Source organism: Cynocephalus volans, chromosome 2, assembly GCF_027409185.1.
Source record: "Cynocephalus volans isolate mCynVol1 chromosome 2, mCynVol1.pri, whole genome shotgun sequence".
NCBI classification, from domain to species: Eukaryota; Metazoa; Chordata; class Mammalia; order Dermoptera; family Cynocephalidae; genus Cynocephalus; species Cynocephalus volans.
Genome location: NC_084461.1, coordinates 162,797,691 through 162,941,869, shown reverse-complemented (window position 1 = coordinate 162,941,869; position 144,179 = coordinate 162,797,691). Strand labels below are relative to the sequence as shown.

Sequence of the window (144,179 nt, the reverse complement as noted above, 5' to 3'; positions counted from 1 at the left end):
AGACCTGCCATTAGAGCCTGGTGATAGACCTTCAGGTGCTCCCTACCTTCTGCTGAGTTAAAATCCCAGTTAGGTCTGGTCAACGGGAATCCTGCATCTATGACATCAAGGAGGAGGGTAGGTCACCCATTGGCTCCTGGAACATTCTTTTGAGCCTCCAGGAGGATCCGTTGTTTCTCCTCGGTGGTGAACAGGACCTGGAGGAGCTGCTGGCAGTCATCCCAGGTGGGCTGATGAGTAAAGAGAAGGGATTCTACAAGGTTAGTGAGACCCTGGGGGTTTTCAGAGAAAGGGGGATTTTGAGATTTCCAATTGTAAAGATCGGAAGAGGAGAAAGGCCAGTACTGTAAGGGCTGGTTGCCCTCTTCATCAGGAGGGCCACAAGCCCGCAGGGGGAAGATAGGTATTGCCTCTGAAGAGGCCACTCATTTACTGCGTGTCCCTTGAGCAGGCCCTCTCTCAGGTCCTCGTGGGTCCTCTGGCGGAGCTGATGTGTGGACTGCCTGTGGTCGGAGAGAAGGGGGATAGGGACGGGGAAGGTTTAGAAGAAGCAAGTCCGATTCGGTGGGAGGTAGGACCTCCGGTTTTTTTCCCATCTCTTTAAGAGCAAACACGGCCGATGGACCTGTTAGGGGAACAAAGGGATGGACCCACGGAGGAGGGTCCATGACCAGATCTTCGCAGACAATGATATAAGGAACCTGGTCTGGGTGACTTTTAGAATTGAGACCAAAAATTTTTCTCTTTACTGCCGTGATCAGCGGTAGACAGAAAGAGCTTTCGGCGGGTCACCCGAGTTGGAAATTCGGCCACTCTGAAGAACAAAGCGTTGCCCACTTATCCTTTTTAACCAGTACAGACAGATTATGAGCCCTGGCCTTCTCGTCAGTCCACTATTTCAGAGTCAGATTTAAAGGGGTCGAGACAATCTGCCCCATGTCACCCCAGAAAGTCATCAGTCCCAACACACATGCAACCAGACAAACAACAACCAAAACACTGATGCGCCCCTGCCACAGTTGCCACAACCTGATTATCAGAGAACTCGGGAGGGGTCTCCTTCCTAGAGATCTCCCATGGAGCTGAACCTGTTTGTCTCCAACAGAGGAATCTGGAGCATCCTCCAGGATTCCTGTGGCCGTGACGTGCCGGTACATCTACCCACCGCTATGACCACTACAGACCGGTGAATCTGTCTCGGAGCCTCCGAAAAACTGAAACCAGACCAATGACTCTGTCCCGGAGCCACCAAAAAGCCAAAACCAGATTACAGTAGACAACAAAGACACAAAGACACACACAGCAGGCAGACAGAGAACTGCAGTACCTGCTCATGCAATCCTCTGTTCTCTAGTCTCTGGTCCCAGAGAGAGCCACTTCCCGGCCAGCACACCAAAATGTAAGACTGGCCTGAAAGCGCAAATCTTATTTGTTGGGAAGGCTCATCTCGCAAAGACCAGGAGACAGAGATCACTGCAATCAAGCAAGAGGTATTTTTATTCCAGCATGCTGGGGTCGCTCCGTCTTCAGGACAGAAGCAGCCCTGAGCTCTTAACATGAGCACTTTTTATACAGTTTGGTAAGCAGACTTTGGCAACAAGATGAGTTGTATATAGCTTATTGGTCACCTGAGGTGACTTTTAAATTCATTGGTGGCTTTCAGTGGGGTGGTATACAGACGAGGAACTGGGGAATTGCCCAACAGCCCACCCCTTGTGTCATTAGGCCCTTCCCGGAACTGGGTGAACTTTGAGCGGTTTGGGAAGTCCTTTATCTGCCCTTACCAGAAAGTCCCACCTGCAGGGGCTTGTAAAACCTTGCACAAGCTAATTACAGAAGCAGAAAAGCTAGTCAGTTAATATTTAAGGGTGGGGGAAGGGGTTCAGGTCCACAGTCTGAATGTTTGTGACCCCCAAAACTTATATGTTGAAATCCTCATCCCCAGTGTGATAGCATTAGGAGGTGGGGTATTTGAGATGTGACTAGATCATGAGGGTAGAGCCATCATGGGGATGGGATTAGTGCCCTTATAAAAGTAACCTCAGAGAGCTCCCATGCCCCTTCTGCCATGTGAGGACACAGCAAGAAGGCATCACCTGTGAACCAGCAAGTGGGTCCTCACCAGACACCAAACCTGCCATTGCCTTGATCTTGGACTTCCCAGCTTCCAGAACTGTGAGAAATACATTTCTGTTATTTATAAGCCACCCAATCTATGCAGTCTGTGGTATTTTGTTATAGTAGCTTGAACAGACTAAGATAGCCAAGAAGTCCAGAGCATGTGTTGTGAAGTTGAAGAGCTTTCACGAGTTGATATTTAACAGGTGGGCCAGTCACGCCTTCTCCATGTGCACTGAACCCCCACTAATGCCTGCTTCAGGTTTCTCTTCTTGCTTCATGTTCTGCAAATGTGATGGGTCTTAGGAATAACTTGAAGGACAGATGTGGAGAGAGTTGATTCAGTGTCACTTGTTTCTGAAAGGGATGATCTCGCTTGCCCTGATTTGACTCTGTGGCTTGGGCAAGCCATCTAACCTTTCTGATTCATTTTGTTCCCACTTATAAAATGGAAATACCATGTTCTCTTATACATTGAAGGTAATAATATATACTTGTTTTAATACTATGAGGAATTGAAAGGATTTCCTTACAGAGAGGATAGCTTCAGTTGATGAGCCACATGGGGCAAAATTATGTTCCCAGGTGGGCAGGACAGTGCCACCCAGCAGGTGGGAGCTTCTCCAGGGGTGGGCCATGCGTTTCTCATCGCCCTTGCACTTAGAAGGGCAATGAGTGAATTTCAAGTTAAACCATCAGTGTCTTTTGACTTCGGTTATGTTTTTTAGAGTTGCTTTAACTAAAATGAATAAGTGACATAAGCAACAGCAGAAAACTTCTTCAAAGCTGTCTTTTTCAGAAGGAGTCTGAATGTGCTACACAGTGAAAACAATTCTGTTAGGATGGTGAGGTCTTAAAATGTTTTTCTTAGTATCTTTGAATATTTTTATAATGTTTTTAGAAACTGAAAATGAAACATGCTGGTTCTAAGTTCGAATTTGGTTGACATATATACTGTAGGTGACCTGGCTTTCACTTATTTATTTTTTTAAAGATGTGAGCAGGCAGCTGGGCTGTACCAGCAACAGAAGATTGAAGGTATAGGACAGCTCAGTTACAATCAAGCAAGAAAACCAAATGAATCTCCCATTACCGAGGGGCCCATGATAGTTCTCGTGGAGATAGTCATTAGCTGTGAATAAGGGCACCTCATGTACAGTGGTCCTCAGCAAAACCCAGGACCTTACTTCTTTACTTCTTCTCTTCCTCTTAGTTTCTTTTGCTGTTGATAGAATTTAATTGTAATTTACTGCTCCCCCTACCCCAGTGCATTTTAATTATTCAGAAGTCAAACTTTCTATCCCAGGTTCTTAACACAGTGACAACCATCCGTCTCCCACCCACACACACACACTGATGCTGTCTCTGCCCTCTTTAGTCTTCAGCTGGCATGTGTACTCACCCACTGATGTGGGTGCTGACATGCAGCTGTCACCCTACTGTCCTGCAGGGAGGAGGGAGGGGGAGAGGCTCTCCATTGTATAGATAGGGAAACTAAGGCTTAGAGTGGCTAAATACCCTACCCCATGAAAGGACGAGTCGACACCAGTTGACGATCCACTGGAGAGAGCTCGTTTATTAGGCAGCACACACACATATATATAGGGCTTTAAGGGAAGGCTGATTGGATTAAAATACAATCCCTACTTAGCATACCACATGGGGCTTGGGGTGGGTGTGGCTGAGAAGGATCAGGGTGTGATCCCTTGGGGCATTTGGGTTCTTACACCCCAGGCCTCAGTCTGGCCACAGTGATTCTGTAGTGGCCTAGAGAGACTCAAAGCTGCTCCTACCCCATTTCTTAGCTTGGGTGTAGGCTTTTTAAAAAAATAAACTGTGGCAAATTACACGTAATATAGAATTTACCATCTTAACCATTTTTTAAGCGTACCATTCAGTAGGGTTAAGAACATTCACATTGTTTTACAACTCTCTCCAGAAATTTTTCATCTTCTCTGAAATAGCCCCCTTCTCCCCTCTCTCCTCCAGCCCCTGGCACCCACCATTCTACTTTCTGTCTGTATGAATCTCTCACTACTCTAGGTACCTCATATTAGTGGAATCATTCAGTGTTTGTCTTTTATGCAACTGGCTCTTTTCACTCAGCATGATGTCCTCCAAGTTCATCCTTATTGCAGCACATGTCAGAACTTCCTTCCTTTATTAAGGCTGAGTAATATTTCACTGCATTTATAGCCCACATTTTTGCTTATTCATTTTTCCGAGGCCAAAGAGCCCGGTCATAGCCTGCCCAGGGTCACGAAGCCCTGCCAATAGACCTCAGACACTAAAGATATAAATGCTGTGACCTTTCCGCCCTTTTCTCCTTCTTACTGCTTGCACAGCCCTAGGCATAGGTCACCGCTGCTTTGCTTTAGATAGCTGAGAAATGTTCCATTTCCTGGAACGATTTGCCCTGTGATTTTTCCCAGAAAACATCTGCCTACTTCCTTATCTGCTGATTCCCTCCTGCTGTCTATATAAGCTGTGACCTTCTGGCTAATAAACGAGATTTGATCAGAATACTGTCTTATCTCCATTTCTCGCGTCTCTTGTCCCATCCAATTCCCACTCCCCCCTCCAGGGTCTGTGTTGAATATCCCGTGGGTCGGGACATTTTTGGCGCCCAAACATGGGGCACTGGATACGGGGGACACCATGAGGAAGACGGCGCATCGGAGGGTCGACCACTGAAAATGAAAGAGTAAAACCTTCGTCCGCCGTGGGAGCCTGCCGCGTCAGGATAAGGTGAGTAAGCGCGCCTGATAATGGGACAAGAATTAAATTGTCATGACGTCTACATAAGACAGTTACAAAAAGCTTTAAAGACGCGAGGAGTAAAGGTTAAAACAAGTGATCTATTAAGATTTTTTGATTTCGTGCGGAATCTTTGTCCTTGGTTCCCAGAAGAAGGGACTATTAATTATAAAAAGTGGTCTTGAGTTGGAGACACTTTACAAGATTTCTATGAGACTTTCGGGCCAGAAAAGGTCCCTGTTACTGCCTTCTCCTATCGGAATTTAATCAGGGACATGATTCAGGATAGGGAAAAATCCCGAGAAGTTTCAGAAACTGTGGCCCAAACTGAAAAAATATTAAAAGCCCCCAAGACTGACCTCCGAAATCCCTCGCCACCGCCTAGGGAGGACGTAGATCTAATCTCCCTAGAAGATGAGAGTGAGGAGGTCAAGGCAGCCGGTGCCATACCTAAGAGATCTAAAAAGTATCTACTATTAAAATTCCAGGATGATGAGGAGGCACAGAATCCTGATCCCTCAGGAGTTGATTGGGGCAATCTGGACACAGAAGCCGCTGAATACCATGCATCAGGTGATGCATTTTTGGCTCAGCCCTTGTCGTGCCCTCCCCCTTAGAATTTGCCCTCTGCTCCTGCAGTGGCGACGGTATCAGATCCTTTAAAAAATTTAGAGTCAAAAGTTCAACAATTAGAAAAACAAATTCTCTTAGAGGAAAAGCTCCAGGTCTTAACGACCAAACAGCAAGAATTACAAACAAAACATAAGAATACAACATGTCAAACTAAAGCCACTGGCTATTGCCCTCTGTTAAACAAGTTATTCCCCCCCACACACAGAAAGAGCTCCCATTCATGTAGATCAAAGTCTTTTTGACCAACTTGAGGCCTTCCCAGTATCCGAATCTGTGGATAACGTGGGACCAATTACCCGCAAACATGACAGGCTGCGATTTAATGTTCTCAAAGAGCTAAAAGGTGCCATTTCCCAATATGGGCCCACAGAGCCTTATACCCTTGCTATATTAGAATCTGTGGCTGAAAGCTGGCTCACTCCTATAGGTTGGAACACCCTTGACAGAGCCACACTCTCAGGGGGTGATCACTTACTCTGGAAGTCCGAGTTTTTTGAAAACTGCAAAGACATTGCTAGAAAAAACCTTCAGGCTGATAAAGATTGGGGTCTTGATATGTTGACCGGCTCCGGTGACTATTCTAGTATTGAGGAACAAAAAAACTATGACCCAGGTCTATTTTCCCAAATTCAAACAGCCACTTTAAAGGCTTGGAGAAGACTCCCAGCTAAGGGGGATTCAAGCGCTTTGCTTACAGGAGTAAAACAAGGGCCTGAAAAGAGTCTTTTTCAGATTTTGTTAACCGGCTAATGACAACAGCAGATAGGTTGTTAGGCAATGCGGATGCCAATCTTGATTATATAAAACAATTGGCTTTTGAAAATGCTAATCCTGCATGCCAGGTGGCCATTAGGCCCTGCAAAAATAAAACTGACCTTCAAGGATATATTCGTCTTTGCTCGGACATTGGCTCCTCTTATCAACAAGTTCTAGCCATGGCCACAGCCCTCAGTGGACAAACAATAAAGGATTTTTTAGCTAATAAAGGCCAAAATAATAAAGGTTGCTTTAAATGTGGCAAGCCTGGTCATTTTGCTAAAAACTGTCAGGAATACCAGACAAAAGCCGTAGTCACCAAGCCTCCTGGACTTTGCCCATGATGTAAAAGAGGAAAACATTGGGCAAATGAATGTAGATCCAAAACTGATGCTCAGGGAAATCCCTTACCGCCCCCTCAGGGAAACAGGAAAAGGGGCCAGTCCCGGGCCCCGAACCAAAGTGGGGCTATCAAGTTTGTCCCAGCCAACAACAACAATCCATTTCAAACCTCACTAGAGCAACCCCAGGGAGCGCAGGACTGGACCTCCGTTCTACCTCCTGCACAGTATTAACTTCTGAAATGGGACCTCAAATTTTAAATACAGGGGTCTTTGGTCTATTGCCCCCTGGTACTTTTGGACTTGTCCTTGGTCGCAGCTGTTCAATATTCAAAGGGCTACAAATTTTTCCCGGAGTAATTGATAATGATTTTACTGGAGAAATTAAGCTTCTGGCCAAAGCAACTACTGACATTGTCACGATTCCACAAAGAGAAAGAGTAGCCCAGCTTATCCTACTTCCCGTAGTTAAAACAAATAATAAAGGCCATAATATTGTGAGAGGTGTAGACAATTTTGGATCCTCAGATGCTTACTGGGTCCAACAGATTTCCTGTCAAAAACCCTCTCTTACCTTATGGTTGGATGGTAAACAATTCACTGACCTAATAGATACTGGGGCTGATGTTACAATCATTAGACAAGAGGACTGGCCCGCCACTTGGCCCCTTTGTGATACCTTAACCAATCTAAAGGGAATTGGACAAAGCCGCAATCCTAAACAGAGTTCTAAATTTCTTACATGGACAGATAAGGAAAATAATTCAGGTCTTATTCAACCGTATGTCATCTCTTACTTGCCTGTCAATCTTTGGGGCAGGGATCTGCTCTCACAAATGAAAATAATAATGTGCAGCCCTAATGAAATAGTTACAGCACAAATGCTGGCTCAAGGATATAGTCCAGGCAAAGGATTAGGAAAACAGGAACAAGGTATTTTACAACCCATTCAGGCAACAGGCCAACTTAATAAACAGGGCTTTGGAAATTTTTGATTTCAGCCATTGACAAGCCTGTACCCCAAAGGCATGCTGACCTCATAACTTGGAAGTCAAGCGAACCCATTTGGGTTGATCAGTGGCCATTAACCTCGGAAAAATTATGTGTCGCCCAACAGTTAGTACAGGAACAGTTACTGGCAGGACACATTGTTGAGAGTAACTCCCCCTGGAGTACTCCTATATTTGTTATTAGAAAAAAATCTGGAAAATGTAGACTGCTTCAGGACCTAAGAGCTGTTAATGCCACAATGGTGGTTATCAGCGCTTTGCAACCTGGCTTGCCATCCCCAGTATCAATTCCTTTAGGCTCTTTTAAAATTGTTATAGATCTCAAAGATTGCTTTTTCACAATTCCCCTACATGCTAGTGACCAAAAATGTTTTGCTTTTAGTCTCCCCTCCATAAATTTTAAGGAACCCATGAAACAATACCAATGGCGGGTCCTGCCCCAGGGAATGGCCAATAGTCCTACCTTATGTCAAAAATTTGTGGCTGCAGTCATCCAACCAATCAGAAATCTGTGGAAAGATATGTACATTATACACTATATGGATGACATTTTACTTGCCAGCAATTCAAAAGACAGGGTTTTACAATGTTTTATCCAGCTTGAAAAGCAGTTAGCTTTATCAGGTTTACAAATAGCTCCAGAAAAGATACAGTTTCATGATCCCTACACCTTTTTGGGTTTTCATATGATGGGACACAAAATTACTAACCAGAAGGCTTCCATCCGCACAGATCAATTACAAACCCTTAATGATTTTCAAAAACTTTTAGGCAATATAAATTGGCTCCGTCCATATTGAAAACTTACTACTGGAGACCTAAAGCCCTTATTTGATATTTTAAAAGGAAATCCTGACCCTAAATCTTCCAGATCTCTCTCTCCAGAAGCACTGACTACATTACAAAAAGTAGAAAATGCTATTGCAGCTCAATTTGTCTCTTACTTGGATTCTACCCAACCCTTAACGTTTATTATATTCAATACGGCTCTTGTCCCTACTGGGCTATTTTGGGAGAACAACCCTATTATGTGGGTTCATTTACCTTCATCACCAAAAAAAAACCTTGCTTCCTTACTTTGATGCTGTTGCAGATTTAATTATATTAGGTCGAGAAAATAGTAGAAAGTACTTTGGGCTTGAACCACACAAATTAATCCAGCCCTACACCCAACAACAGGTCCAGTGGCTTTTACAAAATTCTGATACTTGGGTAGTGGCTTGTGCCTCTTATGAAGGCACAATAGACAATCATTATCCATCCAATAAACTTATTCAGTTTTGTAACTTACACACTTTTGTTTTTCCCCGAGTTACTCATAACTGGCCAGTAACTAATGCCCTTTTGGTTTTTACTAATGATTCATCCACAGGGACTGCAGCTTATACCATTAATAATCACACAGTCACTTTACTACTCGTTATACTTCTGCCCAACTTGTGGAGTTACAAGCTGTTATTCAGGTTTTTTTAACCTTCCCAAATCAGGCCCTCAACCTTTATACTGATAGTGCCTATTTAGCCAATTCTATCCCCCTTTTAGAAACAGTTCCCCAAATCAAACATACCTCCACTGCCACTGAGCTTTTTTTGCAATGCCAAAAACTGATTCAACAAAGACATTTGCCCTTTTTTATAGGTCATGTTAGAGCACATTCCAACCTCCCAGGCCCTCTCACCATGGGAAACAAATTGGCTGATGCAGCCACTAAAACAGTGGCCACCATTACCACTGATCCTGTTACACAGGCACAAACTACTCACTCCCTTCATCATATTAATGCTCACACACTTAGGTTTATGTTTCAAATCACTAGAGAACAAGCTAGACAGATAGTTAAACAGTGTCCTTCCTGTGTTCCACTCTTGCCTGTTCCCCATTTGGGAGTTAATCCTCGAGGACTTGTCCCAAATATGCTTTGGCAAATGGATGTTACTCATTTATCAGAATTTGGTAATCTAAAATATGTTCACGTGTCCATAGACACCTACAGTGGGTTTTTGCTTGCCACTTTGCAGACAGGAGAAGCAACCAAACATGTTATTGCTCATTTGCTACATTGTTTTTCAATCCTGAGAATCCCAAAACAGATTAAAACGGACAATGGCCCTGGCTACATCTCCAAGGCTTTCCAAGATTTTTGTACTAGATTACAAATTCAACATATTACAGGCATTCCCTATAACCCTCAAGGCCAAGGAATTGTCGAAAGAGCCCACTTATCTCTAAAAACTTGCCTTGAAAAAATAAAAAAGAGGGAATGGTACCCCACAAGAGGCTCCCCCAGGAATTTACTAAGTCATGCCCTTTTTATCCTTAATCTTTTAAATCTTGATGTCAACAGCAAATCAGCAGCTGACCGTTTTTGGCATTCCGAGTCCCAATCACAATTTGCCATGGTCAAATGGAAGGACCGCCTAGATAATTTCTGGAATGGCCCAGATCCAGTTTTGATCTGGGGTAGAGGTTCAGTCTGTGTTTTTTCTCACAATCATAACTCGGCCAGATGGCTGCCAGAACGGCTGGTTAAACAAGTTGATCATAACCTCTCAGCCAGGGATTCGGTAGATCCCTGAGAATGTCTTTTTCTTTTCTTTTCCACAGGGGTCATGGCAACCAGCATTTTCTTCCTGATTGTTGGTTTGTCTGGTCAACTGCCCAAGGTCCAGTCCGGCTTTGGAGATCCTGGACTCACTCACCAATTGGTGAACAAACAGTACGGAAAACCACGTGATTGCAAGGTGGGACCATTTCTAGTCCTCCTACATCATACATATCTGTTGTAGATTGTGACACCCGTTCAGCTTATTTGTCCTCATCATCTCCCGCTTATAGTTGTGTTGAAAAACCTAAGTTCATAGCCAGCAGTGGTGGTAGCCTTAAGCCATGTCCTTGCAGCACGTTTGCTGAATCTATGCATAACACTTGTTATTCTTCATACCAATTGTGCACTTCTGGAAACCAAACATACTTCACAGCCACCCTGATTAAAAATTATGTGGGGACTTTTGGAGGGGATCTTGCAGGTCCCCCTTCTGCTGTTGGGCTTGCCTCGAATAAGTATGCCCAAGCCTCTTGTACAGGTTCAGTAGGTCAACCTGTTTGTTGGTCCACCACTCCCCTCATTCACATATCTGATGGAGGAGGCCCTCAAGACCAAACTAGAATTCTAAAAGTGGAAACAAAAATTCAAGAAATCATGACATTTTGTTTCCTCGGCTTACCTATCATCCCCTGGCCCTGCCCAAGAACAGGGGTGATTTAGGGCTTGATCCTCAGACTTCCAACCTTCTTTATGCAACTCATAAGTTGCTTAATGCCACCAATCCTGATCTTGCTCAAAATTGTTGGCTCTGTCTGATAGTAGGACAGCCTGTCCCTGTTGCTTTTCCCGCTTTGTCTTTTAATTATTCTGATGGTCATCAGTGTTCATTAACTTTCCCTTTGCAGGTACAACCTTTACAGTTTTATAATGCTACTTGTTTCATTTCTCCTTCAGTTAATAATAGTTTTGAGGTTGATGTTGGGTTTGCTACATTTGCAAATTGTCAGTCATTTATCAACATTTCTACTTCCTTGTGTTCCCATAACAGTTCGGTTTTTGTCTGCAGTAGCAATAAAGCTTATACCCAATTACCCACTAACTGGACAGGGTTATGTGTTTTGGCTCTCCTTCTGCCTGATGTAGATGTTATATCTGGGAGCGAACCTGTCCCTGTCCCTACTTTTGAGCATATAGCTGGAAGATCTAAAGGGGCTGTACAGTTTATTCCTTTACTTGCTGGTTTAGGAATTTCTGCAGCAGTTGCTACTGGAACTGCTGGTCTCACCCATTCTCTATCTCAGTATACAAAATTGTCTACCCAGCTGATTTTGGATGTACAAGCCCTTTCCCAAACTATACAGGACCTCCAAGACCAATTAGATTTCCTGGCAGAAGTAGTCTTACAAAACAGAAGAGTTCTCAATTTACTAACTGCAGAACAAGGGGGTGTTTGTTTAGCCCTACAGGAAAGATGCTGCTTCTATGCCAACAAATCCAGGATAGTTCGAGACCGTATCAAACAACTACAAGACGACTTAGAAAAGAGAAGAAAACAACTGGCAGAAAACCCCCTTTGAACTGGACTTAATGGATTCCTGCCTTATCTCTTACCCTTTTTAGGGCCGCTTGTGGGCTTGCTTCTTTTGCTTCCTTTGGGGCCCTTTTTACTTAATAAAGTCACAGCCCTTGTTAAACAACAAATTGAGGCTATTCAGGCAAGGCCTATACAGGTCCATTACCAACGCCTTGAGATGCAAGAACAAAGTGGTGCCTGTATGCCACCACATTCACCTTAACAAATGGTGCCTCTGTGAGCTGAACTGGATAGCCAAAGACGGGTAAGAATGTAAGTCCCCCGCACCACCCTAAACAAAAGGCTGCCTTTAATGGCAACCCATTTCTATGACGGGTACCATGCTCGGGATGGGTTACCCCAACCTAAGACAGGCACAGTTCCTGAGAGGGTCTCTTGGCTTGAAAAAATAAAAAAGAGGGACCTGTCCAGGGCCAAAGAGCCTAGTCATAGCCTGCACAGGGTCACGAAGCCCTGCCAATAGACCTCAGACACTAAAGATATAAATGCTGTGACCTTTCCGCCCTTTTCTCCTTCTTACTGCTTGCACAGCCCTAGGCGTAGATCACCACTGCTTTGCTTTAGATAGCTGAGAAATGTTCCATTTCCTGGAACGATTTGCCCTGTGATTTTTCCCAGAAAACATCTGCCTACTTCCTTATCTGCTGATTCCCTCCTGCTGTCTATATAAGCTGTGACCTTCTGGCTAATAAACGAGACTTGATCAGAATACTGTCTTGTCTCCATTTCTCACATCTCTTGTCCCATCCAATTCCCACTCCCCCCTCCAGGGTCTGTGTTGAATATCCCACGGGTCGAGACATTCATTCACCTATCTGTGGACACCTGGTTGCTTCTAGCTCTTGGCTATTGTGAATAGTGCCTCTGTGGAAATGTTACAGGAACAGAGGCAGACAGATTGCCAAGAAACCAGGCGTCACTCAGAGGATTGGAGAACTCAAAGATTTATTACTCCAGTGGGCCCAGAGGAATTCACACTCCAAAAAGTCTGAGCCCCCACTCCAGGCTTGCCAAAGGTTATATAGGTTACATTCTTTCTGGGTTGTAGGTTTTGTTTTCTTGGAATCCGCTGGCAGAGGGGCTAAGCTGATACAAAAGGTGGTCAGTGTTACAAAAGCAAAACAAAAAGCAACAATACAGGAGCAAAACAAAAAGCGGAAGTACAGGACTAGGTTTAAGTTTTTCTGGGCTTGTCCATATCAAGCACAGTGTGCAAATATCTCTCCAAGACCCTACTTTCAGTTTTTTGGGGTGTGCACCCAGAAGTAGAATTGCTGATCATGTTCTATGTTTAATTTTTGAGGAGCTGTCATCCTATTTTCTGCAGCGGCTGCACCATTTTACATCCTACCAACAGTGCAGAAGGGTTCCAGTTTCTCCACACCCTTGCCAACACATGTTATTGTTACTTTATTCTTTTATTATAGTCGTCATCCTAATGGGTAAGAGGTGGGGGGTGTAGGCTTTTCATGAAACATGTTCTGAAAGAATTAAAACTCTGAGGCAGCCCTGATGGGGTGCCTACAAGGCAGAGAGGGCAGAGGTATTTTGGCAGTTTGGCTTTGGCGATATTCCCACATTGTTGCTTTTTCCCACAGATTTGTCACCCCTTTTCCCCTGGGTGATGGAGCCGCCATCTCAAAGCCCATCTCTTCTGAGCAGTGAGCAGTACTGAAAAAGGGTTAATGTCCCGGAACCCTCAAGATAGAGGAATTCCTTCCATTTGTGAAGTTAACCACGAATTGGGGTTCTCTTCCTACATTTATTCTCCAGACCAGGTAGTTACAGGAAGAGAACATAGGTGGGGTTTTTGCTAAGTACCATTTAACAAGTTTAACAATAGAAGCTGGTAACATGCAATTAAGTTGATCCACTAACAAAAGCTTGATTTTAGCAAACATTCTCTTCTTACAGCAATTTCCAAGTATCTTTACATATCAATCAGCAACCTTTCTGTCTTTGAGCCAGCAACCTTGCTGTGTTACAATTCTTTATTTTACAACAGAGAATTTATAGCCTGAGGAAAATTTCCTGTCCTTTGTAAGGTCAATATTTGAAGCTGTGAGGCTTTGGAAAACCAGGCCCTGTGAAGTACATTTGCTTTATGCAAATGTACACACATTGCCCTTGTCTTGTTGGTGGGTGGTCCAGCGACCTCCTGTCTTCCTATGTGGCCCTGCTGGGAGCCCTCTCCATCTTCTTTATGTGTCTGAGGTGGCTAATGGGGGACAGTGTGGTGTTCCCAAGTGGCCTGTCATCAGCTTGTCTGGATTCAAGCCCCCATAGCCTCAGTTTCTCAGCTTAGATGGTTGGAAGGCCCATTCCTCTGACCAGGCAGCAGTGTACTCTCTAAGCTGCTGTGTGCTGCATCTTCAGGCCCCCCGGCATTCTGAGCAGAGACATGCTCCTGCCACATTTACCTGCTGCTCGCACTTGTACCTGCAGCGCACCAGCCTGGCCCCGCCCTGCTGTGCCCCACCTGTGCACCCCAACAGCCACCAGCTCCCCCCAGGCCTCCCAAGGCACCCACCCACCTTGCTCCCACCTCCCTGCACCTGCCTGCCTTGCTATGCCCTCCCACTCTCCCCACCTCTCACCCACACCCCCCGCACCTGCAGCCCAGCTCCTGACCTGCCCCCTGCTCTCTCCTCTTCACTCTCGCACCCCCCCTTTCCTGCACACACTTGTGGGCTGTGCTCCCTCCTATCCCCCTGTGAAAGCTGCAGGTAGAGGCTGCACCTTAGACTGACCTCCGGGAGCAGCATGTCACAGGATCCCTCTGTGTGGACGCCCACAGCACCATTGAGTATGAGCCCCACCTGCCCCCTCAGTTGGGGTGCAGCATGCCTATGGCACTGTGGCTGGAGGTGGTACCCCTAGCTTACTCCCTGAGTTCTTTTCTTCTCTGCCCCTCTTGAACACAAGATGAAAAGGCTGAGTTTAAACCACTGTTAAGATTTTTTTAAATTACCATTTAAAAATTACCAAATAATGTGGAAATGGGAGAATAAGGTGCTTAGGGTGCAAAAGCTGTAGCGGGTACAAAAGCAACAGAATCATACTCCTCATAATTTACATATATTAGATGTCTTTCCATCCAGAAACAGTGCATGTCTCTTTATTTAGGAAGATCTTTCTTTCTGGCCTTCAGGAAAGTTTTATAATTTCTTGTATGTAGGTTTTGGATGTTTTGGTGGAGTTTTATCTCTATCAAGTTCCTCCTTAGTATTCTATATAAAGATCCAGTATCAAATGTATTACTAATATTGCTAACAAAACTTTTCAACAGTAAGCAGCAGAATTAGCCCCATTGCTGTAATATGTTTTTTGCTTTTTTTTTTTTTAGTGGATCCGAACACTTGACCTTGGTGTTATAACAAGGTGCTCTAACCAACTGAGCAAACTGGCCAGTCCTCATTTTTAAAAATAATTTCTCCTTTGCCTTTTGCACTAATCCTCAGTATGTGTACATTTTTTCGTTTTGCTCTTAATCATAGCACTGTACTTTCTGAAAGAATTTAATATAACTGCACATCGTGCCATGTCTGAGCATTCTGGGTCTGGTTAGATGATAGTTCCTCCCGTTAGAAGTTGTGCAGAGGAGTCTGAATTTAGTTTCTCTTCCTAGCTAGTGCTGCTTCTTTCCCCCTGGCTGTCTTTGCCTTAGGCACTCTAAAAATAGATTCATCAGCGGTTACTGGAGGCTGTGGAGAGGGATCCTGGCCACTGAGCTGGTCCCTGGCTGCAGCTTCAGCAGCAGTGTTTGGTGTCCAGCCCTGCACTGGGGCTGGACGTCAGCTGCCTTCCCTGATGTCTGTTTCCATAGAGAGGTGACCAGTCAGAGGTTCATTCATTGCGGGCTGTGAGAAACGAGGTCCACGAGGTGTCCTGAGCTGTATGGGAACAGGTAACGCTCTGATTGCTCGCCCTGCAGCCGTCCTTGTGGGATGCTGGGGCGGGCTAGGTAGGGCTGTCCTCCTTTGTTCCTCTCTTTTCTTTAATGAATCTGTTCCTTCTTTCCATCAGAAAACTCAGGAGATACATCCATGTAGTAGCCTCAGGGGAAGTATATTTCATTTTCCACGGATTCTGAGAAAATATCGCCACATCTCCTTAGGTTGAACCTGAATCTGTTTAGAAAAAAGCGGAAGAAATAACCTGGCAACATTTTCTACTGTACACGCCAGCCATGTACTGGCATTTGTGAAGTCCAGGGAGGGGAGGAGGGGAGAAAGGGGAGCCCGCTGTTAGTCATTTAATATTTGTCGCTAGTCATTTGCAGAATCAAAGGACATTTTTCCTTTCGGGAGATCAGGCATGGTCTGGCATTTTTCTTTCTCTCTTTCTCCCTTCCTTCTTCCCCAAGTTTGATGCTCTCCTCTAGTATTTCAGATTAAGAGATTTTTGAATGTTTACCTGTTAAATGGGAACACTGTGAACTAGAACTCTGAGTGACATGTATCAGTGGAATGTGTTTACATATTGATGTCCTGTTGCGAATGGCAGAAATTACACGATTTCTCAGGTAAGTATTTGAGGACAGAATGTATCTTACTTCTGGCTCTAAGATTTAGTCACGTAATTGTTATTAACATATGTGCACTGCACAGTTAACTGCCTCTGTAGGATTGTTGCTGCAAAGTACTAAGTTGAGTTGGAGAACATGGGGACCAGGGTACTTGGTTGTTAAGTCACGGTTTGGATAGTAAAGTGCAAATGTTAATGATATTTTATATATCTTTTGGGGGCTTAGTTTTAATTCATAGTTTTAGCATTCAAACAACGTAGAAGCACATGGAAAGCGACTCTTTCTTCCAGCTAACCCTGTTCCCCTTCCAGTGGGTTACTTGATGACAGTTTAATACAGTATTTATGAGTCACCCAGATAGTTTCCTTTGCATTGTGTGTTTGTAGAGTATCTTAGTTGCTTTTAAGATGTAATTGGCTTATACCATCGATTTTTCTGTGATTTGCTTTATTTTATATATGGAGGAAGTCTTTCAGCGGAGTGCTATGTCCTTTATCTAAATCACAGAACTCAGTGGTAGGTTTATATTCTACTGTGTCCTCATTTAAGTAAAAAGAAGACTTTGGAGGGGTGGGTGCTTCCAGTGGGAGAGTTCCTTTCCTTTAAACTGTTGTTCTTACCGATTTCTTGAATGGGAGTTGTGAAGGTTAGTTCTAGATGTCAACTTGGTTAGATGAAGGAATGCTGGGAAACCTGGTAAAGCTATCTTCTCAGATGTGTCCATGAGGGTGTTTCCAGCAGAGATCAGTATGAGAGTCTGAGTGCCTGGGTGGGAAAGACCCACCCTCAATGTGTGTGGGAACCATCCGATCCACTCCCACTCGGGGTCAGGAAACAGCAAAAAACAGAGGGAAGAGGTGAGGCTCTCTCTCTGGATCGGCCGGAGCTGGGATACACTCCTGTCTCCTGTCCGTGGACACCAGAGCTTGAGACTCTTCGGCTTTGGGGTTCCAGGACTTACACCACAGACACCATCAGCTTCCCTGGTTTTGAGGCCTTTGGACTTGGACTGAGCCATGCGACCGGCATCCAGTTTATAGACAGCCTGTCGTGGGATTTTTCTTCATTGCCACATGAGCTGATAAATCCCTCTCATATAATTATAAAATATTCTATTGATTCTGTCTCTATGGAGAACCCTGATTAATACAGATTTTGGTACCAGGAGTGGTCCTAGAGAAACAGAATCTTAAAGATTTGTATTTCTGTGCTATTATTTGTAAGGTTTCTTTTTTCATTTCTGATCATATTTATTTGAGCCTTCTCTCTTTTTTTCAGTTAGGGTAGCTAAAGATTTGTTCATTTTGTTTATCTTCTCAGAATATCAACTTTTGATTTTACTGATTTTATTCATTGATTTTATGTTCCCTAGTTCATTTATTTCTGCTGTGATCCTTATTTTTTATCTTCTTCTACTAATTACGTGCTTAGTTTGTTTTTGATTATTTAGTTTCTTGAGGTGCAATGTTTACGTTGTTTATTTGAGACTTTTCTTCTTTTCTGAGGTAGGTGTGTATTGCTATAAACTTCCCTCTTAGAACGGCTTTTGCTGTATCCTATAGATTTTGGTATAATGTGTTTTTATTTTCATTTGTCTCCAAATTTTTAACATTTTCTTTTTAATCTCTTTACGGACCCATTCGTAGTTTCCCGGTGGGCTGCATTCCCCGCCATTTCCGGGCGCCCGGGCTTTCTGAGGCTGCAGTCCCTGGGCGAGCCCGCTTGCGATGTCTTTTGGCCCAGCCGGCCGCCATCCTGCCTTTTCTGGCTGCGTGTGTACACTGGGGCTGGAGCGCCGGAAGACGCTGGTGAGTGAGATGTGAAGAGCACGTGCTGGCCACGGGACCGCAGGGCAGGGCCGTGCAGTGATGTTTGGGAGCCGGTGCCTGACTCCCACACGGCCCTTCTGCCGTGGGCACCAGAGACCAAGAGCGAGCACCCAGGCCCAGGTGAGGCGGTGGGGGCGAAATGGGGTCGGAGGCGAGGGGCGCGCCCGGGCGGAGTGTCACCCTGGGACCCGAATTCACAGGTGCCGAGTGCGCAGTGTTTCAGGGCCGATCCTTGGGCACTTGCGCCCCTCTGCCTCGCCGCATATCCCTGGAGTGCTCTGCAGGTCCCCCGTCGGTGGGCGCCGGACTTTCTACCCAGGTTTCTACACCTGGAGGATCGCGCTGCCCCAGGCCCCGCTTGCAGGCTGTCATGGACAGTCTTCCACAGCTCTAGAGCTGGGGACTCCGGGCCTGGATGCTTCCCCTCTGCCCTTTCTGCCCCGTGTGCACGTTGTGAAAAGGAACCTCCTGGGGGCTGGGGACAGCCCCAAAGGAGCTTCCTGGAGAGCGTGATCTGTGCCGGCTCCTGCAGAAACTCTCCAGAAGCCTCCTGTTGATCCTAGATTCAAGTCTCACTCCTCCCAGGTCTTGGAAGCTTTATCTGCGGTGTCCAGGAGGCTGGCCACTAGCTAGGTGTGGCTATTTAAATCGACCTTACAATGAAAGATTCCATTCCTCAGTCCCAATAGCCACATCTCAAGCTGTCAGTAGCCAGGTGTGGCCTTGTGCTGCTGTGTTGGATGGCTGGATGGGAAATCTCGCGGTCATCACAAAAATGTCTGTGGGCCAGTCTGCTGTAGAAGATTGGTATGGCCACTGCTTCTCCATCCCCTCCTCCTGCCAGATGCCATTCCAGCCACACCTGGCGCACTTTCCTCCCCAACCTGCAGGCTTTCCTGTCCTCTTCTTAGTTCCTGGCCTAGGCGTTATCTGGCCATCCTCCCGCAGGTCTGAGCTTACTGTCACTCGCTCACCTTCTGACCACACTCTCCAATATTTCCTGTCTCAGCGTCCCTCTCCTTTCCTTCGCAGCACTTCTTGTTTTGTCATTGCTACTTATCTGCAGGTTTTCCATTTTATTTTTGGAGTCTATGAAGCAGAGATTGGCATTTATTGCTTACTGTACCCCCAGTGTGGGTGCAGTATATTAGGGTGAAAGATCCAGATGGAATCTGTTACTACTGGAGTTCTTTGGCTGATGAAAATGGTACTGTATGTGGTTTAATCTCATAGCTCATTGTTGGTCCTCAGTAGAAATCTGGTGCAGCAAACGTGTGGACACAGGGCAGCTCAGGATCAGGAGCGCAGTCATGATTGCAGATGGCTGCGGGAGACAGGCAAATCCGAGAAGCCTTTCTGGAGGAGGCCGAGCATTACCTGGGTCACCTCTATCCCTCTCCTGCTCTGCTGGCTTTGGTCCGCCCATATTCAATAGCACGTGGCTAATAATTTTGGATATTTTTACTAAATTAATTGTTCTGTTTTTCTACTTTTTAATTCATTACTTTTTGCTAGCAATTCCTTCTACTTTTGTCTGTTTATCTTATCACTCTTTTTCTAAATGTTTGATGTATATTCTTGACTCATTTGTTCACATTCTTTTTAAAAAAGCCTTTCGTATTTAAGGTATGATAGCTTGAGTTCTGATAGAACAAATTTCCTTATCATTGCTTTCTAGAAGTTCTGCGTTTTGGGTATGTATTTTCTTCTCATTTTAGGAATTGTTTAGGAGGAAGTTTTAAAATTTCTAAGTAGACGGTGTTTTGATGTTTTTGGTTTTGTTGTTATTCTACATTGGGTGGCATTTTAGTGAGAGAATACTGATTCTTCTCTTTTGAACTTTTGGGTTTCAGGAAGTGTTCATGTGGCCCTAGTATGGAGTCAGTTTTCATCAATTCCATTGGGGCTTGAAAAGGTTGAGTTTCTGTTTTGAGTTTACAGAGGTTTGATTTGTATGTCAATGAATTTTGCCACCTTAATTGTCTTATTTAGGTCACTTATCCCTTTTACTTAGTTTTTGTCCTCTTGCTCTGTTGTGGACAAGAGAAGTGAATTAGTGTCTACCACTGTGGCATTTCTGTTCATTTCCCCTTGTGGCTGCAGGGAATGTGGGCTGCAATGCTATCTGGTATATAGCTATTTCTGACTGTTGTATTTTTATTCTGAAGGGTACCTGTTAGTATCAAGGTGCCCTTGTTTGTCTTATTTTTCCCTCTCTGACTGTAAGATCATGACTAGTGCTTTCTTGAGTTTGTATTTACTTGGCGCACCTTTATCCATTCTTTTATTTTTAACCCTCTGGATTACTTTGTGTCTCTTATATGCCAGATCAAGTTGGATTTTGCTTTGTGATTTAATCTGAAAATCGTTTTTTTTTCCTCTACATAAGTTCATCTAATTTGCATTTATTGATAGGTCAAACATATTTGCTCATACTTTTGTGGTGTGTGTGTGTTTTTATTATTTTTTGTCTTTTATTATGTTGTCATTTGTTTTTTTCTTTTTAGTTTTTACAGTTCTTCTGATATTTGGGAGAGTCTGTACCTTTGTCATTATGAAATGTTGTAATGACATCTCATATAATGTCATATGATGCTTGTAGCACTGTATGTCTATGGGGATTATTTATTAAGTCGCTTGTGTGATGAGCAGAATGATGTCCTTCCCCTGACCCTGCCCATACCCCAGGTAGCCCTACTGTACCCTGGCACCTATGACCATGTCATGTTACGTGGCAGAAAGGACTTGGCAGATGTAGATTGACTAGCCTGGATTACCTGGGTGGGCTCAGTGTAGTTATCTAAGCCTTGAAAAGGAGAGAACTTTGTCCAGTGAGAAGTGAGAGAGGTGCGGTGAAGGCGACCTCAGTGAGGTCCCAATTGAAGGACTGCAGCAGGAGGGTCTAAGAACTGAGGGTGACACCCCCCCCCCAACAGCAAGGAAACAGGCACGTCAGTCCTACAGTCACAAGAACCTGGACTCTTCCCGCAACCCGAGTTATTTTTCCAGCATCTCCAGGAAGGAACACAGCCCAACTTCTGACTCATAGTAACTGTGATAGAACTAATTTGTGTGTTTTGAGCTGCTGAATTTGTGTTAATTTGTTATAGCGGCAATAGGAAACTAGTACACCTTCCATGAGTAATTATAAAATTAACATGTTTTGTTTTCTTCCTCCCATCAACCAGTTTTAGTCAATAATAATAACTTTCTTAATGTTTGCCTTTCTACTCTGAAATGTACTTGTATTTCTGATATCAAAATGTGAGCTTTAAATGATATCCTTTGACTCCGGGTCTTGTTGATGAGGTGGTGAGCCAATTCTATCTTTTGCCTTCTTTTCTCTTTTGCCCCCCCAGTTTGTGTTAGCTGAGTCATTATTACTCCACAGTTGTGGCATTCTATTATCAGCTCCTGGTGTTTTTCATATGCTTTCCTGATGAGTGATGTTGAGTGGTTTTTATGTACATTGGTTGGACGTTCGTATGTCTCTTTTTGAGAACCACACTGCTATAGTGGGAATGTGTCTCTTCCAAAATTTGGGTGTTGCAACTTAAAGGTTCATGGGATAGTGTTAAGGTGTGGGCCTTTCTAAAGCATTTCTGTCTTGTTAGGCTGCCTCTTTCCTAGATAAAGCAGGATAATGTTGGGGCTTTTGTTGTCTGTGCCCATTGGCATTTCTGGGTTGCTCGCTTCTTCATCTCCATGTCTGAGATAGAGGAGGCAAAAAGAATACCTAGAGAACTTGCTGCCGTGTGGTTTTTCAGTCCCGAGGTCCCTAGGAGTCTTTGTTTTTCTCTCCACCTTTCAGAGACATCTTATGTTTGTTTTAGATGTCATGTCTAGACTTTTTACATGTCCTGAATGGAAGGAATAGAGAAAAAAACTACTCTGTCTTCCCAGAAGCAGAAGTCTGTTCTTTTTTTAATATCTTTATTTTCTTAACTTTTTTTTTTTTAACAGACTTTTGAAAGTTTCATTCAGGCATACCTATGCTCTATATTAATATCCTTTACTTTCGTCGTTGATAACTTCTTAGGAAGTGAGACGATTACAGCATAGGATTTACCTTCTCTTTTTGTAGATTCTTTTTTTTTTTTAATGTTCAGCTCTTTGACCTTTTTGGAATTTTCCATACTTGCAGAAGTAAGAAAAAAAGTGCAACTTATATATTGTGTTTGTTATTTCTCTTTGTCTATGTGGACCAATAACACTAGTTAAATTTTGCTTTCTTTCCCTATTGTCATACAGCTTCTTATTATACAGCGTCTTTGTACCTCTGTACCTCATTATGTGTTCCACCCCGTGATCCATTATGGGTTTAATAAAAAATGTGTCGGCAGTGGTGTTGGTAGGTCTGACATCATATCCTTTAAGAAGCAATAGCTCCTCTGTGGTGTCCTATAGAAATTGTCTGCCATTTCTTCTAACTAAATCTTGCCATCAGTTTGTTAAGCTCCATGATATTTTTCAAGTAGATTCTGCTTGGCATTTGCCGTCTTGATTTTCTCCTCTCAAATCTCCTCTCTTCCTATTGTTCTCCATCTCAGTAAATAACCCCGCTGTCCTCCTGGCTGTTTGAGTGCAGCAGTATGGGTACGTCCTTGGTTCTGTAATTCACACCCACATCCAGCTCAGCAGCACAGTCTGTTGCAGGGACAGTCAGAACCTGTTCCGACCTCCTGTCCTCACCACCACTTGCAGGAAGGCCACCACCATCCCTCTCCTGGATTACCAAGGAAGACTCCACATTGGTCTCCCTGCTTCCATTCTTCAGCAGTGGCCACAATGACCCTTTAAAACTCTTCATCTGGTTGTGACACTCCTTTGCTCAAAATCCTTCCATGGCTCCTCTTTGCTTTCAGAAAATGCCCAAAGTCTTTCTCCCATGGCCACAGGCTCTGCATGTTCCGGTGTTTTCTTCTCTCCTTCTATCCTCATTTTCTAGCATGTCGTCCTTCACTCCCCAAGCTCCAGCCAGAGTGGCCTCCTTGCACAGGTGCTCCCAAGGCTGAGCTCGTTCTTTTCCTCCCTCTTCTGGAAAGTTCTTCCACCATGTTTCACTCCTTTATTTCATTCAGAGTTTTGTTCAAATGTCACTCATCAAAGAGGCTTTCCCTGGCCACATTGATGCAAAATATCAATCCAAAGGGTTCCCTCACTCCTCTCTGCTTTTCTTTGCGTGCTCGTCACCACCTGCTCCTGTGTGTTTCTTGGTTGATTCACTTATGTTCTGTTTCCTACCACTAGACTGCAGCCTCCAGTACTGAGTTTTGTTTAATCCACAGCTGTCTTCCTAGTGCCTGATATGGTTCCTAGCACATACTAGGGTCTCAACAAGTATATATTAAGTGAAAAAAGTTATTAGATAAGGCTAATTTTTTTTTGTTTACAGTTTTTCCCTATCATAAATAACAAAAATAAATATTCCTGGTACACAAAGCTTTTCTTCAATTTCCTAATCATATAGCATGCCACCAACCAAAGAGAGTTTTTCCTTATGTTATTTGTAGGTGTTCTTTTTTATTGATTCATAGTTACATCCTGTCATGAATCCCTCCTTGTGCTGAGGGGCTCTTTTTCCGGACTGTCATTTATGAGATCATGTACAGATCCCTTTGGAGTTCAAGCTGTTCTTAAACGTTTGTCACATGTTTATAGACAACTTCTTATTTATTTCCACATCCATCTGGTTCAGCTCTTTCATTGGGTCCTTGATCTCCCTATTTACAAATTGCACTCTCTGGTCTCTTGTCTCTTGGGAGGGGCTTCTCCCTGTGGCTTCGTGTGCGGAAGACAGCATGATTATGAGACTAACTCACTAACTCCCACTTGCCCAAGGAAGAGGTGGGTCTTCAGAGATGGGCTTTCAGGGCCTTTTACAGTGTGGCTCCTTCCCATCTGATCGGCCCTCCCCCTCCTCTGTACCCTGCACTCTTGGTGTCCAGACCAGTCCTACCACCTTCCTCAGGGTGCCCAGCCTTTCCTCAAACCTCAGTGTGTGCTTCATTCCCCTGGTAATGGAACAATCCACATCCAGCAATGTTAATGCCACCTCGTCCACAAAGTCTTCTTGGGTCTTCTAATCTGAATTAACCTCCCCCCTCCACTTGGAATCTCCTTTTGTAAAAATAGCATTCATCACGTTCTATCGTGTATTATAATTATCTGGGGTCTTGTCTGTGATCTTCTGTACCAGATAAAAAGCTCTCTGAAGACAAGGCCCATTCATGATTCAACTGGGAATCCCTCAGAGCTTTGCACACTGAAGCTACTCAGGAAATATCCAATTAAAGGTTTAACTTTGTGTCTGTTCCTTTTCCAAGTCCATCATGGATGGACTGAACTCATTGTGTTTTTCTTTTTCTTTGTAAGTGGCCAAGCCATTTGGAAAAACTAAATGCCATGTAAGTTCTCCTTTGGAATAATCCCAACAATTATTTAATGTTTCATTTATATTTTCCTTTTTAAAAAATTATTTTACTATTATAAGTCCTTTATAAACCTAAGTGTAGAGTTTTTAAAAATCTGTATATTCATAGCTGTGTTATGTTTGGTGGGGTGATTGTTAAATGCACCTTTCAGTCCCAGCATATCACTAAATGTTAAGACAAATCTATATACATATGTTAATAAGTTCTTGATGTAGATCAGTTATTTCTATTTTACTAATTGAATTCTATTTGTTTTATGTATTGTTTGCTTATTTTTATGTGTATTATTTATTTACACAATGCTATTCTATTTTTAGAGATCAATTCTATTATTCAGTCTTTGTTCACTTGAGTTATCCTGTAGTGATAGCAATTTTATGATGTTTCTGATTACAGTGGTGTTTCTTACTATTTTCTCTCTGTTTCTATCTGGCTGTCTATTGTTTGTTGCAATGTGATGTGAAGTGCCTAAAAGCAGTATTTTAAGCTTGTATGATCCTGTTTGTTTTTCTTAATGCTTAAAAATCAGTTTAATGACTTTCATGAATATTCCCCTTTCTTCCCCAGCCAGAAAGGTATGACTTACTTTACACCATTCTTTTACTTTAAATCCAGTGTTTCCAGAGCGTGCTTTGAGAATGACCAACCCCGAACCTAGTGCTGGCTCAGAACAGCCACACTCTCTGCCGGGTGCTCACCAGGCACCCACAGGCACTCGTCTTGTTCTTAACATGGGCTTTTTGACACTCCAATAAATGTCATTTGTCTTCAAGTCCTTTTAAAATGTAGAGCTTTATTAGATCATTTGTGTTTGTCTTCACTTTGAGACCTAATTTTCCCTTTCCCTTCTGGTTGAGCTACTTGTTAATTAGAACTTTTTTTTTTTTTTTTTTTGGAAACTTATTTTCTATGCTTTTGTTGGTGGTGGTAGTGTTTTTCTCTGATTCATGTTTTTACATTGTTGCTCTCTTGGGGATCCTGCTATCTGGAAGCTTCTTGTGTTGTTTCTCTCTTCCCAAAATTTGACAAATAGATTGTTTTAGGTATAACGAGAAAATATAGTGAATTGATTGTGTTGTACTTAGTTACACACAGATGTTTAGCATTTAAGTTCCATTAATTTCAACACTTGTGTGCAGAGAGAAATTAAAATAAATTCACTCTATTAGAGGGATGGCTTTACTGTATATTTTGTATGAGACCTTTAGTCCCATTCCCCTTCCCACTAAGTGAATTTTTATTGCAATCAAAATAGAATACTAAATTTTTCAAGCATCCTTCCTCATACTTTTATATGCTAGCAATAAAAATTGAATGACACAAGGTACAATGCCCAACACCATAAACAGAAGTTAGCAGGAAATAAATACGCAGAACATACTAAACCAGGAGTAGGTACACTCCTGGGGGTGCCAAATACAGCCTGCAGCTAAGAATGGTTTTACACTTTTAAATGGTTAAAACCAAATCAAAAGAAGACTGTTTTGGAACATGTAAAATTGTATGAAATTCTAGTTTCCATGTCCATGAATAAAGTTTCACTGGAACACAGCCACACTCATTCATTTCTGTGTTATCTGTGGCTGCTTCTGCACTACAATGGCAGAGTAAATGTGGCCTGCAAGCTGAAAAGGTTTACTCCCCAGCCCTTTTGGAAAAAAAGTTGGCTGACCTCTGGACTACACACTAGGCTGTACCTGCTGTAAATAGTTCATGTTCAGCCTTGTAGAAATCATCAAAATATTCATTTGACTTTTTTCCTGATAACTGATATATTTGTCAATACTAATACATTTTTTCCACAATAACAGATACATTTTTCAATAATATTAGGTGGGATGATGATCCTGGTAAGCAAATTCCATCTGTCCATTTCCCCTTTAAGAAATACTTGGGGGAAAAAGAGCCGTAAACGCATGGACATTTGTAGTTATTGATTTATTTCTTTTATTCTGTGAACAGTGAAATTTATGAAGCTTTTTTTGTTTGCTGTCACTAACTACTTTGCTGATGAGTTTTACTCTGCTGCTGGTGAAAGTGTAGCCACCTACACACCAAACCCTTTGCGCAGCTTCTATGCTTGTATTCACCAAGGGCAGAGTCAGTAGTGATTGCTGTCCTATCTCAAGAAAGTGTCCTCTGATCATTGATAAAAGAAAGGAAAGGAAATTTAAAAACAGATAAATGCAGGAGTTCTTCAGCAAGTGTTTCCAGCTTTGTCACTTTTTTTTTCTGATTCTGCTAATACCATATCTTCCTCCTCTCACTTCCTCCGTGCCTCCTCCACCCTCTGTCTCGGGGTCCCCTCTTCCTACCTGTGTCCTGTGTGTATATTGTTGCATTCTATTTGCTGATCTATCGGGGGTTATTTCCTGCTGCTCAGGGTCCCAGCAGGATCAGCCACACTGCCTGAGTGTGGTGGCACTGGCCTCTACCACGTGTTTGATCCATCTCCGTTCCTTCCTTTCCCCCATCTACCTGGCTTCCTAACCTCCACTTTTAGGAAAAAGCATGTATTTTCAACATGCTGACCCACATGGGAGCACTGGTCAGTGAATGGAAAGAAAATAGCAGGAGGAGGAAATGGGAGCCTCCAGAACAGGCATCACCTCCCCTTTTCCAGCGTGCCTCCAGTGGGTTCTAGGGCTTCTGTGCATTTCTTTAAATCTGTCATGGGGGAGCAGAAAGCTCTTACCCCCAAATGTGGTGCTTTGACAGGCTGGAATAAAGAAGCAGCCTCAAGGTCTCTCTGACCCTCTCTTCCCCTCTCCCGTTCCTCAATCCTCTGTCTCTCTCCAAAGCATAGGATGAAGCCCTTCCCATCTGCCTAAAATTTGGACCTACCAAGAAGAAGACAATTAACTCTGGTCCTTTCCCTGAGTTTTTATTAACTCATATCACAGGAATAGGAACTAGAGTCTGTCAACACACCTGAACAGACTTTTGTCACAGACCATTGTCTTCTATTGTGTTCCCATTCAGTATTTTGGATAGAATCATTTACCAGTCATTGCTCTGCTCTGTGAGCCAAAGAGACTTTTTCCCAGGCGGTTGTATGTTCTCCAGCCATTGAGTCTCCTTAAGAATCATTTACTCCTACACCCCATCTCCCCTTTCCCTATGGATGGGGGGATATAAGCTTTATACTCCATGGGAAAGTGGGAAATTACTCTCTTGTGATTCCCCAGTGCATCACCCCCTCCCAGCACATTAAAGTAATAAAATGTCTTATGCCTTTTCTTCATATTAATCTGTTAGTTGATTTTCCAGAGAACCTTTTGGGTGTTGAAGGGCGAGTGTTCCCTTGGCCCCTACACTGTTTTCTCTTGCTTTTTTATGTAGAAGAGGGAGAGGCAACTATAATCTGGGGGCACTTGTGACACTGCAGGCACAGTGTCATTATACTTCTTAACCTGGCAGGTGCATTTGGCCTATTTCACAGGTGAGTCAGTTCGGCCTGGGCGTGTTACTAACCTATCCACACTCAAAGGCAGAGAGTGGGAGAGCTGGGTTTCAAGCTGGGGAGGCAGTCCTCAGGTGGTGGCCTCGAAGTTCCTTGGCAAGAAACTTTCAGGTTGCGGCTGCGTTCCTGAAAGGAGGTGATTCCACTTGGATCCCAGGAAACCAGAGCGGCTACTGTTGGCATGCCCTCAGCATAAAGGAGAAGTCGTGTGTAGAAGCTGGAGTTAGCATGAGGGGACAGAGGTGTGGCTGTCAGGTGACTTTTTTACTTACCTGTTAGCAGCAAAGTCAGCTGGCCAGCAGAGGGCATGGGTAAAGAGCACTGGAGCTGTTGGCTACCTTTGTTCCCTGCCAATTAGTGGAGAGTGCTGTAGTGTGAAGAATGAGATAATCAAAGCTGGAGAGGTGATCGGAATACCCAGTATACAGATGTTCACTTTATTATTTAGAGATTAGTTCTTTAAATCTCTTCAAATTATTATAAGTATGTTGCTTTGGCTCACAAAGTGTTTGATTATAAAGATAAAGAAGTTATAACAAAGTGCTATGACGTTAGTCCTGTTTGTAGGCTCTTAAGGATTTACTTATTAAAACTTCTGTGATTTTAAGTTTCTAAGGACTTACTCTTTCATTTTAATATTTTCTTCACATAACTCAGATAAACTTCTGTCTTCACTTCGTGCTGCTGTAACAGAATACCAAAGGCTGGGTAGTTTATAAAGAACAGACATTTATTTTCTCACAGTTCTGGAGGCTGGGAAGTCCAAGACCAGGGTGCTGGCACTTGTGGTCTGGTGAAGGCTTTCTTGCTGCATCCTCACATGGCAGACTGCAGAGGGCCGAGTGAGAGAGGAAGAGCAAGCTAACCCAAGAATGCTGCGAGACGCCTCTTTTGTAAGGGCCTTAATCCCATTAATGAGGAAGGAGCCCTCATGGCCTCGTCACCTCTTAAAGGCCCCACCTCTCAATACCACCACATTGACACACTGGAATTTTGGAGGGAACGCATTCCCATCATGGCATTCTCCTGTTCTGCCTTAATTATAGAATGTATTGATGGCTTCAGGATGACTCACTGCTGCCTTGTAAATAAGGGCTCTGCCTACGTAAGCCCTGTCAAGTGACCTTAGCGTGTGAAGTCACTTTGCACTTTGCCCCCATGTGCTGGCCCCACCCACATTTCCCTCCTTTTCCTGCTACAATCGTCCCCTAACATGTTCTCCTTTAAAGCCACACTGGGCACCACCATTAATTAGGAGATGGATGTTTTCCTCCACTTCTTCACTTTGTAGAAGACTCCTCATGCCTCTGCGTGTTTCATGCCTGTCTGTCCTTTAAGCCCTCCCCAGATACCGGCTCCTCCAAATGTCTTCCTCAGCTCATTCCCTCCTCCTCTATTCCCATAACAACTGATTGGAGCTTGACCGCACTTTGCCTTGTATTAGAGTAAGTCATAAACACATCTGTTTCTTCACTTGATGGGGACTCTTTGAGATTGGCAGTCATGTTTGTCTCTCTCGTGTTATATTTCTAATGTTGCATCTTGATGAATTGAGTTGGCTGTGTCTGAAGGAGCAAATATCTCAAAAATTAAGCATATTCAGTATTCCAAATAAGAGAATCTGAAATCAAACATACAGAAGTTATAAACTTTTCTGAATGCCAGAGATGCCAGTACTAATCCAAAAATTGGCTTGTGACCAACCACCTTGGTGAGACCCCAGATCTCTTTGAGCCTCAGTTTCCAATTACAAATTTTACAAAAGGGTTATGTTTTTTATGAGGATGAAATGAAATGAGATGTTATGTCTGAAAGTGTGTTGAAAATCAGGAAACCACTAAATTGTTTCAAATATAAAATTGCATTGTGTTATTCCATTTCCACAGCCCCAATATTTAAGAAAAAAATTAATAGTGACTTAGAAAAGTAAACACGCTACTATGCAGATAATGTGTTCCTATAGCATTCTAATTCTGGTTTAAAGTTAAATTTGTGCCTACATGTACTTTGTGAATAGTTCTAGGGGAATCATCTGAGCCATGTTATGTAACCAATTGTAGTGACCTGGGAGAATTTGAAATAGGACCCAGTGGTTCTGTCAGAGAGAACCAGTTCTCCCTCTCTGTAATTCCAGCATTGTAATCCACATGTTGTGTTTTTATTCTTTTCTCAGCAGGCTTCCATCTCTGTCACAAGTTGCCCACAATAATGCCTGAAAGCTGACTTCTTATAATGGTTGGACTTCGACTAGGAGGGATTATTTTTGGTGTCAATGAAAAGCTGCCCCCACCATGAAGACTGATGTGTTTTTCCTGTATCTCCTGCTGCCCATTGTGCTTGATGCCAGCTATTTCATGCCCACTCGCCTATTCTTTGAGAACATTAGCACCATTTTCTGGTATGCTGTGGTAGGGGCACTTAGGAATTCTATTGGCATTGGGGTGTCTTCGTTTGGTATCTGCCAGATCGAAGCATTTGGTCTCAGTGACATCACTTTGCTCTATAATCTGCTCTTCAGCAGTTTAATTTCCACTGTGGATCCTGTGGCTGTGCTAGCCGTCTTGGAGAACATTCATGTCAATGAGCAGGTGTCCATCCTGGTCTTCGGAGATGCAGTGACAGTGGTGAGTAACACGTGCCTGCTGCATCACTCCGGCCCATTGCCCATCTGCACTGGCTCTGACGGTGACAGCTGGGGTGACTCCTGCAAGGAGGGTGGCTTCATGGTCAGTAGGTAGGCGCCCCCACTCAGAAGGACCCCTCACTTGGTTTAATGCTCTGATGGCCTGCCTTGAAATTCTTAATACCTTTTTTGATTAACTATTTATTTTTGATTTATTATTATACAACTGGCTGTTTGTTTTCATTTTGCACTGGGCCCCGCAAAGTATGTAGCTGGTCTCTTTTTATAAGGCCCCGTTTGTACAAGAGGAGCATAAAAGTGACTGTGGCCTTTGTACCTCCAAGGATTTATCATTTTGACATTTTCAAAAGTGAAGGTCTTTGGTTATAATTTAAAGGACTTCATGCCCCAGGATTCTTTGTGAGAAGAAATGCTGTCATTGTATGAGGGTACTTCAAAAAGTTCATGGAAAGGTGTATATATGCACATTATCTTTTTTGTGTGTGTGGGTTGCGGGGAGGGGGCAACTGGCCGATGTAGGGATCCAAACCTTTGACTTGGTGTTACAACTTGGGCTCCAACCAGTGTTTCATCTTTTAATTCTATTTAAAATATCCACATATCCACAAACTTTTTGAACTACTCTCATGCCATGTGTATAGAACACGTGAAACAATAACACCTACTAAGTGTGGTTCTCCAGCTGGGAATGGTTTATTTATTGTGTCTGTGAGTTTAAGCAAATTTTTGTCACATGCTCGTTTCTGCTACTGTTGAGCCAGTACATTTCTGGTCCTCACCATTTTGACATGAGTGGCTATTTTTGCAGAAAATGCAAATTACTTTAAATTTTCTTTTAATTAACATGTAATTAGAGTCAGAGGCTGTTATGATCTTAGTGTTAGCAGAATTTACCTCCACTCCATCTTCTGAATGCCGGCAAGGGCAGAGAGAAAGGGTGAGGAGGCCTGTCCCCTCACCCGCAGACCTCCAAAGGGCTCTGCCTCCACCAGTTGAAAACACTCAAGGGATCCTGGCTTGCTAAACAAGTGAGTTAGCCTTGTAAAGCTGTTTTGTGTTAGCTACAGTTCTGTAGCAGTAAAGGTGGTAGTAATGAAAGCCTTCAGCCATCTGAGAATGCTTCTTTGTGCTCAGATCTGCATGACAACTTATGAAGTAGGTATTCTTCCCATTTTGCAGGTAAGAAAATTGAGGCACAGAAAGATTAAAGTGTGTTTAAGTAACTTCATTTATATTACCTTTTCCATTAACTCCTATTCAGTGTTATTCCTGACTCATTGAAAAGGCTGCATAGAAACCAACATTATTCTCTGTTAGCCTGTCTTCTGCTGCCAAAGCAGATTCCTCAACTGAATGAAATACCATCTCTAAGGATGCTTATGCAGGGGCAAGGGAAGACCTTGTTCCCTTCAACCTCCTGAAGGCTCTCTGAAAAGTAAACTCACAAACAGATTAATAGGGAAAAAAGGCATGTTGTTTATTTGGTCATAGTTTTAAGGGACACAGAAGCCCTCAGAATGAAGACTCAAAGATGTAGGGAAAACTGTCCACTTCTATGCTTAACTTCTATGAAGCAGGGGCAGCCATGTAGAAATGTGATTGATTGGACAAGAAAGTTATGATCTAATGTTCATACTCTGAGTGGGGAAGCACAGCAAGGCCTGTTGGTTCACATTCTGTTGGCCTTTCTGTGTAGCATTTGTTCCTCCAACGTAAAGGGCAGGGTCCCTTCTAGAATGAAGGTCTGTGACCTACAATCAGACAAGGTAGGCAGAGCATTTCTTTGTGGCAGCTACAAGACAGAAGGTGGGGGGGGAAATTAGATTATAATTTTATTCTTTGTGGTTGGCTTTGTGGAAGGGGGTTCTGGTTTCTATGACCCACCTTGGGGAAGAGGGATTAAAGTTTCCATGGCTTGCCTTGGAAGAGAATAAGGCTGGGAGCTGGGGGGCAGGAGAAGGTTAGAGGAAAACTTTGCTTTTGAGGCTGCTTCTGAAGCCTTCTCTTGGGGTATGACTTTTCTGAGCCCAACATTCATTAATTCCATGAAGACATTATTATATAGAAAAAAAAATTATTGGTAATTTATTGCTTACAGTTTTTAGAATAGCTTCTAAGACAGTTATTTTAAGACAGTTGCTACTTCACTCAAGTAATAAAATCTACTTTGTATATTCCATTATTCACCAACAGTGATTAGTCAGCCATTAACTTACCATTATTAAATTTTAACTGGGAAACTGCCATAATAGTAAGGAGATTTTATTACTTATTCCAATTTCCTGAGGCATCAAGTTTTCCATGGTGACTTATGTTTGATATGTAAATTGTACATTTGCTGAGAGCGATTGCAGACATTTGAGTGTGGAATCCTTGCAGTGGATCTATTTATTGTAAAGGAAATTTTACAGGGAAAGATAAACACCTTACTGCATTCCTTCTAGGGCAGCTCAGCAAAGTCAGGCTGTTTCAGGATGACACACCATCCCTTTACACTGCATTCCCACCCCTTATAAAATTTATCCTTCACACATCTTGGTGGTCCATTCTTTGACTTTGTCCAGGATCATATTTCATTTAGGGCTCTGACTGCGTCACTGTTTAGAGTGTGCAGAGGCAGCGGGTGATCCAGAGGCATATCCTTTGCTTCCTCCGCAGAGGCACGAAAGCATCAACTTTACAGACAGAGAGGGAGGGCTGACCCAGGGAGGGCAGTGGTCCAGACTGAGAGCCCGCCATTCCAGTAGGGAAGGTCAAGGACAGAGAATGGACACGGCTGATAGGTAGAGGTGGAAGCCCTTGTCCATGGCCAGAGCCTTACGTCAGAAGGACTGTTATGGTTTCATATGAAAGAGCCTTCCTTGGTATAGTTACATACCCTAGGTGGAAAGCCCATGGTCCCTCAAAGCCATAGGAGATCAGGGCATGGCTGGAGGTTTGCCTGCCTAATGCGGAATAAAATACCTGATGTTTCTCTCACTGAATTGGCTGAACAGTGTACAGAATTGAACATGTGTTAGAATAATTAGAACAGTGGTGCAAAAAATAACTTTTTCTCCTAGTCAGGTACCCTCAAAGAGCAGAGGTGGAGATGTTTTACGGAAGATTCTTTGATTCATTCATCCAGTCCTATCCTTAGGAGAGTTTTAAGTAACTCATGGAATAGGGAAAGGTATTAAAGATATGTACCACGATGCATACAGCCAAAATGATGAGTCACTAGGAGTTGCAGATAGAAGAATAGAGGTTAATCAGAGAGAATTAATGTTAAAAGTGCAGTCTGGACGATGGGTAAATTGTAGGTTAAAGCAGTTAACTCCTTCCTCAAACTGTGATAAATTCAATATTGAGCTAGAAAAGTTGAAGGGAAGAAAACAGCATAAAAATGTCTCAAGCTGTTGTGTGAAGGCTAGAGTGGAGTATACTTAACTGGAAAATGGTAAACAATTGAAAAAATAACGGTGTGATTTTTAAATAGGATTTCTGTGTTTTCCCTTATATTAAGTATCTTATGAAAACTTTTCAAAATTACCCTTATTAGGCAAAGATTGCTCAGGTTCTCAGTGACCTAAGTCCTGCCATTTCCACAGTAGTCCATAATCAAGTGACATATTCATATGATAATTTCTGTATCGTTTGTAAAACATGTTAATGCAACTATTGAGTATTCTAATAAAATTTCCCAGAAGACTTAAAAAGCTTCCTCAATCTTCCCGAAACTAGGCTTGGTTAGGCTTGGTTAGGGAGAGTCGGCTCTGTGAAAGAAGCTAGTGATGTGCCCAGTGGCCCATCATTGTATGCTGTGGAGTGGAATCTAACTTTGGGAATTGGAGGGTAAGCAGAGACCACTAAACCTTAATTTTACTTTGTAAATAGCACAATAGATCTAAAATTCCTTATGCAAATATTATTATCCTTTATGTTTTGCATAAGAGAAAGTGACCTGAACACTAATTTTCTGCAACAGAGTATTCCGATAAACTGTGTTTGCATAGTTCGCTTTTCTGCTTTACATGATGTCACTGAATTAGTGCACGTTTTAAACCAAAGTTCAAAATATGTAATTCCTAATTTTAATGTATATTTATGTATTTTTAAACTAATTATAAGAGGTAGACTTGTGATCATTTGAAAGATTTGGAAGCACTCAACTGTCAGATTAGCTCATTATAAAATTTAGTACATTGGCATCACTGGCATTTTAATCTCCTAGAAACACAAGTGTCAAGTTGAGGCTAACTTTGCACAGACTCACTAGAGACATATTTGTAGCCCACATACATTATATATGTACGTATACATAATACATATACATATATAAATTAAAACTCCACAGCACTTTCTGGATAGATTCCCTTGTGATAAAATTACAGGATTTAACTGGAATGAACTAACTATGGGATTATGGCCATTTGTTAACTGCAAAGAATTTTATCATGTGGTGATCACCAGGTATCAGGTTCAGCGTAAAACAGGTGGGGAGGCTGTGGAAAGCTTTCTTGTTGTCAAGGTGATATTTCTACCAAAGATACTTCCTCTGCCATTGCTGCGGCATCTCAGGCAGTAGATTGATCAAACTGGAGCTTCTGCCTGGGGTGCTGACAGTGAAGTGTCCATGATTCAGCTTTGCTCTTTGCAAAATCCAAAGGGATATTTAAGACAGAATGTGCCTTTGATAGATTCGATGGATGAGTTGCCAGGAAAATAACAGTTTGGGGAGGAATATAAATGTATGACCTATCTGCTGGCACCAGTTACTCTGTGAGAATGAGTACCTGAGCTTCCCTTGAAGGCCACTTCCATGTGCTAAATGGGGTGCGGTTGGGGGAATGAGAGGAGGAGAAGGAGATGAGGGCTCTGTGCAAAAAGGAATTTCTAATTTTGGGGGGGAAATGAGGAACTCACTTGAGGCAGCACAAACAACCCAAGACAGAGCATCATAAAACGCTAGTTCAGGAGATCATCTGTGCTGCAAGAGGTCAGAGGACAGGGTGACTCACAAGGATTGGAGGAGTCCAGAGGGCTCTTGGGAGGAACAGCAGGTTCAGCTACACCTTGGACAAAGTTTCTCTAGTTTTGGGGGCTGAGTTTCTGCCAAGAGAAACAACAGGAAAGAAAACCAGAGGCAGGAATGAATAGATACAATGTGTTTTGTGGAGCAGACTGGTGTGTTGAGACTGTTAGGCCTTCCCAAAGTCAGGCAGTCAAAGATTTTAATATTGGGAGTGAACAATGGAATGGCGGCCATTAAAGGAAGTAAGTCTTACAGAGTCTGTGGTGGGATTAAAGCAGGGGGCAGATGAGACTCCCTGGTGCAGGCTTGAGGAAGGTAGAAAAGAAACTGTGGAGTGTGGGGATAGAATAGTGCTACCCATGTGGCGTGCCCGAGTGGCCTGGGAGGGAGGCTGTCAATGCAAAAACAGTTGGCTGGGAAATCTGCCTCTCTCCTCTGGGACACCGGTGACCATAGCTGTTGGCTTCGGCTGTTTGGAGATAGGGGGTGTACACAGCCCATCTCTGATCCTGTCTCTGGAAGCACGCATGGCATGTTGATGCTGATGGAATCCGATGCCCGCAGCAAGCACTGGCTGCAAGTGGGAAGTGGTTGCTGTCTGGAGCCAGTTTCCTCTCTGTTGGCAAAGGATGATGCCTTCAGAATATTTAAGTCCTGATGGGAGTGAGTCTCTCTTGTTCTTCACTTAAGGCATTTCTTGGTGGTAGGATACCAAGTGCTCTTCAGTGTTACACCAACAGTTAGGAGAAAGGAAAACCTCACTGCTTTTTAAAGAATAATACACTATTTTTTCAAACCAAACCAAACATCTGTTGTCATTTTCTAGGCAACATGGAAGATGTAAATTGTAATAAGGTGTTGGTTAACCACAAGGAGCTTATAATCTGGCAGAAAAGAGAAAAAAGATTATATAAAACCTGTAACATTGTAGTATAATCAAACAATGGGCTTGCTACCCAATGCACACAGAAAGCCAAACTCTGTGACACTGGCTTTTGTGAGAAGGAAAAGCTTTATTGTGTGGCCCACCAGCAAGGAGACAGGAGGCAAAGCTCCAATCTGTCTCCCATCTATCTGGGGTTAGGTCAGCCTTTTATGGATGGTGGATGGGTTGGTATGGAGAAGCGCTGGTGGGGCAGGTTTTGATTGTGTGAGCTTTAAGCTTGGCTATTTATGGAAAGGCATGGAATGGTGAGTGTCAGAGTTTAGGCACCAGAACTGCCTGGACAAAGGACCCCTCACTTCCAAAAGGACTCAGGAGTTTCAGGTTCAGGTCATGTCCCGGCCTCCCTGGTTCTGTTGGTTCCTGATGTTATTTGGAGGGCAAGGCTTTTTCTAGTGTGCATGCCCAGGCTGCACACCTTGCAAATTTTGACTCTGCTCCTGCAGGAAAGCTTAAGCAGTGGTTAAATAATGGACCAGGTTGAATTGGTCACACGGTTACAGTAGGGTGTATAAATGACCATAAGTGAAGTAGATGTAGGGGCCAAGGGAAAACTTCCTCTTCATCCCTGAAGGTTCATTAATGAAAGTCAATGACAAATTTTGATTGATATGAAGAAAAGGCACTTATTATTTTAGTGTGATGGGAAGGGCAATACATGGGGTAATCACATAAGGGTAATTTCCCAATTTTCTAGTGGAGTGCAGAGGCTTATATAACAATTGACACAGGGGAGAGGGAAGGAGAGGAATGTAGATGATTCTCTTGAGGAACAGTAAGTGATTATTAGGTGTGAGACCGAGAGACAGATGTAATCTTGTGAAAAGTTCTGTCCAGCTGTGGGGCCCTCCAGTCTCTCCAGTCCCTCCTGGAGTTGTTCTTTCCTGGTTATCTGAGGAGGTTCCTAAGGAGGAGATCTTAAGACAACTGCATTTCTTTTGAAAAGCTTTCTTAGATAAGTGCTTGGGGAGAAGGGAACAAGACAAGGTTAGAGTGACTTTAATTCTGAGGCTCATTTCTGAGGCCTTTTAATTTTAAAGCCCTCAGTATGCCAAAGCACCATGTTTTGGGCAACAGTTTTCTGCACCTCAGTACAGAAAAAGAGTGAGATGGCTTTTGCTGGAGCATACGCTGGTTTGCAGGAGTCTGACTCACTCTCCCACCTTGAACAACTCAACCAGAATGTCAGGAGACCTGGATTTTAACCTTGCCTCTGACGTTTTGTGTTATTTGACATTGGACAAATGAGAAAATTTTGAATTTCTCAGAACCCAAATGAAGGTATAGTCCAGCCTTCTTCACTCCATATCTCCTGGAGATTCCAGGTGCCCCCGGAGGTGCAAATATCAAAGTGAAAAAGAAGCAGGCCACCTGCTTGTCTTGTATTGGACTCACTGGTTTTGTGAGAAAGTGGTAGGGCTTACGCCATCACTTCCCATGTCAGGGGGTCAGTGGCTCCAGAAGTGTGTTTGAAAGCATATTGCTCAGCACATTGAAGTGCCACGCATTCTTGAAGCCTTAATTAAACCAAGATAATGGAAAGAAACCAAATAACAATGTAGTCTTGTTACTTTAAAGCACAAAATATGTATGAAGTTACAGCAGACAGACAGACACACACACAGTTTTCTGCCTCTTTGCTTTAAGAAAATTTCTTCGTGTCTCATGCTACATCAGAGGTGGAACATATGTGGATAAGGTCCTCACCTGAGGACCTCAGCTGAGATATGGAGAGAGGACCCCAGTGGCCTGGGAGGGGGACTTTTCAGTTTGGATACCTGTACTGATGGGTGGATCCCTTCCATGTGTTGACCTAAGAGAAACTGAGGACGAATATAGAAAGTATAGGATTTATGGAGCCAATATGATGACTGCAACTGGGGAAATGGATAGGTCACATCATCCTGAGAAATGTGCTGTGAAGTGGGCCAGCAGAACTCAGCATTTTATAATCACAGGAATGAGAAGAATCAAAAGAGAGAGAAAACAGACCCCCCCCCATCATTACATAAGCGTTTTTATTGGTATCCATGTCTATAGATGTGGGATTACTAGGTTACTAGGTTAAATCCTCCATGCAGGGATCTATGGTTGGTATTATAAGAAACATTCTAGGTTGTTTTATGGCTTTCGGGTACCATCATGTCTACTTCTAAGTAAAAAATGGTCTTATGATAATGTTTTCCAGGACAGGTGGACATGGCTGCTGACATCCCAGATCTCCCAAGGCACGACAATTTAGCTGACCTGGTCAGAGCAGATTTTTTTGTCCTTACATGGCGTGACTCCACAATAGGACCTTGTAAAGTACATACATACAGTGACAGGAGCACTGACAAGCTTTCTCTGTGGCATACTACCTCCCAAGCAATGGTAATAATACGAGTGGCCTATGCTGGATGGCAAACAAGTATTGTAATCTTTCAGATGATACCTGGAGAAAATAATGTTTTAGGAATAAGTTACATAGTAATTTTGAAATCTCCTCTCCCTTACTTTTAGAAACAGTTTTTCTGGCAACACACTTTTATCAACGTTTTGTTTTGTTTTTGGGTTTTTTTGGTTTAAAGCTGCAATATTAAAATATGCGAGAAATAAGTACCCCATGATTGCCACTTTTCATCCACTTGGGCACACAGAAGAAACATGAGAAGGTCGGGTAGAGTTTTTTGTGTCCAGAATGATGATGGGGAAGTTGGAGCAGGCTTGACAGCGTGTTTTCTTTCTCCCACAGGTCCTGTGCAACTTGTTCAAGTGCTTTTGCCAGATGACAACCATTGAGACCATCGACGTGTTTGCAGGAATTGCTAACTTCTCTGTTGTGGGAATAGGTGGGGTGTTGATCGGCATCTTCCTGATCTTCATAGCAGCATTTACGACCCGCTTCACTTACAGTATCCAAGTGATTGAGCCACTCTTTGTTTTCCTGTACAGTTATTTGTCCTACATAACGGCCGGAATGTTTCACCTCTCAGGCATCATGCCGTAAGTATTCCATTGCTGAGAACTCGGTAATTACCTTTCACTGACTTCTTGTCTAAGCTAAGGTGTTCAAGTCGGGTAAGTTATATAAAAGTCTAGGTTTTCTTATTCTTTTAAGAACAATTAAAAATAATCATTCTTTCTTTTTGTTATAAGGAAATGAAAATATGTATCAGCCGAATTTATACTAACATGATCTGGTGCTAAGATGCAAAAACACTTCAAAGTTATTTCTTGGGTCTCATATGAAACATAACAATAAACTGTTGGGGACGATCTTGGTCGGGCACCAAAAATTTTACGGGTTTGATGCTCATTCAGTGTTGTGCATGTGGCAGGCTATAATTTATTCCAACAAGGCATCACCCAAGCTGCTCTTGAGTTCATGTTCTGGAATTGCTTATGTATATTCACTTCAGTAATCTCAGTAGTAAAAATATTGTGTAACAGATTGAATTGGAAATAATAGCTCAAAGTCATTCCAAGCAAAGTTCAATTAATGAAGGATGTGATCAGGTAATTTTTGTTTAGCTTTTAAATAAAGAGGTATGATTATGAAGCAAGAAATTTATAAAGCAAGAAATTATTTATTCACTAAAGATCAGTTAGTGTACCATTCACTAGCTGATTCTGAAGGACATGCTCAAGAAGTTCTGTGAATGGGCAAAAGAGTGGTACTATTTGGATCCCATGTTATCCTTTGGAGGGTCACTTTGAAGGAGGCTACTCATTAGGTGTGGGTGTTCTACTAATTTCCAAAAACAAGCCTATTATGTAATGATCCCACCCTGTAAATGGTCAGTGAGAAATACTTAGTAATGGATGCCTTTACACTTTTTTTATTTTTGCAAATATTTATTTGCAGGCTGTATAATAGGAACTGCTTTACCTGTTTAGAGTTTTGCTGCTGTAAACATAGGCCTAGATCTGCCTGAAATTTTCTCTCCCAAACTGATTTAGGTTTTCCTTAGCCTTTTGGCTGAGGACTATTTTCTTTTTTGCTTCAGATCAGCACTTTTGAGAGACAGCGGTCCCAGCAGTGCTCGTGCCCCTCCCTGGCATTGCTGCAGACGAAGCCAAGCCATTCACACTGTGCCCGCTGCAATGATACCTACACCCTACCCCAGAACAATACCATCAAGCTCTACAAGGAGCTCCGGTGCCCACTTAACGACTTTGAGCTGGTCCTGTGGTTCTCTGGCTCACAGGGCAAGAGCTACCCACTGTGCCCCTTCTGCTACAACCACCCGCCCTCCCAAGACATGAAGAACAGTGAGTGCAGCGTCCCCCAGCCCCGGCCACTCACTCACGAGCCTGGCCTCCCCTCCCCACTGGGTACTTGCAGTCTCTGTTTGACATTAGCCCTTGCCTCACACCATGCTGGACTACGAGTGGACCCCTCACCCCGTCATTGAGATAAGAGACCCCAGAGTATATCTGAGACACAGCTCAGGCATCAGCCAGCCAATCTGCCACCCTCTGCCCAGGTCACAAGTAGGCAGGATAGTCTAGAATGGTCGGGACTTGGGCAGGACATGTGCTGTGCCCCTTCGTGGGCTGGGGTAAGTGAGAGGTTGAGTGAGTGCCCTCGGTCGGTGTCCATTGCTGTTCTCTCCTTGTGCTTGTTACTGGAGAAAGGCAAGTGTGTTTCCAGGCAGGGCAGAGAGCAGCGAGCCAGGAGCATGAAGGGGGCCCAGGGCCCGGTGCACTCCCCAATGGCTGTGCCAGCTCCTCTACACACAATTGGCCTCACAGGGTGTCGTCATCCCATTCTGCCCACGAGGAGCCAGGAGGGGTGATGAGTTCACATAAGGGGGATCTGGAGAGAACCCTTAGAGGTCACAGTCTGCAGTTAGGCTGCCAGGAAGAGTTGGGCCATGTCTCTGCCCTGTGGCAGCTTCTAGAGTAGTGATGGTCCCACGAGGCCTAGTGATGTCAGGACCACATGAAGCTGCCAATAACCAGCTGCAGAAGCAAAGTGAGTGAGGGATGGACTCAGCTGGAATCCACCAGTAAGATGTTGGCTGGGCAGGCAGGCCTTAAAGGTTGATGAAGTTTTAGATATGCTGAGAAGAGGGGTGATGGCATCCTGGGGGCTTCAGGAGCCCAGGGCCGCCATGAGCAGGGGCATTCCCAAGAGTGAGGCCAAGAGGAGTTCGTTCTGCTGGGACAAGGGATCCAGAGGTTCCCTTCAGGACCACACCTGCAGTTGAACAAGTTCTGTTCATTACTCATTCCATCGAAGGAGAGCATGCACCAGGAGGAACCATGGGGTGTGTGTGTAAGAGAGTGTTAAAAAGAAACATTGCACTGGGTTTTAGTTGTGTGATTTAGGAGACAGTCTAAGGAAGCTCTAGTTTGGATGCTGTTGAAAGGTGAGGGAAATGCTGTCAATGGTTAGCTCAGTATCTACAGGGAGGGTAGACAAGAGCAAGGGTAGAGCTGTCACTGGTAATGAAGTAGTAGCCACTCATTTCAGACAAGAGAGAAGGATGCTTGGCATTTTGTGGGCTGCACAGGGATCAAGAGTTGTGTGTACTTGTGGTCTCAAAGAGAGTGCCTTCGTTGGCTCAGGCTGTGATAGAAAAACACCATCAACTGGGTGGCTTCAACAACAGAAATTGATTTCTTACTCCTGGCCTAAAAGGGAAGGAGAGACAAGAGGGGGGACAGAAAAGGAGGGACAGGTGCTGCTGTCTGAAAGCCAAGTGGGGTCCCACGAAGAAGAAACAGCCACCTGGATTGGGGAAGGCATTGGCCAGTGAGCAGGTGGAGGCAGCCCAGGACACACCTAACAGAAGACGGATGGGTTGGTGACACGAAGCTTCACAGTGAGGCTACAGCGAGACCTCTAGGGCCCGGTCAACTGTGTTAATTTAAAGGAAACAAGGCAAACATTGATCAATTTTTGGTACAAACCATGCTACACGTATTGAGGCCTTACAAACATGACCCAGGGAATATCTATTGGTGTGGTGACAGATCTACAGTATGCGAAAGGGAAAAAAGAGTAGGTGTCTAAAGTGTACGTGCAATTAGTTGTTGCAATGAAGAAACAGGTGTGTGTTAGTGCTCACACTAGGAGGCCAGAAGGGATCGGAAGAACATCCTGAAAGCACTGAAAAGAGATCCACCAGCCCAGGACACAAGATGCAGCAGAGATGTTTTTAAGGAGGGAAGGCAAACAAAACCAAACACACACAAAGGCTCATGAAGATGGGAGAAAACTAGGAGAATACACCTCCATACAACACAGACAGACATCCCAAAATGATGTGAAAGGAACTTTTTGCAACCCAAACAGTAAACTATCTCGGACAACGAGAGCCTATTCTCCTCTTAAATTCTTGCACAGGTGGTGCGGCAGAGACATAGGTACAGAACCTAGCCTGACCTCCTCCCTGGGGTTGGGCTTATGTTTCTTCTTGTGGTGAGTTGTGTTGTTCCGATTGGCCATAGCTTATGTTGATGAGGAGTTAAATGAAAAGTCCACTGGTAGTTGTAGTTGTTGAGGACTTATGTGAATTAGGTGATTTTTAGGTTTGCAATTATTGGTTCCCTTAGTGTGTAAAGTAGGGTTTCAGAGGGGACCAATGGCATGGAGTTCTGTTGCTGTTATGAGTTTCTTTGTCTTCTTACTATACGGGGAAGTTCTGCAGGGCAGGAACCACCGTTTTGAGTATCTCTGAGTGGCGCCATCTTGAGTAGTCCTCCCTGAACCTAATATTCCTCCCTTTTGTGTTTGCTAAGAAAGAAAGGACGTGAGTTGTTATTAGGGAGACCCCCAGACTGGGTATATGGATGTAGGTACATCTTCTGTAATGTCTTCCTGCTACAAAGGGGTGACGAGGGGCTTATGACCTGAGGAATTTCCTTGTCACTGTGGTCCTTGAGGCTGGAGGAGTTGATAACGGGCGTCTCTCATAATCAGAATTTCAGTTACCCACTCATGAGTCATTGGATGGATGGTTGTGCAGAGGAACTAGGAGAATTGTTGTAGAAGTATAGGCCCAATGGATACCGGAAGGAAAATTATTACAAAGGGAATTAGGATAGGGAGCAAAATGGGGAATAGCCATGAGCCCTTAGACCATTCAGTTGGCAGAGGTTTTAGGTTTGTAGCCTTTTCCTGACTGAAAAAGAACATGGTAAGGACGATTATTCTTCCACTTCTGTCCATTCAGTTATTTGAGGGGACAAGAAGTTCCTGAAATCCCCTTGTAGGTAGCAGTCCCAAAGAAAAGATAGAAGTGTGTTTTTGCAGGCTAGAACTTCAGGTGTGTTTGTAAGGAGAGAGTCGTAGTAGGGTGTAGAAACCCCCTGCAGCTGACACAGACACCAGCCAGGGCAGCTCACTCGTCAGCTGGGTGTATGTTGGCTGGAGTAGTTAGGCTTCTGTGCTTCTGGATTCTGACTCTTCTTGTGGATTCCTCAGGTAACCTCGTCAGCCTGATAGAGGTGGGTGCGAGAAGCCAGGAATGATATTTATCAGGATGTCCTGAGAGTTTTGAATTGAAGTCTGGTACATTTTCTAACCTGGAAAAATGAACCCAAGCACTTATGCCCGATAATTTTGCCATGGTTGGGGTGGTGAGAAGTGCCTGATGGGGGCCTGTCCACTTAGGTTGAAGAGGTTTTGGATTTAAGTCTTTTAGGAGAACCCAGTCCCCTGGCTCAATGTTGAGAGGGAGAAAGGGACTGGAATAGGGTTTTGGTAGGTGGGTGTTAGCGTACTTGTGCAAAAGTAGTCGGGCGTGTTTTAGAGCAGATAAAATGTCTCCCAAGGGGTGAGGGTCATAAGGGAAGTTACTCAACGGAAAAGGTCTTCCATACACAATCTCCAAGGGACTAAGAAGTTGAAATACCCTTGGCGTTATGTGAATTCGCATGAGGCCAATTGGGTGTAGTGCAGGCCATGGCATGTGTAATTGTAACAAATAATTTGGTAAGGTGGTTTTTAATGATAGAATTTGCCTTTTCAACCTTTCCCAAGGATTGGGGCCTATACGGAATGTGTAATTTCCAAGAGATGTCCAAAGCCTGTGAAACTCCTTGGGTGTTTTGTGAAATGAAAGCTGGACCATTATCAGACTGGACAGTGGTGGGGAGACCGAACGGAGGGATCATGTGTTGGAGCAGGATCGTGGTGACAGACGCTGCCTTTTCTGAAGTGCTAGGGTCAGCTTCTACCCATCCAGTGAAGGTATCTACCAGTGTAAGAAGATACTTTTGTTTTTTTTACAGGAGGCATGTGGGCAAAATCTACTATTCAGTCTTGTGCAGGACCCTGACCTCTAGCTTGATGGGTAGGGAAAGGAGGAGGTCGTAAGTGGCCTTGTGGGGACGTGCAGAGGCAAATATTACAGCCTTGTGTTATTGATTAGATAGCCTGTGGAAGATGAGGGTGTTCTACTGGAGGAGACAGAAGTTTAGAGAGAGGCTTGTATCATCCATGGAAATGGTTAGGAAGATGTGATAGGATACTGTACACCTCTGTGGCCGGAAGGACTGTTTTACCTTTGAGAATGAGCCATCCTTGTTTGAATTGTGAGCTCTGTTGTGTGAGGGATGTATGTTCCTCGGGTGAGTAGGGTGGCAGCTGCACAGGCAGAGCCAATGTTTGGTGTTGGGCCTGTGTGAGTGTGTGTTTCTTGGCTTCAACATCTGCCTGACTGTTACCCACAGCTATTGGGTCTTGAGGTTTTTGGTGTCCCTTGCAGGGAAGGATGGCTGTGCAGGTGTGCAGGTGGGCTGCCTGTAATTGTTTTAGGATTAAAGGACCATTAATTATAGGTGTTCCCTTGTTTGTCAGGAAACCCCTTTCCCTCCAAATTGGTGCATGAGAAGGAGTTATGGTATAGGTATATTTTGAGTCTGCGTATAGTCCGTGTATACATTTATTCTGAGTTTGTTGGCCAATGTTGGGGTCCTGGTGCGAGCTATAAGTTCTGCCTGTTGTGAGGTTGTATTGTATAACACGGGGCTGGATTCAGTTATCCAAGTTAAGGAAACAGTCGCACAGCCTACCTGTGCTATCCCCTGGTGTTTAAAAGAGCTCCCAACTATGAACCAGTCCGGTGTGGGGGTGGTAGTGGGGTGTCTGAAATATCTGAAAAGGGGTTAATAAAGTGGTCTGGTGTTTCCTTACAGTCAGGTTCATCTGTTGTGGGTTGGGAAGTGACAGACAAAAGTGTAGCTGAGTGAAGTGAGGAGCAGCGAGTGAAAGTTTCGTTGGGGTTTTCAAGAAGCGAGGCATGAATCACCTGAAGTCTGGTGGCCGAAATCTGGTGGGTGGCCTGGTGGGTAAGAAGTGAAGAAAGTGAATGGGCACAATGTACTATTATTTTTCAGAAGAGAGTTAATTTTGAGCTTTCTTGTATTAGTATAGTGGCTGCAGCCAAAGACTGCAAGAAGCGCAGCCAGCCGAGAACTGTTTTATCCAGCTCTTTGTATGAGTGAGTCACATTCCTGAGGTCGGGCCTAAACTGTTGAGCCAGTAATCCCAGTGCAGATCCTGTCTGCTGTCTACATAGACAAGTAAGACTTTGGGTTGGGGAGTGCCAACACCGAGGAAGAAGTGAGGGCTTGTTTTAAGAGTGAAAAGGGAGTAGATACAGGGAGACTATGATCTAAGGGTTCATGGAGACTCCCCTCAGTGACCTGATACAAAGGTTGAGCAATGAGATCAACATTTGGCACCCAAAGTCTAAAATATCCTACTAACCCAAGGAAGGAGAGAAGTTCAGCCTTTGTTTAGGGAAGGAGAATTTCTTGTATGAGGCATTTTCTGTCTACTGTGAGAGCTTTATGAATTGGGGCGAGTAAAAGACCCAAATAAGTAACCTCTGTTTTGGTAAGTTGTGTCTTCTTAAGTGAGACTCAGTAACCTTTTTGTCCTAAAAAGTTTAGAAGGAGGATAGTATGATGTTCAGAAAGTTCTTTTCAGGGGCTACATAGAAGTAAATCATCGACGTATTGCAGTAAGGTACTAGGGGTGATGGACAGGTTCTGCAAGTCTTTCGTTAAAACTTGGCCAGACAGGTGAGGACTGTCTCTAAATCCCTGGGGTAGGACTGTCCAGGTAAGTTGTTGTGAGACCCATGAATCAGGGCCATTCCATGTAAAAGAAAAAAGGTCTTGGGACAATGGGTCAGGAGGAATGGTGAAGAAGTCATCTTTAAGGTCTAGCACCGTGTAATGTGAGGTATTGGGGGCATGGAGGAAAGAAGGATGTAGGGATGAGACGACAGGGGTAAGGGGAAGAACAGCTTCATTTATAGCCCTGAGGTCATGAACCAGAGGATAGGACCTACTGTCTTTTGACCTGGAAGGATAGGGGAATTATGTGGAGAGCTGGTGGCCCTTAAAAGTCTGGCCTGTAGTAATTTATTTATGATGGGTTTTAGACCCTTTAACGCTTGTGTGGGCACTGGGTATTGAGGCTTATTTGGGAAAGAAAATGGGTCTTTTAAGGTTATATTTATAGGGGAGAGATGGCTAGCCACCGAAGGATTTTTGGTGTCCCAAACCTGAGGGTTGATTACATATGGAAAAGGAGTAGTAGGTGGGACAGAATTTTGGGATTCTCCCTGTGTGAGGAAATGGAGATTATGTGTTTTAATATCTTCAGTGAGTGTAGGGTTAAGCTTGTGTGTAGCTTGGTGAATAGGTCTTGTCCTATTATAGCAGTGAGGCAGGTAGGTATGGCCAGGAAAGAATGAGCAAAAGCTGTGTCTTGTATGGCACAGGTTAATGGTGGGCTTATCATAGGTTTGGAAATTTGACCATTTACCCCATAATAGAGATTGAGGAACAGAAAAACAGAGGCCCCACATGTTCAGGAGGAACCAAGAAAGTGGCCCTCGTATTGAGCAAAAAAGATATCAGCTTACCTGCCACCTACATATTTACCCTGGGTTCAGCCTTGTTGCTGGTCACAGTGGGGGCCTCTGAGCCCAGGCAGAAGCAGTCTTTGGTGGCACGTCCCAGAAGTTCTGGGAGGTTCAGTCCCGGCTCAGATTTGGGTGTTGGAGTGACGGCCCCAGGCCCAGAGGCATGAAGGCCGTCAGACTTGTAATGGTGCGTTCTCCCCCAGGCCAGACAGGGTCTCGGCAGAGCCTTGGGATCTGGGCAAGCTGTGGCCCAATGTCCTTCCTTGCCACATTTGGAGCACAGCCCTGGAGGAGGTCAGTGTTGTACTGTTGGTGCTTTAGGATTCTGACTGCACTGGAAGGTAGGGGCCCTCATTTGGAATTTAGCCTGATCCCTTTTTACCTTTGGTAGACTTTGTTCCTCACCTCTATTATTAAAGACCTTAAAGGCTATCTTAATTAGGTCATTTTGAGGGGTTTGAGGGCCTCTATTTTTTGTAGCTTTTTCTTCATATCTGCTGAGGTAAATTGTGGATGTAGCTATAATTGGCCTGCTTCAGGGGTTGGGTCTAGGTTGGTGTATTTAAGAACAACCTCTGGGAGTCAGCTCATAAAAAGAGCCAGGTTTTCATCTGACCTTTGTGTTACTTCTTGGATTTTGTCATAATTTACTGCCCTGAGTGCACCTTTCTTCATGTCTTCTATTAAGCAAGTAATTGGTTATGTTCGTTTAGCTCCATCTTAAGAGTTGGTTTGGTTGTCCCAGTTAGGGTCCGTTTGAGAGACTGCCACAGTCCCTACTGGATATCTGGTGCGGTCTTGAGTGCGTGGAGAGTCTGCAAATGAAGTAGTGGCTGGCCAGACCCTATCCTTTTCTTCTGGGTTGAGAGTAGAGGACGTGATGATGTACATATCATGCCATGTAAGATTATAGGTATATGTTTAATATAGAAATTCTTTAACATACTGTGTAGGGTCTAGTTTCCTTTCTATTTGGGAAAGGTGAGAGGGAGAAGGGGACATGGACACGTGCAATGCCTTCTGTTCTGGCAACCTCCCGTAGGAGAACCTTTCACTGGGGGAGACAGATGAAGAACTGACAACAACTTGAGGAGTACATGCTGGAGGGAGATCTAATTAAGGCAGAGGAAGTCAAGGCTTGAACTGGAAATGAAAGAAAGAGGAGGAAGCAGCCAGCTGGTGAAGGGGGTCCTAGAATCAATCCTGCATAGAGAGCAAAGGATGAATAGACATCCTGCTAGGAACACATATAGGAAAACTCCTATAAGCAGCAAAAGCATGCTTGGCACATTTGCTGGGACCATTCTAGACTGTGAAAGACTCAAGTGCTCACTAGGCCAAGAGTGGGTTCTCTCAGCCAGCAGCAACCACAGGGAGATGCAAAAGCAGCTAGTCTCTATAGTAGCAGTCACAGCCACCGTGCAGATGGCATGCCAGACTCTCAACTGCACTGACACGAGAAGAGACACTGGCGGAGAGCACCCCATGACCAGAAGGACACTAGACCAGAAGCACATCAATACCAGGAGCACTCAAAACCAGGAGAGCACGAGACCATGAGTGCTTGAAACTGGAGCACCCGTGCATTTGTCAGGTCTGTGTGTGGACTGTGGTCAGGATATCACCAGAAATGTCCTACTGCCTCTTGTCCTCTGAGCATCAGTTTCCTGGCCTGGTCCTTGTGTGTCAGCTGTAATGAGCACTTCTCAAAGCCTGCCTCTTCTTGGTAGAACGTGGGAGGAATGACCAATGGAATAGGCAAGTCATCTCTTTTTTCCAGTATCTTTTAATTTTTGAATATATTTTTAAGTGTTCTTTCTTACCTAGATTCCCTAAACTGGGTGAGGAGGAATCTGGGTGAAACCTGGGGAATGAGAGGATGGAGGAGAGGGGAGGGAGGAGGAACACATTTGTACTGATTCAGAAAGGTCCCTTTAAACTGCATTTTGTGCACTTGAGTTCTGTGCTCCTTTAACACCTTCAGTGTATGAGTCTTAACTGTGGTCTGGGCCGTGCATGTCATTCTCACTTACACACTTGGGTTGCTTTTCTTTTATTCTGTAATTTGCCTCAGTTTGGCCAGAGAGGAGCCTGACCAGTGTTCATCATCAGGGGGAGGTGTCAGCTGTTGTTCTGCTGTTTCATTACCAGTGCTTATTATATTTTAGGTCTGAGCATTCTTGTCCTCATAGAACGTGTGACCTCAGTGTAGGCAGGATGAACCACGTGAATGTTCTTTGAGGATGCTGGAGAGCAGTGCTTTCCAAAGTTTATACCCAGGCAATCATTGTTTAGTTATTACTAAAATCATATGTAATATGTATATTTAAGCATTGATGTTGGGCAAGATATAAAAGAAGCCTGGGTTGTTTGAGGCCCTGAGTCAACTTGAGTATGGAAGGTGAAAGGACATCTTTTTGAGATGCAGCAAATCTTTTCCACTTCAGTGGCATCTGAAGAGCTTCCTTCACCTACGTTTTGTGTAGAATGGGAGTTTTTCCTATGACTGGAGTTTAAATTAACTAAAAACAAACAAATGCCTCAGGGAGAGTTGAGTATCTTTCACTACTGTGTGTTTATTATTGGAGTTATTAAGAGTCGGTTTTGGCAAAGGGAAAGCAAGATGGTAAGATGGAAGTGAGGTCTCATGGGAAGGGAAGGCAGCCGCCCCCAGGCAGATTACCTGGGGCATCAAAAACACAGTCGTGGGAGGCTCTTTCTGTAGCAGTGAAACCTTTGCTCATTTCTCAGTAGATGTTAGACTTAGACACTATGTTAAGATCCTCAAAAGGATGAGGGTTGTGAGCACGTAGGCCTCAGATCAGTAGAAATGCTGTCTCAGGCCAGCCCACTGAAACCCTCTGGACCAGAAGGTTTACCAGCAAAGCCAGCCTGTTCCTTCCATCGCACTTCCACGTTCACATTCTACACAGCAGTTTTCTCGTTGTCTTAGAAGCCAACATTTCATATTGAGTATGGGAACTTACAGCTTACCGTAACCTATACTGGGGGACAGCCTTGACTGCTCTTTTGTTCTATGCCTACAAATGAAATAGAGTTCCAGGAAAAAGTTTATGAGTTTTTCAGCATTGATTCATTTGCCCTATGATGGGGTATTTACTGAGTATTTGGACTTGACATTCCTGCTAAGGAGGCATAATTGTGGCCTAACTTCTGGCATGGGAGTAGTCGAGCACACACACACACTACCAGGTACTTCATACCGGAAAACTTATTTATTTTTCAGAATAATCATAACTCAAGTTAACATTGTTGCTGAGCTATTAGACACACTTAAAAGCGTTTCTGTAGTGATCCTTTAGAAGTATGGATAGGGAAATTGGCATCGTTTCATACGTTTACTACTGGTAAGGAGCAACATTGCATGTGGGCCACATTTGTTTGAGAAGATGTGGGTGCTTATGTTTCCTGATCAGATAAACCTGTGGGTGCTTATGTTTGTTGCTCAGATAAACCTGTGGGTGCTTATGTTTGTTGCTCAGATAAACCTCCTGTGTAAGGAGGTTTGTGAAAGTTAGAGAACAAAAATAAACTGAATTAATGGAAGTAGGAATAACAAAAGAATTAGGGAAGCTACATTTTTTTGTCTTGTCTTTTCCTGTTTGAACTTATCCCATGCTGAAAGGAAGGACTTTCTTCCCAAATATAGCACTTCCTAACTGTAGTACCATGTATTTTTAGTGCCTTTCTCCCTAGTCAGTGCTTTGTGGTGTAACACTGCATGTCCTGTGCTGTGAAAAGTAACCATCAAATAAGCTCCACTTTTTTACAGGCAGACTAGTAAATGAGTATCAGAAACCCCCTGTGTTAGGAAAATTAGGGTTGTAGAGCAGCTACTGTATTCATTTCCTATAAGGTAATGATAACAACAATAAAACTCCACAAAAAAAGTTAAACAGGAAAATCAAATAAACCCTTCCTTCTAATCTGCCCGTTTTGGATTGAGACATTTCAGAGTAAGCAGGTTGCTGTGTCTGAAGGAGGCACGCTATAGATTTGGCTTCTCTAGCTAAGAACAGAACAAGTAAATGAGTTGTGAAAATGATGAATTGCTGTCTTTTGGGCCATATTTGGATGCAACATGTGTTTTTGTTCTTCCACCACCTCTCAGAAGAGACAGGCTCTTGGGTTTCATTCCAGATAGAAGGTCATCAAAATGTGTGATATGCCCAGTAGGGGTTGTTTCCTTGGGAAAGAAAGATACTTTATTTGAACTCAAGGCTCTTTTTTTTTTTTTTTTTTTTAATTTTATTTTGTCGATATACATTGTAGCTGATTAATGCTCCCCATCACCAAAACTTCCCTCCCTTCTCCCTCCCCCCCCTCCCCCCCAACAATGTCCTTTCTGTTTGCTTGTTGTATCAACTTCAAGTAATTGTGGTTGTTATATCTTCTTCCCTCCCCCCCCCGATTTGTGTGTGTGTGTGTGTATGTGTGTGTGTGAATTTATATATTAATGTTTAGCTCCCTCCAATAAGTGAGAACATGTGGTATTTCTCTTTCTGTGCCTGACTTGTTTCACTTAATATAATTCTCTCAAGGTCCATCCATGTTGTTGCAAATGGCAGTATTTCATTCGTTTTTATAGCTGAGTAGTATTCCATTGTGTAGATGTACCACATTTTCCGTATCCACTCATCTGATGATGGGCATTTGGGCTGGTTCCAACTCTTGGCTATTGTAAAGAGTGCTGCGATGAACATTGGGGAACAGGTATACCTTCGACTTGATGATTTCCATTCCTCTGGGTATATTCCCAACAGTGGGATGGCTGGGTCGTATGGTAGATCTATTTGCAATTGTTTAAGGAACCTCCATACCATTTTCCATAGAGGCTGCACCATTTTGCAGTCCCACCAACAATGTATGAGAGTTCCTTTTTCTCCGCAGCCTCGCCAGCATTTATCGTTCATAGTCTTTTGGATTTTAGCCATCCTAACTGGGGTTAGATGGTATCTCAATGTGGTTTTGATTTGCATTTCCCGGATGCTGAGTGATGTTGAGCATTTTTTCATATGTCTGTTGGCCATTTGTATATCTTCCTTAGAGAAATGCCTACTTAGCTCTTTTGCCCATTTTTTAATTGGGTTGCTTGTTTTCTTCTTGTAAAGTTGTTTGAGTTCCTTATATATTCTGGATATTAATCCTTTGTCAGATGTATATTTTGCAAATATTTTCTCCCACTCTGTTGGTTGTCTTTTAACTCTTTTAATTGTTTCTTTTGCTGTGCAGAAGCTTTTTAGTTTGATATAATCCCATTTGTTTATTTTTCCTTTGGTTGCCCGTGCTTTTGGGGTTGTATTCATGAAGTCTGTGCCCAGTCCTATTTCCTGAAGTGTTTCCCCTATGTTTTCTTTAAGAAGTTTTATTGTCTCAGGGTGTATATTTAAATCCTTAATCCATTTTGAGTTGATTTTAGTATACGGTGAGAGGTATGGATCTAGTTTCATTCTCCTGCATATGGATATCCAGTTATCCCAACACCACTTGCTGAAGAGGCAGTCCCTTCCCCAGTGAATAGGCTTGGTGCCTTTGTCAAAGATCAGATGGCAGTAAGTGTGTGGGTTGATTTCTGGATTCTCTATTCTATTCCATTGGTCAGTGTGTCTGTTTTTATGCCAGTACCATACTGTTTTGGTTATTATAGCTTTGTAGTATAGCTTAAAGTCAGGTAGTGTTATGCCTCCAGCTTTATTTTTTTTGCTCAGCATTGCTTTGGCTATTCGTGGACTTTTATTGTTCCATATAAATGTCTGAATAGTTTTTTCCATTTCTGAGAAAAATGTCTTTGGAATTTTGATGGGGATTGCATTGAATTTGTATATCACTTTGGGTAGTATGGACATTTTCACTATGTTGATTCTTCCAATCCAAGAGCATGGAATATCTTTCCATCTTCTTGTATCCTCTCTAATTTCTCTCAGCAGTGGTTTGTAGTTCTCATTGTAGAGATTTTTCACCTCCTTGGTTAACTCAATTCCTAAGTATTTTATTTTTTTGGTGGCTATTGTAAATGGGCAGGCTTTCTTGATTTCTCCTTCTGCATGTTCACTATTGGAGAAAAGAAATGCTACTGATTTTTGTGTGTTGATTTTGTATCCTGCTACTGTGCTGAAATCATTTATCAATTCCAACAGTTTTTTTGTAGAGGTTTTAGGCTGTTCGATATATAGGATCATGTCATCTGCAAACAGGGACAGTTTGACTTCATCTTTTCCAATCTGGATGCCCTTTATTTCCTTCTCTTCTCTGATTGCTCTGGCTAGTACTTCCAACACTATGTTGAATAGGAGTGGTGAGAGTGGGCATCCTTGTCTAGTGCCTGTTCTTAAAGGAAAAGCTTTCAGCTTTTCCCCATTCAGGATGATATTGGCAGTGGGTTTGTCATATATGGCTTTAATTATGTTGAGATACTTTCCCTCTATACCTAACTTATAGAGGGTCTTTGTCATGAATGAGTGCTGAACTTTATCAAATGCTTTTTCAGCATCTATAGAGATGATCATATGGTCCTGGTGTTTGAGTTTATTAATATGGTGTATCACATTTATTGATTTGCGTATGTTGAACCAACTTTGCATCCCTGGGATGAATCCCACTTGATCATGATGAATAATTTTTCGTATGTGTTGCTGTATTCTGTTTGCTAGTATTTGAGGGGAAAATTTATTGCATTAAATGCTCACTTCAGAAGAATGGAAAGATGGCAAGTGAACAACCTAACACTTCACCTTAAAGAACTAGAAAAACAAGAACAATCCAATCCTAAAGTTAGCAGACGGAAAGAAATCATTAAGATCAGAGCAGAACTGAATGAAATTGAAAACCAAAAAACAATTCAAAAGATCAATGAATCAAAAAGTTGGTTTTTTGAAAAGATAAATAAAATCGACAAACCATTAGCATGGCTAACAAAAAAAAGAAGAGAGAAGACTCAAATAACAAAAATTAGAAATGAAAAAGGCGATATTACAACTGATTCATCTGAAATACAAGGAATCATTCGAGACTACTATAAACAACTATACGCCAACAAATTTGAAAATCTGGAGGAAATGGATAAATTTCTGGACACACACAAGCTCCCAAAACTGAACCGTGAAGACGTAGAAAATTTGAACAGACCAATAACAATAAAGGAGATTGAAGCTGTTATCAGAAGGCTCCCAACAAAGAAAAGCCCAGGACCAGATGGATTCAGAGCAGAATTTTACCAAACATTCAAAGAGGAATTGACACCGATTCTTTACAAACTATTCCAAAAGATTGAAACGGACGCAAATCTCCCAAACTCATTCTATGAAGCAAACATCATCCTGATACCAAAACCAGGTAAAGATATAACCAAAAAAGAAAACTACAGGCCGATATCCTTGATGAATATAGATGCAAAAATCCTCACTAAAGAACTCAAGGCTCTTTTGACAGCAGAATCATTTTACGCTATGGTAGAGGCGGGATTGATCAGCACTTAGCAGTTTGTCGCTGTGCAGTGGGAAGACTAGCCAGTGTTGGAGAGCCAGATTTTAAACCCCTCTCTAGGCCTTAGCTTTTCCCGTGGAGTGTGTCTAGTTCAAATATACCCTCGGGGTCACCCACTGCAAGATAGATGTTTAGCGTGGGAAAGGAACCGCTCTGTATAGAAATAGCACAAATTATAGCAGAGAAACTGCAGATGGTAATCTAAAGTGTCATAAAGGCACAGCTAGAAAGTGGTAATGTTGCTCACCTGGGGAACTTAACCCTGTTGGGATGGTGGGGAGTTGGGGTGGTGTGGGGCTTCTTTCATTGTGTGTGTTTAATATTGGTGATGTCTTGCTGGGAATGCACTGAGTAAATTTTATGTTCTAAATATGAATTCACAGAAACTTTTGGCCCATGTGTGTATGCACTTTGTTCTGAAAGGCGTGTTCCTAGCTGTTTATCCTTACAGCAACAAAGAACTAAAATTTAGATCTGTCTTTGCTATTCAGGGACTGGCACATCTTCACATTCATCATGTGATTCACCAGGATATCAAGGTCCAGAACGTACTGCTGACCGAGAACGCAGAGGTGAAACTTGGTATGTGACAGACTTGCAGCATGATCTCCTACTTGCCCTGGCACAAACCATTGACACTCCCTGCACCGATGTTTTCTGTTTCTGTTCCATGCAGGAATGTGGAACTGGGCTAATTGCTTAGCCTGGCTCCAACTTCCCTTCTTCCGTGCTTCTATCTGTTGCTCTGTTCTCTATATAGCCGCCACACCGATTTTAAAAATCAGACCATGTCACTTTCCTGCTTAATGACCTTTAGTGGCTTTTTATTTTACTTTGGATAAAATCCACATTTCTTACCGTGGCCCATAAAAAGCCATGTAGGATCTGGCCCCTGTTACTTTCCTACCTCATTTTGTGACTCTCTTCATTTTTTCCTGTCTATTTTTTTTTTTTTAAACTTGGAACTTGCCTCAGGGCCTTCGTACGTACTGTTCCCCATTGCCAATATTTGGCCTCGTTTTGAAGTCATAATTTTTCCCTCATTTTCAGGGGCCTTCTCTGACCCTCTGATCAGTCTTGGGCCCCCTGCTTGTTTCTTACATAGAATTGTTCACAAATGATAATTATATGGTTATTTGTTGACTTGTGTTTTGGTCTCCTTTAACAGAGTATAACTTCTAGGAGTGCACTGACCAGGATTCTTATCCAGCACCTAGTGTAGGGCCTTCATTTCAGTAGGTGCTCAATGAATTTCTGCATGGGTGGGTCATTGCAGCCCATCGTATCTTCCCAGAGATGATTTTACGATGGTTCTTTTGTATTTCCTGTTTCCCTTAGCTGAGTTTTGTTCCCATTCCACTTTCATGTAATGATTCTGTCAAAATTCTAAACAGATTAGCATTTATATTTTTTCCACTAAGCCATTACACACCAAATATTTCTTTATACTTTTTCTTAAAAAGATCTGGTTCACCTTTCTTTCGAAAATGTTAGGTACAGTAGTTGTACTTTAAAAATAAAATCCTCATCATTGTCTGCTTACATGGTGTCTACATTTATTGGTCATTTGCGGATGAATAGTCTATCCAGTTGGAAACTTCCCTCAGAGCTAAGATAGGAAGCACTAAAGTTGTTCTCATACCTAATGACTCAGTGTGTTCCCTGCACTGACCTCACGGGGCTAGGCCTGTGACATTCCCTCAGTCATCACTTAGTGATTGGTTGCTGTTGTTGTCCATGTTGCTGGGAAGCTTGCTTATTTATTTATTTTTTTAAGTTTTATTTTGTCGATATACATTGTGGCTGATTATTGCTCCCCATCACCAAAACCTCCCTCCCTTCTCCCTCTCCCCCCAACAATGTCCTTTCTGTTTGCTTGTCGTATTAACTTCAAGTAATTGTGGTTGTTATATCTTGTTCCCCCCCCGGTTTTGTGTGTGTGTGTGTGTGTGTGTGTGTCTGTGTGTGTGTGTGTGTGTGTGTGTGTGAATTTATATATTAATTTTTAGCTCCCACCAATAAGTGAGAACATGTGGTATTTCTCTTTCTGTGCCTGACTTGTTTCACTTAATATAATTCTCTCGACGTCCATCCATGTTGTTGCAAATGGCAGTATTTCATTCGTTTTTATAGCTGAGTAGTATTCCATTGTGTAGATGTACCACATTTTCTGTATCCACTCATCTGATGATGGACATGTGGGCTGGTTCCAACTCTTGGCTATTGTAAAGAGTGCTGCGATGAACATTGGGGAACAGGTATACCTTCGACTTGATGATTTCCATTCCTCTGGGTATATTCCCAACAGTGGGATAGCTGGGTCGTATGGTAGATCTATCTGCAATTGTTTGAGGAACCTCCATACCATTTTCCATAGAGGCTGCACCATTTTGCAGTCCCAACAACAATGTATGAGAGTTCCTTTTTCTCCGCAACCTCGCCAGCATTTATCGTTCAGAGTCTTTTGGATTTTAGCCATCCTAACTGGGGTTAGATGGTATCTCAGTGTGGTTTTGATTTGCATTTCCCGGATGCTGAGTGATGTTGAGCATTTTTTCATATGTCTGTTGGCCATTTGTATATCTTCCTTAGAGAAATGCCTACTTAGCTCTTTTGCCCATTTTTTAATTGGGTTGCTTGTTTTCTTCTTGTAAAGTTGTTTGAGTTCCTTATATATTCTAGATATTAATCCTTTGTCAGATGTATATTTTGCAAATATTTTCTCCCACTCTGTTGGTTGTCTTTTAACTCTGTTAATTGTTTCTTTTGCTGTGCAGAAGCTTTTTAGTTTGATATAATCCCATTTGTTTATTTTTCCTTTGGTTGCCCGTGCTTTTGGGGTCGTATTCATGAAGTCTGTGTCCAGTCCTATTTCCTGAAGTGTTTCTCCTATGTTTTCTTTAAGAAGTTTTATTGTTTCAGGGTGTATATTTAAATCCTTAATCCATTTTGAGTTGATTTTAGTATACGGTGAGAGGTATGGATCTAGTTTCATTCTCCTGCATATGGATATCCAGTTATCCCAGCACCATTTGCTGAAGAGGCAGTCCCTTCGCCACTGAATAGGCTTGGTGCCTTTGCCAAAGATCAGCTGGCAGTAAGTGTGTGGGTTGATTTCTGGATTCTCTATTCTATTCCATTGGTCAGTGTGTCTGTTTTTATGCCAGTACCATACTGTTTTGGTTATTATAGCTTTGTAGTATAGCTTAAAGTCAGGTAGTGTTATGCCTCCAGCTTTATTTTTTTTGCTCAGCATTGCTTTGGCTATGTGTAGTCTTTTATTGTTCCATATAAATGTCTGGATAGTTTTTTCCATTTCTGAGAAAAATGTCTTTGGAATTTTGATGGGGATTGCATTGAATTTGTATATCACTTTGGGTAGTATGGACATTTTCACTATGTTGATTCTTCCAATCCAAGAGCATGGGATATCTTTCCATCTTCTTGTATCCTCTCTAATTTCTCTCAGCAGTGGTTTGTAGTTCTCATTATAGAGATTTTTCACCTCCTTGGTTAACTCAATTGCTAAGTATTTTATTTTTTTGGTGGCTATTGTAAATGGGCAGGTTTTCTTGATTTCTCGTTCTGCATGTTCACTATTGGAGAAAAGAAATGCTACTGATTTTTGTGTGTTGATTTTGTATCCTGCTACTGTGCTGAAATCATTTATCAATTCCAGCAGTTTTTTTGTAGAGCTTTTAGGCTGTTCGATATATAGGATCATGTCATCTGCAAACAGGGACAGTTTGACTTCATCTTTTCCAATCTGGATGCCCTTTATTTCCTTCTCTTCTCTGATTGCTCTGGCTAGTACTTCCAACACTATGTTGAATAGGAGTGGTGAGAGTGGGCATCCTTGTCCTGTTCCTGTTCTTAAAGGAAAAGCTTTCAGCTTTTCCCCATTCAGGATGATATTGGCAGTGGTTTTGGCATATATGGCTTTAATTATGTTGAGATACTTTCCCTCTATAGCTAACTTATAGAGGGTCTTTGTCATGAATGAGTGCTGAACTTTATCAAATGCATTTTCAGCATCTATGGAGATGATCATATGGACCTTGTGTTTGAGTTTATTAATATGGTGTATCACATTTATTGATTTGCGTATGTTGAACCAACCTTGCATCCCTGGGATGAATCCCACTTGATCGTGATGAATAATTTTTCGTTGTGTTGCTGTATTCTGTTTGCTAGTATTTTAGTGAGGATTTTTGCATCTATATTCATCAAGGATATCGGCCTGTAGTTTTCTTTTTTGGTTATATCTTTACCTGGTTTTGGTATCAGGATGATGTTTGCTTCATAGAATGAGTTTGGGAGATTTGCGTCCGTTTCAATCTTTTGGAATAGTTTGTAAAGAATCGGTGTCAATTCCTCTTTGAATGTTTGGTAAAATTCTGCTGTGAATCCATCTGGTCCCGGGCTTTTCTTTGTTGGGAGCCTTCTGATAACAGCTTCAATCTCCTTTATTGTTATTGGTCTGTTCAAATTTTCTACGTCTTCACGGTTCAGTTTTGGGAGCTTGTGTGTGTCCAGAAATTTATCCATTTCCTCCAGATTTTCAAATTTGTTGGCGTATAGTTGTTTATAGTAGTCTCGAATGATTCCTTGTATTTCAGATGAATCAGTTATAATATCACCTTTTTCATTTCTAATTTTTGTTGTTTGAGTCTTCTCTCTTCTTTTTTTTGTTAGCCATGCTAATGGTTTGTCAATTTTATTTATCTTTTCAAAAAACCAACTTTTTGATTCGCTGATCTTTTGAATTGTTTTTTGGTTTTCAATTTCATTCAGTTCTGCTCTGATCTTAATGATTTCTTTCCGTCTGCTAACTTTAGGTTTGGATTGTTCTTGTTTTTCTAGTTCTTTAAGGTGAAGTGTTAGGTTGTTCACTTGCCATCTTTCTATTCTTCTGAAGTGAGCATTTAATGCAATAAATTTTCCCCTCAATACTGCTTTTGCAGTATCCCACAGGTTTTGGTATGATGTATCATTGTTTTCATTGAATCTAATAAATTTATTAGATTCAATAAATTTATTCAATAAATCTAATTTATTGAATCTAATAAATTTTTTGATTTCCTGCTTGATTTCTTCTTGGACCCCTATGTCATTAAGTAGAATGCTGTTTAATTTCCATGTGTTTGTATAGTTTCCAGAGTTTCGTTTGTTATTAATTTCTAGTTTTAATCCATTGTGGTCTGAGAAGATGCATGGGATAATTCCAATTTTTTTGAATTTATTGAGACTTGATTTGTGACCTAATATGTGATCTATCCTGGAGAATAATCCATGTGCTGATGAGAAGAATGAATATTCTGAGGTTGTTGGGTGGAATATTCTGTAGATATCTGCCAAGTCCAATTGGTCTAGAGTCTTGTTTAGATCTTGTGTTTCTCTACTGATTCTTTGCCTAGATGATCTGTCTAATATTGACAGTGGGGTGTTCAGGTCCCCTGGTATTATGGTATTAGTGTCTATTTCCTTCTTTAGGTCTAATAGAGTTTGTTTTATAAATCTGGCTGCTCCAACATTGGGTGCGTACATATTTATGATTGTTATGTCTTCTTGATGGATCAGACCTTTTATCATTAAGTAGTGTCCCTCATTGTCTCTTTTTATGGTTTTTAGTTTAAAGTCTATTTTGTCAGATATAAGAATAGCTACTCCAGCTCGTTTTTCTTTTCTGTTTGCATGGTAAATCTTTTTCCATCCTTTCACTCTTAGTCTGTGTGAATCTTTATGGGTGAGGTGGGTCTCTTATAGGCAGCATATAGTTGGGTCCTGCTTCTTGATCCAGTCAGCCAGTCTGTGTCTTTTAATTGGGGAATTTAAGCCTTTTACATTAAGAGTTGTTATTGAAAGGTGTTGATTTATTCCTAGCATTTTATTGGTTGTTTGGTTGTCTTAGGTGTCTTTTGTTCCTTGCTTTCTGATTTACTGTTTGTTTTCTTTGTTTGGTGGTTCCTTAGGTTGTAGATAGTGTTTTTGTTAGCTTGTTTTCTCTTCATGCATGAATGCCATTTTTATTATACTAGCGGGTTTAGATTTTTCTTGGGTTTTTATGGCAGTGGTAGTTATTTTTCAGGAACCAAACCCAGTACTCCCTTGAGGATTTCTTGTAAGGGTGGTTGTGTGGTAGTGAACTCCCGCAGTTTTTGTTTGTCTGAGAAATATACTATTTGCCCCTCATTTCGGAAGGATAGCCTTGCAGGGTAGAGTATTCTTGGCTGGCAATCTTTGTCTTTTAGTATTTTGAAAATATCATCCCATTCCTTTCTAGTTTTTAGGGTTTGTGATGAAAAGTCTGATGCTAACCTGATTGGGGCTCCCTTATAGGTGATTTGACGCTTCTCTCTTGCAGCTTTTAAGATTCTCTCTTCGTCTCTGAGTTTTGCCAATTTGACTATGACATGTCTTGGAGAAGGCCTTTTTGGGTTGAATACGTTTGGAGATCGTTGAGCTTCCTGGATCTGAAGATCTGTGATTTTTCCTATACCTGGGAAGTTTTCTGCCACTATTTTGTTGAATATGTTTTCAATGGAATCTCCATTTTCCTCCCCTTCTGGAATACCCATGACTCGGATATTTGAGCGCTTGAGGTTGTCTGATATCTCTCTCAGATTTTCTTCCATGTCCTTGATTCTTTTTTCTTTCTTTTTGTCTGCTTGTGTTATTTCAAACAGCCCATCTTCAAGTTCAGAGGTTCTCTCTTCAACTTCGACAAGCCTGCTGGTTAAACTCTCTGTTGTGTTTTTTATTTCACTGAATAACTTCTTCAGTTCAGCAAGTTCTGCTACATTTTTTTTCAGGACATTGATTTCCGTGTACATTTCCTCTTTCAGATCCTGTATACTTTTCCTCATTTCATCATGATGTCTAGCTGAGTTTTCTTGTATCTCATTCAGTTTCCTTAGAATTATCACTCGAAATTCCTTGTCAGTCATTTCAAGGGCTTCTTGTTCTATAGGATCTAGAGTTTGAGATTTATTAACTTTTGGGGGTATACTTTCTTGATTTTTTGTATTTGGTGTTTATTCATTGTGGCAGGGGGTTGCACAGACCACTGGTTTGAGACTAATGACTGACTAGGATGTTGCTGTGGTTGCCAATTTGGTATGGCTCCCTCCGTGACTGCTCAGTTGGCCTCTAGTGCCTTGTGTGTGTGGTTGCCTCGGGTCTTGGGCTTCTCCGGGAAGCCACCTTTCTGGTCAGCTTGGACTCTGCTGGGCTGGTGGATCACGTACCACAGGGTGTGTGATCTCTGTTGAGCTTTCACTTCCGGTGCAGGACTTCTCCCTGTTCCGTGTGCTCTGGCCCAGGCTGTTGGATTGTGCAGTGGCGATCCCACAGGGTGTGTGGTTTCTGTCGAGTCTCTGCCTCCGTGACCGCACGTCTCCCCACTCTGTGCGCACTGTGCTGGGCTGGGGCGTGTCTTCTGCAACCCTCGTCTATCAGCTGGGCCTTCAAGACCCTGCTCGGCACCACCTCCCCCAGGAAGTCTACCAGGTTTCTGCTAGGCACAGACGACCGGTCGCTCTGGGTGCCTTTGTAGCACTGTGTACATCTTTCCCTGGACTTGTTCACCTTTGTAACCCCCTGGTATAAACCGAGTCTAGTGCCCACCTGCAGCCAGCTCTCCGGCAGGTTCAAGCAGACCTGGGAACTCTCCTACCACACTATTCCCAACCAGAAATTCGTTAGGCTTTTTTCCAAACTAGTGGTCGCAGAGATGCTATCTGCCTCCCAGTAACAGGAAGTTTACTGGGGGCCGGAGTCCAGGATGTGGTGGAGTGACAGTAGGCCCGCCTGTACTTCTTTGCCCTCCTGACACTGGCCGGGGACGCCCCACGCCACCAACCCGCCCGAGAACCGCGGAGGGAGTGGGAGGGGAGGCTGGACCGCAGGCTCCGGAAAGCCCCGCGCCGGGCCAAGCAAGTGGGAAGGCTCATTGACAGCCGAGCCGGGCGGAGCTGCCAGCACCTGGGAAAATGGAGGCAGCCCCAGGGTGGTGAGTGGCCTGGTGATGCAGGTGGGAGCCGGGTGGGCATCAGCCCCCCAAACAGGGCTGGTCCAGGGGTCACTCACAGTGCTGTGCCAGGTTGGGCACTCACTCTCTGCCTCTGGTTTGCCGCCTTCCCCGTTCTCGGCCGCTACCGCCTCGGGCTGTTCAGTTGGGGTGCGGCTCGGGCGCTCCCAAGAATCTTCTTTAATACCGGCCTGAAACCTCAAATCCTGAATAGGGCAGCTGGCCGCCTTCAGTGCGGCCCTGGCCTCCAGGATCCTGTCTGCATCCACAGCAGCCCTGGCGCTGTGTTCCCCGTTTCGAGACTCGCTTTTGCAGCTAAGAAACAGTTCTTTTCCTGCTCCACACTTCAAAGCTGTTGCCTGTAAATGAGGCAGCCTCTCTTGCTGAGGGCAAAGTGGCGGTCACCCCCCTTGACCGGCCACCAGCAGCGGTCCTCCCTTAAGAGATGGCAAGAGGAAGGTCCACAAGTTTCCTGGCTGCCTGAGGCCCAGTGGCCACCTTTTCCACCTCAGCTACTCCGGGCCAACTGCCGCAGCCACCGCCATCTTGAAACGCCCCGCTGGGAAGCTTGCTTAGGCTGTCCCATGCATCTCTGTCTCAAGAGGAGCATTCAGTGAGCCTACCCTGGCAGGTTGTGTCCTGTGCATGTTCTGTGCAGAGAAATGGAGTCTGTGACGCCTGTGAATCATCTCAGCACTTCACGAGTCTGTTTTCCTGACCTCTTCCACCTTTGTACTTTCCTGCTGTGGTAATGGCAGTGTGTGCATTGCTGATGTTGGCAGGTACTGAATGGACAAACATTCCATTAGAGATCATGAGCTTCCTGCCAACTCTGCTGCCCATCCTTGAACTTTCCTCAAGACCACCACCATCATTAAATTGGGTGGGGTGTAGAAGTTGTTCCGAAAAATCGGCAGAAGTTCCACTTGCTTCTGGGGGTATTCTTTGTGTATTTGCAATTTAGCATGATTCTGTTTATTTAATGTAGTACCATGTTCTTTCCAAGAAAACCTTTGTGGGTTTCTTTATATGGTTATTAGGCTGCTTAAGTAGCTAAGTCCAACAGGTCTCAGTCAGTTCTCCTGAACTAGGGGCTTTCTAGGACTTGATTTTGTTTGTGGCAGGTGTGTTCTCTGAGAGCATCGAAGGTCTTCATTCATTCAAAAGGCCCTATGTTGGTCACTGTTTGGGGAGCTCAGGGAGGCACCTGGGTCCAGGCCTCCTAGGAGCTTCCAGACTGGTTAGAGGGTTTTGCACTCTTGGTGGCTTTCCTCTGGAAGGGACACTTCTTTCATGTGTTGCCTGCCTTGAGGAGAATCACATGTTCATGAAGCACTGCTGTTTCAGTTTACTATGAAGACACCTCCTCCTCCCATTTTTTTTTGTATTATATCTGGTTTGTTAATTAATTGCATTCCACTTTTCTTTCTCGTTCTCCTGCAATTGATTTCAGTGTGAGTGTTCAGCTGGACAGGATGATTGGGCAGAGAAATACGTTCATAGGCACCTCCTACTGGATGGCTCCTGAGGTCATTGCCTGTGACAAGAACGCAGGCGCCACCTATGACTACAGAGTAAGAGGTACCTGCTAGTGGGCCTTTGCTGGGACACTGTCATCCAAGGGACGTGGGCTTTGTTTACTAATTGCACACTCCTTATCCGTACCTACTTCCTCAGTGAGGAAGACATGGGCACCCTGTTGTGGGTGCAAATCATCCAGGACAGTGTTCAGATGCTGTCTCTTTTGTCTGTTTGCATCAGCTTTGTTCTCATCTGTAAAGAATATGCTGGTTTCAGGGCAGTCTGGGCCACTATGTTGTGCGTAGATCTTTTCATCGTGAGTAAAACACTTCTGCCTCTGTTTGCTGTCCTTTTTAACTTGAAGAATATATTAGAATCAATTATTTGTTCTTTTAAAAATATTGTCAGAACGTATAGTAGTAGCTCCATCTACATGGAATTTGTTAAGGAGCTTTTACAGCTTTGATTCTATACATGAATATATTTAAATTATTAGAGTGACCTCTAGGGACTTGAATCAGTAATGCACTTTTTTGATCCAGGTGTAAAACTCATATTTGATAATCAGACTCGGGTTGACTATGCTTACAGAAACTGTTTAAAAAAATAAATAAACCCTTGCCTTAATTAAATGAACCAAAGTGGTTAGTGTATCTGTTAATGATATTCAGAACTGAGTTCATGTCTTAACAGCCTCCCAATGTATTTATTACAAATACCCAATTAATGAGGCTTAATTTAAGCCTGTAGTGCAGAGGAATTTTTATTTTTTATTTTTATATGCTGATGTATTTAAAAATAGATTACAGAGTTTGTGACTTTCCGTTCTTTAGTACAGCATTACATATCTCTAAAATTTGAAAACATTTTCCAGCACATTCAAAATATTATCATACCTAAATAAATCAGAATATTTCCTTAACACAAAGTCCATAATTAGACCCTGCTGTTTTGTTTAAGCTAATATCCAGTACAGGACAAAGCAATGCATTTGGTTGTTTGGCCACTCAGTCTCTTAATCTAGAACCTCCCTGTCGCCCTCCCACCCCACCCCCACCCCTTTTTTTTTTTTTTTTTTTTTTGTCTTTTTCATGACCAGCACTCAGCCAGTGAGTGCACCGGCCATTCCTATATAGGATCCGAACCCGTGGCGGGAGCGTTGCTGCGCTCCCAGCACTGCACTCTCCCGAGTGTGCCATGGGCTCGCCCCCCCCCCCTTTTTTTCCCTGTGAGACTGACTTGCTGAAGAGGCTGGGCCTGTTTTAAAATGTTCTACCCTCAACATTTGTCTGGTACTTCTCTATAATGTCATTTAGCTTGTTTCCTGTGAACTGGAAAGGCTCAATTAGTATTAAGGGAAACCTTCTCAGCAAGATCCCCTCACAGGAAATGGGGGTGTCTCATGTTGCCTTATACCAGGGGACGTGTAGCCCTGCTTATGCCACCACTGACACTGCCAAGTTGGGTCACTGGGTTAAGGTAGTAAGCCTCTTTGCATTTCTATGGTATAGAAAACGTCAGAAAAATAAGGAAGAAATTTGTAGGCTTGTCCTTCTGCTTGTATTCAAACATGGGTCTGAACTTTGTAACATAATTATAGGTTATTTAGAAAATGCTTAAACTGAGCAACTTTAAGTAATTCCTTGGTTATGATAACATATAAACAAAAATATTCTAATGATAGTTACTATCCATTATTTGCTATTTTAAAATCTTTTTTGGATTTTAAAAAATACCGACTAAGATTTTTGTTTGTCTACCAGATACAAAAGTGAGGAAACAGACAAGATTGCCTGCCTTCATGGAATTTGTATTTGAGTGGAGAATAAAGTTTAAATAAAATTTTATAGTTAATATTTTAAGGGAAACAGAAGGAGAAGATTCCATGTACAAACATGCAGTTTACTTGTAGCTCACCCCTTGTTTGAAGGTGGAGTAGAGATACCAAGCAGCATGGTTCAAACTAGTGATCTGTGGGATAGTTGTGGACATTTTATAAAGAATACTTTCTGGCCTTTAAACTTTTACAAACTTAATTAAGCTTGAGGTATTAATAGCAAATGTAAAAATAAACATAAATATGGGCCAGTGTCTAAACTATTGAATGCTTGTAGAAAAATGAAGTATACTGGGCAGTAGACCGTTCACTGGGCTGTTAAGAGGCTTTTTAGTGGACTCTGTCTAGTGCTTTTGTAGATGTGAGTCATTTTAATTAAATCAATTTTATTTCTATCATTTATTTATTCATACAGTCAATCAGTCATTCATTCGTTAGGTGTTTCTACCAATATGTTTGTGCTTTTAATTTACTGGCAAACTTCCCTTTGGTTTATACACCAAAGATAGCCTTTATTTCATTTGTGTGAACATCCAGAAATGTAAGTTATTGGCTTTGTAGCTAATACGATATTTATAACATACTGTTTTATTTTTGCAGAGTGATCTTTGTTCTGTGGCATTAGCAGAAGATGCCCCCTGTAAGTAACTTTCCTTTTTAGCCCAGTTTTTATATGTAACTAAAACCAGGCTCATGGCTTCAAAAAGAACAGCCATTCCTGGTGGGGCATGTAGATGAAGGAATCATCAATACAGTGAAATTTTAGAGTAAGAGAAATTCTTGGCAAGCATTATTCATTCTGGAGATTTCTGGACGTCTGTAAGCTACGTTTTCTTTTATTTCAGTTGTATTCACATGTGTGGCTTGAAATTATGCCAAGATCAGAAATAAGTGGTAATCTTTCTTTTTACATATTCAACTTAATGTTTAGTGGAACTAAATGAATTTAGTGAATACCAAAATGCCATGGTCCTAACACATGGCATTTTGGTATTATTTAAGTTTTGACTTTACAGATGGAGGCATAACTTGTTAACTATAGAATTTTTTTTTTTTATTCCCTGTGAAATTTTGTAGGAGTGTTTTGTTTATCCTTTGGATTATGTCTATGAGAACTTTATAATATTGATTTTTGATCAGGGGTGGGGTAGAATTGCAGAAAACACAGAAAAAAACAGCACTTCTGCTATTTCCCCTTTTTTAAAAAAAAGGTATACACAAAGAATGTATAAGTTCCTGGTACATAGTTACTGCTGAATAAATATTTGTTGAATGAATGAAAAAAATTTATCAACAGCTAAAAATTAGTTTGCAATACAGAAATTGATGTCTGCCTTGAACACTGTATGGTCCCTCATGTTTCTCTAAGGAATTGAGACGAGGAAGTATTGCTTGATCCTTTGTCTCAGTTTTCTTTTGACAGTGGGAATAGTATTGTCTGCTTCTTTACTTCCCACTTCCCAGCTGCCTCGTATGATTCTCTTGAAGGTAAATAAATGCATGAAAATGCACATTGCCTGTGGTGACTTATTAATGCATACACGTGTGCCTTATATGACTTCATTGGAGTCAGTTATAGGAGTATAAATGGTAATTGTAATTCCATCTTACCCTTCCATTTTTGCTCTTTCATAGTAATACTAGCTGTAAGGATGAGCAGTTAACTTTTCTGGGGGCATTGTGAAAATCTCTGTTCCAGGCATTTTATGAAGGGCTTTATAAGCCATGTCTTAGTTAATCCTTACAACAACCCTTTGAAAACATAGTAATTTTCATTGTAATCTTACAGATAGTTCAAAACCTTCTTTAAGACTTTGAGTTAATATTTATCTTTGACTTATGAAAACTTTTCAATGTCTATTTGAAATTGTATATTCTTCTTGTTGCCCCTGTCCTCCTCATGTTTTGCTGTTTTTAAATGGGAATTTCAAGGTATGCCTGAGAGATGATAACCAGGTGTCCAGACTGCTTGATGTGAACCATGTCAGTCAGATGATGGGACAAAGCATCTGATGTTATGTATGAGTGAGCTCTAGACATCCAGAATAAGTAAAGGAAGTGCCATACTGACACGACTGTCTCCTCTCCCCAGCTCACTGTGACATACATCCAATGAGGGCACTGTTTCTCATTCCCAGAAAACCTTCTCCCCGGCCAAAGTCAAAAAAATGGTAAGCTGTGTATGGTTTGTTGTTGTTGTTGTTCTTTTCTTTTTTTTTTTTTAAGTATTACTTTTTCTCTGAGACACAATTCTGGCCATTCTAATTTCAAAGAACAAGAGCCGGCACCCGAAAACAGCAGTGTAAAAGTGCATTGATCTTTTAAAAATTTTTTAATGAATTTTTTTTTCTTGATAGCTTCTCTTTGAATTACAAAATAGTCACAAGTGACCGTATGAAACACCATAACTTGGTTAAAGAAAAATGTTCTATTTTAATATTTAAAAATACTTTTAGGTGTAATGAAATTCTAAACAACAACAAAAAAGCAAAGCTGTATTACAATAGAGATTTTAAATTAATATGAATAGTGGAAGCATTTATTGTAACTATTTTTTTAAAAAGTAAAAAACTGAATTGAGGCATACCCTTTTTCGTTGCAGAAGAGCACATTAACACAGTGGTCCTCTGTCCTTGGGTGACCACCTTCCCTCCTCCTTGTAACTCTAATGCATTTGTCAAGCAAAACACTGATATCTGCAAAAGGAGTTTTTTTTTCCTTGAAGAAATAGCTTTTTTCACTGAGGAAATCTGTTATAATTGCAACATTGTGGGAACATGCTGTTTGGGTTAGTTTAAAAATCTTTAAGGGAAAGGGCAGTTCTTTGGTTTTTGGCTGAGAATTTTACCCACTAGTTCCCTCCTGAACTTTTTTCTGGGTTCTTTCCTATTAGTTCTTGTCCACACTGAGGCTCTTCAAGCATGTGGACCTTTGTAGAGGATTCATAAAGCAAATGTACTTCACAGGGCCTGGTTTTCCAAAGCCTTGCAGTTTCAAATATTGACCTTACAAAGGACAGGAAATTTTCCCCAGGCTATAAAGTCTTTGTTTGTAAGATAGACTTAATTGCATGTTACCAGATTCTATTGTTAAATTTGTTAAATGGTACTTAGCAAAAACCCCACCTATGTTCTCTTCCTGTAACTTGCTGGTCTGGAGAATAAATGTAGGAAGAGAACCCCAATTTGTGGTTAATTTCCCAAATGGAAGGAATGGCTCTTGCTTGAGGGTTCTGGGATATTAACCCCTTTCTAGGGCGTCTCACTGCTCAGAAGAGATGGGCTTTGAATAATCTTTGGCAGCTCCGTCACCCAGGGGAAAAGGGGTGACAAATCCATGGGAGGCAAAGCAACAGACCTTCCCTCCTTTTTCTGTTCCTCTTTCTGTTTTCCTGGATTCTCCTGTATCTTATTCATGCCCACTTAGTACGTTTTTTTTTTTTTCCTTTTTGAAACTGTTCTTAGTGGTTTCCCAATTAATGTTGTCTCCTCAGGTTTTGACTCTCTTTGTTAAGTAATGCAAAAGATCTCTGTGGATTTGGTCTCTCACCTGTTACTGTCTGCTCTTTTCTTGGTTGCACATCTTCTGATGTTTTGCAGATTCCTTGCAGTACACAGGTGCACACACATTTTCACACTAGTTTCCTTCATACATCTCCCTGTTCCTCACTGTCCCCAATACATTTCAACTCTCCCCACCTTTCTTCTGCTTGAAGGACTTTTCTCATTCTTTTTATACTATCACTCATTCTCTACTATCTTTTACCACATTCAACTCCAGATAACGCAGGTTGTCTAATTCCATTTGCCAGTTTTTAGTATGGTTCTTACTGCAAAAATTGTAACCCCAGTTGGTCTCCTGTGTTAAGACATGATACCTCTGGACATGCATGGGTGGCCAGCCTAGGTCGACCAAATATGCATATGGACCTCACCAAGGAGTAGCTGTGGGGCTGGAGTAGCTCTTTATTCAGCTCATGCAAAATTCAGTAATACTCATTTATCCCTTTTTTTTTCTGTAAGTTTTTATTGAGGGGAGTCTGTACTGGAAGGATTGTGAAATTAATGCTCAGGGTACCTCACACTCTGATTATTCTGCCCATTACCTGCAATTCTGGGTTAACCACTGTGTGTGCAACATGCAGTGATGTAAAGAGACACTTGTAGACGGCAATACATGCTTTCACTGTTCTTTTCTTACTCTAAACTTGATTACATTACTGTTCTCATTTTAGTCAAGTATTCTAAAGGGATGAGATGATTACAGATATAAATCCTCATTCCTTTGAGATTGCTGTCTTTCTGTCCACCAGCTGTAATTTTCTACTACAGTTTTTGAATAAGTGGCTTTCAAAAGAGTGACCTGTCTTCCATCAGAACTTGATTGTTGATTTTAAAGAATATGTTGTAGATTGTTGTTTTACAAAAGTTAGTCTATGGACATAGTACCTGAGAATTCCTTTGGAATCTTTTAGTTCAGGGCCCAACCTTGAAGTCTCTAGTCTTCAGAGTGACTAACTATTTTTCTATTCTTTTGCATTTTTCATACTAGCCTCAAAAAAGGACTCATTATTCTCTAATATCTTGCTGCTTTTGTTCATGTTCCTTCACTCTGGAATTCTGTCTCCTCTCTGCCATCTTTGGAATATCAAATATCCTACTTTATCTTGATGTCCAACCCACTGTAGCAGTTGTTCTATTTTTTTCTCCTCTTTAAGTTTGGTTATACATCTGCTATTGTGTAAACCTAAATTTCCTCCACTTTATTTCCTGTGTGTATTTCTTACATAGCCCTGCGTAAACAAATTCATACATAAATATTTGTTGAATCAAAAAAAAGTAAGTGTGAATGGAAATACAAGACAATTGAAGTGATTCTTAAAAGTAGTGAAGTATAATTCGAAAGAACTGAACTAATTTTCTAAATCACATTTTTAAAGACTGAATAACTGTTTCATTCAACAAAAGTTTATTCCATACCTATTGTGGTGTGCCATGCTTAGTTTTGAGCATTGCTGACACTGAAAAATAGGAACCAGTTCCTGACCTGTACCATTTCAAATCAACAGGAGAGCTAGAAACATGACGTGTACAGTCTATTAAATGAAGACAACCCCAGAAGAAAGGCTCTTAACTTGGGGCATGTAGGGTGGAATGTTGCCAGGAAGTCTTATCAAAGGAGATGATTCTAGAGCTGAGTCTTAAAGGAGGATGGGTATGTGTGTGTTGAACAGGGCAAAGGCTAGAGCTCGGGGTCATCATAAGCCAGGCATGGAGAATCAGGCAAAAATAAAATGGCTAGTAGGGCAAATATAGGGGACAGAGTCATTGCTTCCCCTAAAAATTATAATTTCTACTTTTGTGCATTAAACGTAGAGAAGTGATAAGTCAACTGATAAGTCAAATTTACAGATTGAAGAGTCCCAGCATTTGGTCACTGATTTGGCTCCTTTTCTCATCTCCACCTCTGTTCTCTTCTTCTAGGCACTAGATATCTCTGCAGTCTGTCTGCCTTTGTTTTAGCAGAGACCTCCCTCTACCCGCTTTCCTCCTCCACCCCTACGATTAAATGATTAAACCCAATTTATTGAAATCTGACTTCCTTCGTAGCGCTCTATTTGTGGTGTGTTGTCAGTGAATATAGTATAATGCATAAATTGTGTCAATGTTCCTGATTCCAAAAGGTCCTGAGTTTCTATTTATGTTCCTTATATTATTATTGTGCATTTGTAGAACATTCACAGTGGATTCTGAAGCTCTTCTTTTTGTTTTCAGCCTTGTAAATTACTGATACTTTGCCATTTGTGGTAGAAATTTGGTAATCTTTTTTACTTTCTCTTACATGTCAGAGAAATTTGTGTAGTCTTATAGAAGGGTGCCTGGTGAAGAATTACATGCAGCAGTGCTCCACAGAGCAGCTTTTGAAACATCCTTTCATAAGGGATCAGCCAAAGAAACAGCAAGTTAGAATCCAGCTTAAAGATCGTGTAGACCGAACCAGGTAGAAGACAGGAGAGAAAGGTATTAAACATGTTTTTATTTTTATCTTTTAAAATTTTTACCTATAGTTCTTGCCAACTAGAATATGTCTTTCCTTTCTCTACTGTGAGATTGTGTTCACTTGGCCAGTGTGGGAATAGTTTGTCTCTGCTGTGCAGTTTGGTGATGAGGCGTAGAGCCAGGTTGGCTCCAGGTGGAGTTGGTGGAGCTGATGGTATGTTGTTGAGCGGATGCTGCAGGTCAGCATGGTGGGATGTTTTTCTTGTCCCTCCTCATCCTTGTTGTATTTGTCGTATACTTCCCTTGGGATTTATTGATCATCAGACGTGAGGACCATCTTCAGTGTGTTCCTCATGTTCTTCTGTGCAAGAACCCCCCCTTCCTGGTTTCTTACTGCTTCCCTCTGCTGCAGACAGTGTGGTTAGTTATACCACATGCATAACTTGACTGCTGCATAACACGAGCATGCTCTTGTGCTAATTACTGAAGATTCTTTTCTGTCCCCAATATCCTAGTTTTATATCCTTACACACACAGTGCCCACCTATCTGGAACGCCCTCTGTCCAGTTTTCCTTTTGTCTGGCAAGGTGCAGTTCAGGCTTCTTCACTGTCTTCCCTAAACCACCTTCTCTAGGGCTGATAGTTCACATTGATCTTTCTATTTTGTAGAATCTTAACAACTTAGAGGACAACATTTGGATAACTGGCATGTCATTAGTGATTTTTTTAAAAACTCGAATTTTAAGGTCAAAGAAGAAACAAAAAAGAGCAAATTCAAGACAGTAAAAGAGTTGGTCAAATTCACCCCGGAGACCTGTACTGAGCTTTTTGCATGTTCATTTGAGTCTTACACAACTTTGGTATTCATAATTGTCATCATGGATGTTCAAAATAAAGTTTTTCCCTCTGATATATTCAGTCATAAAAGTAATTAAGCTTTGTACATTAAGCTAGGTAGTTGTAACGAAGAAAGCTAAAGGTTGAACACAAAATAAGACTTTTTTTCTTAACTCTCAGTTGACATGGCAGCCCTGTTTCTGGAAAAGGCTATTTACGTATGAATCGTTGTCCTGTCACTTTACTTAGCAATAATAGCTTGCATTGATGGGATATTTGCTGTGTGCCAGGCATTTGCTGTGTACTTAACCCTGAGCATCTCATGCATTTCACACCCATGTTTTGCAGATAGAAAGAGTGTAGCACTTACCTTCATTTCTTACCTTCAAGTCCTATACTGACCTATGTTTTTCCTCTTTATAATCACCTTCCAAATAACCTCAGCTACTTGTCAGTAATTAGTAGTTTATAGTGCAAAATTTTATTTTATTTATTTATTTTTTAAATTTAATTTTGTTGATATACATTGTAGCTGATTATTGCTCCCCATCACCAAGACCTCCCTCCCTTCTCCCTCCCCCCCTCCCCCCCAACAGTGTCCTTTCTGTTTGCTTGTCGTACCAACTTCAAATAATTGTGGTTGTTATATCTTCTTCCCCCCCCCCCGGTTTTTTTTTTTGTGTGTGTGTGTGTGTGTGTGTGTGTGTGTGTGTGTGTATGAATTTATATATTAATTTTTAGCTCCCACCAATAAGTGAGAACATGTGGTATTTCTCTTTCTGTGCCTGACTTGTTTCACTTAATATAATTCTCTCAAGGTCCATCCATGTTGTTGCAAATGGCAGTATTTCATTCGTTTTTATAGCTGAGTAGTATTCCATTGTGTAGATATAGCACATTTTCCGTATCCACTCATCTGATGATGGACATTTGGGCTGGTTCCAACTCTTGGCTATTGTAAAGAGTGCTGCGATGAACATTGGGGAACAGGTATACCTTCGACTTGATGATTTCCATTCCTCTGGGTATATTCCCAACAGTGGGATAGCTGGGTCGTATGGTAGATCTATCTGCAATTGTTTGACGAACCTCCATACCATTTTCCATAGAGGCTGCACCATTTTGCAGTTCCACCAACAATGTATGAGAGTTCCTTTTTCTCCGCAGCCTCGCCAGCATTTATCGTTCAGAGTCTTTCGGATTTTAGCCATCCTAACTGGGGTTAGATGGTATCTCAATGTGGTTTTGATTTGCATTTCCCGGATGCTGAGTGATGTTGAGCATTTTTTCATATGTCTGTTGGCCATTTGTATATTTTCCTTAGAGAAATGCCTACTTAGCTCTTTTGCCCATTTTTTAATTGGGTTGCTTGTTTTCTTCTTGTAAAGTTGTTTGAGTTCCTTATATATTCTGGATATTAATCCTTTGTCAGATGTATATTTTGCAAATATTTTCTCCCACTCTGTTGGTTGTCTTTTAACTCTGTTAATTGTTTCTTTTGCTGTGCAGAAGCTTTTTAGTTTGATATAATCCCATTTGTTTATTTTTCCTTTGGTTGCCCGTGCTTTTGGTGTCATATTCATGAAGTCTATGCCCAGTCCTATTTCCTGAAGTGTTTCTCCTATGTTTTCTTTAAGAAGTTTTATTGTTTCAGGGTGTATATTTAAATCCTTAATCCATTTTTGAGTTGATTTTAGTATATGGTGAGAGGTATGGATCTAGTTTCATTCTCCTGCATATGGATATCCAGTTATCCCAGCACCATATGCTGAAGAGGCAGTCCCTTCCCCAGTGAATAGGCTTGGTGCCTTTGTCAAAGATCAGATGGCAGTAAGTGTGTGGGTTGATTTCTGGATTCTCTATTCTATTCCATTGGTCAGTGTGTCTGTTTTTATGCCAGTACCATACTGTTTTGGTTATTATAGCTTTGTAGTATAGCTTAAAGTCAGGTAGTGTAATGCCTCCAGCTTTATTTTTTTTGCTCAGCATTGCTTTGGCTATGCGTGGTCTTTTATTGTTCCATATAAATGACTGGATAGTTTTTTCCATTTCTGAGAAAAATGTCTTTGGAATTTTGATGGGGATTGCATTGAATTTGTATATCACTTTGGGTAGTATGGACATTTTCACTATGTTGATTCTTCCAATCCAAGAGCATGGGATATCTTTCCATCTTCTTGTATCCTCTCTAATTTCTCTCAGCAGTGGTTTGTAGTTCTCATTATAGAGATTTTTCACCTCCTTGGTTAACTCAATTCCTAAGTATTTTATTTTTTTGGTGGCTATTGTAAATGGGCAGGCTTTCTTGATTTCTCGTTCTGCATGTTCACTATTGGAGAAAAGAAATGCTACTGATTTTTGTGTGTTGATTTTGTATCCTGCTACTGTGCTGAAATCACTTATCAATTCCAACAGTTTTTTTGTAGAGGTTTTAGGCTGTTCGATATATAGGATCATGTCATCTGCAAACAGGGACAGTTTGACTTCATCTTTTCCAATCTGGATGCCCTTTATTTCCTTCTCTTCTCTGATTGCTCTGGCTAGTACTTCCAACACTATGTTGAATAGGAGTGGTGAGAGTGGGCATCCTTGTCTAGTTCCTGTTCGTAAAGGAAAATCTTTCAGCTTTTCCCCATTCAGGATGATATTGGCTGTAGGTTTGGCATATATGGCTTTAATTATGTTGAGATACTTTCCCTCTATAGCTAACTTATAGAGGGTCTTTGTCATGAATGAGTGCTGAACTTTATCAAATGCTTTTTCAGCATCCATAGAGATAATCATATGGTCCTTGTGTTTGAGTTTATTAATATGGTGTGTCACATTTATTGATTTGCATATGTTGAACCAACCTTGCATCCCTGGGATGAATCCCACTTGATCGTGATGAATAATTTTACGTATGTGTTGCTGTATTCTGTTTGCTAGTATTTTAGTGAGGATTTTTGCATCTATATTCATCAAGGATATCGGCCTGTAGTTTTCTTTTTTGGTTATATCTTTACCTGGTTTTGGTATCAGGATGATGTTTGCTTCATAGAATGAGTCTGGGAGATTTGCGTCCGTTTCAATCTTTTGGAATAGTTTGTAAAGAATTGGTGTCAATTCTTCTTTGAATGTTTGGTAAAATTCTGCTGTGAATCCATCTGGTCCTGGGCTTTTCTTTGTTGGGAGCCTTCTGATAACAGCTTCAATCTCCTTTATTGTTATTGGTCTGTTCAAATTTTCTACGTCTTCACGGTTCAGTTTTGGGAGCTTGTGTGTGTCCAGAAATTTATCCATTTCCTCCAGATTTTCAAATTTGTTGGCGTATAGTTGTTTATAGTAGTCTCGAATGATTCCTTGTATTTCAGATGAATCAGTTGTAATATCACCTTTTTCATTTCTAATTTTTGTTATTTGAGTCTTCTCTCTTCTTTTCTTTGTTAGCCATGCTAATGGTTTGTCAATTTTATTTATCTTTTCAAAAAACCAACTTTTTGATTCATTGATCTTTTGAATTGTTTTTTGGTTTTCAATTTCATTCAGTTCTGCTCTGATCTTAATGATTTCTTTCCGTCTGCTAACTTTAGGTTTGGATTGTTCTTGTTTTTCTAGTTCTTTAAGGTGAAGTGTTAGGTTGTTCACTTGCCATCTTTCTATTCTTCTGAAGTGAGCATTTAATGCAATAAATTTTCCCCTCAATACTGCTTTTGCAGTATCCCACAGGTTTTGGTATGATGTATCATTGTTTTCATTAGATTCAATAAATTTTTTGATTTCCTGCTTGATTTCTTCTTGGACCCCTATGTCATTAAGTAGAATGCTGTTTAATTTCCATGTGTTTGTATAGTTTCCAGAGTTTCGTTTGTTATTAATTTCTAGTTTTAATCCATTGTGGTCTGAGAAGATGCATGGGATAATTCCAATTTTTTTGAATTTATTGAGACTTGATTTGTGACCTAATATGTGATCTATCCTGGAGAATGATCCATGTGCTGATGAGAAGAATGAATATTCTGAGGTTGTTGGGTGGAATATTCTGTAGATATCTGCCAAGTCCAATTGGTCTAGAGTCTTGTTTAGATCTTGTGTTTCTCTACTGATTCTTTGCCTAGATGATCTGTCTAATATTGACAGTGGGGTGTTCAGGTCCCCTGGTATTATGGTATTAGTGTCTATTTCCTTCTTTAGTTCTAATAGAGTTTGTTTTATAAATCTGGCTGCTCCAACATTGGGTGCGTACATATTTATGATTGTTATGTCTTCTTGATGGATCAGACCTTTTATCATTAAGTAGTGTCCCTCATTGTCTCTTTTTATGGTTATTAGTTTAAAGTCTATTTTGTCAGATATAAGAATAGCTACTCCAGCTCGTTTTTCTTTTCTGTTTGCATGGTAAATCTTTTTCCATCCTTTCACTCTTAGTCTGTGTGAATCTTTATGGGTGAGGTGGGTCTCTTGTAGGCAGCATATAGTTGGGTCCTGCTTCTTGATCCAGTCAGCCAGTCTGTGTCTTTTAATTGGGGAATTTAAGCCTTTTACATTAAGAGTTGTTATTGAAAGGTGTTGATTTATTCCTAGCATTTTATTGGTTGTTTGGTTGTCTTAGGTGTCTTTTGTTCCTTGCTTTCTGATTTACTGTTTGCTTTCTTTGTTTGGTGGTTCCTTAGGTTGTAGATAGTGTTTTTGTTAGCTTGTTTTCTCTTCATGAATGCCTTTTTTATTATACTAGCGGGTTTAGATTTTTCTTGGGTTTTTATGGCAGTGGTAGTTATTTTTCAGGAACCAAACCCAGTACTCCCTTGAGGATTTCTTGTAAGGGTGGTTGTGTGGTAGTGAACTCCCGCAGTTTTTGTTTGTCTGAGAAATATACTATTTGCCCCTCATTTCAGAAGGATAGCCTTGCAGGGTAGAGTATTCTTGGCTGGCAATCTTTGTCTTTTAGTATTTTGAAAATATCATCCCATTCCTTTCTAGCTTTTAGGGTTTGTGATGAAAAGTCTGATGCTAACCTGATTGGGGCTCCCTTATAGGTGATTTGACGCTTCTCTCTTGCAGCTTTTAAGATTCTCTCTTCGTCTCTGAGTTTTGCCAATTTGACTATGACATGTCTTGGAGAAGGCCTTTTTGGGTTGAATACGTTTGGAGATCGTTGAGCTTCCTGGATCTGAAGATCTGTGATTTTTCCTATACCTGGGAAGTTTTCTGCCACTATTTTGTTGAATATGTTTTCAATGGAATCTCCATTTTCCTCCCCTTCTGGAATACCCATGACTCGGATATTTGAGCGCTTGAGGTTGTCTGATATCTCTCTCAGATTTTCTTCCATGTCCTTGATTCTTTTTTCTTTCTTTTTGTCTGCTTGTGTTATTTCAAACAGCCCATCTTCAAGTTCAGAGATTCTCTCTTCAACTTCAACAAGCCTGCTGGTTAAACTCTCTGTTGTGTTTTTTATTTCACTGAATAACTTCTTCAGTTCAGCAAGTTCTGCTACATTTTTTTTCAGGACATTGATTTCCGTGTACATTTCCTCTTTCAGATCCTGTATACTTTTCCTCATTTCATCATGATGTCTAGCTGAGTTTTCTTGTATCTCATTCAGTTTCCTTAGAATTATCACTCGAAATTCCTTGTCAGTCATTTCAAGGGCTTCTTGTTCTATAGGATCTAGAGTTTGAGATTTATTAACTTTTGGTGGTGTACTTTCTTGATTTTTTGTATTTCTGGTATCTTTTTTTTGGTGTTTATTCATTGTGGCAGGGGGTTGCACAGACCACCGGTTTGAGACTAATGACTGACTAGGATGTTGCTGTGGTTGCCAATTTGGTATGGCTCCCTCCGTGACTGCTCAGTTGGCCTCTAGTGCCTTGTGTGTGTGGTTGCCTCGGGTCTTGGGCTTCTCCGGGAAGCCACCTTTCTGGTCAGCTTGGACTCTGCTGGGCTGGTGGATCACATACCACAGGGTGTGTGATCTCTGTTGAGCTTTCACTTCCTGTACAGGACTTCTCTCCGTTCCGTGTGCTCTGGCCAGGCTGTCATATCGTGCAGTGGCGACCCCACCGGGTGTGTGGTTTCTGTCGAGTCTCCGCCTCCCTGGCCGCAAGTCTCCCCCCTCTGTGCGCACTGTGCTGGGCTGGGGCGTGTCTTCTGCACCCCTCGTCTATCAGCTGGGCCTTCAAGACCCTGCTTGGCACCGCCTCACCCAGGAAGTCTACCAGGTTTCTGCTAGGCACAGACGACCGGTCTCTCTGGGTGCCTTTGTAGCACTGTGTAGATCTTTCTCGGGTCTTGTTCACCTTTGTATCCCCCCGGTATAAACCGAGCCTAGCACCCGCCTGCAACCTGCTCTCCGGCTGGTTCAAGCGGACCTGGGAACTCTCCTACCACACTGTTCCCAACCAGAAATTCGTTAGGCTTTTTTCCAAACTGGTGGCCGCAGAGATGGTATCTGCCTCCCAGTAACAGGAAGCTTACCGGGGGCCGGAGTCCAGGGTGTGGTGGAGTGACAGTCGGCCTGCCCGTACTTCCTTGCCCTCCCAACACTGGCCGGGGATGCCCCATGCCACCAGCCCCGCCAGAGAACTGGGGAGGGAGTGGGAGAGGAGGCCGGTCCACAGGCTCCAGAAAGCCCCACGCTGGGCCAAGCAAGTGGGAGGGCTCAGTGATGGCCGAGCAGGGCGGAGCTGCCCGCACCTGGGAAAATGGAGGCAGCACAGGGGCGGTGAGTGGCCTGGTGGTGCAGGCGGGTGCCAGGTGGGCATCCGCCCCCCGAACAGAGCTGGACCAGGGGGTCACTCACAGTGCTGTGCCAGGTCGGGTGCTCGCTCTCTGTCTCTGGTTTGTCGCCTTCCGTGTTCTCGGCTGCTGCCGCCTCGGGCTATTCAGTCGCGGCGCGGCTTGGGCGCTCCCAGGAATCTTCTTTAATGCCGGCCTGAAACCTCGAATCCTGAATAGGGCAGCTGGCCGCCTTCAGCACGGCCCTGGCCTCCAGGATCCTGGCTGCATCCACAGCAGCCCTGGCGCCGTGTTCCCTGTTTCGAGACTCGCTTTTGCAGCTAAGAAACAGTTCTTTTCCTGCTCCACACTTCAAAGCCATTGCCTGTAAATGAGGCAGCCTCTCCTGCCGGGGGCAAAGTGGCAGTCACCCCCCACGACCGGCCAGCAGCAGTGGTCCTCCCTTAAGAGATGGCAAGAGGAAGGTCCACAAGTTTCCCGGCTGCCTGAGGCCCAGTGGCCGCCTTTTCCACCTCAGCTACTCCGCGCGCCAGCTGCCGCAGCCGCCGCCATCTTGAAACCCATCTAGTGCAAAATTTTAAACATAAAAGTACCTATTTATAGGATTCCATGGATTATTTATTTGGAATTTTTCTTAGAAGCTAGCATATATTCATATGTCTGTTAAAGTTATATAGCTTTGGTTGTCTACCATAGAGAAGAACTAATGTCATATGAACCGACAAATTTGTCCTGAACCATATTTTATGGTCTCAGGCCCATTTTTCTTACCAGGAAACTGATTTTCATCTTACATATCTCTGAAAAGGTATAGAAATGTAGTTTTTGTTTGTGAGGAGACTTTGTTTTTTAAATCTCTTCATCCTGTGTGGTTTTTATTACTCTCTGGAACGAAATTGCTCACTGACAGTCGGATGCTGCCATTGAGTGAAGAGGCCAGTAAACCGGCCTGCTACTTTTGGGAGAATGGCATAAAGCCTGTTGAAGTGAAAACAAGTTATTCTTGTTGACACTATGTTTAGAGTAGAGCAATTTTTGTCTAATTTATGGTATATTATTTCATTGTTTTTTCCCTGATTTCACCTTTTATAATTTGTGGAAATATTTGATTTTGTTTTTTACTGTAAGTACCTACTTAGTGCTTCCTATTTTTCTATCCACCACACTGTTTTCTCTGTTGCAGTGGTAGTGGGGATATCCCCAATTGCTGAAAGTATGAAAGTAACCAATACGTTCTCTTGGTTGGTTTAGTTAGTTTCAGCTGTTAAATCTCTTTCTTTTGAATTTGGGCATCTAAATAGACTTTGGTGAATTTGCTGGTGCTCTTGGGCCACTTTTCCTGCCTGCCAAGGACTCTGGGGCTCCTACCTCAGTCCTGTACCCCTTAGCAGTGCATCCCCATCAGGGACTGTCTTGAATGCATCAGAATCGGCCCTTCTGTGGGGAGTAAGGCTAGCCCAGGGAATTGCTGCCGTTCAGTATGGGAGTTTGGTGTCTTACTCCTGCTCAAGTCCTCCCTCAGGTTCTCCTCACAAGTTGCTATTTTCACAAAGAACATATTTGTTTTCTGCCATGATGGACTTGGAGATGCTTGTGTGTACAGCCATGTGTCAGGACTTGTGAACTGTCCTGTTTGTCTTGTCCTTTTCTTCACAGATGAAACTGAATATGAGTACAGTGGGAGAGAGGAAGAGGAGGAGCGCAGGTGCCTGAACAGGAGGGAGAGCCAAGGTAATGGCAGAGCCACTCTTCACTGTCCTTCTTCATGAAGAGATTAAGCTTCATGTTGATGCTACAATTTCAGAAGACTCCTGTGTAGTACAGAGGGACCTTGAATCATTTTGAAAGTGCCCTACTGTCTCCCATTCTTCTCTATTCGTTGACCAATTCCTATTACCCCACCCCACCTCTGGTCATTCTGTGTGGGGCAAATTGCAAGGTGGCTTTTATTTATTTATTAGCCATTAATAAGTTAACTGTACTATTTGTTAGATAGACACAGTTTTGGACAGAGCTTGGCATTTAGTGAAACAGTAGAATGCTGAGGGCTGTAAGTTCACAGCACATGGCATAGGGTTTTTGCCAAATATGTACACCACTGAAACCGACATTTAATTGAATTCTCTCTTACTCTGTCTGATGATATTATGGTTAGCGACCTCTGTCAGATTTTTCCACAGGTAATATGCTATTTAAAATCCCAGCCATTTTGCTTTGTTATAAAACAAGGTGGGGAGGGAAGTGTTGTCTTAAACAAATCCGGAGAAGAGGTGAGCTCTCCAGTGTCCCATAGATTTAGTGTTATCCTCTCCCTTTCCAAGGAGTGCCAATGGTGGGAGACGGAGGAGCACCGGCAGGCAGAGAGGCTCCAGAGCCGCTTGCACCAAGAACAAGCATATTTCCTGTCTCTACAGCGTGACCACAGGAGGCTGCACCCACAGCAGCCGCAACCACCGCCGCAGCAGGAAAGGAGCAAGCCAAGCTGTCGCGCTCCCGAGCCCAAACCCCACTATGAGCCTGCTGACAGAGCTCAAGAGGTACCTCCTTCCCTTCGTTGCTTAGGCATTGGGCCCGTGTTGATTGTTCTCTGGAAAGTAATATGACTACTCTTCAGAACTGTGTAATGTTAATGTTGAAACGGGCCGTAGAAGTGAGCTAAGAAATTGAGGTTCATAGGAGTGTAGGGACTTGCCCGAGATCTCATATCTAGTGAGTGCTTTTTCCATCCAGGAAACAAATCTTAGTTTACAAATCTCAGTTAACAAATCTCAGAAGAATTGGAAAGTAAACAAAAAGAAGATTGTATGGCAGAATCATTCTTAAAAATATAAACGAGAGGAATGGTGATCTGATTAACTGTTTTTCCAAAACTAGTATGGGGATGAAGTGTGCCTATACCCCAATTTACTGACTTTTCAACTCTCACAACTTGTTACTAAATTGCACTAGGGCTGGCCACGACCTCACAGTAGGAGGTGGCACAGCAGTACAGGTGGGTCGTCATCCTGCTTCCAGAGGTGTTGAGTCCAGGCCTGTAGGTGGCAGCCTTGCACCGTCTGCGACACCAAGAGCGGACTCTGGGAACAAGTGGTCCGCTTGCTCTGGGGTGCCTCTATTTTTAGTGGAATGAAATGGGTTTGGGATTCCTGATAATAGTCTTTAAATCTTTTGGTTTAGTTGGTTGTGACATTAATTTGTTTTTCTAGTTTATCCTTGTATTCAATCCTAGAATTCTGGGCAAGGTGGAGGTCTTAGAGGCTGCCTTACTTAATTTTTATCTTTATAAACATTTTCTTTTTCCTGAATCAAATCCTAGTCCTGCTTCATCTGCCTTTTTTTTTTTTTTTTTTTTTTTGTCTCTCTCTTTTTTCTCCTCGGCTGCCCCTCTCTTTCTTATAGCTGAAGAAAACAAAATTGTGTTTAGAGTCCTTTCACCTTCAGACTTTCTTCAGCACCTCTGCTCTTCCCTACTAACACTGAGTTATGTGTTCTAATTCTCTGATGCAGGTGGAAGATAGATTTAGGAAAACTAACCATAGCTCCCCTGAAACCAGTCTAAGCAGACAGGCAGAGTATTGGAACCACCAGGGCCTTCCCGATCAGTCTTTCTCCAGTGGCAACTCTGAGTCTGTGCATCCTGCCCTGCAGAGACCAGCAGAGCCACAGGTAGCAACAGCCAGCTTTGCTGTGGGTTAAGGAGGCCCCTGCGATAGCCCACCGAGCCATGGTCTGCTTGTAACATCCACAGTTCAGTTGTTACCACATTTAGAAAGAGAAGAGAAGATCAGGAGTGACTTGAGACTAAAAGAGGACAAACACTCAGGTGATAGGGAAAAGGATTTTTTTTTTAAAGATTTTTGTTGTACTTATTAAGAATATCTAGAGTCAGTGATTTCTTCCCTAATACAAAGATTTTTTTACTTTAGCTTTTAGAGAATTAGTACTATAAGCACTTCAAGGGAGAGCCAGAACCTTTTCTCCCAAGCGTTTTAAAGTAAGTAAGTGGTCCCTGTGATCCCTGGCTTCTGGCCAGTTCCATGAATAGGCCTTAGAGAGCAAGTGGTGCCCCTGAAGTTCCATGCAGAATTTTTCACTTGCTCAAATATGCATATTTTTCTGAGAAACGGGCCTTTCATAAGATTCTCAAAGATTTCAAGACCCCCAAAATGTTATGGTCCAGGAGGTTGGGTGTGGATTTTGAAGTGAGTCAGGGCAAAGGTCATGGCCTCTCCTCGTGTCTGCTGACTGTGGTGTGGTTAAAAGAGAACCCATTGTGCTGTCTGTAGAGGAGAGTAGACAGCAAAGATTACCCAGACCAACGATCTTAGAGATCCTTAAAACACTGATTCCTGCTCTCTCGCTGAGAATAATTAACTTGTAGACATTTTCCTTCTTGGCTCTGTGTAATCCAGAGTTTGGGGAACAATTTCTTAAGCCTGAGTTGCTTGTCACTGGAGTTTCATGTGTAAGGGGACAAAAGTTCACATTCTTATGACAGAAGTAGCTGTGGTGTTCTGAAGCACAAATTCAAATGAGAATTTGAATGTGCTTTACAATAAATAATTCCCTCAGATGATGGGGAATTGCAGTATGGACAAGTTAAAATAAAAGAGAAAGAAGAGCTGCTACTGATGCAAAGGTGTGTTGGGTTGAGGCGGTAACGACATGACATTAGCAGCTTCTTGAGTCTTAGAAGAGCAGGCCTGTTAGCAGATGGGCCACTCCTGCTAGAGAGGAGGGAATGGAAAGCAAAGTGGGAAGGGGGGGCAGTAAATGAACAGAAACGGAATAGCAGAGAGACTAGAGGAATAGGCTTGACAGCGCTTGTTCTTTAACAACCTTGTTTCCCTCTTTAGATATATTTCAAGAGTACAGGATAAGTTTTTGTCCTGAAAGTTAAACTTACCATAAATAGAAAATCTTTCTTTTTGGCCACCAATAGTTTAAGGAGTTCCTGGATTAGGTAGACTAATTTTTATATTCATGATTAGTTAATGTAGTACCTGGAAATGGTCTCCCTTTCCTCCTTGTATTCTAAAGTTGCTTTTGGCTGCAACATAAACCTGTGTAACATTCTTCGGAGGAAAATTTTCTCATGTAGTGCTCCATTTTTAAAGTTATTTTTAATGTATAATTTCAGGTAATACTTTCAGTTACATGCTTTTCCCCTGACAATCTTAAGCATTTTAGAAGTCTGGGATTATTCTAGTAACTGGGATTATTCCGATCTCACCTGTAAATCATATCAGGGAAAGACTAAGGAGGGTCAGGGGTGGGGGTGGGTAGTGGCAGGAAGGCCAGCATAACTAGGACTGCTTTAAAAGTCTGTTTTGTTATGGAAGTCTCTTTTCTCCTTACGTTCTCAGTAACTTAAGTGCTATATTTTCTACCCGAAGGTTCCTGTGAGAACAACATCTCATTCCCCTGTTTTGTTCTGTTGGGATTCCCCACTGCAGGGCAGCGGACAGCAAAATAGCCAAGCAGGACAAAGAAACTCCACCAGGTAATGGAAGAGTGAAGGTTAACAACAGGTTTACTGTGTAGGCTCCTACAGTGTAATGTTGTCTCTGTTCATAAAAATGCTCGTAAACACAGAAGTTTGGGGGCAAAGAGATTATCAGCTATAAAAGGAAAAAACTGCCATAACATCCATTAACATGAATAACATCAAATTGATCTGTTATAAAAAGAGGGTTTGAACCTGGATGTGTATTATAGTAATTGTGAAATGAAAACTCCCTGTTTCTGTAAGAGTAACTGGAGAGAACAACAGGGAAGGAGAGCAGTTCTAAGAGAATTGTCGTCAAGGGAGCTTTTTATCTAAAGGGCGTCCTGAGGCCTTTGAGTGGTATGGAAAGCACAAAGGGGTTACTCAGGAAAGTAAATGGTTGACTGACAGTCTGCAGGAGACTAGTGAAGTAACCAAATGATGTCCTTTTCAGGTTCTAGAGCTACTCTGTTAATACAGTAGCTTTTAACCACATGAGGCTCCTTAAATTTGAATCTAACTTAATTAAAGTGAAATAAAATGAAAACTTCCTTTCCTTAGTTGCACCAGTCACAACTTAAGTGCTTTATAGCCACATGTAGCAAGTGGCTACGATATATATAGCTCAAATATAGAACATTTTTTTCATTGACCAGCACTATCCTAGGGAAGAAAAGATTATGTTGGGTGTTTTGTAACTTGGTCATCACTGAACCACTAAAGTTAGCTGTCTGCCTATGGAACCTTTGTGTAACTTGAAGTGGTCCAATGGATGATAACTCAGAAGCTGCAAAGAACCCTTTAGTCCTGACGACCAGAGTGGACCATGGTATCCTTCTGTGACTAAGTCTGTGTCATCAGTACCTAGCAGACACGTGCTGTGGGTCTGCCTGTGGCAGGAAATCCAACCTGGCCCATGCTTTCTGTAACATTTCCAACACAGCTCATACAAAGGAGTATCCTTTATGTCAGCTTTTGGAGGGTAGCAACAGATGGGGTGAGAACAGCAGCATAGAAACAGGATCTAATGTTGTGTGTAATTATAGAAACAGATTGTTTTCATAATACTAAGAACTGAGTTTGTAGCTGTGACAGAAATGGTGGTACTTCTAGCCTGAACAGTAGTGTTGCATCTCACACCTGATGGAGATTTTAGGTCTGATAATTTTAGGGTATCATATAGTGTTTTTACTTTGTTAAGATATCCAAGATAAAATTCGCAAATAGTGTCTTCATAACTTTTGATGAACTTAATGTTAAATGCTGTTTATAGGCTGTTTTTCTCATCCTTTCCTTTTAAAGACATCACATGCACACATCATGCATGTTTTTATAATTTGGTACTACATCTTGGATGAAACTTTAGCTCTTCTTTCTTCTTTTCTAACAGCAGTATTGAGCCCTGGCTCCTATGGAAGAGAGTGGAGAAGCTGGTGCCCAGGCCTGGCAGTGGCAGCTCCTCAGGGTCCAGCAACTCAGGTTCCCAGCCTGGCTCCCACCCTGGGTCTCAGAGTGGCTCTGGGGAACGCTTCAGAGTGAGATGTAGGCTGCCTGTCCTTTGCCTTTTCCCTGTTAACAACCTTGGCTGTGATCAGTATATTGGAAGTCCTTCTTAATCTGTAAAAAAGACCTGTGGTTTGCATATAGCTGCATAGCATAAAACAATGTTTTAGTGTAGGTTGCTAATGACACTAATAGTTGCCATAACTTTAATCATAAAGAGCTAAAGTTTGAAAGCTTTACACGTGCCTAGCACCGCGAGCACTTTACAGTTTAGTGCAATTAACAAACTTGTCCAAGTTACTTAGCTCAATGAGCTAGGGTCTGAACTCATTTCTTTCAGTATGGACTCCGGGGTACAGTGAAAATCAGAGAGATTGTATAGTCAGAGGTCAAAACACCACAAGATGAAGAATACTGCCAAAGTGCAAACCTGCCTAGCCATCCTCCCATTACCTGGCAGCATAAGATTTCATCAGAATTGGTTATTTTAGCCCCATAATAAAAGATTAGTGAGAAAGTCCCTCTACTGTATTACTGACAGAGCATAGTGAGGTATAAATTGTGAGCACATGTTGAGTAGAGTGTGATGATGGAGGACTCTAAGGAAGGAGTCAGAACGCCTGCCAGAGCTCTCCTGGGTCCCCGCCCTTGCCCTGGAGTTCAGACCTGTGTGTGGAGACCCTGCCAGCTATGGGTGGGCCTAAGAGAAATGGGCGGAGGCTCGGGGGGAGAAACAGAAGGCGAGGTGAGCTAGGACAGCTTTGTGATATACAGCTACATGTGTATATGTACCTGCCTTTCTTGTCTCTTTTGAATGTGACACCATCATCCAAGTCTGAAGGCGCTCCATCTCAGTGCCTTTAAAATGCAGCAAAACACCCTGAAGATAAAAAAGTTTTTAGACTTCTCAAGCCTGTGGACAGGATTGCACAAAATCAGTTTTACTTATTTCAGGCTTGAGCAAGATCTTTTCTATTAAAAAATATGTGGTTTAGAGGCCTGCAGTCCCTTCTGTTGAGTCTGCTCACAGATTTGAGAACTTATAAGGAATGACCTAATCTCCAGACATGATTTGTGTTCTACAGTCATCTTGAAGTCTTCAGTACCTTTTCTCTAGCATTTCCACCACACACTGTGTGTGCAGTCAGCCTTAGAAAGAAACACAGAACAAAGTGTAGGTTTTATTTAATGAAATTTCCTTATGGGCTGGCTGCTAGCACAGTTGGTGCAAGCATGGTGCTGATAACACCAAGGTCAAGGGTTTGAATTCCCTTACTGACAAGCCACCAAAAAAAAAAAAAAATCCTTTTAAGGAAACAAGACACTTAGCTCTTTGCTTGGCATTAACCTTTACTTATTCTTGTTGAGTTGGGCATAGTACTGGCTTTTAGAATACATTTTTAAAAAATCACGTTCTTAAACTCATCTGTTGCTTTAATTCTGCCCTTTGGTACCTGGGGTGATAGTTGTGACTACTTTGTGAACTTCTTTAAGCCCTGTCATAGGAACTGACCTTGTTAACTGCATACACTTGGTGGAATTTTAAGCCTGATGCAGTTTTGATTTCCTGCTTGAGCTGACCTCTATACTTCGCCCCTCTCCTCTTCTTTCTGCCACACTTCCTCACGCTGTGCATTCTTCATCAACAATGGCTTCTTGGTCCCCTTGAAACTGCCACTGTGGTGAAGGGCGAAATGGTAAGCCCCCCTCTGCAGAGACCCTAGCTTGTGTTCCAGCTGCTTTCCTCTTCCTTCTTTAGCTGCCTTTGTATTCTTTCCTAGTAGTTAAAAACCTTAAACTTTCACCGCAGCTTTCGTTACACATAAAATATGCTGCATCTATTATTATTATTATTATTGAATGTAGCTTTTTTGAGTAACCTTTTAGCTATAGCTTTTTTACAGCTATAGCTGTAACCATGAAATAGTTAGCAAGACTCAGGGCCCAGTATTTGATCACTGTTTCAGAGGCTCAAGCTCAAAGAAAAGAAAGATATTCTCAACTTTGAAGAAGAAAACAAAGTGTTAGCAATTGGAACTGCTAAAAATAAAAGTGAAAAATAGCTACATAGCCTGCTTTTTAAAAAGTCATTACTTTTAAATTTGGACTTTTGTGTGAAAATATGGAGTATAAATAATAGTCACTCTTGAAAATTATTTTTAGTGAACTGATTGAGTCTTAAAGTATCTCAGGATAGAAGAGTAAAGGGAAATTAAACCTTTTAAAATAAATTCTGCTGTGGATTCTCTTCTGTCTGATGTTCACATCCATTGGCAGTGTTGTGGAGACGTGGATAAGGCTCAAAGGGAGCAGGAGAGAAGCCCAACTCACCTTGTGCCTGCAGTGTACACGGGGTCACCACTTTCTCTATATGTCATGAACTTTTTTTATGCACGCGGCAAGTTGCGTACGGTTGGTAAGGTGAGATGTAAGAGGTAAAGTGGTGCTCACTTCACTCTTCTTTCCCTTTTCTATAGGTTTGGAATTTCTAATGAAAGTTTGAGAAAAAATAAATACTTTAAATTAGGCATATGTAGCTAGAAGCTTGCTTTCTACATAGTTCCCTTAAAAGAAGACTTTGTCATATAGACAGGTAGCTTTACAACAAAGCCCAAGCATCTGTCTCTATTCAATTGTTGATCTAGAATTTTACCTTATATTTGAAAAAACGCTTATCATAAGCAGACTCTTACTTTTTTCATTGTTGTGGGATTTGAAGTATACACATCAACTTTGACTTTTTTGGTCTTTTCTATCAAAAGCTGTAAGAACTCACCTTCCTATGAAACTTGAAAATACTCTACAAAACAGTTTTATAAAATTGACATTGTTGCTATTTGTTGATAGTTAAAATAAAGAACTTGTCATTCTTTCCTGTTTCCTTCCCATTTTCCTTTTTTGCCTTACTGTCTTTTCTCTATTCGTGCATTAGTATTTGACTGCACTGGCCATAGGGCTTCGAGCAGTGGAAGATGTGCGGCCACCTCACAAAGTGACGGACTACTCCTCGTCCAGTGAGGAATCGTGGACGACAGACAAGGACGAAGACATGGAACAGGAAGGGGCTGGTGAGTCCACCTCTGGACCAGAGGACACCAGAGCAACATCAGTCCTGGGTGTATCTTAAAGAGGATGAGAGTTCTCAATGAGCCTTCTTTCCACTGGGAGCCAGACCGTTTTCTCTAAGCCTGTCCCGTGACTCCATGAGCATTTAACATTTAGTTGTCATGTATTCTGCAGCAGACAGTACTTGTGTTGTCTCCCTTCTCTTCATTTCTGTATGTTCATATGCCTTCTTCAGCAGCCCACCGTGTGCTTTACTTTTTCCCTTTGCTTTGAGGATATGATAAAAAGGAAATTTCAGTTTGGTATAACTACTTGAGTTAACCATAAACATTTATTCTAATTTTTTGATCAGAAACAAACTGCACTAGAAGGCAATTCTTTGTTGAAGGGAAAAAGCTGAGCACTTGCTTTCCTTGAGGAACCTTTATACCTGTAGCCTCATCTCATGACTTCAAGAAGATGAAAAGTCTAAACAGGATATCCTTGGCTCGTGGATTAGGGTCCTTTACTTCTGGATTTTGTCTCCATAGGTCATCTCGGAATTTGAGCAATGGTGAAACAGAGTCCGTGAAAACCGTGATTGTCTGTGATGATGCAGAGAGTGAACTGGCCATGACCCCATCCAAGGGGGGCACTCTGATCATCTGCCAGGTACCCGTGTCTTCTCTCTGTTGTCAGAGGCTGAGCTTTTCCTGTAGTTATTAACCCACTTGCTCGTTCATGCTGTTTCTACATCACCATCTGTTTTCATCTTACCAAGAGCCGAGGGGAGAGTGCCCAGGGACAGGGAGGCAGGTGTGTGCTGCGTGCACGGAAGGTAGCACCAAGTCATACATCCCATATTGCTGCTCCTCTGCATGTCCACGGCAGTCCTCATGCAAGCACCGCACTGAGTCTCACAGTCTGGGTCTGTGTTCTGAGGGAAGAAGCAGATAAGGAGGCTGTGGCAGAGTGGCCACAGTGGCCCTGCTGGGAGCACTCAGCTGGGAGCATCCACAGTGCTACAGCAGGAGTGGATGGGCGGGTGGGACGAGCCTCCTCACAGCCCCGAGGACTCAGAGAGCAAACGTCTCTCTTCTGTGTTCCAAAATGGTAGTTTCCTCACTTATTGAATAATTGTGTGCCACACGGATGTGCTCAGTCTGGATTGCTAAGTTTTATAACTATCAGTTAATTTCTTAGCGTAGGCTTCATTAAAGTGATACACTTCTTATTTCAATAGAACAGAGCACCCAGCTAGTGTTTTAGACTTTGCCCCGTGTGTGTTTCATGCTATGGCAATGCATTCAGATGGAAAGTAAGAAGAACATGGAAAAGACTGGGATTCAGAGAAGCCACAGGGTACTTTCTAGAGCTCTAGACAGAGAGAAAAGAAAAAGAGTAGTGGTTTTGGTAACAGAAGTTAGTGTGACAGATAAACTGATTAAACTCTCACTGCTTCGGTCATGCAGCCACCAGATAAGGTACTTTGAATTCTGTTGGCTCAACTAAGGTGTTTGGCAAGGAAGTGTGAGCAATTCAGGTTATTTTCCTTGGTTTTTACTTGGTAATTTAACAGAGTTTGAAAAGTCACACAGCACCTTAAACAAAGCAGTTATCAGTAGAATCGTAGGCAATTTCAGCAGCACTTGAGTGAGACAAGTGTGCCTGTTTTTTCTGCAGAGAACAGTTGACCAAAAGTGTGCCAGCCATCATGAGAGCAACAGCTTTGCCGGTCGCATTCACCTCTTGCCCGATCTCTTACAGCAAAGCCATTCCTCCTCCACTTCCTCCACCTCCTCTTCCCCATCCTCCAGCCAGCTGACACCCACCATGTCCCCACAGACACCCCAGGACAAGCTCACTGCTAATGAGGTATGTCTCACACCACAGCTGGCTGCTTTCCTGGGATTTGACCAGCACCGCCTAGGAGCTAGTTTGCAAAGGAGACCTTTCCAACACCCTCACCACTTTTCTACCTACCCTGATCCCTTCTGTCACTTCCCCTTCTCAATCCCTAAGTAACATGTTCCAGATCTGCGTACAAATCCCCTAACCCTAGATCAATTTCCCTCCAAACTTGCCAGTTCACTGTTTACTTTTCTGTAGATAAGGGTAGCTGCATGGCTTTCTTTATTCAGTTTATTTTTTTTTTAATCTAAGTAAAATGATTGCTGTGTTCTCAGACCCATTTGGCCTGAAATTCTTGAAATCATTTGTGGAATCTGCCTTTTTTCATTCTTTTTATCCAATAAATAAAGTATAGGAAAACTTGGTTAAGCGGACTTGGCCTTATCTGGGCAAACTTGTTATCCTGTACAGGAATCTCCTTCAAACAGGGTTGGATTGTTCTTTTGGTTTTTTTGTTTTTCCCTTCTTTGGGGGGTGGGTGGGGGCAGTTGTTGGTTGGTTACTCTTACTTGTTTTTCACCAACCCTGTTAAAATAATTTTTTTCCTTGAAATTTGCAATCACTCAGTTTAAGGAGAGTCCAAATGCTTTTTGGGGAAACCTAGAAAATTAGGATGCTGAGCAAGAAGGACAAAGGTCTGAGCCTGCTTGTAATTTAAAATTTCCTGTAGGAAATTCTACGCGCTTGTTCAAAGGCTTGGCTGTGGTGCTCAATCGGGCTGGCTGGGTGATTGTTTGCTCAAGGTGGGTGACAGAGCCCACCACGAGCTTAATTAAACAGGGGTTTGATTTCGCAGGAACCTTGGTTTAAAAGTGTCTAACAGTTGAGGGAGGTTGACATGCATCTTTAGTCAATCTTGTTAATATAAGTGCTTAGTGGACTGCCCACTCCTACTTTAGTTCTTTTGTTAGGAAGAATCAGAAAAATCCTCTCCTGAGGAACAGGGGCAAGTCAACTGCATCCTGGGTAGGCTTGGCTTCAGATTGCCAGCGGCTAGATTGGCCACTAGCTCATGGGACAGGGAGGGGAGCCTGCCAGGTGGCAGTGTGTCAGGCAGGGAGCTGAGGAGGGTGTGGGCTTTAGGACATGGTGACTTGTAGGTGTCTGTGGAGGGAGTGAAATGGTACAGGGCAAAAGCACTTGAGTGGACTTGTTCTTTTCTTATTCCGATATATATATATCTACCTGCACTCACATTCCTCTTTAAATTTGTAATTTAAACTTGGCTCCATTTTGCTCTAATGTATAGTATTTTATTATAACCTGTAACTCACTAAAATGGCAATTTTATTTTTCTGTTTATTTTGCTTTTAATTGTTATTACATTTGCACTTAATTTGTTTCACTTTCTTTGTGTTTTTTTGTCTTAAGTTACATTATTAACCAAACACTAGTGATCCTAAAAGATAAAAGGGTACACCTTAGTTTGTCATTTGCACCTTTCACTAATGAGCTCCTTTGTGGTGTGGGTTTAATGGTGATGCACCTAAAACAAACCAAAGCATCTGTAGCTTTCTGGCAAGAGGCTTAATTTAAATTAAATTAAATTAAATTAAGATTTCCCAATATCCCCCATAGATTAATGGGACTATTTTGGGTAGGACAGCAAATTCAGAAATCAGTGAATTGGGACCAAGACATTTCAGACCTCCTTTAGGAGTTTTCATTCTGATCATTTATTTCATTTAAAAAAAAAAAAAAAAAAAGGTAAGTGCCTCGCAGCATTGCTGTCCTAAGTGAGCAGCATCTCTGAAGGAGATGTGGCTCCTGCATTGTTCCAAGTGAGGCAATCTGCCAGGGGTGTGCCGGGCCCCTGTGGAGGCCCCCTGCAGGGCATTTTTGGGAAGCGATGCAGGAGGGCTTTGTATTGGGAAATAGTGCAGTATAGGAGTGGATTGAAATGTTTTTTCAATGTTCATGTTTAGAGTGTCAATTTTATTAATAAAATTGAAATTTACATTGCAGACTCTGTCTGCTAGTAGCACACTCCAGAAAAACAAAGCTTCTTCCTCCTTTACACCTTTTATAGACCCCAGATTACTACAGATTTCTCCATGTAGTGGGACAACAGTGACTTCTGTCGGTAAGTGCAGTAGGAACAAGAAAGCAGCTGACAAACAGGACTCAGTCACGTTGCATTGCTCTTTCAGATGGCTTAGGCATGGCATGATGGTTGTTCACAGGTGCAGGCCTTAGCTAGAGGCCATCCCACTTGCATTGCCTCATTTGCAATGAGCTACATAGTTGATTTCCTATTTCCATATACATCTCTTACAGATTTCTTCTCCTTGACACAGTGTCAGTTATGGCATATGAATATTTACTTGAGGAATAGTGAGGGAGGGAGGCAGGCACGGTTTGTGTGTATAAAGAGAATAATTTCAAGTGTACTGTGTTTCAGTGGGATTTTCCTGTGATGGAATGAGACCGGAAGCCATAAGGCAAGATCCTACCTGGAAGGGCTCAGTGGTCACTGTGAATCCAACCAACACTAGGCCACAGAGTGACACCCCAGAGATTTGTAAATACGAGAAGAGGTTTAACTCCGAGATTCTGTGTGCTGCCTTTCGGGGTAGGTGTCTTGCTGCTCCTCTGACTCATTTTTATTCTGAAGGGTGGGTTAGTCTTTTAGAGAAGTACTACTTTGAATGGTTGGGGGATTTTGTGAAGGGTTGGTGACAGACAGGATGGGAGATTTCCGTGATACCCATCCTCATGCTTTTTGCTGTCGGCTCAGTGGTGCATGAATAGAATGGTGTGGTATGTGTGTGTGCTTGCACTTGTTTCTGCAGTCAAATACGAGAGAAGGAGGGTAAAATGATGGGACAGGGAGTTGGTCCACACTTCCAGGGAGAATGAAGATGCTTTTCTTTAAATGTTTCCATTCCACATTTTTTTTTGCCTATTGTGACTTTGGCATAACATCTAAATTAAAAGCTATCTGCAGTTGACCAAGAATCTGTAGAATGGGGCAGTTGAGCTGACTTTACCTGTTGAAGACCTGTGGTGTTTGTGTAGCATCTTCCAAACTTAAGACACCGTGGGAGGGTGTTGATGGAGAATCTGCCTTCTCGTGTTCTGAAGCTTGCCTGTCTGTCTTCCCTGCCCTTTGCCTTCCTCGCTCCCTGACAGACCCTGCTCCTCCAGTCCCACACTTTGTTCATGTTCTTCTCCACCTTAAATCCTTAAGTTGACTTTTGTTACAAGGACCCTGCTTCTACCCAGAACACTCTCTTACTCCCTTTGACATTACAGGTATGAATGGGCAGAAGACAGGAAATCCATTGGTTTGAGGTCCATAGCACATCTTATTCCTGCCATGTCAGTGGCTCCTCATCCCCACAGAGGCTGTCACCTGTCACTTTCCCCACCCTTACCCACCCTGTGCCCCTCGGGCTCAGCTGCTGTCCTTCCTGCTACTTCACAGGGAAGGCAGTAGCAGCTGCCACGAGGGCCTCAGAATGCTCCCACTTCTGTCGTTGAACAAGAGGCCTGTTATCAGGTCAACTTCACGCTCCCACCTTTTCTTGTCCTCCACCTTCTTGATTTTTTTCTGTCCTCGATTCTCTCTTGCCTCTCTCATAAGCTTCTGCTCAGCCTCTCTCCCAAGGTTTTTGGAAGGGTTGTCTATTCCCAATGCAGACACCCCAGCTTTCTCTTCTATCCCTAGAGATCTGGATTTCTGTTCTTATCACTAGAGAAAGAGTATTTGAAAGCCCCTAATGATCATATCATAAGGCCTTTTCTTTATTAACCTCCTAAGTAAAGGTAACTAACTCTTTGTGGGATTATGGGCATCCCACGAAAGCAGCAGTCACTGCTTTGCCACTGGCACATTGCTGATGCTCAGAAAGTGGCAGTTGCCATCATTACAGGGAGTAGAATTTTATAATTTTCATTCATACTAAAGGCCTTTCAGGGGAGTGTTCGTATCATCAAAAATCAGTACAGTATACTAAGTGTAGAGATAGTGATAAGTATCTCAGTTCTTTCAAAACTGGTAATCTGTATTGAGCAGTTGATGGCATTCTTATCCAGAATGGTTACTCTTGGTCCAGTCTTATTTTATATTTCTCTAATTTCCTGGAAGGTTTTTGGCCCCATTCTATGTGCTGTTAACTGATGTTTTATTAACTAAAAAGACTTCTAAAATTTTGAAAAACTTCTTTTTTCTAATTAACTTCTTCAGTACTTTTAAGAAAAATAGGAGGGGATCTCAAGCTGTGTTTTTAAGAATGCAGTGCAACTTTCTATTTTATCATTATGTTAGAAGGATAGGCAGATGACTTAACATTTACATACGTTTCTATAAGTCAGTGTATGTGAGAGGCTCCTTGGTAGGGGCACATCAGGATTTCCTCAGCCACTTGTGAACAGCACTCATCGGTTACCTTGTAAGTTAATTTGAAAATAAGCCTCTTTAAGACTTAAAAAAGTTAAAACATTTACTGTGAGAGCTGTAGCCCTACAGGAGGAGAAAATTCAGAGTACGTTATAGATAGCATTATTTTGGAATGGTAAAATTTACACATAGATTAGTTTTTCATATTTTGTAGGAAATGCTTGCAGCAAGCATTTTTTTTTGTAATCGTCTTATATTACTGACTTTTGTAAATTGCTACATATTATATTTTTTAATAAGGCAATTTTCCCCTATTTGGAGCCAGGATTATTTTAGCCTATATTCTTGAACATGATTGTTTCCATTCTTAGGTTCGTAGTGAATTATCTGCACTTACTATAGTGCTTTGCCGATAATATCATAATTTATCATAGCATTTAAAGGAGATTTTAATCAGGTACTATAGACCTCTCAGCCATTTCTCCCATTAACTTACACAGGATTCCTGTGAACACAATTGTAATTGGTAGTACAGCTAATCTGTGAATGATCAGAATGATTGAAGAAGGGGGCCCTAATGTAAGCATCATAAAATTTAATGATATCTAACAGTTGAAAGGTGAAAAAAGTATATTTATAAAAAATTATTGTAGCATTCCACTCTTTTTTTCATAGACCCATAACTTCCAAGGCTATTACTTTCCAGTGACTGTGTTTGACTGTTAGGACTCAGTGCTTTACAAAAAGTATGCTGTTCTTGGAGATGTGTAATGGAGAATATGTGCAAATTCTTGTGCATGTGAAAAGATTTTTCAACTTTATTTGTTACTGTTTATTCTTTCCCACTATAAAATCTTAAAGTTGATGTTTGAGTGCTGTTTATTTTTGGAAATCACAAATAATGTAAGTATTTCTGCACAAGGCTCATATTTTGGGTAGTTATTACCAGATTTTTGACATAGATTTTTTTTTATTAGCTACTAGTTATTGAAGATTGACCAGGAAAATATTGAAATCTTATATAAAATGGAACTTTTGGAATTGGCTCTTTGCCTCCATCAGCAAATATTTGTCTTTTTGGCAAATAACTTTAAGTCTGTTTAGAATTAACTCTTCTAGGTATGTGGAGGGAAAACACTAAGAAGAATGTCCAAATAAATTCTGCCTTGATAGAGATGTAGTCAGGGTAACCTCAAAAACAGAGTTATATGAAAATGAGTGGAGTATATTGTGTATATTAAATATTGATTTCTCTTATACTGATAATAAATTTATTTTTAATTGGATAGCAACTTTTTCTCTTAGCATTAAGTCACTATCTGATGTGTATGATGTTTTTATTAACAAACTTCTCGCCCATGAAAACAACAGCACATGGTAAGTTTAAAGAACGTAAGGTCATAAGCTCTAATTAAATGCCGTGACATTCCCTGATTTGTAGAATACCAGGATCATCTGCAGCTGAGCTGTCCATTATGGTAGCGGCTAGCCTCTTGTGGCCATTTAAATTTAAATGAATTAAAAGAAATTTAGTTCCTCAGTTACACTAGCTGCACTTCTTGTGCTCAGTAGCCGCATGTGGTCATTTGCTGATGGACAGCACGGACAAAGAGCATTTACCTCAGAGCAGAAAGTTCTATTGGATGGTGCTGTTCTAGATGGTACGTTCTAAAGATCTTAATTATAGATGATAGAATAAGTCTTATGCAATACTAAGCCTTTTTTCTTATGCTATACGTATCATTTTGAGGAGGGTTTACTTACTTTTATTTTAAAGATTACTCTAGGTGAGAAGCAGGTAGTTAAGTGAATACTCAGGCTTCCTTCATATTTTCTGAAGATATTTCATAGTGTATCAGGCTCTAACAAACTATCTTTGTAAGATAACACTAGACAGAAAGCACCTGTGATGAGGTGGAGGTGTGTGCACACAGATGCTCTTGTAAAACGTGCAATATTTCCACAAGGGCAAGAAGGAGACTTGCATTGTATGCCAAGCAGATTTCAGTGGGGGAATTTTATCAGGTCAGGCCATCACCACAAACTGTAGATGTCTGTCCGTAGAATTCCTGAGGCTTTCTTTACACTTTTTACCTTTTTTGAGGATTCCAGGATAGTTCAGAGGACTCAATGATAGTTCAGAGCCTGTGGTGCTTCGGCACGTTTCTAATTGTCGTCCACATCAGCTGCAGTTCTCATTCGAGTTTGGACAGCAGTGATGCTAAATCCATTTGTAAACTCCAGGTTCCCCACTTTCCCCAAGACCCCAAAAGGTGCTTCCAGTTTCATCACAAGGATTGCTTGGGTAGATACTGTCCTCAAAATATTGGGGCAACCCCTGTTCAGTATGGAACAGGCACAGATCTGAGGGAGGGCTCTGGGAGAGCTGTTCTCTTGAAGCTTTCACAATTAGTCATTTTAAATTCTCTGGTGTGGATGTGCACGTGTGCATGCCATGATGTTCTTTCCTGTCATTTCATCTAACTGAAAATATTGGATGAGCAATCACTTTGCAAAAGCACAAATACTTTATTCCTTGTATCATGACTTTATTACCTAGTTCAGGGAATCAGTGCAAACTGATATAAGGTATAAGGTTATCTGTGGTACTTGTTACAAAATTGGTTTAGGCAATGAAGGTTCTAGACCAAGGAAACGAGCATTTGGGGAAATAAGTGAATGATACGGTTCAAGGGACAGGGAGTCTCGAGTGCCAGACTGAGGCTTTTGGAACTTTTCCCATGTGGATTGGATAGTTTTTGAAGACATGGCATGATTCAGTGAGTTTTTTAGGAAGATTAGGATTAATTTGATGTGTAATCATGAGAAAGTAGAGAGACCTTTTTAAGTACCTCAGATAAGGTCTCATCCATCAGACATAAAGGTTGCCAAAGCTTAAAGTAGGGTGAGAGCAGAAGAAAGGGTAAATATGTGACAGAGAAGAGGAGGTCTCAATTGGATTTGCTGGCCAGTTTAGCTAGTTTTGCAGAGTGGCTGTGGGAGAGGGTGGCATTGTTGATAGAAATGACAAAAGTCAGGAAGCTGATTTCAGTAGAAATCTGTAGTGGGTAGAAAAGCAGGGAGGTGTGACTTGGAATTAGAAGTTATTGGTTCTTAGAGGCTGCCCAAGCACAGGGCAGAGTGTCATCAGCCAGCCAGCCTCTATTTATGATACGGAGAACGTGCATGGAAACCAGGAAGGAGACTTCACACCACAGCAGAAGCAGCAGGAAACCATGACAATACCTGGTCAGAGAGCTAGGACAGATCATGTGGGGAGATCACAATATTTTAATATTCCAAAGAAACGGAGGGAAAAGAGAACTGAGTGCAGTTGTTTCTTGAGGATGGGGGAGAGTGGTCTTTAAGAAAATCTCAAACTTAGGAATTTAAAGTTTGCCAGTGAAAATAAAGATAAAGGAAGCATGAAGAGACCATGGTATCGAATGAAGTTTTGTTCAGGCATCTAATGTGGCAAATTAGGTGGTGTTATCCTTTCTGTACAGCCTAGCTATTTGCCAAGCAGAGCATAAAATTTATGCCTTTCTGTATCCTTGAAACAGGAGTGAATTTGCTAGTGGGTGCAGAGAGTGGCCTGATGCTGCTGGACAGAAGTGGCCAAGGGAAGGTATATCCTCTGATCAACCGAAGACGATTTCAACAAATGGATGTACTTGAGGGCTTGAACGTCTTGGTGACAATATTTGGTAAGTGTTTGTTTAGTAAAGCAGAATATATGACACTGTTTAAAAATATTTTAGCTTTACACACTAAACTTCAGTTACCTCGTTCTCTGATGTATTGGCTAAATGAGATACAAGTACACCATGAGTTTATAATCATGTGAGAGGAAAATCTATTCAGATGTGACACACGTGCACACTTTATCTGTGGCTCTTCCAGAGCGCAGTCTTGAGCAGCACACACCCACCCCCTCTGCCCCCGTTGCTTGTTAGGTGTCATTTGTCTCATCCATTGTGTAGATCTGTGTCCACTCCCTTACACCGGACTCTCTTACATGCAAAAGGAACTATTCTTTGCCATTATCACAAAAGTATTGTATTGTGTTTTTTATTCTTATGTCAATTACCACTTTAAGTTTCTTTTTTTAAAAAAAGCATTTCTCTTAGTATAAATTATATAATTTATATTCATTGTAGAAAGTAAGAAATGACTGCAGAAAAGCAACCAGGAGATATAAAAAGTAAAATCATTCAGAGACAGCATCTGTTAACGTTTCAATTTTAAACTTTTTAGGTTTTTAACTTCCACTCTTTTAGGCATACATAACACAATGTACACACATAAGGAAAAAATGTGCATAAAAATGGCTATGCAATGTTTCAAACATTCAGAGGACAACAATGAGAGGATATTCTGTGGTATGTACAGTCAGCGTCCCCTCCCCCATCGGCCCACTGGTGGTAACTGCAGTCCCGAAGTCAGAGTGTGTCCCACCCATGCCTATTGCTCCAGTCCATGTAACCTGCTTTTTTTTGTGCCATTAAACATTCTCCATAGTATCTATTTTACATGGCTAGAGAATGTTTTCTTACATAGACATATTAAAATTTATTACTTATTTCCTGTTGTTGCCCTTCAGGTTTATTTCCTTTGTCTCTCTCACGTAAACATTTTTCACAAATATTCTTAACCTTTGGGCATATATATCTTATGTTGCATTCGTTGTAATTTCCTAATAATTTGTTATCGCTGGGTCAAAGGTTACGCAAAATTATGATTTTAAATAGGTTTTATAATACCACCAGTAACTTCGATTTAGTTATCTACTAGTACCAGCTTGTTATGTTTCTTTCTATATAACAAATTTGCTTGTAATTGTTTTACTTTTCAAATATGATTTTGTTTATAATTAAAGTTTGTTTAAATGCAAAAATTCCACCATCTGTTTTTTACTTAAGTGAGAAAATAGCAATTTTTAAAATTGAAGTCAAAATAACAAATCTGCAGCTAAAGGAAACTTCATTTTGTGATTCAGTAAAATGAGACAGTTCACGGGATCAATAGTCAGCTGCTACCAGTGATTGTTTTTTGGTTTACTCTTCTGTATTCTTTCCCTCTTTAGTGGGTTTTATGGTTTTCACGATCAGAAAAGTAATGCACATCAGTCGTACAAAGCTTCAGAAATAGAAATGACTTAGGATTCTTCCTGAATGTCACCCTCATCTTAGAGATGACTTTTGTTAACATTTTATATTTCCTTCTCTTTTCTGTAAATATGTCTCATGATATGGGAACAAAACACTGTTTATAAAACTATGTGGTCTTTTTCTTAACATATATTGAATATTTTCCTTCAAAAACATTCTTATAAAGTTAAAAGGATCGTGGTGAAGCATAAGACATAGGAGGGTACTTCAAAAAGTTCCTGGAAAGATTTGTGTTATCTTTTAATTCTATTTTTCCGTGAACTTTTTGAAGTATCCCTATAAACAGAAAGTGCACAGATAAGTATACAGCTCAGTGAACTGTCACAAATAGAATCCATCCATGTAGTCCCCATCCTTCCACATCCTGGTGAAGAGACAACATTCCCAGCAATCCAGAAGCTCCCATGTGCTGTGTTCCAGGCACTGCCCCTCAGAGGTAAGCCCTGTCCTGACTTTGAACACCTTAGATTGGTTTTGCCTTCATTGATCTGTATTCAAGTAAATGGTAAATTGGTATGAGTTCTGGCAGTGGCCATTGCTTCTCTCTTTTTATATAGACTTTTTTTTTCTAGAGCAGTTTTAGGTTTACTGAAAAATTGAGCAGAAATAGTGTTTCCATTATCCTCCTTCCCTTCTAGTTTCCCTTGTTATTAACATAGTGTGTTAGGGTGGTGCATTTGTTCCAACTGATAAACCGGTATAAATATGTTATTATTAACTAAAGTCTGTAGTTTATATTAGGTTCCAGTCTTTGTGTGGTACATTCTATTGGTTTTGACACAGGTATAATGTATATGCCATTATACATCATGAAGATTAATTTCAGTGCCCTAAAAATCCCTAATGACCTCTACCCCTGAGACCCTGGCAACAACTGTTCTTTTTACCATCTCCATGGTTTTTCCTTTTCCAGAATGTCACATAGTTGGAATCATACAGTATGTAGTCAAGTATGACTGACTATATGCATGTATGATATAGTATGTACCCTTATAGACTGGCTCCTTTCCCTGATAAACTTTCGTTTTATCACTGAATGATATTCAATTATATATGTACCAGTTTCTTCATTCACCTATTGAGAGACATCTTGGTTGCTTCCAAGTTTTGGCAATTATGAATAAAGCCACTGTATAATCATTGTATGCAGCTTTTTGTGTGGACATAAATTTTCAACTTACTTACTTGGTAAATACCTAGGAGCATAATTACTGGAACAAATGGTAGAACTACATTTAGCTTTGTAATAAAATCTGCCAAGCTGTCTTCCACGTGGTGATATAATTTTGCATTCCCACAAGCTAAGAATGAGAGTTTCTTGTCAGCATTTGGTGTTGTCGGTGTTTTGGATTTTAAACTTTCTGGTAGGTTCATGTAGTGATATCTCACTGTTCTTTTAATTTGAAATTTCCCAGTGATTTATGATGTTGAGCATATTTTCATAAGCTTATTTGCCATCTGTATATCTTCTTTGGTGAGGTATCTGTTCAAATCTTTAGCACATTTTGTAATTGGGTTGTTTGTTTTCCTACTGTTGAGTTTTAAGGGTTCTTTGTATATTTTGGATACAAGTCTTTTATCAGACTTATGTTTTGCAAATATTTTCTCCCAGTTTGTGGCTTATCTGTTTATTTTGTTTAACAGTGAGTGTCTCTTGCAGAACAGAAGTTTAAAATTTTAACAAAGTCCAGCTTACCAGTTTTTTCTTTCATGGATTATGCTTTTGGTGTTGTATCTAAAAAGTCATTGCCAAATCTGAGGTTGCATAGCTTTTCCCTTATGTTGTATTCCAGAAGCTTTATAGATTTGCATTCCACATTTAGGTCTACAGTCTATTTTGAGTTGATTTTTGTGAAACTTTAGAAGTCTGTATATATATGCATTTTCTTTTGCATGTGGATATCTAGTTGTTCTAGCAGTATTTGTTGAAAAGATTGTCCTTTGTTGAATTGCCTTTGCTCCCTTGTCAAAAAGATTAGTTCACTGGATTTGTGTGGGTCTCTCTCTGGTCTCTATTTCGTTACATTGATCTGTTTGTCTGTCCTTTTGCTAATAACCTCACTGCTCGATTACTGTAGATTTATAGTGAATCTTGAAGTCAGGTACTATCAGTCTTCCAGCTTTGTTTTTCTTTTTCAATATTGTGTTGACTACTTTGAGTCTTTTGCCTCTTTACATAAACTTTAGAGTAAGTTTATTGATATGCACAAAATAACTCTGCGATTTTGATTGGCATTGCATCTATCACATTAGGAAGAGCTGATAATATTGAGTCTTCCTCTCCGTGAACATGGAATATCTTTCTGTTTATTTAATTCTTTGTTTTCTTTCATCAGAGTTTTGTAGTTTTCAAGCAGATCTTGAAAGGGCCCTTTTGTTAGACGTACCCATTTTGGTTTTTTTAGTGCTAATGTAAATAGCATTGTGTTTTTAATTTCAAATTCCAACTATTTGTTGCTGGTATATAGGAAAGGGATTGACTTTTATATATTAGGCTTGTGTTCTGCAGTCGCTTATTAGTTGCAGGAGTTTTATTGCTTATTCTTTGAGATTTTCTGCCTAGACAATCATGTCTTCTGCGAACAAAGGTAGTTTTATTTCTTTCCTCTCAGTCCTTATACCTTTTATTTATTTGTTTATTTTCTTGTCTTATGCATTAGCTTATGACACCCAGTATGATCTTTCATTGGAGTTGTGAGAGGGGACATCTTTCCCTTATTTCCAATCTTAGGGGGAAATCATTTAGTTTCTCACCATTAAGTGTGGTGTTAGCTGTAAGTTTTTTGTTGATATTCTTTATCAAATTGGGACAATTCCCCTCTATTCCTACTTTCCTTGGAGTTTTTATCCTGACTGGGTGTTGGGTTTTGTCAGATGCTTTTTCTGCATCTGTTGATATGATCATAGGATTTTTCTTCTTTAGCTTATTGATGTGCATGTGTGGATGCTTTTGCTCAATATCATTTTGTTGTTGCTTGTAGCCATGGTTTGCTCTTCATTCCTATTAATGACTACAGCACAATTATTCATTCTATTGTTGACATAGACATTTATGTTGTTTCCCATTTGGGGCTGTTATGAATAATGCTGCTGTGAACATTCCTGTTCATGTATTTGGGGGTTCATACACATTCTTTCGTATTAGGAGAGAAATTGTGAGATCATATGTAGGGTATGCATATGTCCTACTTGAATAGATAATGCCAAACTTTAAAAAATGTTCTGACAGTTTACAACACTAGCTCATGAAGTTTCTAGCTGTTCCACACCTTGCCTACCTTTGATATGTCAGTATTGTAGGTATTCTGACAGGTGCATAATATTGTATCTCTTTATAGTTTTAATATGCATTCACTGTTCACTATGGAAAGCAAGCACTTTTTTTATGTATATGTGAGATTACTTCTTTTGTGAAGTGCCTGTTCTAGTGACTTGCCCAGCTTTTCTATTGAGTTATCTCTCTATTTTATGGGCATTCTTTACATATTCTAGATGTGAATCCTTTGTCAGCTGTTTAAGTGCCACACATAAGCTCTCTTGCTTGTACTGTTGTGCAAGTTTTTTTTATTACTTTGTGGTTTATTTATCCTGTCCATCTACATAAGTGTGTTTATTATTCTTTTAAAACCTTTCGTTCTAGCTTGGACCAATACCCAGTGATAATTTTGTAGGGATTTCAAAAGTCCACATGAATAGCCTGAATTGATTTTCCATTAAAACTTTGATATTAAATGGTTGCCACAGGGGAAATAATATTTACCATTATAGAAGTTTCTTTTGGTTACTGTTGTTATGAATGATGATACCTGCATTTGAATATACACGTAACATACATTTATTTATTTATTTATTTATTTATTTATTTATTTATTTATTTATTTATTTATTTATTTAACTGGCAAAAAGGATAAGTTACATGTCTTCTATTAGTCCTGGTTAAGAAACAAAATACTTCACAATGATCCAGAAGTTGAGAAGAAGCACGGATGGACAACTGTAGGGGATTTGGAAGGATGTGTACACTGTAAAGTTGGTAAGTCCTAGGAGGGTCCTAAGTATTTGTTTTTCCAGAGTCTACTTAGGGTAGTTTAATATTCATATGTTCTTTGAAGCTTATATTAATGAACTTGTTTCTGAAACGTGTGACTCATTTCTGGTATTCTCTTTCTAAGGCATCTTCTAATCTTGAAGTGTCATCTAGACATTGCCTTACTACCTGTGTGCACCTGTAAGCATAGCATAGAGTTTGTTCCTGCAGCTTGCTCTGTCCTCAGTCTCCCTGACACCATTCATCTTGCAAGAGAGTCTTTTCACCCTTCTCTTTTGGCAGTCCACTTTCTTCTCCTCTGTAAGATGTGGTGCAAAGTAACCTCTCTTTAAGGAAACCTTGACAAGTGAAAGCCAGCTGACCTGAACTCCTTGTTTACATACCAGGCTTATTCTCCATTTATAGGACTGTGGGTCCTTGGCAATCACTGATAGAACATTTGAGAGTTTGACCCAAAGTATTGTATAGCTTGTCATTTTGAATTTGGTGCACCCTGGAAAGCTACTGTGCTCTTACTAGTAAATGACTGCAGCTGGCCAGTCAGTGTTTCATGGCAACTGTATTGTTTTTTTTTTTTTTTCTTTTTGGCATACTTGCAGTGATTCTCATGAAGTACAATCTCACAGAAACAAAACCCAAACAAATATTTTTCCTATTAAAAAAAATTAAAATACTGGTGCTAAAGGGAAATAATAGATCTTAGCCAAATAAAAGTTTTATGGGAAAGATGGTATATTCTAATAGAATTTATAACAGCTATTGAATGTTGTTTTCTGCTTGCATGTTTATGAAGTATGTACTATAGTCAGTTCTTCTACTCCCCAGGATATTATAACCATTGACATTGTCTCGTTTATGAAGTCTGTCTACAACCCTCAGCTCACTGACTAATAATGATTACAGGAGCCACCTCAATATTTGGAATGATTCTAAATGATACTGGAAAGTAGTATTCTCTCCTTGGTATAGATTTTGGGATTAGGACTTTCTGTGTTGTGTTTCGGTGAAGTATTTTTATTTGTTGAGGTATAGCTAAAATTATCTAAGGTTAAATTAAATAGAACAGCTCGTAACAGTTGAAATGTACCTGATTAGGTGATCCTACAGGGGGAGCTATAGGTAAGCATGTTAGATTGTATGTGCCGGGCTTTTCATCAGTACAAAACTACTGTTCAAGACTGTCATTCTTACAGAATGAATCACAAGTATTTCCTGGAGGTAAGCATGGGTAATACCATCTATTCATTATCTTTGTGGTTGCCACCAAGAACAGGGCGCTATTTAAATGTATATTTAGATTAATAAAATTAAGTAAACCTTAGAATTTAGTTCCTCAGTGGCACTAGTGTATTCTAAGTACCCAATAGCCACATTTGTCTATTGGCTATCATATCAGTAGTGCAGATATAAAGCATTTCCATCATCATGGAAAGTTCTATTAAACAGCACTGGTTTGGACAGCCTCTTTTATGTCTTAATATTAATGCCGGTGATTTATTTGAATAGTGACAATATGTGAAATTTAACAAGGATAGTTATCAAGTTGACAAGTGATCTCTCTCACACACACAAAGAAAGAATCAAGTAGCAGTGTGAAGTTAGCTTACGAAGGAATCAGTGGATTTGCACGAGACTAGTAAGTCACGTGTGGTCAGGGATCCTCAAAGTGGCTGTTTTGATTAAAGTTGCCTGGCTGTGAGGGAACTGAAACAGCTATGGAAAGGAAACAGTTTTTTTTTTTTTTTTTTTAATAGTTGAAACGAGATTTATTTTATTACTATGCTTCTGGTGCAGACCTTTATGTAGAATCCTAGAAATTACTGCCTCTGTAGGTCAGGGAAAGGTCTGGAGTGATACTTGAACTTGTGCACTGATATTTCTTTCTACAGATAGAATTCAAGATTCACTATTTTGGTATGACTTTCTGTGTTCCTCTGTCTTTGTGAGTACCATGCAGGACTTGGGGAAAGCTACACAAAAGACCTCGACCTCTTTTCTGTGGTTCAGGAGTCTCTTGGCTGCTTAGTTATGTCATTGTTCTTTTGAAGTAATGTTGAGCCCTCGAGAAGTTAGGATGATATGCTTGGTGTTGTCCTTGACTATGAAATACTTGGTATCTATGAGGGTTATGAACATTAATGAAAGTACTCATCGGTGGTATCTAGAGTGTTTGAGTTGAGCCCAGTACAACATCAAAAAAGATGGTAACAGCATGGGGTATATACATTAAAGAATTGGAAAAGAAAACTGTGTGGCTTGATCTCTCTCTGCATTTTTTCCACTGCTGGTTTAGATGAATCAATAGAAGGCATATTTATATAGTTTACAGAAGACAACTAAAACAACTTAGAATTCATGTTGGTAGTGACCTGTGCTTCGTGCTTTTTATATATATATTTTTTTCTCCCAGTAAAATATGAAAGAATCAAATCTCTGGTAATTGCTTTGAAGATTTCTGTGGAAGTCTATGCGTGGGCACTCAAGCCATATCACAAATTCATGGCCTTTAAGGTAACAACGTCAAGTGCATTTAAAAGAAAATCAGCCATGCAACTGTGACCAAGAGATAGGGAATAAGATTAAAGAGTCTGAATAGTTAAAAATCCATAATATAAAAGCTAATGATAATATAAGAGCTAGTGTAGCATCTAACTTTATCATAAGAGGTCATTTCTAATGTAGTAAGCTTAGTTATCTGTTTTCCAAGCCCTCAGTTTGTGAACGGGAGAGAGCTGAATGTTGGACAGAGAACTTTGATTGATGTGCCAATATGGTAACAAGGAAAAGACAAAACAGCATCACTTCTACTCTCCATTTAAAAAGCAGACCTTCACATTAAGTCATGGATTTGTATCAAGATTTAGATGTGTTTTTGATAACAAAACAGTGTCCAACAGCAGGCAGTTTTAAGGTGTATCTATTCAATGGAGTACTAGTTAAAAATTACAGAAATTCTTAATGATACACATTAAATGGAAAAAGCAAGCTAAAAGTATGTATAATATGATCCCGTGTTTGTTTAAGTTTAAAAACTGTATATAACATCCAGACTAATGTATAAACTCAGATGGTTTTGCCGTTTTACCTGTACACAGTTTTAGGAAAGGAAATGAATGGACACTTTGTTTAAAATTAGGACTGTTTCCATCCACTCATGTAATTGTGGTTGTAAACCTACTTCATTTTGACTGGTGGTTAGGTTTCTTAAGTGTTGTGAATAAAACAACTTTTTAAGTAAAATTAGTGGTCTTTAATGTATTTAAGTAAAGTTCCTCAACAGATCTTCCCCAAACCCATAGAAAATTAGCAGTCATTAGCATAAATATGTCTTTTTGATAATTTATTCTAGAATGTGTACTAAGTACAACTTTATGAAAGTCTTAATTAAAATTGAATTACTCTGACATTGAATATTATAAATAACTTAATTGCATCATTTGTAATATTAAAGATAAAACCTTAGTTATAGCTCTTGGGGTCATTTTAGTGCAGGGGAAAATATTACGAATTTTTCATCCAAAATTCTTATTTTTTATTTAAATTCTTATTTGCTTATTTTTAAAAATAGTTTGGGTATATTGTATTGAAAGGATAAGTTTTAGTTACCCAGAAAATTAACATTTTTGTATTGCTTATTGCTTGATTCCCCAGTAAAGCAGGATAAATGGACTTACTGTACTTGTTTAAAAAAAAATACCCAAATATGTTGAATAAAAATAATTTGTTATAAAATTACATTAATTTCTGAGATTTGGGCTTAATATTTTTTATGTCCCAAGAAGCATACTAATTGCTTTTATAAATATGACCTTATCTAAAGCTACAGTCAGCCTTCTGTATTCATGGATTTATTCAACCAACTGTGGATTGAAAATATTTTTTAAAAAATTATGTCTGTATCAAACACATAACAGACTTTTTTTTTTCTTGTCATTATTCCCTAAACAATACAACTGTTTACATGGTATTTACGTTGTACTAGGTATTATGAGTAATCTAGAGATGATTTAAAGTATACAGGAGGATGCTACACCATTTTATATCAGGGACTTGGCATCCTTGTATTTTGGTATCTGTGGGAGATCCTGGAAGCAATCCCTCATGGACACCAAGGGACGACTATATTCTGTTTCATCATCATCCCAGTCTTGTGAGCTGTGGATACTGATATTAATGAAAAACTGAGGCTGTCCAGTACAATACGGGTATCACAGCACATTACCGCCTTTCATCGCCTATCTGTCTGGTCAAAAATTAATTTAGAAGTCTTTGTAGCTCAAATAGTTACTAGGATGGTAAATATTGATAGAATTCTCGGTGTGTGACTCCTCAACTCCTCTTGCTCTGCTGCCTGCATCTGAGAAGTTGAATAGTATGCTATAGAAAGTCCAGTTATTTTATTTTATATGTTTTTCTGATCAAGACAATGAGACAGTAAGTGAGAGAGGAGAATTCTTAAGCTGGATAGGGGAGATTTGGGACATAACTTCTGGAAGGGGTGTCTTCCAGATGCTAATTAACAGTCAAAAGCATAATAAAGACTAATTTTATAGCATATTTTTTCCTTATGGTTGTTGGCAGTGTTGCTCAGTAATTGAATAGCTGAGTACCTTGAGTCTAGCTTCTCTAGTTTGATCTGTTAGAAATAAGTTCAGCTTCATCATACTGCTTTTTTCTTGGTTACTTCTTTGTAGTTATTTGGAGAATTGGTACACAAGCCATTACTGGTGGATCTCACTGTGGAGGAAGGCCAGGGGTTGGAAGTGGTCTGTGAATCCTGTGCTGGGTTTCACGCTGTTGATGTGGATTCAGGATCAGTCTATGACATTTATCTACCAGCACACGTAAGAAAGAACCCACACTCTATGGTTGGTTGACCGGCTTCGTTTTGTTTGGACTTTTTTCTTTACTCTGCTTAGCGAACTAACACAAGCAGGGATTCTTCATTTCCCCTTTGTGTGGGAGTGCATATTTAAATGATGTGCTCCGTGCTCTGAGACCAGTGGAAATCCATTCTCTCCCCACTCTGTGAAGCCCTCCTGAGAACCTCTTAGCCCCTGCTTTGACTAACATGGGATGGATTGGGGGCACTTGCTGGCAGGCCAGAACATCCCTGGGGTGGGAGTGATTCTCAAATGGAGCCCACTGTCCAAATATATCTCAGGGGCTTCAGAAAATATGAGTCAGTAGAGTATAAAGGTAGACTGGGGATGTATGTCATATGGGTGTTCCAAAATATTATCTAATTGCTGTATTTATCACCAGGGATATGGTACCAGTGCATTCACCAAGACAATCTTACTGAGCACTTTCACAAGGGCTGGAAATAGCCACGAACATGCTTTTCTGTACTTTGTTCCTCTTCTCTAGATCCAATGTAGCATCAAACCCCGTGCAATCGTCATCCTCCCAGCACAGATGGGATGGAGCTTCTGATGTGCTATGAAGATGAGGGGGTTTATGTGAATACATGTGGAAGGATCACCAGGGATGTGGTTCTGCAGTGGGGAGAGATGCCCACATCTGTAGGTATGTAGAAATCAGGCAGTGTTTGTGAAAGTGGAGCCTTCTCTAAGACTGCATATATTTATCATACTAATTTTACCTGTGATTTAAATCTTTTGGTCATTTAGCAGAGTGGTTGGCAATAGATAGTGGAAAGGTCAATTGCAGACCATGGAAATTGTTATTGGTCTATAACTATTACTTGGTCATCCAAGTAGTTATTTTATATTTTTTAAAACTCAACAATCTCTCATTTAATTTATCTTAAGATATCTGGAGAAAATAGGACAGGTGTTTTTGGTGACCAATTTGTGGAAAGTAAAGGGAGACAGAAAGGGAATTGATTTGCTCTTGGGAGTGGCAGGGCCACAGCCAGACACACAGCCTCATACAGTCTTCTGGTTTGCATTTGAGAATAAGGGCTGATGTTTGAAATTTTCAGGGGTTTACATTCATATCCCAAAACTATTTTTGTTTTATTGCAATTAAGTCGTGTCTGTCCACTCATCATTTCTTCTTCATGCCTCTTTTCATGACTGGATTGATGAAAATATGTGCACTAATAAACTAAACTCAGTGGGTCATCTTTCAAGATGAGCATGTAAGGCCTAAGGGAATTTAATAGATTCAACCATTGATTCAGATTACCACTTCCCAGGACAGACTAGGCAATTACAAAGGCAAAGTTTCTTAAAAACAAAAATCCTCAAATGCTAACCATTTAGGTAGGGGGGTGTGGGGGGGGTCCGGTGGGTGTGACATAAGGACCTCTTTTTAAGGCTGTTTCCTTGTCGTGAATGATTTGCATTTTTTTTCCTCCCCAAAGCGTATATTAGATTCAATCAGACAATGGGCTGGGGAGAAAAGGTCATAGAGATCTGATCTGTGGAAACTGGCCACTTGGACGGTGTGTTTATGCACAAAAGGGATCAAAGACTAAATTCTTATGTGAACGCAATGACAAGGTAATGGTAACCTTATGGCTTCTTTTTAGTTGCTGCTGTCTTTTAGCAATGATTTATTTTCCATGGAGTTTCGTGATGAATTTTGTTGGAGTTTGGATAGATTCTGAAATAAATTCATCAAGGAACGTTTAGACATCACTTTTAGATATGTTTGTTGGGATTGGAGTGCATTTGAGTTTGTTTTTTATTGTGAGGGGATGGAAGTATTTGTCTCTGTAGAAATGGTCACATGTTTCAGTTTTATGGATTTTTTTTTTTTTTTTTTTTTTTTTTTTTTTACCTCTGTTAGCTGATCTGTCTAGGCTGTATTTGGTTTGGGGATAGGGAATTTTAAACCTGCTGATTTAGTTGGATGGGATTCTTTTATGCGTGGAGGGAACCACCTATGCAGTTGGGGAAGGTAAAGATTCTTCTCCCCTGATGTGTATCAGAAAGATAACACTTGTTAGTCTGCTTTTTGAGTAGTGAAATAGCTTCCTGGTTTGCACATCAGAAATGCTAAACAGTAGAAGTCATTTACTGCAGAAGCACCACAAATCCTGCACCTCGCTAGGGCATCAAAGGCCCTTTTCTTTCAGAACTGGCCACAACATCCCTATCTGCTCTAAAGGTTACTCTCTCTTGGAGAGTCCCTCCCAAACCAGCCTGGTTGTGGAGCAGATAGATGGACAGCCCAGGGTACTGGCCCCTCTCAGCCTGCTGTGGGAAGGACATTGAGGGTGGAACTGACCTTTACCAAGTCCAGCCTTTCCCCCTTCTGTCTAGTAGGACGAAGGCATGTCTGACCACCTAAGGCAACGCACTGCGGCCTTAGAAACTTGCCTCTTAACGTACATTTCCACCTCTTGCCTCATATTGAGATATAGTAAACATTTTGGCACCCAGACTGCAGGCTGACTTCTCAGATCAAACTCACAAACTTCATGTGAGAAAGAAGAGAGCCACACATCTCCTCGACAGCTGATCCTGCTGCTGCCCAACCACACACTGAACGCAAACAGCATGCCACCACCAGCCCCTTGTCTCCTGCAGTCCTGCACCTTATTTGTGAATGGGGTTTACGGTCTTTTCCTATATAGTATCTCCCAAATTTGTTAACTTGAAAATCTATACAACTCAGACCTAATCCAGGGTTCTGTCAGCTTTTTGGCTTATGCTTTTTCCTGAGTGTATTTAATGTAGCCTTAACTATAACATTCTTTGAACTTCAGGCTTTTCAATATTTTTACCATGTGTGACATCATGTCCCTTAATATTATTAATAAAAGGCACAAAATAAAGCATATTACTTTACCTGTAGAGTCATATGAAGAAATTAATACATTTTTTACCTAATTTTTAAAAAGAGAGAAATTAGTTTGCTGAGGAGTCTTCCCTGTCGCTCATTGCATTTTTCAAAAATGTTTATCTTTCAGAAGGTGTTAACAGTGGAAGCAGAAAGAAATAACCCAATTTCAGAAACATCATATTTTTTTCTGTTGAGTTTTCTCAGTATGGCAATGTATAAGGAATTACCCAGTTAGTAAGCCTTATTATAAAGTAAGCTACAGATTGTCGCTTCTTACAAATAATAAATTATCATCCTAGAGCTTCTTTTGAAAAGGCCCTTTGGGGTCTAAACTTCTGGCACATGGCAGTGCAGAGTGTGGTGGTAGCTTAAGTTTCCTGGCTGGGGACCACAGGAAGCCCATGGAAGGTACCCTGTAGCTGTAGTAACTGCGTTCTATTCTCTTGTTTTGTCAGGTGTTCTTTGCCTCTGTTCGGTCTGGTGGCAGCAGTCATGTTTATTTCATGACTTTAGGCAGGACTTCTCTTCTGAGCTGGTAGAAGCAGTGTGATCCAGGATTGCTGGCCTTCAGAGTCTTCAAGATCCTTAGAACTTGGAATTCCTTGCAACTGGAACTCAGAGCTGCACTGGTGCAGCCAGGAGAGCTGGGTATGCAGACCTCGCATGTTGGGTTCTCTCTCTCCCTTCCTTCCTACTCTTCTTTTACCAGTTTATCCCTGTTCTTTTCTTTACTCAAAGATAAATCAAGGCTGCAATGAAGCTGGTATTGTTCAGATTCTATCATCAGGTGCTATAAGTGTTTGGGATTGAGCATCAGACCGGGAAGCAAACACTTTCCTGCAGCTCCAGAATTCCTCATCTCTGAATGATTATCTTATGGGTGTCTGGAGGTGGTGACAGTGAACATGCCATTGGTTTTATTGGCAGTGGGCACAAGGAGGTGAAAAGTGGTGGTATAAGGAGCAGTTTGCTGAAGCAGGGAGCAGATTTAATATAGTAACATTGACAATGTATTTAATCGACATTTCTTTTTTTGTAATGTGACAATATGTGGACAAAGAAGAAGGTGCGGGTTTAAGAAGTTAATATTTATAAAATGAAAGACAGTTACTAGGACAACTTTTTTGTGCATGGGGCTAGGGAGGTGGGGGGGGATGGGTTAAAGGGTCCCATTTTGTTTCTTTGGATTTTAGGGGATGGGGTCTGGGTGGATCATAGCCCAGAACCCAGTCATTTTTCTGTGTACCTGGTTTTGCCTAAATCATGCATTCTGTGTAATGGCCAGAACTTTGTTGAGTGACAGTGTTAGCACTGCCTCACTTAAAGGTTTAATTTTTGTTTAAACCTGGAAGTGCAACAACAGTTTTACCACAGTCTGTACTTTCAGAAGAAAAAACAAAATAAACCACATGTTTATTTTTTTTGCCTACCTCATTGTCTTTAATGCATTAAGAGGTGATTTAGTTTATATGTTTTCGGAGGAAACCATTAATGTTTAATTTAATCTTAATACCAAAACTATCAGACTGAAGTTTGCCTATATTTTTGTCACAAACCTCAGCAGGCCCAAGAAAACTGTCCATGAAGGCGGGAAACAGTCCTACGGCTAACGCAGTCTGCTTTCTAACTTTAGAAGGCAGAACGCTTCGTTTTCACCAGATGCGGCATTAGTGGTTGATCGGGCGACTGCAGCCTACACACAAGAGATGTCATTGTTCTTAACTGGGGTTTGGTAGCAGACAGGTGGTCATGTTAGAATAGTCACACAAACTTTTCAGTGTTGCAGGAACCTTGTCTTGGGAGTTGGGGGTATTTCCCTTTTCCAAAAACGCAATTTGCATATTCATAAAAATGGCATCTTTCTGTGTTTTAGGTGTAATATTGAAGCCCTGGCTTTTCTTGTTTTTTCAGTTGCTCTCCTGTTCTCTGTTTCCTAAACCGGTTTTACTTTATGGATACGTTCATGACATTTGTAATAAAAGTCTTGAGTAATAACTCGGTTCACAGCCTCGTGGTCGTCAGTTCCTCTGAGGGTATCGATGTCTCGGTGAGGAGCGGTGCTTGGTTCTGCCATCTTAGTTTCCTCTTGCTGAGTCCTCAGTGGGAATGTAGCTCAGCAGCTGCCTTAGGCTTTGTTCACCAAACAGAAGCTGGGTGTTTCATAGGCTTAGTCTTCTTCCACTGTGGTTAATTTTCTTTTATAGCATGAAAATGTGGAATTTTCCTCCCTAAAATACAACAGTCATTTGTACCTGTTTGCCAAGGTTTTGCCAGCTTCCACATCCCATTTGACTTCCATTCTGACCACGTCATTCTCTTCCTCCTGGTTCAGCATTTTCACTAAAGGTTCTCGTTTGAATTACAAAAAATCTAGTAAAAAATACAGACATTCCCAAATGTGGAAAGAACAGCTGGTCATACATTCCCACAAAGACAAAATCAGCTAAGAAAGCCTTACTTTCTTTTGGAGGGAGAAGGAGATGGAAATGGATTTTCCATTTGTGTGACTTTGGAATAGTGCTAATGGCCAAAGCAGAAAGAACTGGTTCTTTTTTGCTAGTTTGTAGTTACCATGGAGAAGGTTGAAGAGTTGATCACACCTTTGAAAAGGATTTGAGATAGGCTGGGTTTCCCCACCACCAGACTGTAGTCAGAATCAAGTTCCTGCTGGCCAGTTCCTATCCATGTTTAGGCTTTTCATCAGATGAAATGCACCACAGTGAACACACATGTGCACATATCAAGGGAGTAAAGAACAGCTCTGCTCATTGCAGCTCTTTCCTGGCTTTAGAGAGCAGCAAAAGGTGGGTAGGTGTCTTTGAAGAAATTCCAAACGTCCAATGCCAATAAGGAAGAAGTAACAAGAGGTGGTGTCATGGTCTTAGATTATGCACAGACTTGAAGCTGATGTCTATAAGTCAAGCAGCAAATAATGCAAATGGTGTTTCATTGGAATTACTGAGTAAGAACTTAACAAAAATTTGTTTTCCCTTAAGAGGGTGTAGTAATGGGGTCTGAGCACAGGTCAGATTGTGCCTGTCCTGCTTGTGCTGTGCCAGGCGCCACGTGGGTGCTCTCTTGACTCCATTGCTGGGCTTGATCCACTGAAGGTGGATAGCCGTTTGTCCTTCTGGGTGGGTCCCTGGTGTGTGCTTTCCTCAACTGTCCTATTCTCCTTCCCTTCTTGGCTTCAACACCTTGTAAACCAGACTGAGTTGCTACAGCTTGATGTGGGTACACAGTGAGGTTTCTCCATGAAAGATCGCAAGCTGTTGAAATTTTAGATTCTTCTAGGGAAGGAATGATTTTTTTTCCCTTCTATAGGGTAATGACTTCACAGCAGTGCCAATATGGAAGAATTACAAAAGAAAACAGTATTATGATAATACCATTAAATGTGGGACATTGAACTGTTATAGGAGTGCTGTACACAACACCACAAATATGTCTCTAGGTTTAGTCAAAGCTTTAATGATTAATACCTTTCTGTATTTAAATCAGAGTAGCTCTTTTCTGTGTTGAGTGCAGTGTTTTGACTTTTTTCTCACACGTAATGTTGGAGAAAATGTTTACAAAAGTGGTTTTGTTACACTCATGTGCATCACATATTTATGGTTTAGTGATTTTTTTATGGATTATTTAGGTTTTTGTCTTAGTTGTAGCACACTTATGGTGATTCATAATCCCTAATTTTGCCAATTATAAATTTGCTAAATAGTAATATAATGACAAACTGCATTAGATTTACTAATTATAAAGCTGCAAAGCAGACCGGTGGCAAGTACACCCCCCCCACTTTTTTTTTTTTTTTTGCAGTGCCAATTTGTCTACTGTGTGAAAATCACTGTTGTATTCCTCCCCCTACCCTTTTTCTTAAATAAAGTAAAAATGGCACCTGTTTTATGTGGCATGAGTTTCAAATATGTTCTGACCCTTCAGAGTGTTTTCTTCCTGTGAGGATCTGTATTTTATGCACACCTCCTGCCCTGAGCCACCCGGTGCAGCATGGGCTCCCACACCCTGCTGTGTCAGACAACAGGAGCTTGCCCAAGAGATATGCAGGCATATGTTATAAAAGTAGCCAGCATTTGTGCAAAGGTCTCAGAGGTGAAATGGGTGATGAGCTCTTTATTGCCATGTTCCTGAAGCTAAAATGGAGTAAAGCTGATCCTTAAGGAAGAATTAGGGTTGGATTTTTGCAAGTATAAATTGGATCAGAAAGCAAAATAGCATGATATCTGTACCTAATAGGACAACTAAAGTAGCTCTTTCTCAATTTGGCACATAAATACTACCTTGGACCTAGTTATTGGAGCTCCTTCAGTGTAAAGTCATTGTGCCTAAGTGCTGGGGTACCCCATGGATTCCCCCATAGGTCTAGTCAGTGTGATCCCCATTTGACAGATCTGGGACCACCATGCCTAAGGCTCCAGGGCTGCCCGTGCTCCATCATCATCAGTTAAGTATGTTAGTCCACTAACTCATTTGTGCTTCGTACTAGGTGCATGTCGTTTATTTCTCCTAGGTGAAAATAAAATTGTAAATACCTAGGCCACCAGATGAGTAAGTTTGTTCTCCTACTTGATGTTTGTTGCAGCTGGTGGATTTTTCTTGAGACTGTCATGCATGTCTTCTGTTCCAACTTTCTCCTTTATTGGCTGAGATTTCACTTAATGTAAGCAAGGATCAATCAAATCAGCCCCTGTAGCCAACACCATCACTATGTTTGGGCATCACATTCAAAGATACAGTAAAACTGCTTTCTCAGTCATCTACCACTTAAAAAAAATGCCTATGCTTCACCTTAGAAATAGTTGGTGTATTTTAAAGAGTAAGATGGTTAAGGAATTAAAAGTTGGGAATAGTATAGAAGAAATGTGTGCTCACATATTAGGTTCTCATACCTGACCTACCTCTGCCTTCATCTTAGGGTTAATCATATTTTATCCGTGTTTCAAAATCTTCCTGAAACTCTCCCATCTTTGGCTCTGCCCTGCCTAACTTCTCTGTGCATATCGAATTCCATTCCCTGATGGCTTGACATAGTATTATCTTGTTCACTACTTTCTGTCAGATACAAGGCTTGGAGCTGAGATTGTTCTCAGATTTTAACAACCATTTATTAAATTTGACCTCTGCTCTACTCTGCTCTGCTCCTCAGAAAACTACCAAACATTGTGCTATACAGAGCAGGCACTCAGATTCTCTGGTTGTTTGCTTAAGTAGCATGAAATAAAAGCTCTGGTGTTAATCCAAGGGAAAACCAGCCCTCCTGTGCTGTGTGGGACCAGTGAGGAAGGGCTCTGGTCTAGCCAGGCCCCAGGAGGGGTGCAGAGCTCCATGACACTGGGCATGAGACCACCTTGTCCTATGACAGGCCCAGATACTCACCAGTCCCCAGCTGGGACTTGAGTTGCTGTAGTAACACCACAGGACCCTTGATTCCTGAGTTCAATCCTAGTTTGCTTGGTTCTAGGCAATTTGAATTTGATATTGCAGCACAAAGTGATTTTTTTTTTAAATCTTCACTTCTATTTCGGTCTAAGGTGTGAAATTCTGGTAGGGTACCGCCAGAAGATCTGTGGAGGGATGTGTATGGACCTGGAGCAAAGCCGTCCTGCTTCCTCCTTACATTTGTTTAGAAATCAGATATAACTACAACCCTTAGAAACCAGTATTAAATGACTTTTCCACAATAAGTGATACTGAATACATCCTTGATTTATTTTTTAACAGCTTTATTGAGATACTCACGCACCATGCAATTTACTCTTTTGAAGTGCACAGTTCAGTGGCCCTTAGAGTTCTGCATTCATCACTAACACAAGTTTCAAACATTTTTACTACTCTGAGAAGACATCCCACACCCCTTTGATTTTATCCTCCAATCCTTCCCCGCCAAAACTTCACTCTGGTCCTCTGTGACCAGCTTCTGTCACTTAGCATAATGTTTTTTACTTCATTCATATTATAACATGTATCAGTACCTCATTTCATTTCATTAGCACCCTAGGTTCTTAATGTGTGTCACTGGTGCCTGCCTTCAGCTTTAGGGCCAACTACCTCACCAATAGCCAGCTAGGTCCACAGCCTCAAAAGAAAGCCACAGAGTTAAACTTTCACGATTCAGGGGAAATAGCCCAAAAAGCTGCCCCAGAAATGGATTCCTATTGAGGTGTGTTTTCAGTTTGAGCTCTTAGAAACCCAGTGATCCCCTCCTTCCAATGGAATGGGGGCCCATTCTGGAAGCACAGCTGCCATTTCTGCAGACTGTGCCCTGCCTGCATGGGAGTGAGTCTCCAGCCCACAGAAGGTGGAATCAGCCTACTCAGGTCGTCCCTCCAGCAAGTGTGCTCTACCTCAGGAAGGGACATAGAACTGGCCTTGCTGAGATGGCGTCCTTTTCTCATCCTGGCAAATGCATGCAACTATCTCATTTCAAAAGGGCTGTGTCTAGTCAGCACGTTGTGTGTTTCTTACTGGCATCAAGGACATTTCCTCAGTGCTGCCTCCTGGAAGGCCTAGTTGTCCCCCTACCTTCCATTGCAGGGTACATCATTGAGTAAGTGTGGATACTTGTAAACTTCTGGGAACTTGGTGACATTCTGATCAGTCTAACAAGTTGAGCAACCACTGTGCGCTGAGCACAGTCTGAAGGTATGGTGCCCCTTTGGAGAAATGCAGAAGAGTTGACTAAGTGGGTAACTTGGAACAGTGCTTTAGTTCATTCCAGATGTTAAAGCAGAGCCTTTAGTAACAGTGCATATGAAAGAAATTTATGCTCTTTAGCTACAACAGCATGTAGCTACCAGAAAAGCTGGTGTGAGTTTGGACTGTGGATAAAATTGTGAAGTGAGAGAAGTCGACGCCCCTGCTGTGGTCACATCACACGTGGATGCACTCCCAGTGGGGTCTGCACCCACTGTAGCCTCATCAAGAGGGGCCCAGCTGGAGAGGGCCCCAAAGCTACATTGAATAAATATTGGTTGAAAGAATGGTTAACAAAAATAAGTGGTCGAAGTAATGTGAACCTCCACAGATCATTCAACTGAGCAATGCATCCTGCTTTGGGGTTAGTAACAATGATGCTGGTGGCAGTAAGGTTTTGTGTCTGTTTTCTGTGCACCAGGCACTGTGCTCAGGGCTTTTGTACATGTCCCCTCAGCCTGTAGAAGAGGAGACTTGGGTTCCCACTTGTTGACTTAAATTTATTTGGAGACACATCAAAATGCAGGTAGAGCTAGGAAAAGTGGTTTGAGCATACAGGGGACAGAATGTCTCCACTGTGAATGGGACAATCAGAATTGTCCAAGGGGATGAAACAGGCAACTTCAATGGTTGGCCAGCCCCACGCCTCTCGAGGTGGGCTTTGTTGGGATGTAGAGGACCTCAGGTCCCTTCAGTGCCCTCCAGCATCTGCCTGCCTTGGGGTGGGTGGGGCTAGGTATATACCAGGGTGGCAAACAGTCTGTGAGCCACTTGGAACACTTTTGAACCCGTGTACAGAATGGCTCTGGTATCCTTAGTAACATGAATGTACTCTAGAGCAAAGAGGTGTTCAGGCACCAGTCTGCAGAGTTACTCTGGCTGTAGCAGAAGTGCGGTTGGCAGTGGCAGAGAATGGAACTTTCTGCAGTACCTGTGGGTTTCTCACCGCCCCATTCCCTCTTTCTCCAGGGCCTTTCTATGGAATGATCACCAGTCTTGATTCCTCTTTCCCAGTAATAGCAGCTGGCTCCCTAGTGAACCCGACAGCAACCAAGTTAGGAATTCTGCAGACCTTTCCACCACAGGAAATGGGCAAGTCCTTCTGGATCTGAGATCAGACAAAGTTGTTCCTTCTGTTTGACCCTAGAGAGCTTTGTATGTTTAGCCAACCCTTGAGGTTGCTAAAGAGAAATGACTGCATGTTCCCAGAACATGGCATGCTAATATATAAAGCTTATTAAAGAAGCATTGGTGTGGATTTTAGGTTTAAAGTCATAATGTTCTTCAAAGGTCAAGTACTGAGAACAGATACTGCTTTGCTATTGGAATTTATGGATACCATCTGTCAAATGTCACTGTCAAATTTCTTATTTTTTGTTTTTAGTTCTTTGATGCCCACAGGCATATGATCACAATTTTTAAGCAATTAACCTTGCAAGATAACCTAAAAAGTATATGAAGGTAGCAATCTTGGGATTATTTTTTAGAGATTCAGGGGTATCAGGAGAAGCTTTTAAATGTGCACAAAATAAGTCAACATGCAACACAAGCTGTCGTTTTTGTTGTTCTGTAATGTAAGATATATTATACATTTAATTGGGCAATTTAAAGTTTTTAATAATATCTTTCACAATATTATTTCAGCATGTAATCAATTTTTCTTTAAATGGGATAGTTTATATTCTTTTTTTTATACTAAGATTTTGAAATGCGTATATTTCACACAGTAACCACCAGCCACATTTTCAGCACTAGATAGGCATGTGTGGCTAGTGGCTTTATATACCAAGGTATTTCAAAAAGTTAATGGAAAGGTTTGTATCATGTTTTTTTGTTTGTTTGTTTGTTTGTTTGTTTGTTTTTGACAGCTGGCTGCTACAGGGATCCGAACCCTTGATCTTGGTGTCATCATCATTGCGTTCTACCAAATGAGATAACCAGCCAGCCCCCCACATTATCTTTCCATTTTTATTTTTCCATGAACTTTTTGAAGTATCCTTGTACATTGTTGTGATTAATCTCCATCTAGTCTTTTGAGATAAACATTTTTGTCTGTATCTTACCAAGCTCACAAAAGTTAAATAATCTGCTGGGTCATTCTAGAATTTATTAATGAAGAGCCAGGATTATGACCTTGTTTGCTAATCTCCAAAGGCTGTTTTTTTCATACCTCAGTGCATATTATTTTGATTAGTTTAAGGGAGTTTTAAAAACACTAATTTTTCTGAGTCAAAGACCTGCAGAATAACTGAGACACAGTTACACTGGAATGTCAGCTGGGATGCGAGCCTGGGGTGAGGTGGGATTCTGATCCATCTCATTCATTCACATTTTCATCAAGAAGCCTGGATTTTAGAAAATGGGTTTTTCCTTCCATCTACAAAGATTTGTTCCCTGGCTCTACTAAAACAAATGTGAGAGAGTCAAAGACAGGCAGAGGACATAATTTGCAAATCACAGGGGGCCTAATTTGGCAGTCCTGGAGCCTAAGGAGACCTCACTCTTTCCTGAGGGACTGATGTGGCATGTCTTAACACTGAAAGTCTCCCTGCCACACTGTTCATTTCCTCAAGGCCATGAGGAAGGATATCAACTGGGTTTTTTTCACATATCCCACAAGAAGTCAAGTGCTGTAGGATCTGTGCAGCTGGGTGTCTTCCTGAAGCAGGTGGGCATTTTAGACAGAATGCCCTGTCCTGTGTGGGGGACAGTGTTCCATCAGGAACCTCTGAGTCACTGGATGGGAGCGAGCTAGGGCCCATCCTGCTGGGAAATGAAGTTGGTAGGGGACGTCTTGTAGTTTGGGGAAAACCCATTCCACCATTACGTCCAGACACAGGTTTCTGCCATTGTGTAGTCTGTAAAAGAAAGAATGGAACAAAGACCCATGTGGTAGAAACTGAGAAGTGTAGCTGTAGCTGTGTAACCTGGAGTGCTCATGGTGTGTTCACATATGATGTAGTCGCTGCACAGCAAGATTCCAAGTGTCACATTCTTGAATCACTCTACTGTTGCCGTAATTCAGGTTCTCTCCTTAGAGTCCAAGTGAGAATCTTCCTGGTGTTGAAATACAATTGCTTTGTCTTAATTTATAATCTTAATGTTCCTATACCATTCTAGAATGCTAGATGGAGATGTTTCTACATTGTTTACATGGAAGCCATCATTGTGAGTTGGGAGTAACATATAAGAGTGCTTATCCTGGAATCTGCCGGAAGTAATGGCTTCTTATCATGTGGGAATGAACCTTAGACAACGTTCCTCCATCTTAGGAAATCAAGTTCAGTTTTCTGAGAGCCTACCTTTTAACCTAAATAAAGCTAAATGTAAAGCACCTGCATCAAGGTAAGTGTTTTATGATTTTATGCACTAAAGTGTTTATCCCTTCAATAAATATCTATGAATTACCATACCTGGTATGATCCCCTGTGTTTACATACTGAGGTTATTGTATAAAGTGAGGGAAGAGAATTGGATTTTAGCACAGATTCTAAAACGAAGTTCACTATAAAGAATGAAAAAGATGTGGTACATAGAGAACCCTGCAGAATGCTGAGAAGAGTCCAGGACAGGCTCAGATGAGGAGGGGCTGTGCAGCCTTTCCAGGTGTCACCAAGCCTTGAGAATTCACTAGATCCCCTCAATGGTTGGTGAAAACAGGTGGCTGGGCCTCAGCCCCCGAGTTCCTGATTCTAAAGATCTGAGGTGGGGGCAGGGAATTTGCATTTCTAACAAATTTCTAGGTCTGGGGACCACACTGTTCCATAGAAATTGTTAATAAAAATAGGATAATTAAGGACATTGGAAAATGGGTTAAGGTAAGGCAAGTTCAAAATCATGGAATCAACACCCACCAGAGGGAGTTCAGGCCAGAGTGGGTTGCTCACACTTCCTAAACCTCACTGGAAAATTCCTTAGCAAGAAGGAATCAGAGACTGACACTCAGATCTGTTGTCTGTCATTATTGATTATAATGTGTGTTTTGCTCTTTCATCTGTGGGAAGTACTAGAACAGCTTGTATTGATTCCTCTCACCCGAGCCAGCCCTCCCAGGGGCAGTGATGTGTTTTGCATCTCAGGGTCAAAACAAGTTGCCAGGCACCTGGAAGACAACTTCACTGCCAAGACTTCTGTTCAAGAGTGCAGGTCCTCTGGAGAAGTTTGGTGAAGAAAGGGAAAGAGGGATCTGTTATGGACCTGTTATGCTCCTCACCTCCCCACACCATCCAAATTCATATGTTGAAGTCTTGACCCCCAGTGTGATTGTATTTTCAGATGGACCTTTAAAGAGGTAATTAGGTTAAATGGGGCTTTAAGGGTGGGGCCCTAATCTAACAGGACTGGTGTCATAAGTAGAGGAAGAGTCAACAGGATGCCTGTGCACAAAAGACCATGTGAAGACACAGTGAGAAGGCAGCTGTCTACAAGCCAAGGAGAAGCTTCAGAGAAACCAACCCTGCTGGCACCTTGATCTTGGATGTTCAGCCTCCAGAACAATTACAAAGAAGAGTTTTTGTTGTTTAAGCCACCCAGTCTATGGTATTTTGTTATGGCAGCCTGAGCAGAATAACACAGGGTCCAACCCATGTGAGAGTGCGGGCCTCCCAAAGCTGGTGAAGGGGATGGGTTCAGAAGGGGAGTTTGGCAGGTGCAGACTTGTCCAGCCCCCACCTGAGGTTGGGGCCTCTGAAGAGGTGAGGTGTTATGGAAATGTGTGGTCACAGGAGGCAGAGCCCCAGGTGGCAGATCTGTAGGCTAGAACAGTGAGTGCTCCCATGGACTGAAGACTGCAGACCTGCCTTGTTTCCAGTTGACTCATAAGCCACAAATGTTCTGGTGCAGTCCTGCAGAGAAGAAGCCATCCTCAAACAAGATGAAGGTTGAATTTGTCAAAATTTTAATGAGAGGGGGCTTGGATCAGATTGTATCTGATTGCTTAAAAATAACGTGCCATTTCTTGCCCTGATGTTAGGGAGCAAATTTCATGTGTACTACATAATGCATAAATAAATAGTGTCTAAGCTTATACTTTTAAAAAAATGTTATGGGAAAACTTATATACAAAATTAACAGAAAGAATGGACTCCTGTGTATCCATCACCCTGCTTCAAATATTATCAGTTTATGGCCATCTTTTAAATCTATTTTCCCACCTCACTTTCCTCATGGGTTATTTTGAAGCAATTCCCAGACATTACATCATTTTATCCATAAATGTTTCAATATCCATTTCCAAATCTACTAAACTATTTTCACACCTTAAAAAACTAACAAAAATTCCTTAATTTCATCAAGTATTCATTCAGTATTCAGATGTCCCTGTTCAGCTCACAGTGTTTTTTTAACGGCATGTTTGGACCAAGATCTAAATAAGTTTAGCACATTGTAATTAGTTGATACATCCCTCTTTTTAAAATTATTGTCAGGATTATTGATGCCCAGATAGCCCCAGCTTCGGCCAGTGGTCTCTTCAAGTTGGCTCTTGGGTATTTTAGACAGGATGATAGTGGCCTTTGCTTGTTTTCTTGCATTCTGACATGACAAGTTCCAGGTTCATTTTGTTCATTGCCTCCTAGGCCTGCAATCAGCCATTTCTCCAGGACTCAGGATTCTTTTCATGGGAAATGGTATTTGGGGACCACAGTCTTGGTGCTGGTGTTGCTCATTGCTACAAACTTTGTGTTTCTGGGTCTTTTCAATGTAAAGATGATTTTTTTTTAAGTGATAGAAAATGCATTGTGAATTTATACTGAAATTCAGAACGGTAGGATATTCCTTTTAACCTCTTTAGTGTCATCGTCTGCATCTCTTTTCTCTTACCCTAAAAGTCCCTACCTGATAACACCAACAATATCATTCATTTGCCGTGATACCCGTACCACAAGCTCAGAATAATACCACCATGATCACTGGTAATGTGATTACTAAAGGCAATTTAAGGTTTGTTTGGGAGTGGGTTTTGTTTTGTTTTTCATTTTTTGTCCTTAGAGTGGTTATGCCACCAGCTTGGTATTTCATTTTGCTTTAGATTTTTAGGAATTGCTTTTAGGTTTTATAATTATATAAAATATTACCTTGTTCTAAAGTCAAATCTACAAAACAAAATTGAGTCAGAGAATTCAAGCTTCCTTCCCTCCATCAGTGTCCTCCTTATCTCTGTAACTATTTTTGAGATTTCCCCTTTATTCTTCCATTTTAGAAAAATATCTAAGCGAATGTGTTTGTATATTTGCTTTCACTCCTTGCTGACCTCACTTTTCCCCACCATGCTTTATTTAATAATATATTCCAGAGATCACTCCATAGCCTCATAGAAAGATGCTTTGCATTTTTTCACAACTTTTTTGAGGTATAGTTTACATACCATAAAATTCACTCATCTGAAAGGTCCAGTGAGTGAGTTTCAGTCTGTTTATACAGTAGTTCGGCTGTTGCCCCAATCCATTTTAGAACACTCACTACCCTGGAGAGCCCCTCATGCTCCTTTGCAGCCAGTCCTCCCTCCTTCCTTGGTCCCACTGGGGGGCCCTCCTGACAGGCGTTTGGCTAGTCTTTCCAGTCATTCTAGTCTTTTGCTACTTAAGTGATCCTTTAGCAAATAACCTTGTGCACTTATCTTGATTGAATTTTTGCCACCATATCTTTGGAATAGACTCGTGAAAGCGTTTCTGGGTCAAGTGGTAAATGAATATGTCATTTCTCTAAATGATGCCCAGTCTCCCTCTGAAGAAGTCATACCATTTTTCATTCACTGCAAAAATGGAGGCGAGTGTATCCCCACAGCCTCACCAACAGAATATATTAAACTTAGAAATTGTATCTCCATATTGTTTTTATTTGCATTTCTCGTATTGTTGAGGATATTGAGCATTTTTCCATGCACTTAAGAGCCATTTGCTTTTCTTTTTCTGTGAGGTATCTGCTCCTATCTCTTGCCCGCTTCTCTATGCTTTTCTTTACTATTCTCAGGAACTCTATATGTCAGTGATAGTTTTTTTTCTGTTATAAGTTGCAAATACTTCCCCCAGTTTATTTTTCCTTTTACTTTCCTAAAATTACTTTTTACACTGGATAAAACAAATATTATTTGTATGTAGTCAACAACTATGCTTTCCCTTATTTCGTCTAGATTTTGAGTCAGTGTTCCAATCCTGGTTATAGAGGAATTCACACATATTTGCGTCTAGTGTTAGTATCGGTTCTTTCCTCCTCCTTTTTTTAATGTTTCATTTTCTGATGTGTCTGGATTGATTATCATATACAGTGTGAGGAATAAATCTGAGATTATCTTTCCCATATGATTATCTTGATATCCCTCAACACATAAAAAGCTCATCCCCACTCATTTGAGATGACATCTTTACCATATACTAAATTTGTATATGTAATTTGGACTGTTTACGGATCTTCTGTTTTGTTCCATTGGTCTGTCAGTCAGACACAAATACTACATTATTTTAATAAGGACTTTAAAATATGTCGAAATGCTTTCTTTCTTTATCACCTTAAGTACTTGTTACAAGACTTTGGCTAATTTACTTCTCATTTCTTATTCTTCTCAACTTTTCAGAATTATATATTTTTGCTCATCTATTGGTTATATTTTACATTTAAATTAAAGGTTAGTTCTTAAGCAACTTTTAAAAATCGACTTTATTGAAATATAATTTATTTAGAATAAAATGTAACCATTTTAAAGGTACATTTTGATGAGTTTTGACAAAATTACATACCCGTGTAAATAACAGGACTATCAAAATAAACAACACATGAACATCTGCTTTTTAGTTGTACCAAGTTTGGTCAGCACATGTTAATACCTCATGGGTTCAGACAAGGGCATTAGCTCCGTACCCTGTCCTTTACCACTTTTTTCCATCTTCCACCTCTCAAATTCTGTCTCTATGGTTTTTTATTTTTTTTTTTACAATTTTTGATAACATTTGAACTTAGTTTTGCTACTATATTTAAGACTTCTGTGCTTTGTCTATGAGTTGATTATGAAAGTGGAAAATAGATCTATAGTGTTTACCTTATTCCAACTCTAAATATTATCCTCCGCCTGGTCAGGGAATCGCCAGAACTAACTGCCCCTCTACAGTCAAATGTTATGACCTCTATACCACTGAGATGAGGATATTTCTTATATCTGGATCAAAGGAGTTATCTTTTCCTATACTCAATTAATTGCTCAAATATGGTTCATAATTTTAACCATAATTTTCCTAGAATCCTGAAGTGCCTTTAAAGAAAGGTATCTTTATCTTATCTTGCAAATCATTCAGGCTTTCAGTGATATTGTCAATAGAATGCAACTTACTTTTGTTAGCAACATCCCTTGTAGACCAGTGCAGCTTCTTGTTCTAGCCTGAACCAGTTGCTGTCTAGGACTGCTGGTCAGATCTTGTTCTGGGACTTCCCTTCCATAATCACTGTTCCATAAGGTTAGATTTCAGATGCTTTCTGGATTTCATTTCCTTCTCTTCTTTATTTTCCTTCCTTATTTTCTTGAAGCACATCCTTGAGTGACTTCCTCAGAAAGTGTATATGGGAAGAAAACATCAGGTCCTGTGTCTCTGGAAATGTTTATATTCATCCCATCTCTCATAATTGATTGATAATTTGCCAGGGAATAAAATTCCATATTAACATAAATTCCCCTCAGAATTGTGAAGATATTGTTTCATTATCTTCTATCACTTTGTTGTTGCTGGTGTGAGGACTCTGTACCAGTATGACTCTCGTTCCTTAGTACTCGAAAGTTTCCCCTTCTGGAAGCATCTTGGATTTTTCTTTTATCTTTGGTGTTCGGAATACTTTGATTTTATTTCATTCACTTATTGGATTTTTTTTCAATTATTCTAGTTGACATTTAGTGGTTATTCTCAAACTGAAGTCTGATGATCAATTGTTATATTCCCTACTTTCTCTAATTCTGACATGACAAGAATTCATTAGTTGGATGTTCTACCTGGAGGATTCACTCTGTCTCATTTTTCTCTTTATCTTTTTGATTAAAGTTTTTGACTTCCTGTTTCTGCTTATTTACTGAAAAATCTTGACTTTGACTTTCAGCCTCTTTACTGATTTGTTTTTTCATTTTGGCAATCACTTTTTTATTTTGCTAAGCTCAGGCAAGGGCGTCAGAATAGTATGTTCCAGACCACTGAGAACAATTAGAAGCATATGACTTTCCCCTGGATTTGTATTCTGTGAATGACTTTCACTCAGTTCCTGCTGCAGTGATACAAATGGCAATCAACAAAACCCCATTTGTCTTTTTTCTGGATCTGAAATATAATGCTGCTTCTAAATTGTCTAAATATTTTGATTTTAATAATAATTATACACTACCAAATAAACATAATCAGCCCAAAGGGATATCTGCACATATAAAACTCCGAGACCTCTGGGATTTTCTTTTCTTTAAACAAACAAGCAATCAAAGCTACAGAAAAAACTTTATGTCCCATGAGAGGGAGGCAGTGAGTCATTATCCTAAAACTATAAATGGAGATACAGAGGCAGAGGGGAGTCATCAGAATTTGCCTTTCCAAGGCCACAAGTAAAACTGATTTTTGAGAGGTGAAGAGTGACTACATCCATTATTGGACTGATCCACATAACAACAGAAATCCAAATTGTGAAGGGCCTTCCCCAGAGTAGCCACCCAGGTCTAAGGATTAGTGGAATCCATGTAGCTCTCGTGTTTTTCTCTGAGACACTGGCGCTGTTAAGGCGAGGGATGGTGGAATTTAGAGAGTAGTCCAGAACTTGCCCTTTCAGGGGGTAGAAGCCATAATGGAGTTGTTTTCCCCAAGGCTGTTTGTTCATCTAGACACAGGCTGCCATGGCTGCCCAAGCCTGTGAAATGCCTGAAGCTCCTGCCTGAAATGTGTGGCTGTTGAGGGCCCCAAAGGTCCTGGTGGCTCTGTCAGACTTGAGAGCTCACTACTGAAATGGCTTCTTTGATTGCTCATCCCGTATTGTTCATAATTCAGTGTGGTCTGATCTCCTCTCCACACTCTTGAGTGACAACCCACTTTGGAGATTGGTGAAGTGTAGAACAGGTGTCCCAGGAATGTCTTGGGTATCCCATCAAGGGTTTTCCCAGCAGGCCCCAGGCAGGCAGTGCAGCAGATGGAGTGTCTTCCTGAGTGTTGAGAAAGACCTGGTTCTTTTTCTCTACTCACCCCTGGGAGTGGGCGAGCTGCACATGGCTCCCTTCCTGGGCCTGGCTCTGGTCCACTGAGCAGCCAACATCCTCTGCCAGCAGCCCCAAAGAATTTGTCCTTTTTATCTTCAGTCTCACAAACCTGACACGATGCCGTGAGCACCTCTCCTGTCTGTAAGCCAACTGCTGAAAGAAACATTGGCCCTAGGAGGGACTCTGCTACAGTGAAGTGGAGGATGAGATTGTGGACACTTTCCTATGCTTCCCTCATGCCTTTCTTCCTCTCATAAAGGCTGTACTTCATGCTTCTCTTCTTGGAAACAGCAGGAGGTAGAGCTAGAACTGCCAACTGAATTCTGTGCTAAAATTACCATTCCTATACAAGAGGTTCCCACTAAGACAGGTGTGTGGAAAACTTAAGTCTTCAGCCTGGAGTGTAAGCTTCAGCCTGCAGGGAAGCCCTCTGAATACTTCCTCACCTGTTTGGATGCCTGACACTCTGATCATTTTGATTTTAAAGCAATGTAAGTTAAGAGCTCAGGCTCTGAAGTCAAAGCACTTTTAGCTGTGAAATCTTGAGCAAATTAATTGTCATTACTCAGCTGAAATTTACCAATTGATAAGATTGGGTAATAATTTTATCTATCTCATAGAATGTGAGGATTAAATGAGATAATATATGTAAAATTCTTAGGTTAGTGCTTGTTTTATAATAAGAGCTTGATCTCTATGAGCCATAATTATTTAGGCTAAAGTATATGCACTGATGAAAGAGAACATACACTGATTAAATTACACGAAGAGTTGAAAATAGCTGACATCTGAGACTTTTCTGAGAGGTTGTTTGATAGAGGATACTTGAAGGGACTAGGGAGAGGATGTGACAGAAACAGAGAACACTGAAAAGCATGATCACAATTCTACCTGAACATGTTTCTATCCAGAGTCCCTCAATCAAAGCAAAACTAGAGATAAGGTCTAGATATTCACATTTTTCCATCAAAGCACAACTTCATCTTGCTTATTTTTGTGTCATTACCTCAAAATTATTTCACTTTTTGTCTTTGGGGAAAGTTACCCTGGTGTGTAATTCTAATCTTGACTTATTCCCAAAGAGACATGAATTTATAGGTCCTGCTTCTGCATTTATCATGATGGGCAGCCAGTGAAGAAAAAGGACATTTGCTGGGGAAAACTCAATGGCGTTTCATTCCTCAGCTTGGAATTTATTTTCTGTAAGAGACCTTCCCTCCAATAAAGTGATTTTCTTAACTTGTGGATATTAACTAGAGAAATAAGTGTTTCATCATTTTCAATATGGAAAAAAATAGTTCCCAGTATGTTTCACAGCATTCCAAATAATTAGGCAAAGTAATTTTTTAAATAAAGTCAGTGAATGTGTTATTGTTATCTATCTAAGGTTTTCACAAATATATCTCATGCACAAATAAAGCAAGTGGTTTCTTGCAGTTTTCAGTCTTTTTCCTGACTAAACTTTGTCAAGTATCTTATTTCTAACTCCTCCTGAGAAAACCTAGCAGTGCAGACAGAAGGCTTCATTTTAGGACATCAGTCACTGTTTATTGTTAATGGAGCCATAAGCCAGTCACTCCCACAATTAGCAAATGCATGTCCTGTGTACAATAATTGACTTAATAAATTCTTTTTCTTTCTGAGATTCTAATAAGCTTACAAGCCAGAGGTACTCAACTAAGTATGGCAGTTAGAAATCAAATGTCCATTGTCCAGCTTTCTTCAAGATAGGGTTCACTCAACAAAGAGACTAAAACCATGTTGTAGACAGAACCAAAACAGTCACTGCTGTCAGTTTCCAGACATAGTAATGCAGATCTCAAATCAAAATAGGTGGTCCTAAAATCAAGCTATTTATTCTGTGTGCTAGGAAATCAGTCTTGAATAGAAGAGTAATAGCCAGCATTTATAGTTTGCTTACTATATGTAAAGCATGATTCAAAATGCTTCACTTCCATAGATGCCAGTATCACCCCATCTTAAATGAAAGGAAACAGGTCGAGAGAGATTAAAGAACAAGTCCAAGGTTTCCCTTCTTCCAAGGAAGACTTTAGAAACTAGATTTGTCCTGGTTCATTACCTCTGACCTAAACTCCCTCCTTGAACAGAACCGGGTATTTAATAAGTGACTCAGATCTGCACATAGTTTTCTTTCTCACTTGGGGAAGATCCAATAGGAAGAAACAGAGAAGTTCCATCCTGCCAGGAAACAACGTTGCTTTAAAATGGGCAAATACAGTAGAAGCTGCTGTCATTTTGAAAGTCTGCTTTTATAAACTTAATAGGTGATCTAAAAATCAGATGATAAACAAGTTTGATAACTTGAGTCATTACTTTTTTTTTTTTTTTTGAGGGCGCACAAAATGTTTTGTGCCTGATTATAAACTGAGTTTCTTTTTTAATTTCAGTTATGTGTTCTTTCCAAAGAACTTTTTTCTTGGTTCCCAAGTGAGTTCCTAACCAGACAATCTCCACAGCACTGGGCACGTTGAAACACTAAACTGTGCTGTTTACTTATGATGGAAATAGAAACCAACAATCCCACTGAAAGGGTGGAAGGGTACAGGGAGAATGACTTCAACTATTAAAGCATTCACATAATATTTAAAAAGGAAGTTACATTCTTGGCAAGTACTATATGATTAATTGCAAACATACTATGCTCAGCATTTTACTAAGAAATCTATACAAACATTTAAAACTAACTCTGATAAATAATCTTATTCAGTAGTTATTGTGATTATTATCCCCTGTACAGATGATAAACTGAGTCTCAGGAAAGTTTTCACCAAGGACACAAGTAAGTGGCTGTATTGTTTAGAGCTGTCTGACTCCAAAGCCACTAACTTCTGTCCACTAAGCTGCAGTAGTAGCCTTGTAGCTGTTGTAAAGAATATACTTAGTAACCAAAGAAAAAAAGTATATGTCCTTTGCCACCATCATTTGAATTCTAAATACCACTTTACCAAACCGAGTAATATTTTAGGTCTCGTTGATCCACTGCCCCAAATTTCCTTTCAGTTTTGCTTGATGTTGATGTGCTAATTCAAGCTAACAGTGACTGTGGTCAAATCATTCATTCAGGAGTGTGTGTCATTGGTCAAGTACAGTGAAGTGAGAACATGAGTTATCCTTTAACCTTTTTTAAAAATTTCAATATTTCTATTTCCATTGCACTTTATCTTTGTGCTAGTGGAAGTACTGGAAATAGAGCCAGTTAGAAACATTTAAAATAAGGGGTCACCTAGAACCATGGCCCTGGACCAGTTTAAAAGGAAGGAAGGCTCCTCAGTCTTTCATTTATTTTGTTTACTTACAGGAATTTTGGGGGGTAACTAAGAGCAACTGAAACTCCGACTCTGGGTTTCACTGGTGTATTGTTTCACTGGTGAAAGCTGCCCTTGTTTTAAGTTGTGCTTGTCCTGGACCTGGTTCAGGAGGCAGCTCTATTATCTAACTGTGCCATCTTTAAAAGGGTTTGTGTGTATTGGAGCAGGGGTGATGTCACTGAAGTTCTAAATGCAGCAGTTAAAAACCAGCCACTCTGAAAGAAGAAAGGAGGACAAATGTTCTGTCCTCCAAAAAGGGATAGTCTTAAAAGGAGAGGACAAAAGAACAGGTCCTCACCCAGGGATACATCCATAGGAAAGTCACACAGAGTGGGGCAGCTCAAACCAGCGTCCTCTGAGCATGGGTTTGGCAAGCAATGCTTGTGCTGCCGCCCCCACTCCCCTGGAGCGGGATTCCAAGTTCTGAATGTAGACAATACAGCTGGAATTTCTGCAGCTTCACTCTGTGACACATGGAGTTTCAGGCAGCTCTCTGGTAAAAATATTTGAACAAATATTACAACGGTGAAAATAAAAATTTGAAAAGTAAACTACATCTATGGTGAATTTAGGTAATTAAAATTTTCCAGGCAAAAAGAGCAGAAAAGTATTTTGGGGGTAACTCAGAAAGGGTTAGTTTCTAAATGACTTGACATAGGATGAATTTGCTGGAGGAGAAAATGGACTACTGTCATTAAATCACAATGCTAAGCCCTTCCTCATATTTAGGGTAGACTCAGGAAACTTTCATACAATTTTCCACTTGAGAAATTATTTGCAAGGCTTAGTGTACTACTGCCCAGTATTCTCTTCTAGACTATAAACTCTTGGAATGCCAGACATAAAGAAAGCCCTGGAAAAATGTTGCTGCATTAATGTGCCCTAGTAAGTCCTAAGGTGTTTGTGTCTTAGAGCAGTGGTTAAATCTTGGTTTAGCACTACAGTCTCAGTTTTTACCGCTTCTGAACCATCTCCAGGATTACAGTGAGTGTAGTTTACCTTGCCACTGGCCACCTGTCTGGGAATGACCCTACAGCATCCTCCTTCAACAGAGCAACATATAAGAATTCAGAATCAGAAGGTGTGGGTTGGATTACTAGCTCCATCAATTAGTAGTTGTATGATACTGACCAAGCCCTTGGCCTCTCATGTCAGTTCCATATCATTAGATTGGGATAAGAATATGTACTCCACCTGCTTCATGAAGTGGTTGTAAGGTCATGAGTTTAGTAAACTCTTAAATATTGAGTCCTGTGTCCATTTTGAGTGAACAGAGCATTTTTGTGCCCATGAAAGAACTTGAGGAGGAAATACAAATGGTTGAGAGCTGAAATAGAAGTGTAAAATAGATCTGAATTTGAATCCTATTCCATAGCTTTATAACACCTTACTTAGAAAATTTGTTTAACCTTTCCAAGCATCAGCAGAGGGTTTGGCATATAGTTCAGTACACAATATACTTTAGGTCTTACCCTAGTGATGGTTTTAGATAGATTTGTAGTTAAAGGTTGAGAAAGGAAGATGGCTTAGAGCCATCTAGGCGCTGTGAAATCTGCAAAACTTATCAGGCCCAGAGAGACATGAGCACGGGGCTTCAGTCACATGCCCTTGCCCATGTCTAGGATAATTGCTAAAAGGCATGTTTGTAGTTGACAGTCTGCTACCACCATGAGGTATAGATAGCCAAAATGTTGTAGCAAGTTGTACAGTGTGACTCTCATTCAGTATTACAAATTCCCTGGAGTTTATGACCCAACGAGCAATGTATAGCCCATTAGTAGTTTGTTTCTTTAGTGAACCAATGTAAATCCTTTCTAAACAACTTTGGAACTTCCCCTCAACTTCTCCCTTTCTTCCTTTAAAAATCAGCTCATAACTGCTACCAAAAAGAGCATGTACTCAGGAGAAACTGTGTCTTCTAGGCTGCAGTCCTAAAATCTGTCCCAAATAAATTCTTTGTTTTATAGTTTTGCCTTGGTTTTCTGTTAGGTTGACAAGGTGTGTTAAAGAAACAATTAGTCAATGACACCTGTTAAAGCACTGTAAGGCAGACTTTATTCAGGACCATCATGATATGTAAAGAGACCACAGCAATGGGATTTTGCTGTGTGTGTGTGTGTGTGTGTGTGTGTGTGTGTGTGTGTGTGTGTGTGTGTGTGTGTGTGTGTGTGTGTGTGTGTGTGTGTGTGTGTGTGTGTGTGAGAGAGAGAGAGAGAGAGAGAGAGAGAGTGAAGGAGAGAGATTGGGCTCAACTCCAAATACAGCATGGGCAGGTGGGAATTCATAACCAAGGAGAGCAGGGTGAGGGTCAGTGTATGGAAAATTACTAAGAGGAAACATTAGGGGTAAGGGAAATTCTGGCTAAACCAACCCAACAAGGTTTTTGCTGAATATAGGCCAGAGTGATCAGACATTACCTGTGGGTTGCTGGAGCATGAGGAACCTGATCAGATATTGAGGGTGGAGGTCCTTGCTAAACTGACTTGGCAGGATTCTTTACTAAAACAGATTTTACAAAGAAGTGCACAGATGGGCCCAGGAGAAGGCTTAGGAGCCTGACTAATGTTTGGTCAAGCATAGAGTATTTGTCAGTTGTGGACTATGGAGTCAGACTGCCTAGATCCTGTGAAAAGATATTTTTAAAAAGATAAAATCATGACTCTCAAATATAAAATGAACACTTGTCAATGACTATATTCAACTTATTAATTAAGGAGGGAACCACTACTATGTTTCAGCCAGTTTAAAGGAAAATTAAAGATCATTTTTGGCAGTCAGGAATGCTAAAATGAACTTAGAAATAGATGGGGAAAAAGTTTTCTGCATGATGGGAGAGGAAATAAACTGTCTCTCCACCTGACAGAATCCAGTTGCATGACTATGGACAACAATTATTTGCAACACTATCAGTTTTCTACAATTTACAAAGTTGTTATTAGCTAAAAGATGACAAAAGAATTGAAAGACAATAAAAGCCTAAAACAACAGTGGTTGGAGCAGATTAAGTTAATCTAGAAATGAGAGAAAATGAAATTATTTTGCACTGTAATATTGTGAAATTTCACATTTCCTAAAATTGGTGGGAAATACTATCACCTCAGAAAATTCCACTTCCTCTGGCAAAGGGGATAAGCCTCATTGAGATTATTGGCTAGTGTTCAAATTTGCATCTCATTCAAATTTGATTTCTTTGTGCTTTCAATAGGTTTGACACAAAAAATCCGCTTGGTATATGGATCCAGCTAATTCTCTTGAATCTAAAATCAGGAGTTGCCTTCATTTAATTATTACTAACTTTGTCAACAAATTCCTTGGTATACAGTTCATTTTAGTTGTCTGTTTAAATATCCTTCTTATCCCATGAATAATCTATGTCTGCTTAAGCTGCTCCTAATGTTTGCAAAGTTGTCCTAAAATCAGCTTGTAAAGTTTTACCTCTCTGTTATTCAGACTGTTCATTTTGATGTATTGGAAATAGGGTTGATTTGGGAGGTGTAATTGGCATGGCACCAAATTACAGCTATGTAACATATAAACTCTGGGACCTTAGACAAGTTGCCATAACTGTTTGAACCTTTATTAATCTTTATTTAACTTATTGATTTATAGAATGGGGACAATAATATTATATCTGATGTTAAAAATAAAATAATACAGGGCCAGACCCGTGGCGCACTCGGGAGAGTGCGGCGCTAGGAGCGCAGCGACGCTCCCGCCATGGGTTCGGATCCTATATAGGGATGGCCGGTGCGCTCACTGGCTGAGCGCAGTGCGGGCGACACCAAGCCAAGGGTTGCGATCCCCTTACCAGTCACAAACAAAACAAAACAAAACAAAAATAAATAAATAAATAAAATAATACATGTAAAACCCCAGGCAAGGCATCTGTTGAAACCTAATAAAAAAAAAAAAACCACTGCTAACTTATTCTCTGTTTCTCTAGGAAGTATGTCGGGGGGGGGGGGGAGTGAGAGAAAGAGAGATTGAGAGGGAAACTAAGGCACTAACCATATTTTCTTTATGTAACTGGTTCGCAGAACTCTGAGCTCTTCTTTGAATGAGTTTTCTGTGTGTGCCCATTTACCCTGTTGGGATTGGGTGTAGAACAAGAAAGAAAGGCAAACATGAACAATGCCCCACACTTCCTAATACAAGAGAACTATTTAATTTTTGACAGTACTGACCAAATCGAATCAGTATGGTTCCAATTGTCTTTGATATCTTCCAAGATAAAACACAAAATAAAAATAAGCTCTTTGATATAAGGCAACACATGATTACACTTAAATGAAACCATCACCACTGGCCTGGTGATCTGTGTGAGAGTACGTGGAGCTGTAGATCTGTGTGAGAGCACATGGAGCTGGAGATGTGTCTGAGAGCACGTGAACCTAATAATCTGTCTGAGAGCATGTGGAGCTGATGATCTGTCTGAGAGCACATAGATCTAATCATCTGTCTGAGAGCACATGGAGCTGGTGATCTGTCTGAGACCGTGTGGAGCTGGTGATCTGTCTGAGAGCACATGGAGCTGGTGATCTGTCTGAGACCGTGTGGAGCTGGTGATCTGTCTGAGAGCACATGGAGCTGGTGATCTGTCTGAGACCGTGTGGAGCTGGTGATCTGCCTGCCTTTGTTCACTTGTCCTGTCAGTCACACAAGCTCCCAGCTCTGCATTACTTAGCTTCAGTTTATCTGTGTATTTTTCATTGTTGATTATAATTTCTTCTGTGGTTGCTGAGATGAAAAGAAAAACTTTCTAATATGTACAATTTTGATGTATACAAAAGTAGCAAAAAAATTGTAATTAACACTCATGTACTCATTACCAGCTTCAGTAAATATTAACCCACGGCCAATCCTAATTTGAGATATACTCACAGTTGCCATACATTCACCAGATTATTCTGATGTAAATTCTCAGACATCACATCAATTTAAAGGTAAATGTTTTAATATATGTCTGTAAGAAATAGTAAGAATGATATGTTGAAGACCAAGTTAAAGCAAAAAGCTGTTAGCACTTTACGTAAAGATTGACCAGGATTTGACCAGAATTAACAAAAGTTTAAAGGTTGAAATAGTAAATAATTGATGTTATAATGATTTCTGAATAATAGGGTATATGAACAGTAAAATTTAAAAGACAGAGCCAAATAGTACACCAACTGACATTACCACCAGGGGTGTGTTTATGTTCTTGTTTTTTCACATTTATACATCATTACTTGGTATTACTGAACTTTTTCTCCCCATGGTGTACCAGCCATTTTTGAGAAAATGATAAAAGCTGTTTTGGAAAATATTAATATAGACCCAATTGAAGAGAGATGATGGATAGAAAGACTTGACATAATATAGATATTAATTACCCCAAATAGATCTACATATTTAATAAAATTTAAATAGAAATCTTCACAAGTTTAATATGGAATTTGTAAAAGCGATTTTAAAATTTATATGAAAGCACAAAGTCTCGGGAATAGACAAGGCACTCATGAAGAAGAAGATTTGGGGGACTAATTAAATCACATCTCAGTCTTTTTATAAATCTACAGTAATTAAGGCAGCACAGTTTTGGGAAGGGGTAGATACAATGAACAACAGAAGAACAAAAACAACAGCAAAAACCAAGATTCCAGAAATGGTCTTACACATATATGCATAGAAACACACTTTTTGATAGCGGAATAGACATTGGACATCTTTAGGGATTAATCAAGAAATGATAATTAGACAACTGGCTGTCCATCAAGGGGAAAGACTGTATTGCCACATTTTACCATACATAAAAAATCAATTATTGATGCATTTAATACTTAAATATGGTAATATGGGAGATTTTGAGTTACTCTCACATTGACAATTACTAAAATTACTGCATGATACCCTTTTTAAAACTTCTGAAAAGCATTGTTAAGCAAGAAAATACAAAATACTTGGTTCCCAACCTAAATGAAAGTGGGAATCCAGAGAGGTATGAAGAGCAATGAAGTCGGCTGTCATCTGAAAGATGTTGGACAAATCAGGTGAACTAAACTTATTTTTAGTGGCTTTATAGGGCTCACTCAGATGAATTAATAGAAAATCTTTCCCCCCATACCCTGGGACTTCATAATTCACTCAGTGTAAAGATGAGCAAGAACTAAAGTGGACTCACCAATGACCCACCATATTGGACCTGATCTCAGGGTGGTGAATCACTGATTTTGGAGACTTTGCATATTCCAATCTTCATGACAGTCCCTATTTTAAATTAACAAGTTGTGCTTTAATTAATTAATTCATGTTCATCTGCTCCTGAGATATATGTTCATTCTTAATATGCTAACTTTGATTTCGGAGGCTTCAAGGCTAAGAACCTGACAGATATTAGTTCATAGTAAATTCATCAAGATAATCAAATTGAAGTATTTTCAAGAGCACAATTTTGGTAGTAATTACAACCAATAGTCAAAGAGTAGAAGATCCATCCGTGACTGCTGGGTAAATGTCAAAAAATGTTGTCTTCTGACCGCTACTGGACTGAAAATGTATGTTATCAAAAATTATTACGTGGGAATAGACTTCTGAGTTCTTACGATTAAATTCATTCATTGACCAAATTATAAAGACTGTCTTACTAGTCTTAATTCCAAACAATAAGGACAATTTCTCTAGTCAGAAAAGGGAATTTACTAACAGATGGCAAAAAGCTTGTGTTTTTGGAAGAGCTGTCAAATTAGATTGGAATTTAAGCTTCCAGAAAAATGCACAAAATCAGACATAGACCTGATATTTGGTGAAGAAATCACTGTTGCTACTGCCACTATTGATCTCACCAAGCACAATGAAAATTTATGTTAATGGCAATTACTACTCTTTCTAGCCATTCCACTTACCATGCCACTTCTGAATCAGTCACTTGTTTTTGCAAAGTCCAAAAGCCACACACGCTGCTACTATTCTTACTCTGAAGAGCCTCTTGTTTAAACTGCTCCCATCTGAAAGTCTCTCAGCTGTGCTTTCTCTTGGAGCCTGGGTTTTATGCCCACATCCTAGTAGTCAAAATTGTGTTTCGATATTACATTGAGAAGACAGCATTCATGGGAATTTTTCTGTGCTGCTATGGGGCTTCCAAAAGTAGATTCCCAGGTGGAATTAGACATGCGTGAGATTTATTGAAGAAACATCTCTGAAAGATAAATGGGGAGCTAATAGGTGTAAGCAGGGAAACACCTCAGACCACAGTGCAGGATTTATACTAATGAAAGAAGAGGCGGAAGAAAGGTTTGGGTAGGAAGAGCCTCAGACTGCAGCACAGTTCTGAGAAAGTCTTGACCAAGCTGCTGGGGGAATCCTGAGCCTGAGATGACCCTTACAGAAATCCACAACCGGGCCGAAATGGCTGTTTCAAATAGCTCTCCTGTGCTCACTCATTGGCATTGGCAGAGAGCAGCACGTGGGAAGTATGGGCTGGTGTGAACACCAAGACAGATTTGAGGGTGGAGCAGCTGGAGGCTATATGTTCCCCACAGCAGGTTTTCTTGAAGGGATATCTGAGTACAGCACCTCCATAACCATCACATATCCCAAATATGAAAATACTCAAAGGACAGTGAGCAGCCACAAAAATGAAAAATGGTGCCTACTATCCCTCTCTCCGATGACATTGGTATAATCCTTCTGTAACACAAAACAGCTGTGAATAATTGTTCTTATCAAACAGTGTTACTAGTTCTTATGTGTCCCAGTTTCATAAGTTTGGTAAGTCAGGATAACCAGAGTCACGAGAACAGAAGAAAAATTTTTGCAAGTATAATAACAGCAAGTGCAAAATACAGATAGTCCCAATTCAGAGTGATTTGACTTACAATTTTTTGACATTATGGTGGTGCAAAACTGATAAGTGTTCAGTAAAAACCGTGCTTTGAGGACCCATACAACCATTCTCTTGTTCACTTTTGGTACACTATTCCATAAATTACATGAGATATTCAACACTTTTTTATAAAATAGACTTTGTGTTAGACAATTCTGCCCAACTGCAGACTAATGTAAGTGCTCTGAGGACACTTAAGATGGGCTACGCTAAGCTACAGTGTTCTGTACGTTAGGTGGATTAAATGCATTTTCAGCTTACAACATTTTCAATTTATGTCAGATTTATCAGGATGTAACCATATGAGGAGCATCTGTATTTGCATTGGGTGTAATGAAAACAAGAGTCAATCCTGCTTCAATCCTTGATTCCTGGATCTGAGTGTTTGGGTTACAGTAAATACAGAAGCACATATTGATGATTTGTTCAGCCTGTGTACCACATCCTCTTGAGACTGAAAGCCAAATTCAGCAGGCAGTTTCTCCCAGCTGGCTCCATAACTGAGTCTTCAATTGACTATTCCACTATCCTACTTCTGGGTGGTGGAATATGTGGTAAAATCAGTGAATTCTGTCAGTTGCAGCATACAGTATTACTTCTTTTGCTATAAATTATGTTCCTTTGTTAGAAGCAATGTTTTATGAAATAGGAGGGTACTTCCAAAAGTTCATGGAGAAATTGAATTAAAAGATGGTATAAATGCTTCCATCAACTTTTCGATGACCCCTTGTGTAATGACTATAAATAAGACCTTACGTAAATTCATGTGTAGTGTGGCTGCCAGAAGGATGTGAAGTAAGGTGAGCAAATTTATATATGAATAAGTGCCTGGGAATGGCAAAAGGGGGAGCTCTGTAAATCTGCCTCTTCAAACAAGCAATGAAAACACTGGCAAAATGATCAAAATCAACTTCAGAATTCTGGAAATTAACCAAAGGCTTACAGTGACCTGAAGACTGCTTAGCCGCAAAACACAATTAGGAACAGCAGGTTTTGTGGTGTTTAGCATGGCCTACTCCTGTTCTCAAAAAGCTCCATACTCGGAATTTTGTCTTTACTTGATTTGTCTGACATCTCCCTGGGAAAGTCCAATTCACAGGGATTTTCTTTTTGTTGAGCTGCCTCAGGTATCTCTCCCTCAGTGAGGAAAGCTCTGTCTCCAGTGTGTTTGTCAGAAACAATCAGCAGCAATTGTTTAATGTCATAGCTTTCTAGTGCCATTAGACACCAGTTGCCTCAAACAAGAACTGAACAAAAATGTAAGAGGAGATCTGAGAAATGAAATATCCATAGAGGCTTTAGGGAACTATTTACTGGTGCTTTAGAAAGCTTCACACATGTGCAAGATAGACCTGAGAGGGCCAGTTACCTCTGGCTGTCTTTAAGTTCCTGCACAAGCAGGAAATAAAGGCTAAGGCAGACATAAATTGCCTGAGCTTTGAAGGCATGAGCCAACAAACAGAGCCACTGGAAGGCTTACTGGCAAAGCACTTAAGGAAATCTCCGAGCAGTCATTAGCTGACCACTAAGCTAACAGCAGACACCAGTGCCTGTGCACTACAGGAAATACAGATTTACCAAAAAAATCCAGGAAAGATACCAAACAAGTGGCCAAGTAAAAAAGCAAAAATAAATATGCTAAAATAAAAATCCCCAGGGTGGGGTGGGGGGCTTAGATTGTTTTTCAAACTTGCCACATTACGTTACCTCAAATGTCTGGTTTTCATCCAAAAATTATAATATATACAAAGAAACAGGAAAATAAAACCCATACACAGAAGAAGAAAAAAAAAAAAAAAAGCAGTTAATCAAAACTGTACCTGAGGCTGTAATGTTGGGCTTACTAGAAAAAAACCTTTAAATCATCTGCTATAAATGTGCTCAAAAAAAGTAAAGGAAACCATCCCAAGAGAATTAAAGCATGGCAATAACATCTCACCGAATACAAAATATTAATAAAGCAAGAAAAGTTAGTTTTAAAAAAGGACCAACAGAAATTCTGAAGTTAAAAAGCATAATTACTGGAATGAAAATTTTACTATAGAGGATTGACAGCAGATCTGGACTTTCAGAGAAAGAATCAACAAACTTGGAGATAAGTCACCAGAGATTATCCAACCTGACAAACAGAAAGGAAAAAAAGCATGAAGAAAAACGAACCTCCGAGACCTGTGGAACACCGTCAATCATACCAACATACGCACAATGGGAAACCCAGGAGAGGAGAGAGAGAAAAAAATATTTTTTGAACAAATAATGGGTGAGATCTTTCAAAATTTGGTGAAAAACATTATTCTGCATATCAAATAAGCTCAGAGAACTCAAAGTTATAAATTCAAAATGATTCACACCTAGACAGACACATCATAGTCAAACTGTTGAAAGCCAAACACAAAGAGGAAATCTTGAAGCAGCAAGAAAAAAATGACTCATCACATACATGAAATCCTCCATGAGATAAACAGATGACTTCTTATCAGAAACAACAGAGTCCAGAAGGCAGTTGAATGATATATTCGAAGTGCCAGAAAAAAGACTGTCAACCAATAATTCTAGAATCTTCTGATCCATAGTCAGACGCATTATCCATTGCGCCACTGGCCCACCAGTCAACCAATAATTCTATATCCATCAAAACTACCCTTCAAAAATGAAGGAGAAATTAAGACATTCTCAGATAAACAAACTGGATGAATTCATCATTAGTATATCTGCTCTACAAGAAACATTAAATAGAGTCTCTCAGGCTTAAATAAAAGGACACTTGACAGTAACTCCAACCCACATAAAGAAGTACAGAATAAGTTCCTATTCCAGTGAGAGCAAATCATTGTTTCTTTTATAATAAAAGAGGTTCAATGTAATACACTGGTGATCCCCT

The 144,179-nt window shown here is 41.0% G+C and overlaps 1 protein-coding gene across 1 annotated transcript; it reads left to right on the top strand.

The window, feature by feature from the left end:
• The first annotated feature begins 30,299 nt into the window (after positions 1-30,299).
• Positions 30,300-113,732, top strand: LOC134370672 (mitogen-activated protein kinase kinase kinase kinase 4-like). Its single transcript, XM_063087696.1, is given in 26 exon segments — positions 30,300-30,734; positions 39,344-39,594; positions 40,604-40,863; positions 55,478-55,568; positions 64,469-64,589; positions 82,249-82,464; positions 83,435-83,474; positions 83,477-83,528; positions 83,530-83,593; positions 85,324-85,430; positions 86,806-86,955; positions 87,740-87,845; positions 89,851-90,023; positions 90,515-90,635; positions 91,647-91,838; positions 93,840-93,957; positions 94,276-94,446; positions 99,780-99,920; positions 105,283-105,420; positions 107,846-107,946; positions 110,130-110,279; positions 110,806-110,845; positions 110,848-110,964; positions 111,767-111,874; positions 111,877-111,905; positions 113,649-113,732. Coding segments are annotated over 26 exon segments (3,576 nt in total).
• The last annotated feature ends 30,447 nt before the right edge of the window (positions 113,733-144,179 follow it).